We start from the raw sequence: 113,015 nt of genomic DNA, 5'->3' as shown, positions 1-113,015 counted from the left end.
AGCCCTGGGGAAGGCTGCTTCGTTGGGTTACGTTTGAGAGGAGGCAGTGGTGAGCACCTTCAGGTGGCCAGTCCCACCTTGGTAAGGGACTCACCCCACCTCCGCCCGGGAGTCTTGGGGTCTTTCGGACCTTCCTCAGTTGTTGCTCACAATTCTCTCCACTCCAGTCTCAAGTTCAAAGCCCTCGTCCCTGGGCGCTCCAAACCTGACTCCATGGAACCCCCAGTCTATATCTTTTTCCCTTGGCCCTTTTTTGGGGGGCCCCTGGTTCTGCCGGCCCCTGGTCAAGGGGGTGGTGCAGGGAGAGAGAGAGAGAGATCCTCAGTAGTTTCAGGGTTTGGGCCCTCACCCCACCAAGAGCCTCTGTCTGTGAGCAAGGCCCCCCTGGGTGGAGATGAGTCTCGCCACACATGTGGAATCCCCACCTCACAGGCGTTCAAGAAACGTCGGCTGCCCCCCTGGTCGCCACGGCACTCACGGTGTCACCATGACGCTGAGCCAGCACAGCTGTGGAATTGCAAAGCTACCGTCACCTTATTTGTGTCTTCCACGGGTCCTTGAAATCTCTTCTGCTGCCCACCCTCCGGCGGTGGGATGGAAACCCGGGGGGCCCAGGAAGCTGCTTGGTGGGGAGATGTCACGGTTCTCCGTCACTTCACCTGGCAATAGGGTGGCGCCCATGGTCGGCAGGTGGCAGGGGCTGTGACTGGGCAGGAACAGGAGCCGGCCTGGAACTGCGCTCTGGTTTGGGAGGTTTAAAGCTGTACCTGGGGGCGCCTGGGTGGCTCAGTTGGTTAAGTGGCCGACTTCGGCTCAGGTCATGATCTCGCGGTCTGTGAGTTCGAGCCCCGTGTCGGGCTCTGTGCTAACAGCTCAGAGCCTGGAGCCTGTTTCAATTCTGTGTCTCCCTCTCTCTGACCCTCCCCGGTTCATGCTCTGTCTCTCTCTGTGTCAAAAATAAATAAACGTTAAAAAAAAAAAAACCTGTACCTGTCCTCCTGCAGGCAACTCCACGGGGCCCCAGAGCCGGGCCACCCCCCTGACTGGGCTCTCATGTGGGCCCCAGGGGGCTCTCGTCCCTGGTCGGTTCACTCCTCAGGCAGCCTCCTGGGACCTGGCCTGAGAGCCCACACTGACCCCCTCGCACGGTCCGTCACCCGGGCCAGCAGGCCTCTCCTTGGCTCTGCGGGCAAAGCAGCCAGCCTGTCTTCTGCTCTCTAGAGTGTGCAGGTGGAGGTAAGACATCAGTCCACTGGATTTCCCAAATTGCAGGGGACACCGTGAAGCTCTCTCTGAAGCTTGAAGCGAAGGGTGGGCATCCCACACCCTCCTCGGACTTAGTTCACCTCAACATCTCCCTGGTCTAACCTCAGCGATGGACTCTTGGGTGTCCTCAGTGTGGCGAGGGTTCGGGTCACCGAAATTCTGCATCACTCGTGGGCGGAGGTCAGGGCTGGGGTGGGGTCATCTCTGCGCACGCCCCACTTTCCTCTCGGGTACAGCAGTGTTTGGTCAGCATTTGCAAGCTGGGGGAGTGTGAATGCTCACTGCTCCAGGAGCGGCACAGTCAGGAAGCGCAAGGAAGGATGGGGGACCAGGAGGAAGAGGCTTCAATCCGGTAGCACATGGTATGTGGACCAGGCTGGCCACCAACCTCCCAGTTCAGTCCGTGGAGTTTAGGCCTGGGCAGACTGAGCACTAGGAGAGAAAAGCAGGTCCTGACTCTGGGAGGGTGGAGAAGAGGGACACTGGCCACGGTCCCCCGGAGCCGGGCCTCAGGTTGACCCCAGAGAATTCAGATACTGCCTGAAATGCCACCATCAGTTGATGCCTTGGGTTAAGCTGTGCCCCTCTCCTCAGCTCATCCCCAGTCTCCCTGCCTTAGTTTTCTCACCCATAAATAGGTCAGTAACTGCCTGCATCTGAGTCGATTCATGTGAAGTGCTTAGCACACTTCCTAGTTCATACTCAGAAACTCAGTACATGTTAACTCTCTTTGTCCCCTCAGGTAGCCTGGGCTGGCCCCTAGCCATGTGGCCCGTCCTTTGCACACTGGAGCCAGCTGAAACTGTCCTGGCCAGCCACCTGGGACCTCAGACGGCCTGGCCCATGTGGCATTTCTTTGGCAGAATCTGGCACTCGTGGCCCACGGGGCCTGTGCTCTGGGATGGCCAGGCTGGAGCATCTGGCAGAACTCCCAGGGCCTCCCATCTGTCATCCCTGCTGCCACAGGGACAGCAAGGACACTTGGATCAAATCTCCTTGGAGACAGGGCCTCCCTCCCACACACACCCTTGGGGAATGGGGACCGGCAGCATGCCCAGAAGGAAACCTCCAGGGCCACCAGGATCAGGGGACCTGAACCCAAAGTCTGGCTTCAACTTGTGAGACCTTGAGTCGGCCACATAGCTTTCCAGAGCTTCATTTGCTCAACCGAGAAACAAGGATGAAAGTCCCCATCGCCTTCAGGGAACATCGTGAGAACTGAGAATGGGACCACAAAGGGGCTTTGCTTCACTCGTAAAGTAGGATTAGCATTTTGGGATCCCAGCATTTTAAAACTGGGAAAATATGTAATATATTGTTCTCTGTGGCTATTTTTGTCTCTCTGTCACCTGCTGAGTGCCACCCCCATTCCCAGTTACCAGAGCCTACGGTGATATTCTCCAAACTAATCTCCTTTGGACAGTCAGTGTTCAATTGGCTGGGCCCAGGTTTCTGGATTCTAAATTCAAATGCAGCCTTTCCCAAGTCGTGGCGGGGGGCGGCGGGAATCAGTTAATTTTGCAGAACTATTTCTGATCAGGGTGAACTAGGTAATTTGGCCTGAATTCTCAATTAAGGACAACTTAAAATCTACTCAAAATATACTTTAAAAAAAAAAAGTTTGATTGGGGGTATCAGAGAATAAACAAGGGAGTAAAGAATCAGAGACAAGATCTGGGAAAAGAAGGAAACCCAGAGACATGTGGCTTTGGGGCTCCTTCCTCCTTGGGAGGACCACTGACCCCAGAAGACACTCCAAAAGTGCTGAGCAGAGCTGTTAGCCTCTGGGACTAAAGAGGTAAAAACTAGGCCCACCAAGAGGAGGGGGTGCCTGGCAAATCTTTCATGCTTTGGGTTGGGACCCCGGGGGAATTCACCCCCAGAAAACAAATGAACTGGAACTAGACCAGCACTCCAAGGGACTGCAAATCATCTCAGTCCTGAAAGTAGATTAAAACAACCGTGGTTTGCTAAATCCCAAGCCGTCCTCCAGATGTAAACATAATCCTCATGGAGGTAGACTAACTTCATTCTATGCCTCAGATTCTTTCTACAGGTTTTCCGATAGAATGTGTGCCGTTCAGTCGAAAATCGCCACGTATGTGAGGAGACAGACAAAACTAACAAAAACCAAGGGAAACAACAGACACTAGAAATAGACTCAAAGGGGATCCATATCAGGGAGTTATTAAAATAACTATGTGCAGCATGCCCACATATGTGAAGGACAAGGTAGAGAGCTTTGATGGAGAACCAGAAATGATTTTTAATCGTCCTCTTTCTATTTTTATCCCATCAACTTCATTCTTAACATGCAGGGTGCCACGGTTCCCCTGCAGAGGCCAACGGATGAGAGACAAGGCAAAGAAGCTTCGGGGAAAAGCCAAAAAGAAGCAACTGTGCTACATTCAAGGATGCCTGTCTGGAGTGTGCTTGCAATAATGAGAGTGCATTGTGCATGCACCGTCCTACTTTCTAGTAGCAAATCCATTGCTGCTCTGTAAGATGCAATTGAACATAGACACCCTCCAAAACTCAGCAGACTACAATCTCAAGGGGCTTTGCGCCTTTGAACAGGGACCCATCTCCCTCCTCCCTTGTACCTGCCAAGACCCAGCTCGGCCCCTGGCCCAGAATAGTCATGGCAAACAAACAAACAAACAAACAAACAAAAAAAAGCAGCATTTGAGCACTTGTTTTGTGGCAGACTCTTGCCAAGGGCTTTCCATGCAACGTCACAGCTCTAGGAGCTGGTTGTGACTACTCTTTCCATTTTACAAAGGGAGAAGCTGAGGTCTAGGGAACACACATAACATGTTCAAGGTGTCCTGGCCACCTAGCATTAAAGCCAGGATGTGCGCCCAGGTCTGCCTGCTCCCAGAGTGGGTCCCACTCCCCACCTGCTGATTGCTGGGATGATCCTGGATGTCTATGGTCAGAGGAGGCCTTGGCTTCTCCTCCCCAAAAAAACTCACTAAACACCAGGCTGTAGCCTGGGAAAGCTGGTGTTAAAGATCCAAGGCCAAGGCTTAGGAAGTGAGAACACTTTCATGGATCTGAGGTTTTGTCCATCTCTTCTCTCTCCTCCTCCCTTTCCCTGTTTCTAGAACTCAGCATCCAGCAATCAGAGAGGGCACAGGGATGGACTAGGGATAACCCTAGGCCACATGCATAGGGTAGAAGGAGTAAGGGCCACAGGGGAAAATCCTGTTGTGGCCACCAGATCTCTTCCGGGAAAGCTGGGTGGGGACTGTCGAAGAGGCTACTTTCTGGGGTCCCAAGTCCCTTCCTAGAAAACCAGTGCTCAGAGGGGAACTGCAGGACAAATAGCACTATTTCCAACCTGGGGTATGGGCAAGGGGCTCAGCCTTCAAACAGACCTCCTTCGCCCCACTGGGGGGCCAGAAATCCAGGTCAGGACCTGTGGAGGGCCAGGTCCCTGGGCAGTGGAGGGCTCGAGAGCTGTGAGGCAGAGCCCTGGTGGCCCCTGGCCTACTTGGTGGCTTTACCCGATTAGTTTGGTTGGGCAGGAGGGGGTCCCTGGGTACCAGCAAGGTAGCGGGATAAGGTAGAGAGGGGACAAAGTGGGGAAAAGGGCTTCCCTGGGGAGAGGACATAAGGGCTGGAGCAGAGTGAAGCTGGGACAGGTGGGCGGGTCAGATGAGGAAAAGGAGCAGGAGCTTAGAGAGGAGTGGACAGGGGGCGGGGCAGATGGTGACAGACTGGGGTTGGGCGGGGCCTCCGTCTCACCCCAGGGACTGAGCAAGGGGTTCCAATAGATGGAGAACAGGCTCTTCCTGGTGCTAATATATTGCAGCGAGGAGGGTGAGGGATCGACACCTGGAAGAACCTGTTGGCTCCTGTAGCTCACCAAAAGTCACATGTACATTTGAGAATGAAAAAAGGGGTCCATGAGCAGCAAGGGGGCGGGAAAGAAGTAGGCAGAATGGGGTCAGGTAACTGGAGTTGAGGGACAATCCAAGCCTGATGCCAGTCTGGGCTCAGAGCAAGAGCAACGGGTGTCCTCTGGTCCAGTCCGAGTCAAAGGGGAGGGAGGCAGGTGGCATCAGGCATCACCGAGCAGCCAGCAAATATCCCTGTTATGGATTAAGAGCCAAACGGGTGAGGCGGGGGGCGGGGGGCAGGGCTCAGGCTGGGTGGGCCAGATCCAACACTCGGACCCTGTCAAGTCCCAGAACATTCCCTCCCTCCTGGGCCCTAGAGACCCCGGGTCCCACACCCTTCCTTTCCCTTCTTCCCCCCACTCCTGGCACTCACCTACTGGGGTCCTACAGCTTCAGGGAGGTGACCCGGGGGATGTGGAAGAGCTGAGTCTCCTCAGAACTGGTGGAGCTGTGACGTCGCAGAAAGAGTGAGTGAGCACCCAGGCACAGACCCTTGGCCCTGACGCAGGGACAAGCCCAGAGCCCTGATTTTCCAGCTGCAGAAGCTCTCCAGGGGGTAGGAAGAGTTCCTAAAAGCAGCGGCTGGGTAGATGTGTTTGCAACAAGAAGGATGTGGGCAGACGTACGAAAGAACTTTCTGGACCTGGAGTGCCTCAGAGGGTGTGACTCTTCAGGGCTAGGCATGAGCCTCCTCAGCCTGGGAGGCCTCAGGAGGGGGTGTGCCGGGGGGTAGAACCCAGCAACTAGAAGGACGCCTTCCTGGACCCCTGATGTCCCCTCCTCAGTCCTGGCAGCCTCCTCACCTGAGGCGTTTCCAAATGGGACGAAAGTATTTGGAGGTCTTGACGGCAAAGATGATGCTGGGGATCAGGAAGAAGGTGCACCATGCCAGGCAGAACCAGAAGGCATTCTAGAACAGAGGGTGTGAGGTCAGCTTGCTGTGGCTAGGCAGCAAAGTCTTCCCACCCTGCTCTGTACCCTTAGTCCTCCCATTGACTCCATGAGGGGAAGGGCTGAGGGGAAGGGCTGGTGGGCAGGCCTGGAGGCAAGAGTCCTGCTTCACCTTGTGCCCTGCTCACGCCGCCCCTCCGATTGGGGCCTCCACGTCCACGAGCCCTGATGAGCTTGAGGCACTCACCCAGGGATCAGCGATCATGTCACACAGGACCACACGGCCATTGTCCAGGGCTCGGGAGAGAGGCTGGCAGGTGGCAATGTGCTGAGTCACCTGTGGGGTCAACATGAGGCAGGTACATGCAGAGACACTCAGACCCACAGGTATACACCCCATATTCAGAGAAAGAGGTTGACAGGAACAGAGTTAGGTCCAGGGACCCCGTAGGGAGCCACTGCACAGTTTGTACGGACACATGGATGCAGGGACATAGAGATGAGGACATATTGACATAGGCTCCTTGCTCCACTCTTATCTTTTCCACGCCATTCACCAGCCTCTGTTAAGCCCCTACTGTGTGCCCGGCACTGTGCATGCACACACACACATACTCGGGGTTGAACAAGACCCCACCTGCCTAGTGTGGGTGCCAGATAGCTTGCAGAGGCTGTGGTCAGCCCAGGCCTGCAGGAGGAGGTGCACTTGGAGAGCTGGACAAAGGGACTGGCATGAGGAAGGGTATGGTGACAAGGTGTGGAGGGCATGTTCTAGAAAGCCAGGGCCAGCCCAGCTCACATTCAGGCCTCAGAGAGGGGCTGTGGCAGAGGCTGGGTGAACAGAACCCAGCCAGGAAGCAGGGGTGCAGATCTGGGAGTTTGGGCTCAATGCTGAAGGCCTAGGGCACCCCAAGGGGCTCTCGGGGCAGAGGAGGGATGTAACAGTGTGAAGAGCCGGTGGTACTGGGAACCTGCTTGAGGCCAGGAGAGCTTGAGCCCCCACTCACCTCCTCTCTTACCCAGGCCACGTACTGGGAGAAGTAACCCATCTCTCGGGTCAGGAAACACTCACTTTCCTGCAGGACAGAGAGGAGCCCAGGACTGGCAGCTGTTCCAGGAACCAGCAACCCCGCGCCCCATACCGGACAGGGCAGGCCGAGCTGGCTTTCCTGGGAGCCACGGTGAGGGGACAGGGATGGAGAAGCCTGGGTGGAGGAGAAGCTCCGTGTGCCTGAGCGCCTCAGCCCATCTCTGACTAGGAAGCAGCCCCCCTGCCTCTGCCCATCTACCACTCACATTCCTCAAGATACTGGTGGCCCAGGTAGGCAGCTGTCCTTTTAGGTAAGTGACATTGTCCAAGACACGAGAGGTCTCTGTCTGGGGGATTGAAGACAAGAGAGGCTTAACTTAATGCCCTGCTCGTTCAGCGAGATGCTATGCATTCATTCACCCATTCATTCATTCAACGTGTAAAACACACATACTCACCTTGGGTGGGGGGGGGTGTTAGGCCCTAAGGACACAGAGGCTAAAGATGGTGATCTTTAAGGATCTGCTCATCCACCCCCATTTCTTCCCACCCTCTACCCTCAACCTCCAGGGGGACTGGGCAGAGCAGATGACATCCCAAGCCAACAAGGCCCTGACTTCCTCTTTCCCTCTGTTGCCCACCGGCTCCCCCTCCCCCTCCCCCTCCCCAGCAGCCACCTGGAGATTCGGGGCTGAGGATGCCAGGGCCCTGACAGTGAGGTTGAGGTTGGCCTGTGGAGAAGAGAGCAAGGATGGTTAAGGGAAGGGATGGGTGGAAAAGGAGGGTTCCTGGCCCTTTTTTCCTCTTTTACCCCTCCCTGCCTCTCCTCTTCCCCAGGTTCCAGGCTCCCTGGGCCTCCAAGCTTACCACAAGGCTCTGCTGGGGGAGGACCTTCTCCTGATAGAGGTTTTTGAGCCCTTGGGCTTCCTCTTGCAGCTGCTGCCCCAGCACAGAACTGCCCTGAGGGGACACAGGGATGAGAATGGCACTCTGCCAGGGACAGGCCAGCCTTCGCCAACACATTCTTTACCCAACTGTTCAGCCAGACATACTGAGAAGACGTGGAAAGTGCTGGGATCAGAGGCAGAAAACCGAGGCCACCTTAAGCTCCCGGGCCTGATCCAGGTTTGGGGGCACGAAGCCCAGGTTCTAGGTCCACCCCTAGCTGACTAGGTGCTCCTAAGTCAGAGCCACAGGGGTTGTCTGAGCTGCAATGGCATCTGCTGAAACAGGAATACTCCTTGTCTACCCATCATGCAGAGTTGGTGTGGGGTCTATGTTTTGAAGAGAACTCTTTAAGCTTTAAATACTTATAAACACAAAATGCTATTTTTTTCCAATAGAGTGTAAGCTCCTCGAGGGCAACTGTCGTGATATCTGGTCCGTCGCATTGTCCTCACACCTGTCCCAGCAGATTCCCTGAGCAGTGTGCACTAAGAAACGCTTGCCCAACTGTGTGATGTCAGAGCAGTCACTCCATGTGATCTGAGGTGGAAGATAATCTACTTCGCAGATGAAGAAAGCGAGGCCTGGAAATGCTGAATGACCTGCCTACGGCCACACAGCCATTGGTGGTAGGTAGAGCTTGAGTCAGAACCGACTCTGCCAAGCTCTTAAGCCCAGCCAGGGGATCCAGAGCCTCAACGGTCACTGGTGGGAGCCCTCAATCCCCTGTCCTTGCCTTCATGCCCTCCAAGCCCTCCCACAATCTCCCTCCTCCCAGGCCTCTCTCTGTCTGATTTCTGCCTGCCCAGTGGGCTCTCGGGTCTTTCTCACTTGGGTCCGGGCCAGTCCTTCCAGCTCCTGAGCCAGCTTCTCCACGTTGGTGTTCACCACAGGCTTCTGGATCTGGAGATAGACAGGAGAAGCCAAGAGGGGATGCACTATGGCTCCTCCAGCCCTGTACTGGGGTACAGTCTATTCAGAAGTACCCCAAACGAGCTGAATCTATCGTGACACATTGGTCACAGTGGGTTTGACCTAAAACTGTAAAATAAATCAGGCATTTCGCATTAGGATAGAAGGGGAAAAAATGAGGCGCCCTCTGGTGTAACCCATCGAAGAGGCCTCCTCCCACCAGCATACTGTCCACAGCAGTGGGTTCAGGACCATGAACAGCGACACATGCTGCTGGGTGGGAGCACGTTCCTTCCCGCCCAGCCCAGATGGTGGCTCCAGGACAGGCTTGAGGCACATGGTGTGCAGACACCCCCAACAGGAAGAAGCCCCAGGGACGTGTGGAGAGGTGAAGGGAACGTGGAGGGCTGTGATGAGATAATACACCCCCCACCCCCAGCTCCTCTGCAAGCCCCTCTGTTCTTCCATGGTCTGGACTGAGGTCCTTCCTGCTGACCTGATCAAGGAAGGTGGAATAGTGGATGTTCTCCAGCCCACTGCTCTGTAGGGCTTCCAGGTCCCGGTGGGCGGCTGGGCTCAGCAGGTCCAGATTCTTCATGTCTATTTTAAGGTTCTGCAACTCCTGCTGCAGCTTGGCGGTATACTGAGGGGGTGGGGGACAGGGTGAGGGTGTGCCCAGTTGCTGAACCAGGACCCCAGAGCTGCTATCCTAGGTGAGGGCTCCCCAAGCCCTCAGGGCCCTCCTTCTGGATATCCAAAGCCCCCACCTTGGCTACTCCCAGCCCCAGACAGTCTCCCAGGAGGCCTCTGCTTCCCACCTGTCCCTATTCCAACCCACCCCCACCAAGACCTAGCTCTCTTCTGCATCTATCTGGCTCACAGACAGAAACACAGACCCTCTGGCAACCCAATATGAAATAGCTTCCCTGGCCCAACTTTATCACATCACCCTTGTTAAGGTCTTCAAAGTATCTGTTGTTCTGAAATTATTTGTGGACTTGTTTATTGCCATCAGCTCCAGGAGAGTGGCAACTTGTCTGCCCATTCTGTACCAGCCCCTCAGTGTAGAACAGAGACTCACATGTGGCAGGCACAATACAAGTTTGTTGAGTGCGTACAAAAGAGTGAATGAGTGGGGAAACCCAATCACATTTCCAAGAGAGACCACAGTTTAAGGAGACTCTTGAGGGCACCTGGGTGGTTCAGTCGGTTAAGTGTCTGACTCTTGACTTCAGCTCACAGTTCGTGAGTTTAAGTCCCATGTCAGGCTCACCCTGACAGTGTAGAGCCTGCTTGGGATTCTGTCTCTCCCTCTCTCTCTGGTCCTTCCCTGCTTGCTTGAGTGCCCTCTCTCCCTCTCTCTCTCTCTCACTCTCAAAATAAATAAACATTAAAAAACAAAAGGGGACTCTTGGCATTTTTCAACCATTGCTAGAAGAGACTGGGCATGAAATTCAGCCCCGATGTTTAACAGATGAGAAACTGAGGCTAGAGAGGAACATTGACTTGCCCAAGATTTCATAGCAAGTTAGCTAACAGAACCCAGCCCCGCTCGCCCCTCCCTATCCTGCCACACTGCTTCCCTCTAATCCTTGAAGAGGCGGGGCTCTTATGGCAGTGTTTCAGGCACAAGGGTATACCTGACAGGTATAGCATAACAGACAGGTACACAGGAGAGGCTTGAAGGCGAGCAGAGCCCTCCTGGTGCCCTGGAAAGCACACCTTGTCATATTTATTTCTGCATCATCAGCTCGTTCTTATCTCCTTTGAAGACAAGTGCTCTTAAGGTCACATTTGGTGTGTTGCACATGGCCCTGAAGGACTGCCCAGTCCCTTTGAACCTGAAGCTCGTCCACACTATTCTGTGAGCCGGAACCTCCCCTGAGAACCATGACGTCCAGCTAGCAGAGCAGGGGCACCTTCTGCCTGGGTCCCCTGCTGCAGTCCTCCCTGGCCAGCCTTCATCCATGGGGCAGTAGCTCTGGCCTCACATTGGGATGTGGCTGCTCTGTGGACCTTTCGTCTGCCAGGGATGCAGAAAGGGGAGGCAGCTAAGGCAGTGTGCAAGATTACACTTTCAGACACGGAGTTGGAACTGAAATCTGAACCATTTGGCTATGCTACGCCGTGGGTTGAGAAGGGCTGGTGGATTTAAGAGGAGTTGGAAGGGTTTCTGGAGAGGAGGAGGAATCAGGAGTTAGCATGGTAGGAGTGTGGGTCAGGGGGAGAGGCGGGGGGGGAGACATAGGGGTTTCCCAGGACATGCTTGGGAAAGGCTCCCCAGGGGCCTTGGGAGTCCAGGCGGCTCTCCCCACCTCACTTAAGTGCAGACAGAGGTAAGGAAGGAATATGTTACAGCTTCTGTACACCCTTAGGAAAATGACATTCTCAAAATACATCCCCTCCGGTGAAGCAGCCATTCCTTCTCTCTGTCCTAGAATTGTCTCTTGCCAGTATGGATATGGTTTCTAAACACCAAGCTCTGGCAAAGTCCAGTGGTTAACAGAACAGGCTTGAAGGGCAGGGCTCAAACCCTGCCCACCTAATGGCTGTGTGAGCCCTCCCCCAGGGACACCCAACTTCATCACCATCATTTTCACTGTCATACCCCATTCTCAACCACCCCACTACTGACTGCAGTGTCCCAACCAATGCCTGTCCTCAGCCAGGACACGCACACCTTAACCTTAGCCCTCTCATTCACTCTCCTTATCCTTCCCTACTACAACCTCAGCTGTGTTTACTTCTTCCCGGAGCACAGCACTCAGAGCCTCCAGGCTCTCATCCATCCACCCACACACCCTGGGCTCTCGCCCTGGGTCAGGCTCTGAGCTTTCACCTGGGGCCTCTGTCCCTGAGGCACCTCAATTGCTCCTGCAGACTTCTCAAGTTCAATAACATGGGCCTACCACAGAGGCAAGGCCAGAGGAAGGGGTTCTGCAGGAAAGAATCCCCACAACCCTCCAGAAGGTTCTCTCACCTGGCTGATATTCAGGTGCTTCTCCAGGTCATAGGAGTCATTGAGCTGCAGGACGCTCCAGAGCGCGGCCCCTTCCTTGCACTGCCTGGGGAGAAGTAATGGGCATCGAAGACAAGAGAAAAAGACAGCAGGTGGGGGCTGACATCACCCACCTCAGCTGCTCCTCACACCCTGTCCCCCAGCCTAAGCATCCCACTCACTGATAGGCCAGGAGGATGCTGATGTTCTTCTTCAGGCCAAGAAGCTGAGACAAGTTCATGGATGGGGGCAAGTTCCCTGGGGTGTCTGCAAACTGGAAAAGGGGCAAAGAGGAATGGGCCTGAAACAGGCTGAGGGCAAGGCCGTCCCAGCTCCCCTAGAGCCTGGTCCCATGCCACCTTGGCACAGAAGAGACCACGACCCTGTGACTGCAGCCCAAACCTGCCTCTAACTCAAATCACCCCTGGGCCGTTAACTCCTTGCAGGGAAACTTCTCTGGGCCAGCACCTTGGCTCACCTGCTAGAAGCACTGGAGAACCAGGATTTCCAGTTTGCAGACTCAGTATTAGGAGAACAGACAGACTCGGGTCTGGGTGCAGCCCCTGGGATCCCTGCCCTGGGGCCTGGGCATTATTCCAGGGACTCACGGGTTTGCTCTCTCTCACCCCTTTTCCACTGGCCATTTCCTGCCTTTCCTTGGCCATCTCCAGCCATCCTCCTGTCCCTCCCTCCCCTTTCCCCCTCTGGCTCCCACTTCATTCTAACCCCTTGCTCTGCCCTCATCCCCCTCCACCTCCCTCTGGGCCGCAGAACACGGCAGGCTCACCTTGTAGAGCTCTCTGCTCTCCCAGCTCCGGCACACCAGCGTCTGCACATTGCCGCCCACCAGGAAGGTGGCGAAAACAAGGAGGATGAGGGGTGCGGCAAGGAGGAAGCTGAAGCCCACACCCCTGGGGGAAGGCAGAGGGACAGGGTTGAGATGGGAGAGAGAGGCCAGCTGCACTGGACCACACCCTCTGTCCCGCCACATCCGGGGGCTGCGTGGTCAGCGAGTCGGCCCCAGGGCAGAGCCCTTTGAGGGCTCAGCCTCCTGGGCCAGGGGGGAGAACTCAGAACTGCTGGCTGTTCCCCTCCCCCTTTCCCCCACTCCCCTCATCATGGGTGTCCTGGCTGGCCCTAGCAACCTAGAGGAGAAGGTAGCTGCTTCGCTGGAAGAGACAGGACTGCCCGCCTCTGAGACTAAGGCGCATGGAGGAGACTGGCTCCAGAGCTCAGCCCTCAACAGAGCCACCTTCAAGGGCTGCAACTTAGAAGGGTTGAACAGGACCAGTGCTGCCCTGTAGGGCTTCTCTGGGGGACAGGCACAGCCCCAAGCCAGGGTTTGAGGCTTGGAGAATAGAACAAAGGCTGCATTTCAGCCTCCACTCGCCCCTTGGGTCAGGCAGATTCTACTTCGGGTGCCACCTCCTATTGGTAGTACTACCTAGATACTGGGTTAAGAAGGATTCTGAGGCTACGTTCGACTCAGTGGGAAAGGGTGCCCACTGGTTACTATAGTTGCCAGTGGCGTGGAAGGGGGAAATGCTTCTTATTTGCCATTCCCGCTCTAGTCCACCCTTGTATACAGATGAGGACACGGAAGCCCAGGTGGGTGAATAATTTGCCCGTAGCCATCCAGTGAATCGGTGCCAGAGGCAGAGGTAGAGCTCAGCCTCTTGATCCCCAGGACTTGCTTCTGTAGCCACACTAGGAGCTGTCCATGGGCATGAGAGGAATCTGGGCAGCCCAGTGGGAAAGACCCTTCCCCTCTCCCCAGCCCTTCTTACATCATGAGGAAGCGGGCTCCAGCCTCGCCCTTGGCTTCCGAGTGGCCGGGGTCCTCCCTGGCAGCCAGCCCCCAGATGCCGAGGTTGAGGCCCAACAGATTACAGACCACCACAAGCAGGACTGCAGAGCACAACACGCAGCCCAAAATCCACCTGCCGCAGAGAGGGTGCGGTGTCACTGACAAGGGAGGCACCAGGATGGGCTGGCATAGGACCTAGGGGCTGGGTGGGGCCCCACTGCTCCTATGGGCTCCCCAGGCTCAGATCCCAAGGGCACACAGCCAAGGTGGAGACAGAGGCCCGAGGAGTAAGGGGTCTTGGCTTAAATGGAGGCAGATGCTTAGTGCAGCCAGGGGTTGATGGGGGCTCAAAATCAGGCCCACAGTGGCTGAGAGGCTGGGCTGCCTATCCCATCCCCACCCCATGGACTCCCAGGCACCTGTATTTCTCATATCTCTGCACCTCCTTCAGGTAGGGGCGGCTACTCTGTTCCACCTCCTCCAGCGCCTGGCTCCAGCGAGAGGCTGCCTCCCAGCCTGGGAACTCTTCGGCCAGTGTCCTCAGCCCTTCAGGCTTCTGGGCTATCACCTCCTTCAGCTCTGCCCAAAGCAGCAGAGACTTGTGGGAGGGGCAGGAAGAACATGTGGGACCCGCGGAGAGGGCCCACTCTCTGACCAGGCCCAGATGGAGGACAGCCTTCCCCTTCCACCCTACCCCTACTGCCCCCTCCTCCTGTCGACAAGTCTCTTTGGTGGGGGTGGCCCCTGGACAGGGCCTCACCTTTGACCATGTTGGCCGTCTGCAAAGCTGCCAGGAGCGGGAGTGCGTTGAAGGTGCTGTTCTCCTGCCAGAACAAAAGGCAGCTGTGCCTCCCACTTCCCACCTGCTGTCCCAGCTTCAGGGACCCTTGACATCACCAGGCCCAGAGGCGGGGCATCCCTCTTAGTGCTCCCAGCTCAGGAAATGAGAAAACAGGCTTCCCCTTGTTCTCTTGGTCAATGGCTTCTTCTCTCCTCCTTCAGCCCGGCGTGACTCAGCTCCCCAAAATATTGCTCCTGGAAGACCCCTCCTTGCTCTCCCCACCTCTCTTGCCGAGACTGCGGCAGCCTCCCAGCCATCCTCTCTTCTCTTCCATCCATCCTACGCATGCCGGGCCTAGGTCCCTACAGTCCAGCCCCAACCTACTCTTCCTAGCCTCAGCTCCCATTTTCTTCCTCCCAGGAACTTCCACGCCAGCCGCCCAGCACAGGTGACTCACCGTTTCCCCAACTCTGGCATTTTCCAGGCCCTGGGTCACAGGTGCTGACTCATGCCGCACCCTCCCCCACAGCCCATCTGCATGACGGGTTGTACCTCCAGGGCTCAGCTTCTGTCCTCTCTCCCTTGTCACCCCAGCCCCACCCCCACCCCCCCACCTTGAGGGGCCCAGCTCTTCTTTCTGAGTTCCAGGCCAGCCTCCCCTATCAGAGAGCGTGCACTGAGAACCGACATCATGAGCCTCCAGCCCACGGAGCCATATGGGAGGTAAGGCCCTGATTTGACCCAAGTCTTAGGTTCAGCTGGGTTCCCACCCCAAAGGGGGAAAATGAGATCCCTCACTTGTGAGCTCCCAGGTGATGGGGAAGTCAGGTAGACTGGGCAGGCACTCACCTCCTGGACCATGCTGGAGAAGTTGGCCTCTGGGACACCCTTCAGCCGATGCAGGACATTGTCTACTGGGGACACCTGAAATAGGGTGGTGGTGTTATGACAAAGTCCATAGAGAGGCCTGAGAGGGGTCCCTGAGGGAGGATGGGAGGAACCCTCAGTGTCCCTGTGTGCAAATGGGGAACACCTCCCCAGGTGGCAGGGAGAACTCAAGGAGCTAATACACACGAAGCTCACAGTACGGCGCGTGGCCCAGGAAAGCTCTTGCCCCCATTGTCAGGATGACCGTCAATCCTTGGAGAGGGGAGGAGCCGCCGAGGAAAGGGATCAGGAGTCTGCCTCAGGAAGCATCCAGGGATTCCTGGAGCAGCAGGCAGAGCAGCGCCCCCACCCCCGTTTCAAGTGGCCCTGTCCTGGACCTGCACCTGGTCAAAGTCAGCTCCCAGCTCCAGGGCACGGGCTCGGCTCTGGGCCTCTGTGCAGTCCTGGCAGCCAGGCTCCTGCAGCAGGGTGAGGAGGTGCTCCCGGTGCTCCCGGACAGCTGGCTCCAGGTCCCGCTGGCCCTCCCGCAGCTCCACCAAGGTGGCATTCAGGGCTTGGAGGTGATCCATAGAGAGCTGCAGGGCTGAGAGACACCGCTCTGGACTGAGCAGTCTCCACTGTGATTGGCACAGAACATCTCCCCCCTCCCCCCAGCCAAAGGGATGTGGGTCATTAACTTCCACAGTTTTAATGGAAACTGCCCTGGGGCACATTTAGCCGGTTGTGGGCAGGGATGCCAGGAGGGATCCCAGGATAGAGCCATGAGAAAGTCAGGGGTCGGGCTTGCTGAGGCGGGGAGAGAAATCCAAGGCTGAGCGAGGGTGGGGCCTGCCCCCAAGAGGCAGCCACCCAGGACACTGGGCCCACTCACCCTGGCCCAGGCTGTTCACTGAGGTCAGCACTTCATACACGGTGCTCTTGAGCTGGGTGTAGATCGTGCTCCCAATGCTCTTGCCAACACCTGGGGAGCACAGGGTCGTCTGCAGGGCTGGCCCCCAGAAGCCGAGGGGCCCTCTTCACCCATCCAGCTAGCCTCCCCAGGTCCTGCACTGGGCTCTGCAGGGGAGGTCCTGGCTTCTTGGTCCTGTCACATGGTGACTACTGTGCTCCCCAGCTGGGCCCAGTCCCTGTCTCTTCAAGGGTGTGCCCAGGTGGAGCCCAGGATGAAGGGGTGAGAGGGCCCCCAAGGCAGGCCTGAGCAGGGGGACCCAGAGGCTGGCCAGCCTGTCGGCCAGCTATAACCCTCACCATCCAGTTCCTCCAAGACTCGCTTCTGGGGAAGGGAGAACTGCTGTGCCACGGCCTGCAGCTCCTAGGCAAACACAGGGTCATGAGGCTGCTCCTCCCTGTCACCTGACAGCCCCCCTCTTGTCCCTTCCCTAGCCCTCCCGGGACTCCCCACACAGCTGGGTGGCCATCCTGAGGATGCCCTGGGTGCACTTATGTATTATAACAACTCTCCAGCAGGGGGCAGCCAGGCGCGTGTTCAAAGGGGCACCCTTTCTAATTGGCAGGTCCCACTCTACTCTGTCCCGCCTGGGGCTGGTGCTCAGGCAGGCTCGTGGGGGTGAGGGGTTACTGGGCACTGACCTGGGGGACATCGGAGACCAGGCCCCGGAGGCTGAGCAGAGTCTCAGGCACGGCCTCCACCCCGGGGGCCATCTGCTCATGCATGTGCTGGTTGGTGACAAAGGCACAGACCACACCAATGCTGCAAGGATGGGGGAGGAGGCAGGGGCTTGCTGGATGCCCACGAGCACTTTGGGCCTCAGCCCACACCTCCCACCTGGCCTGGGCGCCCCTCACAGTAGCACGAGGGTGGTCAGCAGCAGGAAGGCCATGAGGGTGCCTCGCTCACAAGCCATGGCCTTGTGCTCGGTCTTCACGCGGCCCCCACAGCGCCGGCGGCAGCGGCAGCAACAGAAACAGAGCCCGGCGATGGGCACCAGGAGGAGGTAGAGGCCCGCGATCACAGCACACACCACGTAGCCAGCCTCATACCGCACCACCTGGGCAAGGGGGCAAGGGTGAGGGGTTGTCCTGACCCTCCCAACGCCGCGGCTTCCGGTCTGACTGCACAGGGAAACCAGAAGGCAAGGGGATGCGCCCACAGCGGGCACTTTGCACACGTCTCCTCCAACCCATGCAAAGTGCGTGGTGTCCTTGTTATTTACCATCTCGTAGAGGAGGAAACTGAAGTCAAGGTTTGCTCACTGCAAAACCCCAGGACCAGTTAATGGCAGAGCTGCGGTCGGAAATTAGGCCCGCGGATTACAGCGTGAATGGAAGGGGGGGAGGGGATGCCGGAGACCCCCACCCTGAGGGACACCCTGCAAGGTGGCCTGAGCTGAGGAGGCCTTTCTACTTCTGCCCCTCATGCTCACCCCACACTGCTCTCCGCCTCCCCCCCCCCCCCCCCAGGGCTCACCTCATCCACCTTCACGGAGGACGGCTCATTCAGCAAGGTCTTTACCAACTCTAAGGAAAGAGTCAAACTGGGCGTTTGAGGACAGCAACTGCCCTGCCCCTGTGCCCACCCTCACTGCCAGGCCAAGGTGGGCTCTCTGGAAGGGCTCCTCCCACCGCCATGGCACCCTAGGAGAAGCCCTGTGCATTCATGCCCCGGCCTCCGGAGGAGGGAGGGCTGCCATAGGTGGGAGTGGCTGAGAGGAGGCCCGGCCGACCCCTCCTCCAGAACCCGACAGGTGGGCCCAGCGGTGGAGAAGCCGGAAGCCTGGTTGAAGCAGAGAAGGGGCCCGGCCTAGCAGCCCATCCCCTCAAGAGGCGAGGGACAGGCTGGGAGGGGCCCTGTAGCCCCTCCTGTCCTCCCAACCCCTAGCACCCCTAGACCCAGAGAAAAATCTTAGCCAGGTCTTTGAGAACTTCTAATGTAATTTCTTCTATTTGAGGACAGAGAGACTGAGGCTCAGAGAGGAAAAAGGGCTTGCCCAAGGTCACGCAGCAAGATTTCCAGGTGATGCCCGTGGGCCCCCGGGGACTTCTGGGTAGGAAGGCTGGGGACCCTGCCCTCCAACTGCCCGCTGACGGGGTAGGCGCGCCCCGCGGTCGAGGGGGAACCCACTACCTCCGAGGCCCGCCCGAGGGAGGGGCGCACTCACCGGCGGGGAAGGGGTTGAACTGCACCACGGAGAGGAAGCGGCGCACGGTGCCGTACAGGGGGTTCAGGGGCCCCGGCGGGCGGCCGCGAGGAGCCAGCCAACGGACCCTGGCCGCCGGGGCGAACGCCAGGCGCTCTGCGCGGCCGAAGGACCTGCAGTCCGCGGCCCCTGCCCCCAGCGAGCTCAGGATCAGCCCCAGCCCCAGCCCCAGCCCCAGGCCAAGCAGGGGCGCCAGGAGGCCGGGTACGCGCGTCATGGGGTCGGCCGGGGGACTGCGGGGCAGGCAGGACGGGGCTCAGGCGGCCGGGGGTGCGGACGGAGCGCGGGGCAGGCCGTGCATCCTTCACCAGCCCGTGTCCCCGCGGCTCTCAAAACCGGCCCGACAGGTTTGGGCTCCCGAGCTACCTGGGCGCCCGCCCGCAGCGCTGGAAGGGCAGGGGCGGAGGCCTTGGGGAGGGGGGCAGGGCCTGGCCCGGACCCGCCCCCAGCGTCCTGGGGTGGGAGCCAGGGCGTCTTCTCCCCTCCCCAAATCCTCGTAGGAGGGCTGCCTCCGAGCTGGGAAGGGGAGACACCTCACTAGCTCTGGATTGTTGGGGGTGACCCAATTTCAAAAATCGTATTCCATAACCCAGACCCAAGAGCCCAGGCTGGGGCTGGGAAAACAGCCACCCAGCGAAGCGCTGGCCCAAGGGGTGGCGGGAACGGCGGCACAGACCCAGGAACCGGGCTCCTCCCCCCAGCTTCCTCTGGGGCCTGCTCTGTCCCCTGGGGTCATGCTTGGGCCTGCTGCCAGGCCAATCTGGAGCAGAGAGGCCACCAGACTTTGCCCCAGAGTGGCTCCCAGAGGAGCCACTCGGACAGGTGCAATCCTTCGGGAGGGTGAGTCCCAGCTAAGGTATGCCCTTTGGCCCAGCAATGCCCCATCCAGTCAGCAGCCAAAAGAACTAATCAAGGATATGGCCAGAGATGTGTCTACACAGGTCTCTGTTTTGTAAGTGGCTGTATGCCCAATACCCAGAGGGTGCCTGGAGCTGAGCAGGTTGTGGGGAAGTATTGCTAAATGGTTGGGGGATGTTTCTGGCGTGTTCTTCACGATACAGAAACAATCCCGATGGCCGCCACCACCAAGGAAATGGTGAAAAGAGCATCTCACAAGACACACAGGGCAGTCATTAAAGAAAATGATGTGGAAATGGCTCTTTTGACCTTAAAGATACAATGCATTAAAAAGTGCAAACAGCTGCTTACAAAACAGTATGTAGAGTGAGGGTATGAAACACTGGATCATCTCCAGGTAGAATCTCGGCGATTTTTAATCCTTTTCTGCCCATTTGTACTTCCTAATTTCTGTGCAATCAACATGTGTTCATCGTGTTCAAAGGAGTGATAGAAGTTTGTGAGTGCCCATGGCAGCCCTCTTCCCCAGCGGGAGCCCTGGAGGGAGGGGCTGGGGCTGGGGCCATCACCCCTGTGACCCCTCCCCAAGGTCTCCTGCCCCGCCCTTCCAGCTCTGCCCTCCCTGATTTGCCAGGTGGGTGAGGGGTGTACAGATGTGGGGCTGTTCATGGTGGGCGGGGTCCACAGTAAAGAAGTAACTTAAATTTGAGTCAGGGCTGGGCCTGCGACGGAACCCTTACCCTTCCTATGGCTGCGCCTATGGTTTTCTCAGAGCAGTAACGAGTACACGGTTGTAGAAGGAATGGTCCACTTAATAACGGGGTGCAGACAGGAAACGGAACCTCATCAAAGGGTGACTCAGAGATGAGGATCAGGGCTGCAATGAGGAAAGGTGGGGGGGTGTGCTGGCTCCTCGGGTCCAGGGAGGCTCCAGGACAGGTACTGCCCCTGGAGGCCCAACCCCAACCTCTGGAGGGAGTCCCCTGGCCACTCTGCCCTGTGACCGTGCAAGCCAGCTAAACTCGGGCTGTGCCCAGCCCTCACTCTTCCCATCCCACTCATTTGAGCGCAGCACCTGCCCTGGGGGCACCATGGCCCCCCTGGAGGCTGCCTAGAGGAAGGGCTGGTCTCCCCAGAGCCTTCCCCCTCCTCCTCTCCTGCAGCGTGAGCTGTGTAGAAGAACTCTCTGCAGGCCAGCACTGGCCCAGAAATAGCCCGTTCCTAGCTTCCTATAATCCACTACGGTGCCGTGAACTCCACTTAGGGTTTTGTTTTTGTTTTTGTTTTTGGTATTCCCTGACTTGAGTGCACTGGTGGCAAAGGAGTTTAGACCCCAGTTTCCCAGGAGGTCAGGGAACCCCAGGGACCTTGGGACATAAACAGCCCCGTCCCCGCCTCGTCCGGTCTCCCCCTCTTTCTCTCTCTTCCCAACTATCGCAGTTAAGCCATGAGTTTCTACTGCTGTTGTTTTCATTAAGTGTCTATAATGAAAGCCCTGCACGTTGAAGGTGAGATTTCTCCAAGAAAAAATAAAACATACCAAGCCTCTTTTTTGGCCTAGGGGCAGGAGGGTTGATAAAGATACTGAATCTACCAGTTTGACAGGTGGACAAAGTGAGACTCCAAAGAAGGGATTTTCCTGAGTCAGTGACCAAGCCAGGAGTCTCCTTCCTGAGCCGGATCCTGATGGAACAATCTTTCATTGGAGGGACTGGGTCAGCCCCACCTGGAGGGCACCTGGCAGAAACCCCAAAACTGCTGCTGTAATTGAATTCCTTGGGGGAGGGGGGCAGAGCAAGTGGCTGTGTTGGGGCTGGGCGGGCTGGTTGGACAGCAGGGAGGACTCCGCAGCCGCCTCTAAGAGCTGCTGGGCTTCCAGAAGTGTGGAAAGGGGTTCAAGGGTAGTCCTGCCCCGCCCCCTCCTTTTACTCACGCGTTTCTGGCACCCCTGCGCGTCCCTTCCTCCTGCTACCCACTGGGACCCTCTGCTCTCCCTGGAAATTCTTTGGTTGATCTGGGATAAGCTGTCCCTAGTTACCTTGGGAATACTTCCTGGGGTCACTTTCCTACCCCTGAGTCACAGTCCTCAGGAGCTTGATGGTCCCCAGGGCCCCACAGCCCTGAGGTTAAGGTGGGGAGAGCTGGGCAAGGAGAGGGGTTCTGCCCTTCCGAAAGCAGTAGGGCTCATAGAGCCTGAGGACCCTAGGTGCGGCCTGCCGGCTGCCTCATGCGCCACCTGCTGGAAATAGGAGGGGGTGCCCAGCTGTCAGGGAAAACAGCAGACTGGTTCCCCTTCTCTCTGGCCTCAGGTGTCCAGAGAATTTCCACCACCACATACCCCAAGCCACAAAACCATCCCTTCTCCCTCCTTCCTGCATCCAGCCACTCAAATGCATCCCACCTCCTGAGCATTTCTCCAGAATGGACCATTGAAAATGCGGATCAGACCATGTGACCCCTTGGCTTCAAACCCTCCCATGGCTCCTTCTCCAGCCTCAGGATGAAAGCGAATTCCTTAACTTGTCTCCCCAGGCGCCACCAGAGCCCTCGGTCCCCCCCCTGGTGGTTCTCACAGTGCTCTGCTCTCATCTTGCACATGCTCTGTCCTGTCCCTGCCCACATGGTCCCCCTGCTGTATCTCATCCTCTGCTTTCACCCCATTTCTGTTCATCCTTCAAGACTTGGCTCAATGGGGGGCGCCTGGGTGGCTTAGTCGGTTAAGCACCCCACTTGGCTCAGGCCATGATCTCAAGGTTCATGAGTTCGAGCCCCGCATCGGTCTCTGTGTTGAGAGCTCAGAGCCTGGAGGCCACTTCGGATTCTGTCCCTTCCCCACTCATGCTCTGCTTCTGTCTCTCTCTCTCTCTCTCTCTCTCTCAAAAATAAATAAACTTAAAAAAAAAAAAAAAAGACGTGGCTCAATGGTCATCCTCTCTGGGAGGCTCCCGGACTCTTCAGCCAGGCTCAGTTGGGGGTCCCTTCAGGCTGGCCCATATTTCCTGGTCATGAGTCTGTCACCCCAACATAGAAGCTGTATTTTATTCACCCTCATATTCTCCCCCTCCACCCTGGCCCCAGGCTCAAGCACAGAACCCAGGGTACAAAGTATTCTCCATAAACGTTTCCCTAGACTTGAGGAAAGCAGATTTCAAAACGCGTAAAGATAAGACATTCTATATCAGCCAGAGAGTCTGCAAGTGAATGTGATTTAAGAATAGATGGGAGAGTCCCCAAGCTGAAATTCTGTGAGTGCATGGAGGTGAGTAAAGCGGGCAAGGAAGGGGTGGGGTGACTGGGAAGGGGAGGGGTCTCTTGGGTGAGTGGCACGTCCCTGGGAACATCTTCGTGAGCCTTGCCAAGCATTAAGGATGGTGTGCAGCCTGAAGAGAGGCCACGGGGAGCATGTGGGGTTTTCAGCAAAGCGTCTAGTGTCCCTGTGGTAACGACTGCAGGCCAGGTGCAGCTTTCAGCATGGGCGCCTGGGCACGGCCACACCCCAGAGGCAGCAGGTATTTCAGGACAGGCAGCTTGGTCAGAAGTAGTCGGAGTCAGGACGGCAGGGGCCGGGGCACATGGAGATGGCTGCACTCTGGTCTGCTGTTACAGGGTGAACTTCTAAAGGAAGCAACCCCGTACTGAATAGACTCTCCAGAAGGACTTGCTTAGGAAGGATTCAGGTCAGCTGAAGACTTCAGGCCTTGCAGCCCAGGCCCCCTGGGCAGGCCATGCACTCTCTACATGGCCAGGTGAGTCCCCTTGAAACAAGAGGGTCGCCGTGTTCTCAAGACCCGTTGGTCTCTTTGTCGATTAGGAGGACAGCATCTTCTGGCTCAGGCCAGACCTCCTCAAGGGTACCCAGCATCCTCTTCCTCATTACTCACAGCCTCCTTGGCTACCTGTTCTCTCCAAGGCCAGGGGCAAGGGCTTATCTCAAGGTCAGGGCCCAGGCCACATCTGGCACTGACATCTGCTCCCTCCTCAACCCATGGCACTTGGGGAGAAGACTGAGTCTGGTTTGCAGAACCTCGGGGCAATCTGGGGTCTCGTGTTGTCCAGGAGTATCATAGAGGCAGGTCATGCCCCTTCTAGAGCCTGACTTAGAAACGACACAGACACGTGTTGGAAATGAGCTGCTGGCCCTATTATAACATCCTCTGTAGTCCAGTCTCTTCCGGTCACCACATTAAGTGCAAAGGAAGGTTATTAATGTTCCCTCTTTGAGGGAACATTTGGAGGTGCCATGTGTCCATTTCTTCATCCTGGGTGCTCGTGACAACACCATCGACCAGACTCTCAGGAGCTCTGTCTGACCCCCAAGTCTCCTTTTTGGCATGTCCTGCCCAGATGCCCAGGAGCGCCATGGCAAAAGCCTTAAGTAGAGTTTACACTGCAGCTGGAAAAAACTGGCTCCACCCCTTGTCCCCTTGAGAAGGCTCTGGAAGGACACGAGATGTAGTAGCAGAGGCTCCTCATGAGTGCAGGCCTGGAAGAGGGGGGCTAGGCCTGAAAGACAAGCCCACCCAACCACAATCAGAAGACTGAACTGCATGGTGTCAGGAGGGTCAGTAAACAACATTCTCCTCTGTGGGAGAGTTTCAGGTGGTCTGTCGGGTCAGAACCTGTCCCTCTTGCTCAACGCTGACTACACAAAACCAGGAGGATAGGTGCATGATCCTGTTGATGGAATGAGCGGTCGAAAGAATCTCGATCCACTGGGAACGGTGGGTTCTAGCTTGCAGCATGAAATGGAAGCAGGAGAAATGGGGTGGCCAGTTCACAAACAGATTCCTGGCTTCATAACTGTTTGTGGAAACAAAAAGACCATAATGGATCAGCTGGCCACAAGTTAGCATATGTCAGTAATGAGGCCTAAGTATCTTACTCTAAGTAATGAGTAATGAGTATCTAAGATGGCTTTGTAATGCTAGACAGCCTGAGAGGTCAAAGGTCGCTCTGCAGAGGCCCAGGGGCATTGTCCTGTGCCACTCAGCCCTGCTCTGGAGCTTTAGACAGCCAAGACCAGATGAGGTAGGGCCAGGGCGGCAAGCCGTGAGAAGCCACCTGTGTCCGGGACAGGATGACCTGAGGGTCAGGGGGAGGGCCAGGAAGGGCAGGGAAAAGCCTCCATTGGATTCTGGTGTTTCCCACTGAAAGCAGCTGGGGACTTGCCCTGCCTGTCTCCTCCCACCACTTCTCACCTGCATTCGCTGAACCTCTATGGACCTGGCCACCAAGCCTCTGTCACAGCCACTGAAGGACGAGAGGAGTCTAGACCAGCCCTCCCAGGGCTCTGTTCCAAACAGAGGGGCTCTGGTTCCCTGTCTCATGCAGCTGGTGCATTCCCAGTCCGAGGATGGGGCAAAATGTGTCCAGGGTCCCCCTAGGCTGTGGGAGAGGACGTAGGGACACCTTGACACCCAGAGGTCACAGGCACACCTGCATCCCCACAGCCAGCCCCTCAGAAGTATTCTCCCAGGAGGCAGGGTGTTGTATGAAGGAAGCAAATGGACAGTTGCTTTTCTGGGTCTCTTTGAAAGGAAAGGTCTTTGCTCCCTGGGTGACCTACGGTAAGAACGCTGCCCTCAGCCCCATTTCATTAGAGAAGGCCAAATCCAAAATGAGAGGCTTGTAGTGACAAGTGTCATGCAATGCCTTTATCCGATGCACAAGTACCGTTAACTGAATCACAGGTACACAAAACATTAAATATACACACTCCCCGGGGGGCGGGGTGTGTGTGTGAATTATACACCAGTCTGTGTCCCTAAGATGTAAGGAGGCATCATCAAACTGTGGGAGGGGCTTCTGAACCACAAACACTTACCCAAAGAAAAGCCAGCTTTAAAAAAAAATTTTTTTTTCTAACGTTTATTTATTTTTGAGACAGAGAGAGACAGAGCACGAATGGGGGAGGGTCAGAGGGAGGGAGACACAGAATCCGAAACAGGCTCCAGGCTCTGAGCTGTCAGCACAGAGCCCGACTCGGGGCTTGAACTCACGGACCACGAGATCATGACCTGAGCCGAAGTCGGCCGCTTAACCGACTGAGCCACCCAGGCGCCCCAAGAAGAGCCAGCCTTTGAGGAACAGGGACAATGGCAAAACTCTTCATTCCCACAGGAGACTTTCTTTTCCCGTTAAGATGCAAGTCCCCAAAACTTCAGTTTGGAAAACAGGTTTCTGGGGGGCTGTAAGGGAGCTGTCATCTGAGCACAAAACTTGCTGCTCAAGCAAGAAGAACAGGGAGAGAGCAGAGATAAAGGCCTTGCACACAGCTAGCAGTTGAGGGGAGCCTTGATTCGGCTGCCCACCGAAATCACCTGCAGCACCCCCCTAAATGTGACTCTCCAGGGCCAGGTTTCAGGTATATGCGGGTTTTGTGAGCTCCCCACGGGTTCTGATGGGCCAGGTGGACTGAGAGCCACTGCCATGGGCAGACCTAGCCCCGCTCCAGGAGAGCAGCCCTTATCCTGAAGGGCAGGGGCACTCCCACCTCACGCACTCCTGAAGTTTCCTGCAGGGGCATGGAGTAGGGTGTCAGGATTCCACTCCTGCCTGTGGCCATCTCCAACCCCACCTTTCCCATGCACCATAGGCAGGTCCCTCTGTGCCAGGCTTGGGGGACCAGATCAGTACAGGTCTGGGAGCGATACATGGGAAGGAGGTGTAGGGAGAGAGCTGGGTCCCTCAGCTATTCTCGGGGTATGAGGGGCGGGAAGCAGTGGGTCACGGGGAGGACCCTGGGCCCCAGAAAGGCCCCAGAAGCTTTGGGGAAGCTTTCAGTTAGTTGCGAGTAGCTGGGATTTGGGGACACACACCTGTCCCCAGCATGTTTGGAGATGTAGAGAGCTCCCCGACAAGGTCCGGGCAGCCTCCGGGGTTGCCTGGGTCCCCAGCGGGGCCACAAGAGAGCTCTTGTGGGGATGGGATGGGCTAACGTGCCAGCAGGAAAACAGACAAGTGACCAGAGCAGTGAGGTCCCCGCCTTGCTTCAGTTGGTTCTTCCAACGTAGAGGACGGTGAGGGAAGGGCTTCAAAATCAACACAATAAGGGGTGCCTGGGTGGCTCGGTCGGTTGGGCGCCCAACTTCAGCTCAGGTCCTATCTCACTGTTCCGTGAGTTGGAGCCCCCTCCGGGCTCTGTGCCGTCAGTCTCTCTGAGACTGAGAACAAAGCCAAAGCTCTGCTTTGGATCATCCGCCTCCTCCTCTCTCTGCTCCTCCTGTGAGCACTTGCTCGCTCCCTCTCTCTCTCTCTCAAAGATAAACAAACGTGTGAAAATAATGATGACATAATCGGACGATTGGAGCAGTGCCTTTACCTGGGGTCGCCGTTGCCGTGCTGGCTGTCAGCCGGGGCCGCCCTCTGCTTCTCGAAGCTGCTCTCAGCTCCCTGTATGTGGGCCCCTCCACCCCTCAGCCAGCAACCGTGCGTCCGATCCTTCTCACACTTGAAATCCCTCTGACTTCCCTGTTGTTTTTCTCTTGCCTCTTCCACCTTATCTCCCTGCTCTCTGGCCGACTCGTCTGCTTCCTAGACTGTGATTAGGGACCCAGTGGGGCCCACCTGGATGTTCCTGGATTGCCTCCTTGAGAGCCAGCTGATTGGTAACCCTAATTACATCTGCAAAGCCCCATCACATCACAGAACAGTATTTGAATAACCAAGGGACAAGAATCTTCAGGAGGCATCATTGGAATTTTGCCTCCGATAGGTTTTTTTTATTGTAAAGCTTCTCACTGTCTTTAATTTGCTGATGTGAACTCTGACTCCCCCAGATGGAGGTGTTTTGTTTTGTTTTCTTTCTTTTTTTCCTATGTCAGGTGTATCTGTTAGGATTAGATTCTGTTGAATGTTCAGAAAATCTAAAATAACAGTAGGCATTCTCGCATGAAATAAGACTGGAGGTTGGCCATTCAGGGCTAACCCGGTGGTTCCAAGAAGCAACAATAACACAGGCTCCTTCTCTGTTTTGTTTACTCCTACCCTTGGGATTGCTTCATGGTACAGATGGCGGCTGGAGATCCAGCCATCACATTCACATTCCAGGCTGGGGGATGGCCTGGACGGGTTGATATCCCTTCTGGATGAGGCACCACCTTCCTCTAAGCAGCCTTCCTAGAAGTCACTTCCAGACCTTGAATGTACATTTCATCAGCCAGAGCTTGATCATAGGGCCACACGTAGCTACAGGGAGATTGGGAAACATGCTCTTTGGGCTGGGCAATCTGCTGGAATAAAGCCAGGGTTCTGTGGCTTAGGGAGAAGGGAAGTGGAACACTGGGTGGATCCAGCCTTCACTGCCCCCTGGGTATTTCAAGCACATTTGACTACAGATGGCTTTTTTTTTTTTTTTTCACAGAGCACACAGTTCAGAAAGTGTGGCTCTTTTCCTTTAACCTGTGGAGAAACGTATTACATCTACCTGCCCCATACATGTACACGTTCTACAGTGGGGACCCCAAAAGTCCCAAAGTGGGGAAAGTATTCTTTCTTTTAAAATTGAGATTATCTATTTATTTAGAGAGAGTGTGTGTGAGAGAGAGAGCGCTCGCACAAGTGGGGGAAGTGCAGAGAGAGAGAATCCCAAGAAGGCTCTAAGCTGCGAGTACACAGCCCGACGTGGGGCTTGATGTCCCAAGCTGAGAGATCATGACTTGAGCCGAGATCGAGAGTCGGACACTTAACCGACTGAGCCACCCAGACGCCCCAGGAGTGAAAGTATTCTCAGACCAAGGTACATAGTACTGAAGAAAATATAAATGGAGAGTCGGAGGATGAAACCCGAGAGACTGAGAACATCAAGGCGTTGGTGGAAGGGTAACCAGCGGGGTGTCCCACGGGATAAATTACTGCCATCTGAGGAAACAGCCTCCCCTCGATGGCCAGGCCAGGAGAACATGTGGGTGAAGAAGGCGCTGGGCCCGGATGCAGGTTGGTCCCTTTAGAAGTGTGATACATGGGGATCGTGGGTGTCAGCAGGATGGGATTCCCCAGGAGGGAATAAGCTGGAACCAAGGACCTAGGCTAAGCCAGGGACCGGGCAGGAAGCGTGGGGTCCAGGTACACACTCAATCCAAGGTCAGTGTGAAGCAACGAGGTGGCCCATGGCCCACCGGCGCGTGGACGGAAGTTTGGCACCAAGGGGAGGCAGCAGGCTGAGCAAAGCAGGGCTTAGGTGAGTGCAGATACCAAGGTACCCGACAGGTGGCTGCAAGTGTCAGCAGGCAGCAGGAGGTCAAGGGCAGGAAGGCAGAGTGGGGCAGCAGGAAGAAGGAGGCCCAAACTCTAGTATGTTGGGGGCCCCCCGGAAGGAGCAGGATCCGGGCATGCACGCTGGAGGCAGACGCTCCAGGGTCGGCTCAAGGACTCCACACTTCTCCACACCGAAGCTCTGATAGGGAGGCTCAAGCAGCTCTTCCTGGGGAGACGTCAGGCAGCTGCGAGCACCCTGGAAACTTTCGGGGAGAGACGGTTTCTGCTTCAGGTCGGTGGGTGGGCACAGCTGGCATCCCCTCTGGTGGAAAATCCTTGGGATTCAGCAGCACGGACGCATCCTGGAGCAGCCCCGGGCCTCTGCACCTCCGTGTCAGCCGAAGGCCGTGGACGGCCTTCCCGGAGCAGCACCGCCATGAACAGCGGCCCACAGATGGCCCCACTGGATCACAACGCTCCCCCACTTAAAACACCTCACGGCTACTTGTGCCCCCTAATAAAGTTCTGCCCCCCCAGTGTTTGTTAAATGCTATGACAGAGATAGTGTTCCGTGTTCACCCAGCCCCAGTTCAGCCTCCTCTTCCCGAGGCTGCCTTTCCCAGCCTCCCTTGTGGTGGGGTTGGGGCCATGCGGTGGATCCCGGTGGACAGGCCGGAAGCAGAGGTGAGGTGAGTTAGCCCCTGGCCAAAGCACAGCAGAGCACGTGTGAGGTCCCACAACTCTCTGCTCCCCTTGCATGGGGATGGCGAGGTTACAAGATGGTGGGGCGTCCATCAGCCTGGATCCCTGGGCTGCTTGGCAGAGACATGGAGACGAGGCACTGAGATCTGTAGTTAATCTCTTCCTGAAACATAACCTAGACTATCCTAGCTAAATACAGCCACCAGATGGACCAGTGTCTTCACATGCAACCCTCTCACAACCAACTGTTATCTCCAGCGCCACACCCTTCTATCCCCAGACACAGCCACCCTGAAGGTGTCTCGGCCCCAACATGCCCTTCTGTCATGCCTGTATCTCTCTGCCACGGGACATCCCGTGTCATGACCCAAGTGCCCTCTTGTGGTTCTCTGTGGTTAAGCCTCCTGTGGTTCCCTGTGTTAAGCATTTTTAGGCAAGGGGTCTCAGGTTTCACCTCTATGCACAGAAGGAATGGCAACACAGAGCCTCTATTTGGGGGGTCCAAAGACTCCCTCAGCACCTTCTCCAGAGCACTTTCCATAATGCCTTCCTCTTCCATCCAACAAGCTGGGGTCAGAGCCATCTCCCCACCACAGGTCATGATCTCCTCCCCTATCCTGAGACCTCTGCTTGTTTCTATGGTAACAACTTTCCAGGCCCGACCCAATGGGAGACTGGGTGACAAGCCAGTGTGTGGGCTCCCTGTCCTGTCCAAGCTGGAGGAGTACAGAGTGCTCACAGGTGTCAGCTAGAAGCAGCCTGTCCCAAGCTGAGTAAATGGGTGTATTGAAAAGGAATGAAGGGGCCCCGGGGTGGCTCAATCGGTTGAGCATCCGACTTCAGCTCAGGTCATGATCTCGCAGTTCATGAATTCGAGCCCCACATTGGGCTCATTGTTGTCAGCTCAGAGCCTGCTTGGGATCCTCAGTCCCCCTCTCTCTGCCCCTCCCGTACTTGCACTCTTCTAGAAATAAGTATGTTTTTTAAAAAAGGAACAAAATATTTAAAACGTGTGTGTGTGTGTGTGTGTGTGTGTGTGTGTGTGTGTGTGTGTAAGGCTGAAACAAAGAGCTATAATTTGGAATCCTTATAAGAAACCTTGGATAAAGGTGTGCTTCCAAAAACTCAAACCAAAGATTCTGAATGTGACTTGAAGTTGTCCCTGGGGAAAGTGCATCTTTCCAAAACAATTAGTCCAACAGAGAACAGGATATGCCACATAATGAGGCAAACTGAAATTGGAACCAAAAAATAATTTCAGGTGCATTTTTCCAAGAGTTCAAAAGACCATTCAGTCCACAAACCTTCACTGAGCACCTATTAGACATCCACCACCATGCTGGGAGCACGGCTGAACGGAGGAATATTTCTGCAACTCCGTTCGCTTAAAAATAAAAAAGGAGCAAACCTAAATTAGTAGGAGCTATTGTAGGGATTGGCGTACAAAGATGTGCTAGACAATGACAAGAAAATAGAATCCTTTTTCTTGTTGTTTCTCTGCAGACAAGGCTTCTAAAGAGACAAGCCATCTTATTTTCTTTTGAAGCAGACAAGCTGGACGTCCCGGATCAAATGTCAGCAAAGTCCATGGGATGTACTAAGACCGACAAACGCTGAACCGGTGAAGTCACTCCGGAGTTATGAAGACATGAAAAGCAAAATACCATCCTGGAAATGTCAGCCCAAACACGTCTCCTATGGTTTTACTCGGCCGCTAGACCAGGAGAGTCCCAGGTCCACTTGCCTTGCTTGTAACCCTGGAGTCCCATCGCCAGGGGCTCCCAGCTCCATATTTACTTGCACTGGGACATCACAGAACCCCTTTTAATCCGTTTCTTCGCTTGGAAGCTTGGTGTATTCATAGCCCCTCCCTCCTAAAGAGGAGGTGATGTGATGAATATTTAGCACTTGAAGTCGTTCCTGCCACATGGCAAATGTTCAACAAATGTTGGTCATTATCATCGGAACCTGGGGCTCATTAATACATCGAAAATCATCGCGGCGTGGCTCTGTGAAAGGGGAGCCATCGGAGGGAAATCATTTAGACCTCCCCAAACTCCTCCAAGGGGACTATGCCACAAGTCAGCCACTCTGGGAGATGACATTTCAGTATTTGGGGAACTCTTCTCCAGCCTAGCTTTCAACAGGGCCCTAAGCACATTCTCTTGAATACCTGCTATGGTGGCACATTTGCACCCTAGCTGCTAATTTTTGGGAAAAGATAAAAGTCGTTTTCAGCCAAGGCTGGTGAAGTGAATAGGCAACCGAGGTGACTCATGCCATCTATTCAAAAGTGGATTATGATGATGACATAAGGAAACCAGTTCTCTTTAGCGGCTCCAGAGAGCACTGGGATTTCTAGGGACCCCTCCTGGGCACTCAGATGACTGGTGCAGCACTGCCACCTGGTGAAGCCTAGGGGAACTGCAGGGCAGTTATTAAAAGGCCAATAAATCCTTAAAAGCACAAAACCGGAAGGCAGAGCTCCTAGACAGCAGCGTACTGGAGTCCAGCAACACTGCAGAGATCTCCTGCCCGCCCCCCTTCACCAAGTGTTCCCCTGAAGTTAAATTAATGCGATCTACTCAGCTAACTCTAAGCCTTTGCCAGGCAATTAGTATTTCCTTCCTTCCTTTTTATTTCTTTTTAAACCCAGAGACATGAATCACATGCACACACACACACACACACACACACACACACACACACACATATATTTAGACATTTTATATATACTGGATGCATAAATCTTAACTGTACCATTTTGACAAACAGATACGCACCGTGCAATCCATACCTCCATTGAGATAAGGAACATTTTCACCACCCTAGAAAATTCCCTTGTGCCTCTCCTCTAAGAGGCAGTGACTCTTGTATTGTCTGTCACTAGGGACCAGTTTTATCTTTTCTAGAGTTCCATGTACATAGAATCACAGTCGGCACTCGTTCAGGAACTCGTTCTTTTTATTGTAGAGTAATATAGTCCATTGTGTGAATATCGCATAATTTGTCTTTCCATTATACTGCTGATGGGCATCTGGGCTGTTTCTACCATTGGCTACAAGAACAGCGCTACATACGAGGAACATTCTGTGGAAGTCTTTTCTGGAACAAATGTTTTCACATCTTGGGCAAATACTCAGGAGTCAGCTTTCTGGGTCAGTGGGTAGGTATATATTTATCTTTATAAGACACTGCCCAACCATTTTCCAAAGTGGTGGTAGAATTGTTACCTTCCCACCTGCAGTATTTCCTTTTATTTCTAAAGTTCGAAGGAGTCCAATTCTATGTGAGCTGCAAAACAAGGCAGCTCGCGTAGAATAAGCCTTCATATAAACTATTGCATCAGCATTAGGTGAAGCAGATGTTCTATAAAACTCGCCACGCTTTAAAATGGAAACACTTGGTTAAAGCATAATATGTCTGCTCATAAGAATGTAACAGCTACCTCCAGATGTCAAAACCATAAAATAAAAACAAAAACAAAAACATCACTTCTCACTAAAAGGAACCAAGGATCCTTGGAGAATGGCTGATTCCAGATTTGGTGCAAGAAAAGAATAAAATGAGGGGCACCTGAGTGGCTCACTCAGTTAAGTGTCTGGCTTTGGCTCAGGTCATGATCTCCCAGTCTGTGAGTTTGAGCCCCACGTCGGGGTCTATGCTGACAGCTCGGAGCCTGGAGCCTACTTCGGATCCTGTGTCTCCCTCTCTCTCTGCCCCTCCCCTGCTCATGCTCTGTCTGTCTCTCTCTCAAAAATAAATAAACATTTTTTAAAAAAGAAAGAATAAAATGAGCCTGGAACCTCCTGCTAAGTCAGAAAACAAGGGCATACTCAAAGGAAAGGATAGAGGGGCTAGCCTGAAGGGCTCCCACTTATCTACATTTTGTCATAACAAAATGATGAGAGATAAAATTCTCAGTACAAATATCTTACAAAGGACTTGTGTCAAGAACATACCAAGAACTCCCACAAATGAATCAAAAAGATAGAATTATTTGAGGGGTGCCTGGGTGGCTCAGTCAGTTAAGCATCTGACTCTTGGTTTCTGCTCAGGTCACTCTCTCACAGTCTGTGATTTCGAGCCCCATGTCAGACTCTGCACTGGCAGCGTGGAGCCTGCCTGGGATTCTCTCTCTCTGTTCTTCTCTTTCACTCTCTCTCTCTCTCAAAATAAATAAATAAATAAATAAATAAATAAATAAATAAATAAACAAAAATTTAGGAAAAAAAACAATTATTTTAAATGGACAGAAGATTTGAGTAGTCACCTTCTAAAAAGTAGATACCCAACGTGGCAATGAGAAAGAATGAAATATGGCCCTTTGTAGCAACGTGGATAGAACTGGAGAGTGTTAAGTGAAATAAGTCATACAGAGAAAGACAGATACCATATGTTTTCACTCTTATGTGGATCCTGGAAACTTAACAGAAGTCTATGGGGGAGGGGAAGAAAAAAAAAACAAGAGGTTAGAGAGGGAGAGAGCCAAAGCATAAGAGACTCTTTTTTTTTTTTTTAATATATGAAATTTATTGTCAAATTGGTTTCCATAAGAGACTCTTAAAAACTGAGAACAAACTGAGGGTTGATGGGGGGTGGGAGGGAGGGGGGGGTGGGTGATGGGTATTGAGAAGGGCACCTTTTGGGATGAGCACTGAGTGTTGTTTGGAAACCAATTTGACAATAGATTTCATATTAAAAAAATTAAAAAAGTAAACAAAAATAAAAAGTAGATATCCAAATGTACAATTAGCATTTGAAAAAGTGATCAATATCATTAGTTCTCAGAACAATGAAAATGAAAACCACCATGACAGACTACTACCCGTGAACCAGGCAATTAAAATTTAAAAGACTAAAATTATAAAGTGTTGAAAAACTGGAACTCTCATACTTTGCTGATAGAGGTGTTGTAAATTGCTAAAGTCATTTGGACGCCATTTGACATTATCTTCTAAAGTTAAACATGTGCCTTCTCCATGACACAGGAATTTACTCCCAAGTATCTATTTCCAAGAGAAAGACATATGCTTACCATGAATGTCCATAACAGTTGTATTCATAATGGTCCCTAACTGGAAACAAGTCAAATATCCATCAACAGTAGGATAGATAAACAAACTGCCGTATATTCATACAACAGAATTTATACCATTAGTGAAAGACAACAAATTGCTGATACATGCAAGATGGTTGGATTACACAAAATGTGGAGTGAGGAAGCCAGATTATATGATTTTTTAAAAATGATGATCAAAAATAAGTAAAACTAGTCAAGGATAGTAGAAACCGAAGCAGCAATTACCTCTGGGGACAGGGAGGTGAGACGCTGGGAAGACGAGGTGGGATGGGGTGGATTGACTGGAAAGAGGAGGCAAGAAGGAGCCTTCTGGAATAATGGAAATGTTCTGTATCTTGACCTAAAGCTGGCCGGTGGTTACATGGATCTGTGTATTTGCCATCCGCGGATCCTCACCAGAGTAACCTCTAGAAGATGTCATTCGGGAAGAAAGAAAATGCCTCCAGAAGGAAGGTCTTCTGGAATGCAAGAAGGAATAGAGATAAACATGTGGGCAAATCCAAACAAACACTGATTGTATAAAACAGTGACCATGTCAGTACTTGTAAAAACAACGCTTAGGATGGGGCGGTCAGTGCGGTATATCGATTGCAAAGACTGACCCAGTTCTTCGCCCCTCCCTGTGTCCACACCCTTTGTAATGTGATTGTTCAGCTCCCTTAATGCAGAGGCGGAGTCTGTTTTCCCCTCCTCTTGAATCCAGGCCAGCCTTGTGACCTGCGTTGGCCAGTAGAATGTGCTGAAAGTTTTGGTGCGCTAAATTTGAGCGGAGGCTTCAAATGGCCTTGCGTGCCTTTATTCTCTTGGACCTCTGCCACCAGGAGAGCATGTCTGAGCTAGCCCCCTGGAATAGGAGGGAGGAGAGCAGAGACATCCCATCCGAGGCCATCCTCCACCAACCAGCCACACAGCCAACCCATCCCTTGACTGTAGACACTGAGATCAGATCAGCAGCACCATCCAGCTGACCTCAGATTCATGAGGAATCATATGTAGCTATTGTTTTAAACCACTAAATTTTATTTAAAAAAATTTTTTTAATGTTTGTTTATTTTTGAAAGAGAGAGACAGCATGTGAGCAGGGGAGGGGCAGAGAGAAAGGGAGACTCAGAATCCAAAGCAGCCTCCAGGCTCCGAGCCGGCAGCACAGAGCCCGATGCGGGGCTTGAACCCATGAACCATGAGATCATGAACTGAGCTGAAGTTGGACGCTTAACCGATCTAGCCACCCAAGTGCCCCGAAGCCACTAAATTTTAGAATGCTTTGCTATGCAGCAATAACTAACTGAGACAGGAGTGATTGAAGCTAAAATATCCCAAGGTCCTTACTGTCTTTGGAGGGATTACAATGAAATTGAATAAGAGTATGAATTAAGCATGCTTTAATATAATTCAGCTTGTTAAAATGTTAACAATAACCATGAAAAAGAATGGAAAGAGTATGTACATTTCAAACCTGTAAAGTAAAAACTAAAATTTGTTAATCAATCCGAAAGAAAACAAGAAAGAAGAGGGGAACAGGCAAAAAGAAAGTACAAGACTAACTGGTATAATATAAAAACATATTAGTGTGATGGTTAATTTTTATAAATACTTCTTTAATGTTTTTATTTTACATCTCAAAATGTATTTATTTTGAGAGAGAGAGAGAGAAAGAGAGAATCCCAAGCAGGCTCCATGCTCAGCCTGGAGACTAACGAGTGTGAGATCACGACCTGAGCTAAAATCAGGAGTCAGAAGCTCAACCGACTGAGCCACCCAGGTGTCCCTGTGACGGTTAACTTGACAGGGCCAGGGATGCCCAAATATCTTGTTAAGCATTATTTGTGCATGTCTCTGTGAGAGCGTTTCCAGAAGAGATTAGTGTTCGAATCGAGGGGCTGAGTAAATCAGAGGGCCCTCTCCGGTGTGGGTGGGCATCATCCAATATGTTATCGGACTAAATAGAACCAAAAGGCAGAGGGTTGAATTGGCTCCCCCTGACTGACTGTTGAGCTGACACACTGGGTCTTCTCCTGTCCTCTGTGCTCTGGGTTCTCAGGTTTGTGGGCTTGGGCTGGAATTTACACTACCAGCTTTCCTGAGCCCCCAGCTTGCAGACAACAGGTCATGGGACTTCAGTCTCCATAAATGCATGAGCCAATTCCTTGTAATAAATATCACTATTTATCCAGTAAGATATATATATATCTATATCTATCTATATATCTATATCTATATATATAGATATATAGATATATATAGATATATAGATATATATATATCTTTTTTTTTTTTAATTTTTTTTAACGTTTATTTATTTTTGAGACAGAGAGAGACAGAGCATGAACAGGGGAGGGGCAGAGAGAGAGGGAGACACAGAATCTGAAACAGGCTCCAGGCTCTGAGCTGTCAGCACAGAGCCCGACGCGGGGCTCGAACTCACGGACCGTGAGATCATGACCTGAGCCGAAGTCGGATGCTTAACCGACCAAGCCACCCAGGTGCCCCTAGATATATATATATCTTATTGGTTGTGTGTCTCTGGAGAACCCTGACTGATACAGAATTTGGTACCAACAGTGGTTCTGGAAAAACAGAATTTTAAGGATAAGTTTCCTGAATTTGTTCCAGGGGTCCTGGAATGGGCTCTCAAATCTGATTGTATTTAAAGACTCAGGGTGCCTGGGTGGCTCACCCGTGAAGCATCTGACTCTTGGTTTCAGCTCAGGTCACAATCTCACGGTTTCACGAGTTTGAGCCCTGCGTCAGGCTCTGCACTGGCAGCACGGAGCCTGCTTGGAGTTGTCTCTGTCTCTGTCTCTGTCTCCGTCTCTGTCTCTCTCTGCCCTTTCCCTACTTGAGCTCTCTGTCTCTCTCAAAATAAATAAATAAACTTTAAAAATAAAATTAAAAAGCGGTGCCTGGGTGGCTCAGTCGGTTCAGCGTCCAACTTCGTTCAGCTCAGGTCATGATCTCATGGTCCGTGGATTCAAGCGCCGCATCGGGCTCTGTGCTGACAGCTCGGAGCCTGGAGCCTGCTTTGGATCCTGTGTCTCCTTCGCTCTCTGCCCCTCCCCCGCTCATGCTCTGTCTCACTCTGTCTCTAAAAAATAATAAATAAATGTTAAAAAAGATTTTTTTAATAAAATTAAATTGAAAAGAAAGACACTAATGATTCTATATCTAGGAGTAAAGAGAGAGCTGATAGTCCCTGACATGATCCGGCAATAGAGATATGCAAAATATCTGCATTGGATATTCCGAACCAACCATTTTGTAAGAAGCAAGGAGCTAGAAGGACCATTTTTGGAAAACTAACTGTAGTCTAAGTGTCTGACATTAAGCTTTTGATAGCCAAGCATCCATTGTAGAGACATCCATCTCGAATACACATATTGCCAGCTGTGTGTCAGTTACTGGTAAAACAACTGGGTGAGAGACCCATGTTCCCCTTTCAGAAAGCCCTGGGTAACATACATAACTGACAGCTGGACTGACCCCACTTTCCCCATCCTGTGCCCTAAGTCCTGCTCTTATGTTTCAAATTCACCAGAGTGAACCCGAGAAATCCTAGGCACCCAACCCTCAGACCCCAATAAAGGCAGAACCCCAGGTCAGCATCTTCTCTCCGTCTCTCTGCCCATGACCTATAAAGATTAGACAGAAACAAATGAACTTGAGAATAGGTAAACAATAGAAAAAATCAATGAAACTAAGAGTTGGGTTATTAAAAAGGTCAATGAAATTGACGGGGGAGAAAGAGAAGGAAGAAACCGTACTATAAACCCACACACACAATTATAGTGGTGGTTAAATGGATATTACATCTGTAAAACTCACCGGACACTTGAAATGGGTGAATTTTATTTATGTAACGGATACTTCTTTATACAGTTAAAATCCCCAAAGTCCCAAAACTAGTCCTTTTAAAAGACTAGTAAAATTGGCAAACCTCTGGAAACACAAGCAAGAGAAAAAGAGGCTATGAATAAGCATTTCAAGGAATGAAAAAGAGGACATAGCATAGTAAAACAGGGATTTTAAAGAAAATACTGTAAAAATATTTGAACAACTTAATGGCAAAAAAAAAAATTTTTTTAGGGGCACCTATGTGGCTTAGCCGGTCAAGTGTCCTACTCTTGGTTTTGGTTCAGGTCATGATCTCACGGTTTTGTGAGTTCGAGCCCCGCATCAGTCTCTGTGCTGACAGTGCGAAGCCTTCTTGAGATTCTCTGTCTCCCTCTTTCTCTGCCCCTCCCCTGCTCACCCTCTGTCTCTCTCTCAAAAATAAATAAACTTAAACAAATAAATAATTTTTTTTTTTTTAGAAAAACGCAATTAAAAAATTTTAGAAATAGTGGGGTGCCTGGGTGCTCAGTAGGTTAAGCGTCCGACTTCAGCTCAGGTCATGATCTCACAGTTTGTGAGTTCAAGCCTGCATTGGGCTCCCTGCTGACAGCTCAGAGCCTGGAGGCTGCTTAGGAGTCTGTCTCCCTCCCTCTCTCCACTCTGCCCTTCCCTTGCTCGCACTCTCTCTCTTAAAAATAAACATTAAAATTTTTTTTTAATTTCAGAAATAGAAAAATCTAAATAAGAAAAAAATAGAAGATCTGAATAGCCCCTAAAACCAACCAAGGTACACACTCCACACGTAATAAATCCAGTTAACGAGGTGAAAGCAACTAAACATTCAAGGAACACAAACTCTTCCAGAAGTGGGAAAAATCATGAAATTGGATAATCCCAAGAATGCAAGTATTCTTTGACATTAGAAAATCTATCATTGTAACTTACTACATTGGGGTGCCTGGATGACTCAGTTGAGTTTAGCTCAGGTCATGATCCCAGAATTGTGGGATCGGGCCCCATGCTGGGCTCCACGCCGCGTCAGAGTCGGCTTGGGATTCTCTCTCTCTCCCTCTGCCCCTTTGCCCCACTAGTGCTCTCTCTCTTTAAAATAAAAAAAAACATTTTAAATAAAAATTAATTAAATAAGTAAATAAGTCATTTACCACCTTAAGAGATGAAAGGAAACCATACGATCATCTCAAAAGATGCAGACTTTACTACTGTTTAAGAAAACTTATTTTTAAAAAAAGATAAAAAGACACATTCCATCGTCATTTTTGACACATTGACATATTCATCGTCATTTTTATTGGGCTACACCATCATAAAGCATACATGATGGACATGTCACAAATGATTACATCAACAATACCTAATAGTTATGTAGCACTTGATAGCTTGCAAATCACTTTGCATCCATTATCTATATAATCTAGCCACTCTGAAGGAGGTATTACATTTTTAAAAACATACAAACGAGGAAACAGATTTAAAAGGATGAAGTGATTTGTCCCAAATCCCAATGATTTTCATTCTTTATTTTGTTGGTTCTCTATGATATCCCGTGTTATGTACCAAATAAAAATGAACAGATATCTACAAATAGATAATACATAATAGAAAAACACCACCAAAATTTCTTAAGTAAATTCTCCAGTGGTTTTTACATGCTCTTGGAACAAATATAAATAAAAAAATTAACCCTATAGTTTATATTCTTAGCCATATCTATCTTTCCTTCTGAAATTTGTAATCTACAATTAAATACTAGTGTTTCAACTTAAAAACTATAGTTCCCTAAAAGGTAGATGAAGCTTGCAGCCTGGTAGTTTCTACCTACCAACTGGCCAACTTACATTTGAGGAACAAGTGAGCATTCCTCTTGGTCCTTAATCCTAACTGGTTGCAGATGACCTATGCACACCACAAGGCTTTGACAACTTGACCTGTGATTTTGGTGCCAATTGAAAGGATGTCATGGGACATGTAGTAGTATTTTCCCCTATTTCTCTAGAGTATGGATATTATGTATAAAACCACATAAGATGATTCTGAAAGGTGGAGAGAGTACAGACTGGTCCTTCTCCAAGACCTGGAGAACAACACAGCACTGAGTTCCTTGGGTTTTGGTTTTTTGTTTTGTTTTGTTTTGCTTCATTTATCCCAGACCAGATTCTGACGAAGCTGGCAACTAAGAAATGTCAATGGGCACAGGCCAAAAAGGGCCCAAGAAAAGTCTGTTCTTTCTAGACAAAGGAGGAGGAAAGGAGTGGCCTAGCAAGACAGGCAATTTTTAGACCATACCCATCCTACTCCAGCCAAACACTAAAGACCAAATGGGGAGCCTACACTTCTACCCTCTCCGGTCTGTGATAGGCTCCTCAATGCCCCACCCCCACACCACATTGGTGTCAGAGAGGGTCAAGTCAGGGACAGAATTTTCAAAACCAACCCCTTCCCCATTCCACCCTGGCAGTGTCATTGGAGACACTGTGGGGAGAGTAGGCCTCCAATTCTACCCAGAGACAAGATATTTCTCCCCTTCTTTACTGGTTTGGTGTCAGTAGAGGCCTAGTGGGGAGTTGTAACTCCCACCCCTACCCAGCAGTAGTGAGGACCCCGATCCAGGTGTCAGTAGAGGCCGGTGAACCTGCATTTCCAACACCAACGTATAGTAACAAGGCAGTCTCCCCTCAGCCCTTTCTTCACCAGAGCGGTGTCAGAGGAAGCCTGTCCAAACAGAAGCTTTGAACAGGATACAGAGTCTCATAACATGACACTCAAAATGTCCAGAGTTCAACGGAAAATCACCATCACACACAGAACCAGGAAAATCCGAACTTGCAGGAGAAGGTAACTCACAGATGCCAACACTGAAATGATACAGCTGCTGGAATTACCTGATAAATATTTGAAAACAGCCATCATAAAATGCCTCAATGGACAATTACAAACATGCTTGACACACATTTTAAAAAGCCTCGGGAAAAAACAAAAACAAAAACACAGAATACAGAAAATCAAATGGAACAGAAAAATATACCTGAAATAAAACCCAGTGATGGACTCAACATCAGGCTGCAAGGGGCAGAGAAAGAAATCAGTGAAGGTGAAGAGAGAACAATATAAAATACCCAACCTGAAGAACAGAGGGAAAATCACTATGGGCTGAATTATATGTCAACCCCTCCAAAACCACCAATTCATGTTGAAGCCCTAACCGCCCCCCACCCATGGGTGACTAGAGAAAGCGCTTTTAGAAGGTTGAGGTTAAATGAGGTCATAAGTATGGGGTCTTCAGCTGATAGGATTGGTAGCCCTGTGAGAACAGAAGAGAGGATTCTTTCCACACCACATGCACGCACGGAGGAGAGGCTGTGAGGACACAGCCAGAAGGTGGCCATCGACAAGCGAGGAAGGGAACCCTCTTACCAGAAACCAAATCAGCTGGCACCTTGGTCTTGGCCTTCCCAGCCTCTAGAACTATGAGAAATTAATTTCTGTTGTTTGAGCCCCCCGGTCTATTTTGTAATGGCACCCTCAAGCAGATTTGGGTACCTAGGAGAGGGGTGCTGCTCCAACAAATAACCTTAAAATGTGGACGCACCTTTGGAACTGGGTAACAGGTCGAGTCTGGCGGTTTTGGGGTGCATACTAGAAATATGGATGTTAAAGCCCATTCTGATGAAATCTCAGAAATGAGGAACACATTACTGGACACTGGAAGGAAGGCAATCCTTGTGGTAAAGTGGCAAAGTACTGGGCTGAGCGGTGTTTTAGTGTTTTGTGGAAGGTACAGCTTGTGAGCAATGAAACCGGACGTTCAACACGGACTTCCAAGCAAAGTATTGAACGTGCAGCCTGGGTCCTCCTTCCTGCTTATCACAAAATATGAGAGGTGAGAGATGAACCGAAGAAGGAACTGTTAAGCAAAAACAAACAAACAAACAAACAAACAAAACAAAAAACAAAACCCTAGAACTTGGAGATTTGGAAAATTCTGTCCACCCATATTGCAAAACTGAGAAAACTGGTTTGGAAGAGAACACTAAGGGTGTGGCTTAAACAACCACTTGAAAAAGAGATCATGGGTGTGACTCATGGGTGTGACTCATGGGTGTGATTAAGTTCAGCCTTCTTCACAGAAGCCAGGAATAAAAATGGGATTATACCAACAGAAACACTGTCAGCTGGGACTAAAGGGACAGGAAAACTAGACAAATGGAGGAAGACTGGGACTTCTTAGATCCTACAGGACCAGACAATAGGGCTATTCAGCTAGACATGCTCTATGCTTCAAAAAAAGAATGACTCGAAAGCCAAGTTCAGGATCATCAGTTTGAAACTACCTCCTCAGTTTCAGAGAGCGCGGACATCACCTCCATTTCAACAGGCCAGATGGCCAACAACCAAAGTTTTGGAGGCAGGGATGCCCAGCAGGGCCTTGGTGGTGGGACTGCTGTACCAGTGGGCCCAGAAAGTGGGATTATGGCCTCAGTGGGTCTGTAAGGTGGGCCATCAAGTCAAAGAGCATTGTTCTCAAGACTTAAGACTTCATGGAGTTTGTCTTGCTATGTTTTGGACTTGCTAGAGACCTCTCACTCTTTCCTTCTTTCCTATTTCTCCCTTTTGGAATGACAATATCTATCATATGCCTGTCCCACAATCATATTTTGTAAACACATAACTTATCTGGTTTTACAGGTTCACAGCTGGACAAGAATTTTGCCTCAGGCTAAATTACACCTCAAGCCTCACACAGATCTGATTTACGTGATATTTAGGTAAGACTTCAGACTTGATGCTGGAATGAGTTAAGATCTGAGGGAATGCTGGGATAGAGCAAAGGTATTTTGCATGGTCATGAATTTGGGGGAGCCGCGGGCAGAATGCTATGGACTGAATTGTGTGTCCCCCAAATTCATGTTGAAGTGCTCTCAATGTGACTGTATTTGGACACAGAGCTTTTCAGAGGTAATTAAGGTTAAATGAGGTCATAAGGCTGGGGTCGTAACCAGATAGGACTTAAACCTTTACAGGAAGAGAAAGAGAAAGCTTTCTCTCACCTGTAAGCACAAAACAAACAAGAAGAAGAAGAAGAAGAAGAAGAAGAAGAAGAAGAAGAAGAAGAAGAAGAAGAAGAATGGGGCGCCTGGATGGCGCAGTCAGTTAAGCGTCCGACTTCAGCCAGGTCACGATCTCGCGGTCCGTGAGTTTGAGCCCCGCGTCAGGCTCTGGGCTGATGGCTCGGAGCCTGGAGCCTGTTTCCGATTCTGTGTCTCCCTCTCTCTCTGCCCCTCCCCCGTTCATGCTCTGTCTCTCTCTGTCCCAAAAATAAATAAAAAACGTTGAAAAAAAAAATTAAAAAAAAAAAAAGAAGAAGAAGAAAAAGAAGAAGAAGAAAGAAAGAAAGAAAGAAAAAAAAAAAGGGGAAAAAAAGGCTGTGTGAGGACACAGCAAGAACATGGCCTTCTGCAATCCAGGAAGAGAGCCCTCACCAGAGGCCAAAGCTGACACCTTGATCTTGGACTTCCCAGCCTCCAAAACTGAGAAATTCTGTTGTTTGAACCACCCAGTCTATGGTGTTTTGTTATGGTAGCCTGAGAAGAGTGAGATAAAACATACTGGGGGGAAAAAGGAAGAAAAACAGAACCTCAGGAACCTTCGGAACTACAATCAAAGACCTAACATTCGTGTCATCAGGGTCCTGGAAGGAGAGAAGGAGCGAGGGCCAAAAAATGTATTCAAATAAATGAGGGCTAAATGTTCCCCAAATATGGCAAAAGACATAAACCTACAGACTGAAGTTCATAAAACAGGATAAACTCAAAGAAATCCACATCAAGACACACAAACTTGTGAAAACTAAAAACACAGTACTCAAAACGTGTGCAATGACAACCTTTGAAGTTTCAATGAAAAAAATATATATGCAAAGGCATCGTCTGCTTCTACGCAAGAGTAAAATGGTGAAAGGAAGTATTTTGGACTCTTTTCAAGTCTTTCACAATCCAATACGCAGTGTAAGTTCAGGTCTACAACTAAATTTTACTATGGTATGAATAAGCCTAAAGTACTAACTACAGACAATTGAGGTAACATCTTTATAAATAAGCACATTCTCAGGGAACTTAGCTTAAAATAGGTAGCTTAAAATAGACTGAAAACATCAAAGGTCCCTGCTGTACTTTCTAGGCTGTCAGTCTTGACCCTTGGAGTTAACGCGATTCTTAGCAGGCAGCAAATCAACAAGCAAGATCTCAAAGACAGAAAGTGCAGAAGCAGACTGCGAGGCCAGTGTTCCTTGGCTTCAGGGTAGAAACTGCAACTGACCAACTGATGAATATTTCCCCAGTTGGGAGCACTCGTTTGAGCAGTTATCTCAATCAACATTTCTTGAGTTCATTCCCCCGGTTCTCTTTCTCTCTCCTTCCCATCTACCTCCTAAGTGCCCTTGTACTTGAGCCTAAGGACAACTTCCCTTTCACCTCCACTCTCAACCCTGGACAAACTCATTGTGAATTCTCAATCTCTTATTTCTGCCTCTGCAACTTCCCTAAAGAACCACTCATCTCTTTAAAACTCCATCTCCTTAGCATTAAGAGACGACCCAGCCCAGACAAGATGTCTTTCCATCATCGCACACCCTGTTTCTCTCTCAAGGATTTGGAAGCTTACATACACATTAGGGTGCTGGAAATAATCTTCCTCTTTCCCCAGGGAAATTCAAAGTCCTCTGTTGCACTGAAAAAAATGTAAAACTCCTCCTTCACATTCTAAGTAAGCTATGTCCCGTGTCAACAATGACTTCTCAATTAATATCTTGTTTGTAACACATTCTTAAACTCCTTTGTAGCGCTCACACCACGTTCAGTAAATGTTCAATAAAAATCTTCCAAATGTACCACATTTACATAGTCTTTATCCAGTATGAATTCTCTTTTGCTGGCCAAAGGCTGAATGCTCACTAAAGGCTTTTCCGTATTCTTTGGTTTTCCCTCCAGCATGAGTTTTCTGATGTTGAGAAAGGGATGAACTCTGGCTGAAAGCTTTTCCACATTCCTTACACTTATAGGGTTTTTCTCCAGTGTGAGTTTTCTGATGCTTTGTAAGAGATGAGCTCTGGCTGAAAGCTTTTCCACAGTCCTTACACTTGTAAGGTTTCTCTCCAGTGTGTGTTCTCTGATGACGAATGAGGGCTGAGCGGTCACTGAAGGCTTTGGCACAATCATTGCATTTATAGGGTTTCTCCCCAGTGTGAGTTCTCTGGTGTTGAGTCAGGGCTGAACAGTAGCCAAAGGCTTTCCCACACTCATTACACTCATAAGGCCTCTCCCCAGTATGAGTTCTCTGGTGCTGAATAAGGCCTGATCGATCGCTAAAGGCTTTCCCACATTCATTACACTTATAGGGTTTCTCTCCAGTGTGAATGACCTGATGCTGGGTAAGGAATGTGCTTTGGCTAAAGGCCTTCCCACATTCATTACACTCATAAGGTTTCTCTCCAGTATGAATTCGCTGATGTTGAGTGAGGTATGAGCTCTGATTAAAGGCCTTCCCACATTCATTGCATTCATAGGGTTTCTCTCCAGTATGAATTATATGATGCCGAATAAGGGCAGAGCGGTGACTGAAGGCTTTCCCACATTCGTGACACTCGTAGGGTTTCTCTCCAGTATGAATTCTCTGGTGTAGAGTAAGATGTATACTCTGGCTAAAAGCTTTACCACATTCATTACATTCGTAGGGTTTTTCTCCTGTGTGAATTCTCTGATGCAAGACAAAAGCTGAGTAGTAACTAAAGGCTTTCTCACACTCATTACACTTCCAAGGTTTCTTTTCTGCACAAACTTTCTCGTGCCTCATTAGATCTGAATTTTGTTTTAAGTTCTTTTTAAATGAATCACAGTTATGTAGTCTCTCTCCTTGCTGTTGAACAAGTAATGACCTTCGACTAAAACTTCTCCCAAATTCATGACACTGGTAACTTCTCTCCCCAGAAGATTTCTTCTGAGTGACAACCTCCTGTATTAAATGTTTCTCATGGTTTTCCTGCTGACTCTCTGAAGAATCCTCGTATTCACTGGAACTTTCCTTTGGAAATCTTGCTATTAACACCCCAGGGGCTGATTCTTCTTCAGAAATATCCTGCTCTGGAGTTAGGTCCTTACTCTCTGGTCTTGTCTCCCAGTCTGAAAGAAACAAAAATACACACGTACCATTTCCTACACAGGAAAGAAAAATATTTGATGTGGTAGGAAAATAATGAAAAACAAACAAATGAAAAAATGCTTACAGGGAACACAGGAACTCGAAAGCTCTCAAAAATAGCTTTGCAATCTTGAGAGAACGTGAGAAAACAAAGATGGGGGGGGCAAAGAAGTTCAGCTGCACAAAAGGGAGACAGTGAGCAGGTACTCAAAATTCCTCTACCTAGTAGGGTAGGAGATGAGAAAGAATAACAGAGAAGACTAAACAGAGGTGATGTGGGGAAATGGCAGATAAGATTTTAGAAACCGGGTGTGGCAGAGACAGAGAAGACAGTCTTTCAGGGATTGCCCCCTATTACCCCCTCACTGGAGCTTCTGCACTTCGTGCTTTGAGAATAGCCATCAGTAGCTGATCTCCCTGCCACCAATCCTTCCCCATCCTAGTATTTCCCAATCACTGCTAACAGACTAACCTTCAGAACTGTCGCTGTTAAACAAAAATCTCTGGTGGTTCTGTTGCCTCAAGATGAGACACAGATTCTCTAAGCTAGCATTCAAAGTGGTCCAGATCGACAAATTTACACCATCACAACGATTGGTGATTAAGAAGTAACTGATTGGGGTGCCTGGGTGGCTCAGTCAGTTAAGCGTCTGACTTCAGCTCAGGTCATGATCTCACAGTCTGTGGGTTCGAGCCCTGTGTCGGGCTCTGTGCTGACAGCTCAGAGCCTGGAGCCTGCTTGGGATTTTGTGTCTCCTCTCTGTTCCTCCCCCGCTTACACACTCTCTCTCTCTCTCTCTTTCTCAGAAATAAAGATTTAAAAAAAAAGAAGTAACTGATCACCTTTGATTGCCCAATAATAACAAACTATAAACAATTAAATGGAATGAAGTTAAGCGTCCAACTTTTGATTTCAGCTTAGGTCATGATCTCGTGGTTTATAAGTTCCAGCCCCGCGTCGGGCTCTGCACTGACAGTGCAGAGCCTGCTTGGGATTCTCTCTCCCTCTCTGTCTAACCCTCCCCTGATCACATGCTCTTGCTCTCCCTCTTTCTCTCTCTCTCTCAAAATAAATAAATAAACTTAAAAATATATACGTTTAAAAAAATGAGTAGCATGTAGGGAGGAGAAGGCCAAATCTCTACATGCTCAGATTGGTCCCAACTTTTCAGGATACCCGCTCCAAATCCTAGGCTTCTGAGTAAGAATTTTGGGATTAAAGTTAAAAATGCTAAAAATGTTTATTTTCAGGCTTAAATGGTCTTTAATTTCTATTCCAACCATGACTCTACATAAAATAAATCAATATAGGGGCACCTGAGTGGCTCAGTCGGTTGGGCGTCTGACTTCAGCTCAGGTCATGATCTCGCAGTCTGTGAGTTCTAGCCCCGCGTCGGCCCTGTGCTGACAGCTTGGAGCCTGGAACCTGCTTCGGATTCTGTGTCTCCCTCTCTCTCTCTGCCCCTTCCCCGTTTATGCTCTGTCTCTCTCACTCTCAAAAATAAATGACTGTTAAAAAAAAATTTTTTTTAAAGGGGTGCCTGGGTGGCTCAGTCAGTTGAGCTTCTGACTTCGGCTCAGGTCATGACCTCACGGTCTGTGAATTCAAGTCCCGCGTCGGGCTCTGTGCTGACAGCTTGGAGCCTGGAGCCTGCTTCAGATTCTGTGTCTCCCTCTCTCTCTGACCCTCCCCTGTTCATGCTCTCTCTCTCTCTCTGCCTCAAAAATAAATAAACATTGGGGCGCCTGGGTGGCTCAGTCAGTTAAGCGTCCGACTTCGGCTCAGGTCATGATCTCCCGGTCCGTGAGTTTGAGCCCCGCGTCGGGCTCTGTGCTGACAGCTCAGAGCCTGGAGCCTGTTTCGGATTCTGTGTCTCCCTCTCTCTCTGACCCTCCCCCATTCATGCTCTGTCTCTCTCTGTCTCAAAAATAAATTAAAAAAAAAAAAAAAGTTAAAAAAATTAAAAAAAAAAAGATTAAAAAAATAATAAATAAACATTAAAAAATAAAAATAAAATAACTAAAAAAAAAATAAATAAAGTAAATCAATATAATACAATGTTGTGAGCTACACATCATAATCAGGGAAGTGCCTGGGATTTTAAAAAGCAAATAGACAGAAATAAGTTAAAGGCAAATGGACTTTCAGCTAAGGGGAGTGGAGGAATTAAATCCCAAACATTTGGAGAACACACAGTTGGCGGAAGAAAATAAGAGACTGCTTGTCTGGTGTTAAGGGTTCGAGTTGGAGAATACAGAAGATAAAACGGTTAGGCAGGTAGCAACAAAAGCTTTAGAAGCAGGTAGAATAATACAGAACTGGCAGAGTGGGGAATCTAGTAGTGATATGCTGCGTCAGTTAGATAAGGGTAAGACCAAAGGAAGTAAAACTAGCTGGCAGTCTATTGCAGTATCTAGTTGGATAGAAATGATCAGGTCAAATTCATGGTATCTATCACAAAAAAGTTACCAGGACTTAATAGTTATCATTTACTTAGCATTTAGCTAGGTACTAGTCGAAGCATTTCTCTTGGATTACTTCATTTGATCCTCACAGCAAATCTAGGAGTTAAGTGCGATCATTATCCCCATTTTATAGCTGGGGAATTTGAGTCACAGAGAGGATAATTCACTTGTCAAAGGTCACAGGGCTAGTAAGTAGTTGAGACCGGCTTTGAACAAAGTGGTTTCAAAATCTGCACTCAACCACTATACTATGCTGCGTCCACTTACATAGAGAGAAAGGCAAGGGGAAACTCAGAGATTGATTTTTAGTCAATCTGTGACAATCTGGTCTGAGACAAAAAGTCACCTTATCCTGCAGAGATAAAAAATATATGAAAAAGCCTAGTTTAGAACCTAACACCCAAACATATAATTAACAAATATTAAAATGTTGATTTCATGGGAATGCAAGCTGGTGCAGCCACTCTGGAAAACAGTGTGGAGGTTCCTCAAAAAACTAAAAATAGAACTACCCTATGACCCAGCAATTGCACTACTAGGCATTTATCCAGGGGATACAGGTGTGCTGTTTCGAAGGGACACATGCACCCCCATGTTTATAGCAGCACTATCGACAATAGCCAAAGTATGGAAAGAGCCCAAATGTCCATCGATGGATGAATAAAGATGTGGTGTATGTATATATATATATATATATATATATATATATATATACACACACACACACACACACACACACACAATGGAGTATTACTTGACAACCAAAAAGAATGAAATCTTGCCATCTGCAACTACGTGGATGGAACTGGAGGGTATTATGCTAAGTAAAATTAGTCAGTCAGAGAAAGACAAATATCATATGACTTCACTCATAAGAGGACTTTAAGAGACAAAACAGATGAACATAAGGGAAGGGAAGCAAAAATAATATAAAAACAGGGAGGGGGACAAAACAGAAGAGACTCATAAATATGGAGAACAAACAGAAGGTTACTGGAGGGGGTGTGGGAGGGGGGATGGGCTAAATGGGGAAGGGGCACTAAGGAATCTACTCCTGAAACCATTGTTGCACTATATGCTAACTAATTTGGATGTAAATTTAAAAAATAAAATTAAATTAAAAGACCTAAAAAAAAAAAAAAAAAGAAAAAAAAGAAACAATCATGCTTAGTGGATTTTCAGGATACAATTATCCCCAGGTAGGAAATAAATATGGTTTCAATGGTGACTCATCAAAAAAAAAAAAAAAAAAAATGTTGATTTCATTGTACCTTATCTGGGGAAAAGAATTGGTTTGAAAGGGTGGAAAGTATTACTTTCTAAAAAAAAAATTTTTTTTTAATTATGAATTTTAATAGATGACCATCCACAGAGCTGGAATGTGGCATGGGAGAAAGGGACTTCACTTCAACTTTTTCACGGGTCTAACGAAATCTGGAAAGGCTCCTCCACAAGCACTTTGAAGATGCTTTGGTCCATTTGATCCCAATGACCATCTGGGTTTTATGTCATCACTCACCTGAAAGAGCTGCTTTTGAGACTTCTCTCTCCAGCTCCTTTCCGCACTCCAAAGGAGAGATCGCATCAGGCTTGGAAATTGGAAGCCCTGCTCATGGGAAAAGAATAGTTTGGTCAAGAGTTCGGTGTGATTTCCTTGGTTGTTAGGAGAGACAGCATAAGAGAAAGAAAGAGAGAGGCTGCTTTTGGATTTCTCCCTCAATGGTGCTTAAAAGAAGGGAGGAAGAGGATATGGGGTCTATCTGAGCAGAACAACTGAGTCTCTATTAAAAGAATAGCTCTCTCTATTAAAAGAATAAGCATCCATTTCTTAAGAGGTATCTTCACTAGAATTTCATCTCAACATCCTTGGTCATGGAGTAGAGAAGAAGGATGCTACCACCTAGGCAAATATAATCAAAAGGTGTCCATCTCTAACTGTGGGAGGGTTAAACGTGTATCCAGAAACAAAAGTAGACATTGCCTGTCTCAGGACTTACACGACGATGAAGAATCCTTGAATCTAAGAACCTCAGAACTCCTAGGAACTAAGGAAGCAAAGAAACGACACTGGGTAAGTTCAAAGTGGAGGAGGGGGCTGTCCTTACCCAGCAAGACCAGATTCCTGTGCTTCTCAGGCACATCTCCCTGAGGAGGGTTCAGCTGCTTCCACTGGGTGAGAGCCTCGGCCATATCCCCGATTACCAATGACTCCTGAAAAAGCAAACACACCAGTGCTCACCAAGGGATCTTCCAGAAGCCTCTGAGAAGCACTCAGAGCAGAAAGAGAGGATGGACACGAGGGTTAGACAAAATGACGTCTAACATCCCTTCCAACAGTAAGATTCTCTGGTGTATCTGTAGCCACAGACTCACTCCTTGCCTCAATGTATCAGAATTGCATGTAACCGGAAAGAAGGAAGGAACCTTCGTTGTAAAATCTGAAGGCACCAAGTCATTAATTTATGCATTGGTAAATTAAATTATAGAACTACAGACATCGTTACCATTTAGACATGGGAAAGTGGAGAAAATATAATTATGAGTTAACTCTGTTCTTTGTGATATGGTTTTAAAATATAAGGGGTTCAAGAAATAGGAAACAGTTTTCTCTCTAATTCTCCTTTGAGAACACAATCAGTCCAATACGTATTAAAAATTGAGATGTTTGCTACACGTCACAGAATATATATTTATTTGTAAAACAGTGTCTCAAGCCCAAAGTATGAAAGTTCCTAACGTGTTCTCACCATTTCTCATAGTGGCCCTGATCAATCTGATAGCCCCCGTCCTTTGCTCCATGTACTTTCTAACCTATCTTACACGACTCCCCCCATGTCCCCTGTGTTCCAGTTGGTGGCTGCCTTTCAGCTGCTTGAAATGCATGCCACATTCCCTTTTACCCCTTTCTACATGCTGCTTCCTGTTCTTGAATGTTCTCCCCCATCTGATCCTTTCAGCTATTTAAAAAAAAATTTTTTTTTAATGCTTATTTATTTTTGAGAGAGAGAGAGACAGAGCGCGAGCAGGGGAGGTACACAGAGAGAGAGGGAGACACAGAATCCCCAGCAGGCTCCAGGCTCCGAGCTGTAAGCACAGAGCCTGACGAGGGGCCTTTCAGCTATTTTAATCCTACTCACACTTCAGATCTCAGCTCAGGTGTTACCTCCTCAGAGAAGCCTTCCCTGGGCTTGTAGGGTTGTAGCACCAAGTTCACTTCTCTTGGGTTTTGCACACACTGAGGGGACTTTGTGATTGACGTCTGTCTCTCTCATTGGACAGTGAGCTCCATGAGAACAGAGGCTAACCGGGTCCAATTTTGCTCACCGAAGCAACCCTAGTTATCTGGCACAGCGCAGGAACACTAAGCATGTGTCAAACAGCTGAATGAAGGAAGGAACACAGGAAGTTTGCACGGGATGTTCTATAAAAGTGTGTGTGGGAGGGGCGCCTGGGTGGCTCGGTTAAGCATCTGACTCTTGATTTCAACTCAGGTCATGATCTCACAGTTCATGAGTTTAAGCCCCACATCAGGCTCTGTGCTGATAGTGTGGAGCCTGCTTGGGATTCTCTGTCTCCCTCTCTCTCTCTGCCCCTCCCCCACTCACTCTCACTCAAAAAAGAATATGCGTGGGAACAGAGGGGAACAGAACATATCATACATTGAAAACACTGCAGGAGGGCAAGCCTAACCTTGATCTAGATGGCAGGCACAAAGTTCAGACTGTCTACTAAAATGCAGGGAAAGGGAACAGAGTGGGTAATGGTCCTCTGAATCTATAGCTGAATCGATTTCCTGCTAAGACAGATGTCTAATAATTTTTCTCATTCTACACGAAAAAAACTTTCTGTACAACTTTAATTGTGATACATTAAAACAGACCAGTCTCTGGGATGCTAGCAAATGAAACAGTCTTGTCTTGCTTTGAGCCACCACTTTTGCCATAGCTCCCTGAGCGCATAAATGAATATACTGGGTGATTTTGCTTGCAGTCAGCATTCTAACGTTTATGACACAGCCCTCTAAAACAACTGGTAAAATAATTCGCACAATAAAATAAAGTTAAAAGAACTACCTACTTGGAAAATCCCCTGCTCGAAATAATTTAACTCTTTATTTCCCACATTTCATGACCTGAGCTAAAGTCTGAGGCCTCACAGACTGAGCCACCCAGTTGCCTCTATTTAAGTTTCTGGTCCCTTAAGACCGTATGCCTCGGGAGTGATCACACAGCAATACAATTTTTATGGTCTTCTCTCTTTACAAACAATGCTAACAGTAACAGACTAACCGGCACTCCTTTTAGACTTTAGTTCCCCGAGAGAACCGCAGCAGTCAAACTCGTTCATGGAGTTGCTGCCCTGCGTGCATGTGCTGGAGTTGGAAGACACAGGAAGATCAACCGGAAACTGTCCAGCAGATGCTACTTTCTCTCCCCTGTTTTCCGAACGAGATCTACAAATTCAGATCAGAGTCCCCAGTGTTTCACAGTGCGCTGTGAGGCAGGTCTGAAGTTGTCAAACAGTCCCAGTGCCTTTCCCACAGAGTCTGCCATTGTCTCATCATCCGAGGCCAGATCCAGCAGAAGCACCTTGACTAACTTCCCTTCAATCCGAGGGAGGCGTGTTTCATCTTGCCGGGCCTCTACAAACTTTCGTGGGGCTTTAGTTACCTTTGGAATGAGACCCAGCGTAGGTTTTCTTGCAGTCTGGCTACGGACCTAAGCTTCCCTTACCACACTTCAGGTCACTCTACAGTGACACACATAGCCTTTGAAGACCTCCAACTCACTTATAGACTTTTGGCCAAAGCCAAAGCAATACAGAATAATTCTGTATTCTATTCTCTAGTTACCTACTCTCATATTTTCCGAAGTGCAGCTTTTATCCCAGTATTTTTTATCCCAAGTTCTCTAGAGTATGGGGGGGGGGGGGGGGCGGGAAGGAAAACCTCTTCCAAGGCCTTTTAGGACTTGTCTGTACCAGTCATTTCTGTATGAAATGACTTTCATTTTTGCTGATTAGCTATCTTTTTTTTTTTTTTTTTTATCTCTATCTTATTTCCTCAGTAAATTTCATGAGGCAGGGAAACTGGCTTTTATCACTTTGCATCTGACCATGAGGCCAATGACAGTGCTGAAGAGCTAGTAAGAGTGAATCGAGTACTAAGCGGATCAAGAAGTAATGCCGAAAGGAAAGTTCTGCACAAGTAAGGAGCATTTACTGTCAGGCTCGTCACTCATCATTTTATCAGGATGAACTCAGTGGTCTAGGAATCAGGGCTGAGCGATTCCATAACAATGGCAGAAACTGTATTCCGGTTCTGAGAACAAAAGAAAAAAAAAAGAAAACCAAACCCACCTGGGACGCAGCGGTCAGCAACACAGTGATCATGCCATTTTCTTTAGGGTTTTCAGCACCGGGAAGGTCTGAGTCCTCAGAAAGCGACCCTACAAGTGGAGATAGGAGCCATGACGATTACTCTTGCCTTGCAGTAAACTTGCAGAAACTTCCATACACAGCTACTTGTCACCTAAGAAAAGCCAACACAGGAAATCAAGGCACAATCCTGCAACATCCCTGAATCAAGACAAACACGACCTCCCATTCCTATCCTCTGCCCTTAAATTCTAGTAGAACTCTGCAGTGAACATCTAGACACATAAATTAAATACGTTATTTCTATCTATCATCTGCTGAATGACAAAGTAATATTCAAGAGTCTGTCCATCCGTTCCTCACTTAATGGTTCATTCCTGTCCTATTCCAGAATCACAGGATGAAGGAAGACTAGTAAATTCCTTTTGAACACTGGCTTTTCAGATATAATACTGGCATTCTTGGAAAAGCGATGAGTCTTATGGGAGGAAAAAAATCCAGTCTTCTAAACAAATCCTGTGACTTCTAGAAACCTCACTTTCTGCATCTGCAAATGGGTACAACAATCTTCTTCCTACCACCTTACAGGGTTCCCGTGAGGACAAAACGAAGTCATTATCAAAAGCCAAATTGTCAGGGTGCCTGGGTGGCTCAGTCGGTTAAGCGGCCGACTTCGGCTCAGGTCATGATCTCCCGGTCCGTGGGTTCGAGCCCCGCGTCGGGATCTGTGCTGACAGCTCAGAGCCTGGAGCCTGTTTCAGATTCTGTGTCTCCTTCTCTCTGACCCTCCCCCGTTCATGCCCTGTCTCTCTCTGTCTCAAAAATAAACATTAAAAAACAAAATTTAAAAAAAAAAGCCAAATTGTCAAATCTGGTGATCTGGGGGACAAGGGAGGCACACATCATCCTAAAGACGCGCAGGGCAATGGGGTAGCGGGCTCTCCCTCAAAACCCTAACGGGAAACCAACCAGTTGGAAAGGGCTGTCGTCTCACAGAGAAGAGGTGATGCTTCTCCTTCCAGAGCCTGCCCCAGCCAGAGGGCAGCCTTTCCCTTCTTTTCTCTCCAGCAGGCTCTGCGGCTGCATCCCTCCGAAATTCTCACCTCTGCCCCCAGGCTCCATGGAGACTCCCTCCCCTGGCCCGCGCAGGCGACGACGGCCGCGGAAGAAGGGCGCAGCGAACGCGCGAGGGACCCCGGGGGTCCGCCGCTCTGGTGCACTCAGAGGCCCGGGAACGCGCGCGCGACCCTCGCAGGGCAGCCTGGCGCCACCCCGGGGCCCTCCCGCCGCCCTCCTTCCGTCCACTCAGACTTGGAAGGACCCGCGCTTAGGCCTCCTCCACCCCAGGTTCGACCTCCCGCACCACGCAGAAGCAGCCCCGGCCTAGCAACAAAGGCATCTAAGAGCCGGCCGGGCCAAGTTGAGCCGGCCCGATCTCGAGGCTGAACTACGACTCCCAGAATCCTCCGCGGGGCGCGGCCTACGTCACCGGTGGCCGCTTCCCAGAGGACTCTGCGGGATGTTGGCCAGGCGAACCTCCCCACTCCCGGCCGGCACTGTACCGAAGTCGCGCACTTATTGGGTCGCCGAGAGAATTAGGCCCCTGAGAAACCCTTCCAAGCGTGTTAGGCCCTCCTTTTTGGATGCGGACGCTGGGCCCCGGCTCAGAAGATGTATTCAGCCGCACTAACTCCCGCCTCGCAGAGGACGTTCACTGCCCCGCAACTGTGACGAGCCAAGGGCGCCACCCCCGACCTACCCTGGATTCCCTCTCTACCGGCGGTGCTCCCTCGGGAGGGGAAGCCGCCGCATCGGTGCTTCCTGGGGAGGAGAGGCCGCCGCATCGCTTCCTTTCTGCGCCCATTATCAGTCCGCCCATTGTGGCGGGGACAGAGATGATATAAAGTAACCGCAGCCTCTAAACCAGTGGTTCTCAAACTGTACCATGACCACCTGGAAGTCTTGTTAAAACAGTGCTAAACTCAACCCTTAATCAGGAATCTGGAGTGGGACCTGAGCATTTGCATTCCTAACGAGTTCCTAAGGGATGCTGAAGCTGCTCATTTGGAAACCAACTAAATGTTGGAATCCCTGGACCGCTCTTCTTTTTCTGTGAACACTTCTCAGTAATCTTGTTCAATCTAGATGTTCTATATACCATCCAAATGTGATCAACTCCCAATATATCTCCAGCATGGGTTTCTCCTCTGACCTTGAGCTGTCTCCTCAACTCCTTACTTGTTTAATGAATATCTCTAGTATAGGACGTTCAAAACTGAATTTTTGAGATCCTTCCTCCCCCAATGCCATAACTCTTACTCCTGCAGTTTTCCCTCCTTCAGTAAATGGCAACTCGTCCTTCTAGTTGCCCAGTTCAAACAGCTTGTGGTCATCATTCTCTTTATCACACAACCCACATCCAGTTCCTCTGCAAATCCTGTTGGCTGTACTCTCAAAATACATACAGAATCTGACCACTTCTCACCACCTCCAGTGCTGCCACCCTGGTCTAAGCACCCGTCACCTGTTGCCTGGATCACTACAAATGCCTGCCAACTGGTCTCCTACTCTTGCCCTGTTTATCCTATTCTCAACACACCTGCTCTCCTATCTCCAAACAAAGCCAAAGTCCTTACAATGGCCCACAGAGCCCTTCAAGATCTCCATCATCCACACTAACTCTCTGATCTCATCTTCTACCACTTTCCCCTTATTTGTTCCGCTGCAGCCATACTGGCCTGTCATTCTTCAACTGAATGAAGCATGCTTCCACTATGGAGCCTTTGTGCTTGTTCCTCTGCCTGGATAGACACCCTGGGTAGATACTCCCAGGTATCCACAGAGCTTGCTCTCTCACTTCCAGACCTTTTCCATAGCACTTTTCTATTTCTAACATGTAATTAATTTTGTTTATTGGGGGTGTCTTCCAACACTACAGATTAAACTCCATGGGAGGAGTATCCCAGAGTATTTACTGCTACTTAGATAAACAGCAACTGAGTATATTCTCTGTACTTGTAGAGAAGGTACAAATGCCCGAAACTAATACTGTCCTTGTTGCTTTTCTTGGCTTTCATTTGGGGTGATTTTGGAAAACTTGGACGTCCTTTGTAACCCTCCTTTTATTTACAGAGGCCCTACTTTAAAGTTTTGGGGATTTTTTTTTTAGAATTGGGGAGGGGCAGAGAGAGCCGGGGCGGGGGGGGGGGGGCAGGGGTTGGGGAAGAGAGGGAGAATCCCAAACAGGCTCCCTGCTGTCAGCATGGAACCCCAACTGGGGCTCAATCTCACGAACCATGAAATCATGACCCGAGCAGAAATCAAGAGTCAGATGCTTTAGTGACTGAGCCACCCAGGTGCCCCCAGAGGCCCTACTTTAGAAATAAGGTAGCCCTAGACACTACCAGCTGGCCCAAGCACATAAATTGGTGTCCCACAGTAGAGTGGAGCTGGAACACTTTAAGATAAAAATCCCCAATGAGTCCCCATTGTCTCTTAAGGGTAGATTGTCCTTGAATTTTCCTAAATTTACTGAGGGCTTCTGTTTCCCTTTAGTCTGTGTTTGCCACAACATCCCACCAGGAACACATCTTTGCATTCCTTAAGAAGCTGCCTTTAAAGGCCATTTACTTTGATGTGAAATTGATATATAGAGAGATACCAAAGGATATGCAGAGGATATAAAAGGAATCCTTTAGTGACCTTGGAAGAGGGCAAAACCGGAAATGTAAAGGTAGGATTTGGGTGGCAAACAGATGGAGGTTTCAGGGACATGAGATTCAACAGAAGAGAGAGGTGCTAAAGGTCTCGGGTACTGAGAGAGGAAGGCAGATGTGAGACAGGCAATCAAACTTGGGAGTGAAATAGCAAAGGCAATAAATCAGGCCTGAGTCAAGTACCTAGTTATGTTACATGTTACCTTTGGGCACATATCCTCAGCTCTTTGCTCCAACTCAGCTGCCAGAACCTGTGAACTAACTCAGACATTTGATTGCACCACCTCCACCTGTACAGTTATCTGCTGGGAGTGCCAGTCTCTCCCCGTTGCTTGCCACAGCCCAGACAACTGCACAGCTCCAGTTTCTGGTTCCTTGCACCACTTCCAGGCTTGCTGAAGTGCCACACAATGGCTTGGGATCTGGCCTCTCTAGGGGTGGCTGGATGATGCAACCTGAAAGTGTGGGGTAAACAGGAGGAATCTGATCAGTTAAATTCCTTCTGCCCATCAAGTTCTAACAGGAATTTCCTTTGGCTGTGAATATAGTGGTTAAATACATAAGGGTTTATTTTCTCTCATTCAAGATTAGGATTAGGCAGTCCAGAGCTGGTATGGAGTCTTCATAAGATCACCAAGGAATCAGAAGTCTTTTGCTTTTCTCCCTTCCCATCCTTCAGGCATGGCTTATATCCTCAAAGTCACAAGATGGCTGCTGAAATTCCAGCCACTAAATCCACATTCCAGGTAGAGAAGAAGGGAAGAGCAAAAGCAAAAGGGTTTTTTTTTTTAGCTGTTCATCCCTTTGAAGGTGTCTCCAAAAGTCCTGTCCAACAAATTCCAATTATATTAACATATCATTTGCTTGATATTTGACACATCAATACATTACTGGCCTGACATTTGATATATCAGTATTTCATTGGTCTGACTAGCCATACCTCACTACAAGACAGGCTGAGAAATAAAGCTGAGCACTCTGCTGTGCTCAGAAGAGCCTTGGATTTCCTATTGTTAAGGACGAAAAAAAGTACAACTACAACTTAGGCAACTAACGGCTTCTGCCACAGTAAGCATTAGTTAATGCTTATTATCAACACTAGCTATTGCAAGGTTGCTTAATCATGAGGTTCTACAAAGTGGCTCAATAAGTTGATCCTAGTTTATTTGGTCAATTGCCTCTTCTGCAGACTTTACATAGGTTTTAGACACATGTGTGAAGGGAAGGAAAGGAATCCACATCTTTACAGGATACTTATGGCATGCTTAGCAGGTTGGACATGAGATCTTTGATCATGATTTTTTTGTGGCCTCTGCTATTGGGCTTCACTATTAACTCCATTTGTCCTTTCTAAGGTCCCAGGTTCCTGCCCATTAACAAGATGAAAGAAGAGAGCGTCATGCTCATTCTCTATCCTTCATCGATTGTAATGCCAATATGGTACAAGGAATTAAAATAGGGGCGCCTCGCTGGCTTATTTGGTGTGACTCTTGGAGTATGTGACTCTTTTTTTTTAAGTTTATTTATTTGAGAGAGAGAGAGAGAGAGAGAGAGAGAGAGAAAGAGAGCGCAATCAGGGGAGGGGCAGAGAGGGGGAAAGAGAGAGAATCCCAAGCAGGCTTTGCACTGCCAGCACGGAGCTTGATGCAGGGCTCAAACTCACGAACTGGGAGATCACGACCTGAGCCAAAACCAAGAGCCAGACGCTTAACTGACTGAGCCACCCAGGCACCCCAAGTGTGCAACTCTCATCTTGGGGTTGTGAGTTCAAGCCTGACATTGGGTGTGGAGCCTACTTAAAAAAAAAAAAGAAAAGAAAAGAACTGGGGGCACCTGGGTGGTTCAGTCTGTTAAGCACCTGACTTCGGCTCAGGTCATGATCTCACGGTTCGTGACTTCGAACCCTGCGTCAGGCTCTGTGCTGACAGCTCAGGGCCTGGAGCCTGCTTTGGATTCTGTGTCTCCCCCTCCCTCTGCCCCGCTTGCACTCTGTCTCTCTAAAAAATAAAATGAGGGGCGCCTGTGTGGCTCAGTCGGTTGAGTGTCCAACTTCGGCTCAGGTCATGACCTCACGGTCTGTGAGTTCGAGCCCCGCGTCGGGCTCTGTGCTGACAGCTCAGAGCCTGGAGCCTGCTTCGGATTCTGTGTCTCCCCCTCTCTCTGCCCCTCCCCCGCTCATGCTCTTTCTCTCTCTGTCAAAAATAAATAAACATTAAAAAAAAAATTTTTTTTAATAAAATTAAAACATTGAAAAAATTTAAAAAAATAAAAAAGAAAAGAAAAGGAAAGAACTGTGCTTTTTAAAAAACACACCTAGACACGAGGAACCTGTCCTCATCTTGGTGTTCATGTTCTCTCAGCTGCTCCAGGGAATTACTGCTTTATTACTAAGCAGGAATTCTCAAGATGTAGGTGTGAGGAAGTCAATCTCTGCCTCCACTGTGTAGGCGTGGATAGGACAGTCTGCATTTTGGTTTCACAGATACTGATGTTGAGGGCAAGAAGGACATCATGTCTCATAGACCCGGTGGCCCGGCTCTCAGCTACAGCCTCATGTCTGCTGTTTGGTACTAAAGGAGGACTGCTCATGGATGACTAGGCCTGGAGTTAACTTTGCTTTGTGATATTCTTTGAGATTAGACATAGCGCCATCTCCTGGTTCACTGTGGCTGACTTCTTCAGCCTGGAACCCCACCCAGCTGCCATGGCTGTAGCTGGCTTGCAACTGGACTGAGAACTTTCGGCATAAATATTCTTTCCCTTCAGCATTTATACACGAATACATTGTGAGAAAGGGAAGGTGTTATGTCAAAATATGGATGGAATGGCAGAGCTACACTAAGGAATTTTAGTTAGCAATGAGACTAAACACATGTAACACAAAAACACAACCGCTAACCTGGCAACAAGGGTGATGGGTTAGTCTACTAGAGACCAAAGGTCAGGTTAGAGGGCAGAAGAGCCAAAGTTCAGGGTCAGGTTAGAGGGCAGAAGAGCCAAAGTTCAGAAGAGCCAACTGATGCTGGATGATGTCCCTAGTGAAGAACAGGGCATACCCAAACCAGGACTCCAGGAACCTCAAAGAACAGTAGATTAAGAGCTAATAGCACAATTATCATGAAGGTATTTACAGTCCTACAGATGTATTAGCTTCATGTTAATTTTCTTACTGAAGTCTCTAGTTCTGGAAAGTGCTTTTGATTGAGGACTCAAGTTCTGATGACTAGACAGGTATTCATTCATTGAGAAAATATATAATAAGTGGCAGGCATCACACTGAGGACACAGCAGCTCACAGGTATGAAATAGTTCCTGTTCTTATGGAGTGGTCTAGAAATTAAAAAAATTATTAATTATACATAAATAAATAAATAAATAAATAAATACAAACATACAATGCTTATCTCTGGGTCCCCTTCAAACACTTACAAAACATATTGATTGGAGAGCTTCTGACCAATTTGGGGATCCTCGGGGTATTATATTAAGTATGAGGCATCCCAGTGGAAGTCTATGGCACGGTCCATTAAGACTATTTATTGAGCCTCTAGTACCAAATGGAGACATGAGAATATGCGGTAGTTAGAAGGTGCTCAAACACAAATCTTCATTATCTTGCATAAAAGCATCTTAAGTCTCTGTGGGGGCCCCCTGCCGGGCTGGAGCACCTCTGTGACATTCTGACGGCTGCCTGGCATAACGTCGCTGATGTTGGATGATAGACGACTTACAACTGAACACCTTCCCGCACACGCTGCACTCGTAGGGCTTTTCTCCAGTGTGCACTCTCTGATGCTGAGTAAGTCGTCTTTTCTGAAGGAAGGCTTTCCCACATTCAGTGCACTCATAGGGCTTGTCTCCGCTATGAATTTTCTGATGCTGATTAAGGGACGAGCGGTCAAAGAAAACTTTCCCACACTCATTACATTCAAAAGGGGTCTCTCCAGTGTGTGCTCTCCGGTGGCGAATGAGGGAGGAGCGGTCAAACAGGGCTTTGCCACAGCCCTTGCATTCATAAGGCCGCTCTCCAGTGTGAGTGAGCTTGTGGCGAGCGAGGATGCTCTTCTGGCTAAAGGATTTCCCACATTCTGTGCACTCATAAGGACTTTCTCCAGTATGAATTCTCCGATGGCGAGTAAAAGATGAGCGGACAAAGAAAGCCTTGCCACATTCGTTACATTTAAAGGGCTTCTCTCCGGTATGAGTTCGCTGGTGTTCAGTAAGGGTTAATCGGTCATAGAAAGTTTTCCCACATTCGTTGCATTCAAAGGGGCTCTTCCCAGTGTGAGACATCAGATGTTTCTTAAGACTACTTCTATAGCTGAAGGCTTTCCCGCATTCTTTACAGTTGTAGGGCTTCTCTCCGGTGTGAGTCCTTTGATGGCGAGTGAGGGATAAGTGGTTATATAAGGTCTTCCCACATATGCTGCATTCAAGGTTTCTCCCCTTACTGTTGGTTTTCTTGGCAAGAGTGGATCTTTGCCTGGAGTCCTTCTCCTTGGGGGAGGATTTCTTCAAAATCTCCACCGATAGATGTTCTTTCTTTGTGCCCCTGAGGTTTTCTGAGCCAAGTGCAAGACCCAGAGAACCATCTTTTCTGAGTTTTTCCATTAGTGTCTTTTGCAACTTTCCTTTTTTAGAAATATCCTGGCTTTTAGTTGAGTCCCAGCTCTCAAGTCTAGCATTCTGGTCTGAAACAAATAGAAAATATAGATATGACTGGGTCTTAGTGCTAGTGAAAAAGAGAACATTATCTTTGTTCAGAAAAGAATGAATATAAAATACTTCCTGGTTTATTGTAACTCCTCAAAAGCAAAGCATCAGAGAGAGGCTGAAAAATGGCAGAGGAAAACAGAGGAACAGAGATGGAAGTGGAAGGTGGTCATTTGGCCCACTAAACAAGTTTCTGTTATTCGTTCGTTATATATTTTCTAGGTGCCTACAAAGTGCGAGGCACAATAGAAGTCACTGGGACTCTAATGAACAAGACAGACATGGTCCCTGCCCTCATGATGCTTATATTCAACACGACAGGAGACAAAGAAAAAAACAAATAAAACACCACAGAGTGCAGAAAAATAGGCTATGCACAAAGAAGCATGGAAATGACGAGGCAGTTTATTACAGGTCAATGAGTTTAAACAGCAGAGGGTAAGTGGAGAGGCCGGCCTGGACCTGAGAAAGTGAACTGTCAGTGACTACTGAACGGTTTTTAAAGGAAGAGGAAGGAGATATGGTAAAGGATAAGTAGGAAAGATAAAAAAAGTGTTATCACAGTTCATTATAAATAGGTCTCAACCTTCCCCCAACCCCCTTGCTACCTGTTCATTCATCTGATAAATACCTGAGTGCGTGCGATGTACCAGGTACTATTCAAAACGTTGGGGATACAGTAGTGAACGATACAAAACCTCTGATGGAGTTTACATTTTAATTAGTGGGCAGGTATGGACAGACAGTGAACAAAATAAAGAAGTAAAAAAATACAGTACGTTAGGAAGACAGACTGGGAAGAGAGCTAGATAGTGCAGGGGCTGGGGAGGGGGAAGGTGATGGAGAGATTGCAATTAAAGATAGGGTCATCCTCCCCCGTTCATGCTCTGCCTCTCTCTGTCTCAAAAATAAATAAACATTAAAAAAAAAAAAAGACTGATGATGTTGAACATCTTAAAAAAAAAAAAAAAAGATAGGGTCATCAGGGCAGGCCTGACTGAGAAGGCAGCACATTTGAGCAAAAACTTGAAAAGGGTGACAGGAAAGCCACATGACTATCTGGGGGAATGAGTGTTCCAGACAAAAGCAGTGAACATCTCCACAGGCCTAAGAGGTCCTGAGGAATGGTCTCTGCAAGTGAACTGTCTATCGAAATCCTATCTGCCTAGTTTACACATACCTAAATAAGTACTTCCTGGGGCTTCTCTTTCTTCATCTTCCTGAAAATCAAGTTTCCATGGCTCTTCACCTCTTTTCAACTGGAAAATCACATCAGGTTTAGGAACTAGAAGTCCTGCTCACAAAGGACAAAATGAGAAATGGCTGTTTGGGATGGAAATTCACAACCATCCCAGGGTTTAATAAAATCCCCTTATTCTCTAGATAGGAAAATGGCAGTATCCAAAAATCATATGCTAATTTCTAAAATAAGATGCTAATTCTTCTTCTCTAAAGGGAAGTCGGTACTGACTTTCTAGAGAATCTGAATTAGATCTATTGAAGTAGTTCACTAATTGTTCTCTGATGTAGGAGGCACCTCCCCAAGGTGGAACTAGTATTCAGAGTTGAGGGAAAATTCTTAGCTTAGAGAAGTGGAATATGGAGAAGGTTCTGCACCTCAAGGAACTAAGGTGAAGAAGCTACCCCATCTTCTTTTGTAGTTTCTTAAAGAATAGATTTGTATCCTTTAATTATACTTCCGTGCAATTATACTGAATTTGAAGCAACTAACAAATCAAACTGGAATAGTTTAAGAAATATGACTCAACTTATGTGCAGTTAATACTAAACACTTAAAACTAAAAATATCAGTGAACAATTTTTTAGAAATCCTTAAAAAATGAATTATAATGTCTTTGGTTTTTGATGATTTAAAGTAATGACATTTATAAATGTTATATAATATAAATTTATATGGTGACATACATAAATTTTCTATATTTATGTTTTAAAATGCAATACTAAATGTTTAAGACATACAAAAAGCATAAAGACCAAACCAAAAAGCTACGAACCCACCATCTAACTTGATATTAACACTAAAATTGAAGCCCCTCCTTCATCCCCTCTCCCTTCCCCTACTGAGGTACCCACCATACTAAATATGATGTAAATCACTCTATGCATTTAAAAAATGTTTCCTCGAGGCGCCTGGGTGGCTCAGTCGGTTAAGCGTCCGACTTCAGCTCAGGTCATGATCTCACACTCCGTGAGTTTGAGCCCCACTTTGGGCTCTGCACTGACAGCTTGGAGCCTGGAGCCTACTTCAGATTCTGTTTCTCACTCTTTCTCTGCCCCTTCCCTGCTCATGCTCTGTCTTTTTCTGTCTCTCAAAAATGAATAAACATTAAAAAAAAAATTTTTTTAATATGTTATGTTCAGGGCACCTGGGTGGCTCAGTTGGTTAAGCGCCTGACTCTTGATTTTGGCTTAGGTCATGATTTTACCATTCATGGGATCGAGCCCATGAGGGGCTATATGCTGACAGCACATAGCCTGCTTGGGATTCTCTCTCTCTCCCTCTCTCTCTGCCCCTCCCCTGCTCATGCTCTCTCTCTCAAAATAAATAAACGTTAAAAAAATATGTAATGTTCATTGTAGACCATTAAGAAATATAAAAAAGAGAAAAAGTCACTTGTAAGTCTACTAGTCAAAGACAATTAGGGGTAAAATTTTGGTGTAGATTCTTCCACTTTTTCTATGCATATAGATATATGTTGTGAATGTACTCAAGTTCCAATCATTTTGTATCCTGCTTTTAACACTTAACAATATATCATTAATATCTTTCTAACTATATCTTTCTCTATAAATCTAACTAATATCTTTCTCTATAAATATCATTCATGGTCAAGGCCCATCCTATACTATAGCCCATTATGGATGTACAATGGTTTATTTACCTAAATCCCTACTACTAAGTACCTGTGCTGTTTCCATTGTTTCACAATTTTAGCCAAAACAGGGATAAATATTTATCTGATTTTTCCCCCTTAGGACAATCCCCAGAAAAAGGGGTACCCATTTTCCATTTTATATAACACAATTTTTTGCTTAAAGCTAGAGTCTCAGACCAAACTTCACTTATCCTTCAGACTCTATCCAGATCAAAAGGACCATTTACTGATAGTACTGACAGCCATGAGTTAAATACAAGCAAACAACGAAAGGTAAATAAATTCACAAACCACTTGTACCTTTGCTAGGGATCTATCTAAAGATGTACAATTCTGCCCCAGTAAGTAAAGAAGGGCCAGGGACACCTGGGTGGCTCAGTCAGTTAAGCGTCCGGCTCTTGATTTTGGTTCAGGTCATGATCTCACAGTAGTGAGACTGAGCCCCATGTTGGGTTCCACACTGAGCATAGAACCTGCTTGGGATTCTCTCTCTCTCCTTCTCTCTCTCTCTCTCTCTCCCTCTCCCTCTCCTCTCTGTCAAAAATAAATAAATAAACTTTAAAAAAAGGGGGGACATATTCTCTACACACACACCCAATGGCAGATTCTGAGTCTTTGAAGAAAGTCATACTTACCCAAAGAAACAAAACCCTGATAATTCTCCAGCATCACCTCCCTGTAAAGAGCCCTCTGAGTAGGGACCAGCTGCTTCCACTCATCCTTTGAGAACTTCACAGCCACATCCTTAAACTTGAGTGACTTCTGAAAAGACAAACGTGTTCTTACTCACCTACGTGTCTTCTTTTATGTCTCACTGAGGAAGAGTAAAGACTACAGCACTGGAAGACATACGGAATAAAAAAGAAATTGTTCTGATGATGTAAGGGCACTGGATATTTTAAGTAAGAGGTACAGGTCTGTGACCTGAGGCATGAAACTCTTGGTGATGGCCTCATGTCATCATATCCGTGACAGAGCCTCCAAACTTCAGGGACACTGTTACTGGCCTCAATTTTTTAAACTATCAATTAAAGAATTAGATTAGATGATCTTTAAATTCCCTTTCAGCTTTAACACTCATGGATCCATGAGATCTCAGTTTGAACAACAGGTTCTCAAGTCAAGGGAAGATCTATGATGAGTGTACAAAGAACAGAGGATACTTGTAAGAGCTAAAACTGAAGAAAAAGGATAAAAAATATGGTGTCCCTTTGAAAGGAAGATAATATTCCAGACTAGAGGATTCAGAAGTTTTATATTCTCATGAAAGTTCTCTAAGCACTCCCTGAGCCATTGCTAAGGGCAGAACTGCCTCAATTCTCTGCTTCCCCACCATTACAAAACACAGGACGGGGCTGGTCATCAAGGCCTTATGAAGGGCCATCTAGAAGGAAGATCCCGGGGCACCTGGGTGGCTCAGCTGGTTGGGCGTCCGACTTCAGCTCAGGTCATGATCTCATGGTCTGTGAGTTCGAGCCCCGCATCGGGCTCTGTGCTGACAGCTCAGAGCCTGGAGCCTGCTTCCGATTCTGTGTCTCTCTCTCTGCCCCTCCGCTGCTCATGCTCTGCCTCTCTCAATCTCAAAAATGAATAAATGTTAAAAAAAAAAAAAAAAACTTTAGAAGGACGATCCCTACAGCTTTGTTGTATGGTGAGAAGGGAGAGAATCTGAAGCCAGAAAGGGTACTAGTCTTTTCTACAGAGCACCACTTCTACCAAAATGGGACCAATCTCAAGGCTGGCAAGGAAGCTCCGGACTGAAGAAAATCCAACTCACCTGCCATCTGGCTGTTAGAGGTACAGCTGCCATTCTCTCCTCTACTATGTCCTCTTGGAAAAGGCCCAGGTCAGAGTTGGCAGAGCTAGAGAAGGAAACATGAAAAGAGACCACTCCCATTTCATAGTTATCTGACCCAGACTAAAAATCCCTACATATCCATTAGGTGTGAAACAGTCCTTACGCTCAATACCCCACTAAGAGCAAAGCAAGCCTAGAAGTAAATTCACCCTTTCCCAGGAGATGGAAATTACGGATAGTGCCACAACTCTGTTCCTGAGTTAGCAGCTTCCTGGGAACAGAGCTCTGTTCCCATATCAGAAAACTATTAAAAATCAAGTAGTTTACAATGAAGTCAATTTTTACTCCGTTTTATAAATCTATAATAAGCATTGTGCTCTGTAGTATTTTGACATAAATAAGCAACTTAATAAATAACTCAATCTGACTTTTAAATTCAAGATGACCAGAGGGATGCTTATACTACCATTTTTTTTAAAGGCTAATGTGGAGCCTATATGGTCAAGAATAAAAAAGCAAAAGCAAATTCGTGTATTAGTGCTATTAGTCAAGTTTTGTTTAGTTCTAAGGGCCAGAAATATGTTCAAGCAAGCTACGGTGTTATTTTTAGGATACAATGGACATTATAAGGATACTGTAATTAAACAGCATCTAGGCCTCATGACATCTGTCCCCTACTGGGATGAAGAGCACTGGCCTCCTGTCCTAATTCTTTCCTGATTGCCAAAGGTCCCAAGTAGAGGTTCAAGAAGTGACTGGGTCCTATCCAATCAAGAAATGGAGTCAGGGGCACCTGGGTGGCTCAGTTGGTTAAGCATTCAACCCTCGATTTCAGCTCAGGTCATGATCTCACAGTTCCTGAGACTGAGTCCTGAGTCGGGCTCAGCACTGACAGTGCAGAGCCTGCTTGGGATTCTCTCTCTATCCCTCTCTCTCTGCCCCTTCCCCACTCACACGCACATGCTTGTGCTCTTTCTCTCTCCCAAAAAGAAACAAACTTAAAAAAAAAATTAAACAACAACAGCAACAACAACAACACAAGAAATGGAGTCAAACACCAAATGCTAGAAATTCCAGCCAGTTTCTTCAGGGTCATCTTTTTTTTGTTAGAGTCCATTTTTTAAAGTATATTATTTAGTAATCTCTATACCCAATGTGGGGCTTGAACGCATGACCCTGAGATCAAGAGTCGCATGCTCCTCTGACTGAGCCAGCCAGAGGCCCCTGTTATAGTCATTTTTAAAGTTTCCATAGAACTAGGAGGCTATATGCAAAATGATACCCAGCTATTCAATTCAGTCCAGAACTGAATACAATTGCTTCTCCAGCAAAAGGGGCAGCAGGACCAACCGGGATGGACTGACTGACCGCTGCCCCTACAGCACGGGCTGGCATCACAGAAGCCCATGGGAAATAAAGGATTAGCTAGAGAGCTAGGGTGTCCAGAGTGCAATGGTCACCTGCAGAGACAGACCCCACGCGAAGTTTGGTTTCAATATTGAGAATGATGATGCCACACGCACAAACACAGACCAGGTATATAAAAAGGTTTATTACTTATGTCATTGAGGTCTCTGGAGAGAGCACAGCCAGTCTCTCAATAGGTCAAAAATAGCTCTAGGGAGGAGGAGGAAAGGAGGAAAGGAGACCAGCCTGGTCTTTATTGTGGTTAGGGGGCAGGGCCAGGGTGAGCATGCCCACATGCCCACAGGAAGGGGCTTGTGTGATTGGAATCCCCCGCCGATGCCCAAGGAGAGAGCATTCAGACTTCCTTATCAGCTTGTCCAGGTGTGAGACAAAAGGGCAAGAAGGAGGGGTGGGTCTTAAAAGCCCAGCAGTCAAGTATCAAGGCAGACCGCACAGTGTAACTATATGTCCGAAACAGGAGGAAGAATCTCCGTCCTCTTCTCTCCCGGCCTTCTGATCTTTGGGCCTGATATGGAGACAATCTGTGACATAACAGCAACTGGAAGACAGGAGAGGGAATACTATTCTCAAGAAAAAGATTCATTTACCTAACAGAAGCTTTATTCAGAGGATCTGAAAAATCCTTCCAGGAGTAGAGCCGGGAACAACGATCTCCCCAAACTTCCCTGTCCACAGGGAATGCCAGAATAACATTCTCTCAGGGTTTTATTACAAAGACTGTTAAAAATGTAGTCGGTATCCAGTAGGGAGGGCAAAAGACTAGAAAAAGAAAGAGGGTAAAGGGACCCAATAGTACTCATCCAAGGCTGACTCTATGTAATATAATCCATACAAACCAGTAGGATAAGTCACATTTGGCACTATCTTCTGGACTCCAATTATGATGGTGATCCACTACCAATCAGATTTTTTTTTTTTTTCATGAATAGACTTGTGTATCCTGCTGGATACTGAAGGATAATGATGGTGCCATACATCTTTATCTCTTGCTCTTGAGATCAAGAAAGAGCAACGTATCTTGATAGAGAACCTGGATATACCATCTTGGACATTTAGAATGGCCAACAGCAAGATTACATTGATAATTTCTGTGTACGCAGGCCATCTGACATGTGCCTGGAGGTGACCACAAATGAGAATGGTGCTGGAACCAAGCCACCAAGGGCTACATGGGTCTTGCACCTCTTCATCCCCCAAGAGAATGTACTGAGTTCTCAGAGGAATGTTCTCGGAACATTCTCCTCTGTACAGACAAGGTTCAATAAGGTCTTTAACTCCCAGCCCTCCTGAGTTTATTGCTCTAACACCCACAATTAAGTGGCCATGGTCTCTGTGTCTCCTACTTAGAATTCTCAAGACCTTTGTGGTTGTTAGCCATTGAGAGGCTAATGACCTTAGATCACGTTTCCACCTCTTGCCCACTCAGCCATTGCCAAGGAGCACAATGAAGAGCAGTCTGAGACATGAACTATGGCCAGGACAGGCCTACCACTCTTTATAGAGTGGTTTTCTTAGTAGTCGTATTTCAAGGTGAGTGGCGGGCAACAAGAAGCATCTACTGTTCTGTCTCTGGAGCTCTGCCAACACTTCACACTTTTCAAGGCAATATCTTTATTCACATCCACACATTACTAAAAACGGTCTCTATTTCCTGGCCAAAGCTGACTGGCATCTGAACCAATTAGTCCTTCCCCTGGCATTCTGGAAGTGGAACCAAGAAAAAGAGGTCAGCCTCTCATGAGGCTCCCCTTGAGGGCATGAAAACCTGGGAGCCCTTGACAGTCACATTTTGTCATGCCATCTGAGAGCAGAAAAAGCCAGTCAGCAGTGACAGGGAAATATAAAACATAAGAACAAACAGAAGTAAAGGCAAGGGGTTAAGAGAGGGTCCTGATTTTTTTTGTTCTGTCCCCAGTTGCAGTTTACAAGCACACCGCAGTCTTTTTCCTTGGGTTCCGTGACCTAACCAAGCATCCTCAAAATGAATCCCCCTTCTACTAGTTTGAGCGGGGTTTCTACAGTTTGCAACCCAAAAAGACCTAAGACAGGGAGCAAAACCAATCTTCTACCTTCTTATCTTACCTGAGGTTTCATTGTTCACGTTCTGCTACCAGACCTCTCCTCTTAAGAGCTCTTTTGAGTCCTGGGGGTACATAGAGGACACAGCACCCAGTGTGGCTCACAGAACCAAAAGGGTGGCATTAATCTTAAGATGCCTGCCAGTATCATTAAAATAAGCTGTGGATGTTTCCAGCCAAACCTATAAACTCTTTTCCAATCCATAACCAAATTGATCCACATCACAAAACAAAGACTCAGGGTCATTACCTTCTTTGAACGCTCAGATTTCTGATTCAATCACCTAGTGTATACTATCTTATACTACAGTTATTTGTATCTTTATCTTTCCAAGTAGGTAAATCTTGGGAGTCAAATCTTGCTTTCCTCACACTAAGAAAGCTACTTCCACATACTTAGTACTTCAGAAATCTTTGCAGACTAATTGAAATACCAAGTTTTGCAAGAAAGTCTAGTTGGTGTTGGAAAGCGGCTCTCAAAGAGGGAGCGCCACTGGACAGCTCCAAGAAGCCGGGTGCAAGGGGTTGAAACCCTGGCCCAGGGAACCGAGAGAAATGAGTAATTGAGGGGCTTTCCGGGAAGGATGGACCAGCAGGATTCAGCGCAGTCAGTTCAATCCTGGTGTACTGAGCCCCCAGCACTTCCCAAGCAGGGGAAGGACCGCCTCGGGAGGAAATGCGCCATTCTACCCGGCGGATACACACTGCGGAGAGCGGCCCTGCGCACCCAGCGCACGTCATCTCACACTGCGGGGCCAGGCTACCGACGTCTCACTTCACCTCGCACCCATGTCGTCACCCTGAGTCGCGCCGGGCCTGCAGCTGGCGCCTCCTCCCCTTCCCCGCTGCAGGTCGGATCAAGGTCAGCCTGGGAGCAGCGGCCAAGGATAGTTCCAAACACCCCATTTCGGTTCCACCCTCACGTCACCGCGCCTCGCAGCCCCACTTCCTTCCCGGCCCGTTCTTCAACACCTTCCTCTCGCCGCAGCCACGGCTGCCACCAGACCCAACCCCTGGTCCTCACCTTGGGCGCCAACCGGCTCCCGGCGGCCCCACGAGGCGCAAGGACCACAGAGCGCCTGCGCAAAGTGCCCTCGGAAAACTACGATTCCCAGAAGGCCTCGGGGCGGGTTTTCGGAGGCCCCGCCTCCTGAGGGACCACAAGTGTAGTCGGGCGCGTCATTCAAAAGGTGGAAAGGTGACACTTGTAGTAAAAATGAAGGGAAGAAATGTAGTAAATGTAGTAAAAAAGAAAGAAAATGTAGTAAAAAAAAAAGTGAAGAACCAAGGCTGTCTCCTGGCCCTCCCTGTTCGCTTGCCCCAGGCGGACCCCTACCAAGGATGCCTCTGTTTCTTAGGCAGTTTTCTATCCAGAAGGATATTAGCAACCTCTACTCTCTTCAGGCACCTGCTGCTTCATCTCCCTCGCTTTCCGAGTGGGGGTGGAGCGGAGAAAGCTTGAGAGAGAATTCCCATACTTGCCTGTAATCAGAAATACAAATTTGCCTTTCTTCACGTTCATTCTACTGCCCTCTCCAATTAGAGATACATCTGGGCTTTGTAATTATGTTAGTTCATAAAGTCCCTTGAGGCTTAAGCAAGTTGAGGAAGCATTTTCTATCTGCTGTGCCCGAAGGCATCCTGATACATGTTCACATCTTTTTTTTTTTACATCTCTTTTTTTTTTACATTTTTTTTTTTTTACATCTCTTACATTTTAAAAGAAATATTCTCTTCGTTTCACATCCCCCTCCAGCTACCAATCTTAACCTCTCCTTTTATCAAAGCGAAACTACTCAGCATTGAAGATACTTGCTATGTTTACCTTCCTCTCCACCCATTCCTTAACCAAATTCATTCCAATATGGCTTTGGCGCCACCATCCAAGTTATCGACAAATCAGGGGGTGGGTAATGCTTTGGTTTTCTTTTTTTTTTAATGTTTATTTATTTTTGAGAGAGACAGAGACAGAATGAGAGTGGGTTAGGGGCAGAGAGAGAGGGAGACACAGAATCTGAAACAGGCTCCAGGCCCTGAGCTGTTAGCACCGAGCCCGACGCGGGGCTCAAACTCAGGAGCTGTGAGATCATGACCTGAGCTGAAGTCGGATGCTCAACCGACTGAGCCACCCAGGCGCCCCTAATGCTTTGGTTTTCTTGACCACTTGACAACATTGAACACTTTTTGACTATTCCCTTTCTTGAAAGTCTTTCCTGTTAACCTGCTCTCACCTAGTGTTTCTCTTACCTACCTAGTCTCTTCCATTTACTCTTCTTTTATGGACTCTTCCTCTTTTCATGCCCATTAAATCTGTGTTTTTCAAGGACCTATCCTAGATCCTAGTCTCTTCCAACACTCTACCTTCATAAGTTATTTCCCACCACCTATATGGTTTCAGGTATCATCCATATATATGAAATCACTCTTTTCAGGTTCAGTCTGCCTGCAAAACATTCCTACATATGTCTGGATATTTCACAAACATCTCAAGCTCATTATATTCAAATGGGCTCACTCTCTACCCTTATACCAAACACCCTGGGTACACTACCTCATATTCTCTTGGCCCAAATTTTACCCCAGCCATGCTGCAGCAACCACATTTGCACAAACATAATCAGATAACCCCTTGCCTCGGTCGTACCCCACACTTTTCACTTTCCTCCCTGGAGTTACTCTCTGACTCTGCCACAGGGGATGACTACAGCAAGCCTTGATGTTCATGCAGCAACACTTAACCAATGGGGGACGGGAGCCAGTACATAAATGCTCCCCACTTCAAGGGCAGATAATCCTGAGGCTCATTCGACATGACTCCCCAGGTCCCAGTGGGACTGAACCTCAGTTGCCACGGCAGTGACCAACTTAATTACACACTGTTTATTGGCTTTTTCTCCTTCCCTTATTTAACAGATACTGTCATTAGTGTAATGACTAACATCAGTATTTTAATTATTTAAATCTTGCTCTATCAGATTATGGTATAATGCAAAAATAATGAATTATCCCAGTGGCAGGACAATAAAAGCAAATTGCTAGTTTGTTAAGTGAAGTTAAATTTACACCGCTATTAGTGGATCAATTTAATGGGTATAGAAAAGAAAGTGTTAACTAGATCAATGGCTACATATCCGTCAAGAGGCAACTGACAGCCATCTTCCAATATAGAAACAAGGCGAAGCACAAAACGAGCTATAGTTGACTCTTCTTCATTAGCTTTTCTTTTTTTTTTTTTTAATTTTTTTTTATTTTTTTTTAACGTTTATTTATTTTTGAGATAGAGAGAGACAGAGCATGAACGGGGGAGGGTCAGAGAGAGGGAGACACAGAATCTGAAACAGGCTCCAGGCTCTGAGCTGTCAGCACAGAGCCTGACGCGGCACTCGAACTCACGGACCGTGAGATCATGACCTGAGCCGAAGTCAGCCGCTCAACCGACTGAGCAACCCAGGTGCCCCTTCATTAGCTTTTCTATTGAGCTATCAGAGATAGTTAACTTCTCAGATCTAGCTTTTTCACCAGACAAGTCAAGGAATCAGAAAGGAAATGGTGGGACAAATCACTCCCAGGTCCTCCAACTTTATTGCCATGCCTTTAATTTTCCTCACTGTTTTATATTGACAGTTTTGGAGTGGTGGGGGAGCTCCAGTAGTTTCCACTGGGCACATCCATTGCCAGCACCCATTCATGCTTTGCCCATTCTAATAGAATATTTTCCTCCCTCTAGAATCATAATAAGTGGATTCTAATATCCTGCTCAGAAAGAGATGGTGATCACACGAAGGATCGTTTATCTTTCACAACTGGCAACCTTAGATATTTCCTCTTCCATATCCTGATTGGGTTGTTAGAGGTTCATAAGTAACATCTCTTCCCTACCTGAGATAACAAAAGATCCAACTCAGAACAAAGGAGTCAGGCACACAAAGATCCAAGCAGCTGTTTTGAGATCTATTAAAAGAAAAAAAAATGTGCCTGAGGGATGGTAACAACAGGCTTCCCAGGCTTGGACCTCACCCAGACGCTTGACCTACTGGAAGCAAAAGACTTCTTTCTGCAGGTGCAGAGTGCTTACCACAGGACCAGAAACAAGCACCCCTCAAACATCTCCAATGATCAAAATAACCCCTGGAGTGCGTGGGTGGCTCAGTCGGTTAAGCCTCCGACTTTGGCTCAGGTCATGATCTCACGGCTGGTGGGTTCAAGCTCCACGTCAGGCTCTGTGCTGACAGCTCACATCCAGGAGCCTGCTTCAGATTCTGTGTCTCCCCCTCTCTGTCCCTCCCCCACTCATGCTCAGTCTCTCTCTGTCTCAAAAACAAAGAAACATAAAAAAAAAAAAATTCAGAGGCGCCTGGATGGCTAAGTCGGTTAGGCATCTGACTTTGGCTCAGGTCACGATCTCACAGTTCATGGGTTTGAGCCCTGTGTTGGGCTCTGTGCTGACAGCTCAGAGCCTGGAACCTGTTTCAGGTTCTCTCTCTCTCTCTCTCTCTCTCTCTCTCTGCCCCTCCCCCGCTCAAGCTGTGTGTCTCTCTCTCTCAAAAACAAACATTAAAAAAAGTTTAAAAATAAAAAAAAACTCAAAATAGTCCCTTTATCTGTTACCTATAAAAACCCCTGATGGCTATCTGAAACTGTGCTGTACGATATAGTAGCTGCTAGCCACAGGTAGCTATTGAGCACTTGAAATGTGACTAGTCTGAACTTGAGATGTGCTGTAAATACAAAGAAGTTGAAGATTATTTAAAATTTTCTCTTCTTTTTTTAATGTTTGAGAGAGAGAGAGAGACAGCATGAGCAGGAGGAGGGCAGAGAGAGGGAGACACAGAATCAGAAGCAGGCTCCAGGCTCTGAGCTGCCAGCACAGAGCCTGAGGTGGGGCTCCGACCCGTGGAACCACGAGGTCATGACCGGAGCCGAAGTCGAGTGCCCAACCAACGGAGCCGCCCAGTCACCTCGAAAATTTAGTTTTTTTCAAAAAGGTTGTAACACTTGTCAATAATTTTTGCATTGATTACATGTGGAAATGACATTGAATGAAACATTTATTCAACTATTTTTAAATTAAAACTTAATTATAAAAATTAATCCCACCAGTTTCATTTTTAATTTTAAAACTATGGTATTTTTAATTTTAAAAATTTGACCAATTTCTGGTTCCAAGATTTGCTACTACTAATGATCATTTGGTGAAGCTAAAACCTCAAAATTTAAGGCCTCCAGTACTGTATGCCCCATTGCGAGATACCAGTTCAAAGGTAAAGTGGCCCTTCCCTCAGAATTTTTAGTAGGTGGAATAGTACTTCACATTTAAAAAAAAAAACAAAAACCCTCCAGATCACTAAATTTAAAAAAAGAACAAAGATGGGGTGCCTGGGTGGCTCAGTCAGTTAAACATGTGACTCTTAATTTCCGCTCAGGTCATGATCTCATGGTTTCCTGAGTTCAAGCCCCCTATTGGGCTCTGTGCTGATGGTAGGGAGCCTGCTTGGGATTCTCTCTCCCTCTCTCTCTGCCCTTCCCCTGCTCATGCTGTCTCTATTGCTAAATAAATAAACTTAAAAAAAAAAAAAACTTAAAAAAACCAAAAAGGTAACAAAGGGAAAGTATCAAATTTATATCCCCTTTCTGTTTCACTAATCACTGTACTCCCAGGTCCATTAGTATTCTGAATTTGTTCTAGTTTTATCTTGCTGTCAATAGCAGAATATCTTAGGAAAATACTTGATTCTCAATTTACTTATTTACGTCTTCCTTTTTTTTTTTCTTTGTAGAGAGAAAGAGCAAGGGAGAGAGGCAGAGGGAGAGAATCTTAAGCAGGCTCCAGGCTCAGTGTGGAGCCTGATGCAGGGCTCAATCCCATGAACTTGGGATCATGACCTTGCCAAAATCAAGAGCTGGGCCTTCAACTGACTGAGCCCCCCAGGCGCTCCTGATCCTCACTTTACTTCTAACAAGGGAATAAATTAAAAATTCAGAATTCTCAGATATAGTCATCAGTCAAAAGTCTGTCAATCGTCCCTTTTATTTTCTACTGTACATTAAATAATACCAGCTATTATCCACTCTGATAGATTCTGCACTCTGTGAAGTGTTTTTCCTTAGGTTGCTTCAAGAGTCCACACATGAAAAAGCCTTCCCTTCCACTCGTCTGCTCTAAGAAAGGTGGACAAATAGGGTTGTTAGGAGGTGGGGAGTGGTCTGTTTGGCGATCCACCTTCTTGAACATGACTTTAGCTCCCAGGAGAAATGTTTCTTGGTCCCCTGGGATTCATGCTGGGAGAACTAAGTTCCAGACAGCCTTTCAGAATCAAGTCCTCTTCTGGGCTTCACCTCAAGCAACCCGGAAAGGAATGCAGACACCTGGAGTCGAATTTGCCTAGCGCCTGACCTTTGATAAAATAAAAATATAGGACTGGGCCCAGGGCATACAGGTGTTTTTTGGGACTCAGAATTTTGGGAGTCAGAAGTTCAGAGAGGTGGAATCACATCAAGGCAGACCTTAAATATTCCGAGATTTCATTAAACAGGGAGCTATTTTAGGTCTTGAATAAGGCATTGATGGGCAGGAGAGAGTCATTTAGAAAGACTAGAAAGACTGGCCTAATAGTAGTGTGCAAAGTGTCAGTAATGTGCAAAATGTAATTTGCGACAGAGGCCGTTGATGTTAACCAAATACTGAGGTGCTTTCCTAGTCTCTGGTGCTGGGTTCTGGTTTATGAGATGTGGAGAGAAGGGATGGCCCTTAAAAATGTCCTAAAATACCTCCAGCTTTCTCTTTCATGATAACCCTAGAGGCGACAAGTTCTAAATGATGAGGATGAAGTAAGACAGACTTGACTCACATCAGATTTTACGTGAGAAAGAAAACTTTACTTGGGGGGTTAGCATAGCTAACCATATGGCACCATATGCATAGCATTCCCCTGTTCAATAGTGAAGAGGGAAGAATTCAAATGAGGAAATGACTACTGCAGTAAGGGAGCTGAGATGAGAAAGGTGTAGGCTAGACTGAAAATTCAGAGAAAGGACGAACCCAAGGGTATGTTTTACACAGAGAGAACTTGGTAGGTAGAAATGTCATTAATTCGGATAAATATTTATTGAGCACCTATTATGTGCAAGGCACCGTGTGAGATACAAAGACACGTAAGTCACGCCTCCAAGTGCTTACAATCTAGTTGAGGAGAGATTACACGTACATAAATTATGAAACAAACCGTAGAGCATAATGCTTAAAGGAACAGACTTGGAAGGCAGACTTGTATCCAAGACTTGGCTTCACCTTTTCCTAGCTGTGTCACCTTGGGCAAATTATTCGACACCTCTAAATTTCAGTTTGCTCATCTGTAAAATGAGGATAGTAACAGTACCTACTTCTACTTGATAGGGTTGGTGAGAGGACCAAATAATCTACTCTTTGCCGAACTCTCCACTGAGTGCTTACCCCATAATGAGCACTCGGTAAGTGCTAGCTAGCTAGCTAGTCATAGCAGCAGCAGCAGCAGCAGCAGCAGAAGGGACCTACAAGCTAGGACACAAAGAACAAGTTCAGTGCCCAAAAAAGCTCCCAGGGGAAAGGGACCCAGCTATAAAAAGAACCATTCTGGAAGCAACAGTGCGGCCCTGACACAATTCTGCCATCCCTCCCATCCTGGCCTCCGGTTATTAAAGTGCAGTGATACCTGGGGCCTCAGACAAGAGGCGTGCCTGCGGATCACCTCCTAACATTTATCCTATTGTCTGATAAGCTTCAGCAAAATGTCGACTCTTTAGAGTCACAGCCTCCTTTCCGGCATCCCACATCAGTTCTATAACACAGTAGGTAGCGAGTGTTTATTCACACCGTGGCAGCAGAGATGGAAAAGGGGAGTAGTGGCCAGAATATGTAGAGTGCTCAAATGAGGGATTTGCCTGCTGTGGGAAAGACCAGTCTTGGGTTTCTACGGTGGTCCGCTGACTGAAGCTTCCGCCCAACTCAGTCTATTCCTTGTTTGGCATAACGCCGTTGATGTTGAATGACTGACGATTTCGAACTGAACACTTTGCCACACACACTGCATTCGAAGGGTTTCTCTCCCGTGTGCACTCTCTGATGTCGCGTGAGCCGGCACCTCTGGCTAAAGGCTTTCCCACATTCGGTGCATTCGTATGGCTTGTCTCCAGTGTGAATCTTCTGGTGCTGCGTGAGGGACGAGCGGTCGAAGAAAGCTTTCCCACACTCGCTGCACCGATAGCGAGGCTCTCCAGTGTGAGCTTTCTGATGTCTGTTCAGTGACGAGACGCCATAGAAGGCTTTCCCACACTCATTACATTCATAGGGCTTCCTGCCAGTGTGGATGAGCTGATGTCGAGTAAGAATACTTTTCTGGCTGAAGGCTTTCCCACACTGATTACATTCATAAGGACTTTCTCCAGTATGAATTCTCTGGTGTCGAGTAAGGGACGAGCGGTCAAAGAAGGCCTTTCCGCACTCGCTGCATTTAAAGGGCTTCTCTCCGGTATGAATTCGCTGATGGACCGTTAGGGACGACCGGTCGAAGAAGGCCTTCCCACACGCGTTGCATTCGTAGGGGCTCTCCCCCGTGTGAGACATCAGATGTCTGCTGAGACTGCTCCTGTGACTGAAGGCCTTCCCGCACTCGTGACAGTCATAGGGCTTCTCTCCAGTGTGAGTCCTCTGGTGGCGGATAAGCGATGAGTGGTCAAAAAAGGTCTTCCCACAGTTGCTGCATTCCTGGTCTCTCTCCTTAGTGAGAATTTTCTTCAGAGGGCTAGACCCTTGCTGCAAATTTTCCTTCTGGGAAAGGGACTTCTTACAGGTCTGCACCACAGGGCTCCCCTTCCCTGTTTCTGACTCACCCTCCAGGGCATGAGCTTCAAATTTAGGACACAGAGGAACTTTTCTTCCAAGCCTTTCCCTCACTATCCGTCCTGGTTTTTCTTCTTCCGAAGCACCCTGAAGCTCAGGCTTGGTCTCCCAATCTGGAATGGACAGAAAATACAGATGCAGTTTCTTTCCTGGGCTGGGAAATACTACATCAGAAAGAAGAGACACTACGATAAATCGGAAAAGTAGAGTGTGGTGACTGCCTCACTCGCTCGCACAGACACTTGTCCTTGCTGGGGAAAGACTGAGACCTGGGAAGGCAGAAGAAAGTAGGGAATAGAACTGACAGTGGACATCTCAGAAAAGAGAAGACTTTCCATCGGGAGCATGGCCAGGATAACTAGGAGACTGCACTGGGTGGAGAGGGTGGTGGGGAATAGGAATATCAAAGGGTGAACGGGCAATGTGACAGACCTGAGAGAACAACATTTGGTGAACAAAGATAAGTAACACTTTAAGGTGTACAGAAAAAAAGTCCAAGCTCGTGGGTGATAAAGAGTAAACACTAAAGCAGAAGATTTGAATGTGAGGAAAAACGTGGTACCCAAGCCTCCCTCCCAAACACCCAAATAACAACCACAAAACAAACCCAAACTCTGCCCAGCCCTGTTCATACACAATTACCTAGAGAGACATTCTCTGGACATTCTCTCTCCTCAGATCCATGAAGATCAACTATCCAAGGCTCATCCCCTCTCTTCAACTGAAAAATGACCTCAGGTCGAGGAACTGGGAGTCCTGCTCATGGAGAAAGAAACAAGCCAGGCACATGATGAAAATACGCCACTATTTCAAAGCGTAATCCCAGCCTCAGAGTGCTTCTGAGAGAAAATGCAAAAGGCAGAGGGCACACACCAGGAATACAGAGCGCAAAGTACTGCAAAAGAATGCTCAGAATGGAGGTTCTAAAAGGGACCAAGTAGATGGGGCCCCTGGTGGCTCAATCAGCTAGCGTCTGACTCCAGCTCAGGTCATGATCTCATCACTCTGAGTTCGAGCCCTGATTCGGGCTCTCTGCTGTCAGCACGGAGGCCACTCCGGTTCCTGTCTCCCTCTCCCTCTGCCCTTCCCCATCTCGTGCTTTCTCTCTGCCTCAAAAATAAATAAAAACATCAAAAAAATTTTTTTAAGTTAAAGGAAACAAAGTAGCACTTGGTCAAAAAGTTGATAAAATTCATTTGAATTATGTGTTTATTCTTCCCACTGAACTGAATGGGATGTCCCAGCTTTAGCACTGGTAGGATGGGGGGAAAGAGTCCTTGGGTCAGGGAAGATGAGAATCAAAACAGATCATCCTGAGTAAAAACATAATCTTTTTGTTTACCCTTTACTACTAAGCTCTTATTTAAACAAGTGGGTCATGCTCATTGTAGGAAAATTAGGGGTAAGTTGAAGTAAAAAGAAAAATCACCTTTTGTACTTTGTATCTATTTTGAAACTGAAAGATACCTATAGATACATTCTGTTAAAAACTGGGTTATAGGGGCACCTGGGTGGCTCAGTTGGTTAAGCATCTGACTTCAGCTCAGGTCATGATCTCACAGCTTGTGGGTTCGAGCCCCATGTCGGGCTCTGTGCTCACAGCCCAGAGCCTGGAGCCTGCTTCGGATTCTGTGTCTCCCTCTCTCCCGTCCCCTTTCCCCACCTATGCTCTGTCTCTCAAAAATAAATAAACATTAAAAATTTTTTTTTAAATTGGTTATAAAATAATCCTGACTTGTAAATTTGATTTTTTTCACATAATAATAAACTTAAATATTATTTTACTTCAATTAACACAGATCTATCTTAGCACTTTAATGGCTACATGAGGTTACGTTGTATGGAATAACCTAATTTATTTAATCTCCTGCTGACAGACATTCAGACTGTTTTTAATGTTTTGCTATTAACAAACAATGATATGGTGAACATTTTTATATACCAGGGGCTGTTAATCCTATTACTTCCTTGGGACAAATTTCTAGAAGTGAATCTGTCCATTTTTGGTTATTTAAAGAAATAGAACCCATCCTAGAAATAGTCTCGAAGTCTAAACTTCTATTGCACTGGGGGCCCCAAACTGGGAAAGAGACACACTTTCTTACTGGGCCCACGGATCACCTATCTGGTTGTATGCTGATTCTCGGCTGATAAACTGGCCACATCCATGGCCTCCCTGTGGCTTCCTCTTTCTGACCTTTGCTAGGAATTCTATTTTCCCCAATATTTCATCCCACCAAAGCCTGTGACAAAGGCTCAGCAGTCTCCCTTAATGTTCCCTGAACATTTACCTGTTTTTTCCTATTTGGCCTATTTAAATTCTTGACACGCCTTGCATAAAATCTGTAATGGGACTCCTTTGGCTGCCACCTCCTGCTTATTTTATACTGGTTTCTGAATCTGTACACTCTCCCAGCCTCTTATTCTAGAAGCTCCTGAGAGGTTCTCACTACCTACAGGAGCCTAACTTTACTTCTCACAAATATATTACATCAGCTTCTTTTTTTTTTTTTTTTTTAAGTAAGCTCTACACCCAATATGGGGCTTGAACTCAACAACCCTGAGATCGAGAGCTGCAAGACGCACAGACTGAGTGAGCCAGGCAGGCGCCTCCATCAGCACTCATTCTTAATTTTCCCTTTGTCACACAGGTCTCTATAATTGCAAAGTGCCTTCTGTGCGCCTCTAAGATTGTATTTAAGATAAATATTCAAAATCAAACGCAGAGTAGTGACCTACTCTGAGGCACAGCCTTGTATTTCTGTGCCCATACTGCCCTCTTTTTAAAGGGAAACACTTCTTCCTCCCCTTCTCTGCTTCTCTGAAAAGAAAATTTCCCTCAGTAAGATAGTCCCTGCCCCCCACCTCCCCCACCAACCCTTCATCCTCTGGATGGAGTTGAGAAAGTTACCTGCCTGATAAGCTGGGGGAAGGACGGGGCATATGTGACTTGGCTTCTTCTGTCTGCCCCTGCTCTGGGGAGGGGGCCCTCTGTATTGCAGGGGCAGGCTGCTGAGCAAGGGAGGCTGGGGTTCCCTTGCCTACGGCTCAGGGAACAAGTCTGTCCAATGCTGCGGTTCATAATTGAGAAGTCCACTGTTGCTGTACATCTTAGCCATAGCCTTCTACCCCTCCATTTTGTCTCTCAGTGCTTCAGAACTCAGGTGGGAGAAGAGGTATCACTTATTAGCCCACGACCCCCCATTAACGCAGTACAGAGTCTAACTTCTTGCGGGAAGCTCTCCTTACCCAATGAGACAATGCTCTTATAGTTTTCCAGCATCACCTCCTTGTAGAGGTCCTTCTGAATAGGGACTAGATGCCTCCACTCTTCATCTGTGAAAATCACAGCCACATCCTCAAATGTCACTGATTCCTGGAAACACAATAACATTCTCCCTTACTCATAACCCTTCTTTTTACATGGACCAGACAAAACAGTCTATAAAGATGACAGCCCCGAGGTTGTGGAGGGAAGGTTAAGGGACATGGTTCTGATAAAGCAGGGCTTTGAAGCACTCGGGGAAAGTGGCATAATTCCCTGAGGCATGAAGTTCTTGGTCATAATCCCTATATTCACAGCTCAGCCTGTGAATATCAGGGGCTCTTTTTTCATACTTACAGAAAACTTGCAAGGAAAGAACAAAGAATTCCTATGTACCCTTCACCCAGCTTCCCCAAATGTCAACATTTTCCACATTTGCTTTATCTTTCTCTCAGTACATACACATTCTATCTTTCTCCTGAACTTTTTTTTTTTTTGAGAGAAAGCATGTGCATGCATGCAGGGAAGGAGCAGAGAGAGAGAGAGAGAGAGAGAGAGAGAGAGAGAGAGAGAGATTGAGAATATTAAGCAGGCTCCATGCCTAGTGCAGAGCCTGATGCAGGGCCTGACATGGGGTTCGATCTCATGACCGTGAGATCATGACCTGAGCTGAAATCAAGAGTCAGACACTTAACCAACTGAGCCACCCAGGTGTCCCTTTCCTGAATGTAACTTGCAAACATGATGCTTCTTTACTCATATTTTATAAAAACAAGGATATTCTCTTGCATAATCACAGTATAATTATGAAAGCCAAGAAAACAGCATTGATATTACACTATAATCTACAATCTTATTCAGATTCCACCAATTGTCCTTTTTTTTTTTTTTTTTTTTTTACAAATCCATAAAATGATGATGTAGATTAGGTTGTCCTTAGGATCCCCTCATTTCACGCTAATGCTTCATGATTCTGCAAGGCTGCATCTTTACCTCCAGTCCTAAAACTCCAGATGAGTCTCCAGTGTGCATGCAGACGTTCTAAGCCAGAGCACAGAATTCAAGACACTGGGCCCTTGGGCAGGAATGGGGCAAGCCACATGTCTCTACCCACACTCATCTCTCTTTAGAACTCTTACCACCTCACTAAGATGCTCTACAACAGGTGTCATTGGCGTAACCCAACACCTCCTGGAATACTTGGGGTCTGCTCTCAGTCTATACACAGATGCACTAAAGGGAAATAAGGACTAGAACTGTTCCCCAAACCATCCAAGCAGACCTGTACCAACACTTTTTAGTCAAAATCACTCAGCACAAAGGTCACAGTGTGCCTGGTGACAGGCTACTGGGCACATGTTCAAGGTAAGAAAAGGTTACTGAAGGATACCACAGATCAAATGGGAAAGACGCATTCCCTGTGGAGTCCTTCATTCACCTGGTTAGGTTTGATTGAAGAAGCTCCAGGATAGACACAGAAAAGTGGTTACATTCTGGAGACTAACAGAGTATTTCAGAAACACAAAGTCCACCTCACCTGGCATCTGTCAGTTGGAGACACAGCGGCCATTCCCTCCTGTGTGCTCTCCTTGTAGAAAAGGGCAGAGTCCTAATGAGGAAGAGGTACGGGATGAGAAAGTCGGTATGAGAAAGACTAGTCTTGTAGTTTTCTGACCCATAAAGCAGGAAATCTCCAAATACCAGTGAGTCATATGCCCATTCTCATTCCTAATACCCTACAAAAAGGGAAGACAAAGCAAAGCAAGGCCAGGAGCAACCCCACCCCACCCCAGAACTGGAGTGAAAGACCACAGATATTACTATTCAGGATACAATGTGGGACTTGTTTTACTATGATCCCACAGGAGAAGTTCTGTTCCTGGGAACCAAGAACGTATTAAGCTTATACTGTGTTTATAAGGTCACATTCACTGTTGCCCTGATAGCTCCCAGAAAAAAAGTCCAAGAAATTTCATAAATGATTATATGGATAAGATGTGTCACGTAAACACCCATAGTCTCTTTAAGAGAAAAATAACCCATTCACGACCCCGTGCTCCAGGAGCAGCACTTGGACAGCCATGTTTTGTTCTGCATGATGCTGCGTCTCATTCTGGGAGCCACACTGATTTAGGTCTCAGGTGAGCAATGTGCAGGTTGACCAGTAGACTGAGATGCAATCTAGCTTGAAAAGGTGACATCCTTCCTCGGGAATGTGAACTAAGAAATGTCAGGACAACAGGTGGGTGATGAGCTGAAAGGATGTCATGAGGGACGGAAGTAGCCATAAGGATCAGGGGAGCCCAAGTCACCAGGAAGCAGAGCCAGTGAGTACATGGGAGGCACGATATGGTAAGACTAGACATGGGTCAGGGGAAGAAAAGCCTGCTCACATCAGCAGTGGAGCAAAGACCTACGAGTTTTTTACTGGCTTTGAAGTCCCTCAATTCATGTAGGACCATCTCTGGGCTCCAGTTTGCATATAGACCAGCCTTATTTATTCTTGGATTTCCATAAGACTCTAAACCTCTTAGGCTTTGTGTGAATCCTTATCAGTAAACTCCCTTTACTTGAGTTAGCTGAGTAGGTCTCAGTTTCCCACAGTCAGGAGTCTAATTAAACACAGTTGAATCAAGCATTCTTGGGATTCATGAGTGGTATGGGAAGTGTGGTCCTGGGAAGAAGGAGGAAAAGAGATGGCCCACTGACTATTCTCCTGTAGTCAAGGGAATATATGTTCTGATCTTTGGTATTCATTCATTTGTCTACTAACTAACATTTATTTAGCACCAACTTTTTATACCAAAGACAGAAACTATAGGACACTGTCTTTGTCCTCCAAAAGCTTATAGTCTAGAACACAGGACAAAAGAGTAACCCAAATGAGTCACTACAGGATGGATACGTACTATAAAGAGATACCTGATGAGTGTCCATCAGGGGCTTGCCTAATGCAGATAGGAGGCTGTAGGTTCCTTGGCAGAAGCAGGATCTAAGATAAGTTTTGATCTTGGGGGGAGGAGGTGGAACATTCTAGGTAAGAAAAATATCAAGTTTTTTAAAAAAAACCGAGGAGATGGGTCCTTACACGGAAAAGATTAACAACTGTAAGTAGTTTAGAATGGGAGAAGTCTAGGCTGTGAGTAGTGCTGTAAGGAAAGACGAGACTGGAGAAGTGGGCAGAGGCCAGGTAGATCAAGGACAATTTTGCATGGGCCCATACATAGAAGAAGGGCCACAGCCATGGAGACCACTGAGGATTAAACATGGAAGGGTTATCATCAGATTTGTGTTTTAGAAAAATCATTGCAATTGGTATCACAGGCCTTGGAATATAAATACTCTTTGGCTCAGCAACCCTCTCCTAGGAGTTTGTCCTAAGGAAATAAGTGAGAATATATGCAAAGTTTTTCTTAGTCATCATTAACACTAACCTTTACTGAGGTGTTACATGTGGTAACTTTTTAAGCACTTTACATGTGGTATCTCATTTAATCCTTAAAATACAGGAAAAATTTGAAATATCCTAAGTTTCTACAACAGAAGATATGATTAAATAATTTGTGATCCAGCCCATCCATACACTGTAATACCATTTAACATCATAGTAACCAGCATTTATTGAGCATTTGCTATTCACCAGGCACTGTGCTAAGCACTCTTTTTTTTTTTTTTTTTTTAGTTTATTTATTTTGAGAGAGAGAAAGCACACGCAAGTGGGGGAGGGGCAGAGAGGGAGAGAGAGCATTCCAAACAGGCTCCGAGCTGTCAGCACTGAGCCCAATGCGGGACTCGAACCCATGAACTGTGAGATCATGACCTGAGTTGAAATCAAGAGTCAGATGCTTAGGGTGCTCAGTCAGTTGAGCGACCGACTTTGGCGCAGGTCATGATGTCAGGGTTCATGAGTTTGAGCCTCACGTCGGGCTCTGTGCTGACATCTCAGAGCCCGGAGCCTGCTTCAGATTCTGTGTCTCCCTCTCTTTCTGCCCCTCCTCCACTCACATCCTTTCTCAAAAATAAAATAAACATTAAAAGAAAAAAACTGACTGAGCCACCCAGGTGGCCCTGCTAAGTACTCTTTCTAAGGATAATTTAATTCCATCCTCATAAATCAATAAGGTAGGTACAATATTACAGATTAGTGAAGTTAAGGCTTTGTAAGAGGCTGAAGTAGAATTTGAACCCAGGTCTGTCAATCAGCTTTTAATCTCTATGCTATGTGATTTTTATTTTCATGAAAAAATAACCACATAGATAACAGACTAATAGACTAGAATAAAAAATCTGCAAACATATCCAAACATGTAGAGAAGCTTGACTACAACTGAGGTGGCATTACAAATCACCAAGGAAGGGCACCTGGCTGGCTCAGTCACTAGAGCATGCAACTCTTGATCTCAGGGTTGTGAGTTCAAGCCCCACATTGGGGGGAGCCTATTTAAATGGAGCCTATTTAAAACAAAAAGTCACCAAGGAAAAGATCACTAGTGATAAACTGCAAACGACTTAAATGTTCATCAGTAGGATAAACTGTGATTTTATGTGTGTGAGTTTATGTGTATAGGAATATTACACGTTGATTAAGATGAATGGAGTAGAGCTGTATGTTAATGATAGAGATAAATCACAGAATTACTGAGCAAAAAATAAGAAAGCTTTAGAATTACTGTGTAGTATTTATACAAAACTTAAAAACAGGTAAATAATACCTACAAAAATCTATATGGGGGCGCACCTGGGCGGTTCAGTTAGTTCAGCATCTGACTTTGGCTCAGGTCATGATCTTGCGGTTCATGAGTCTGAGCCCCATGTCAGCCCCTGTGCTGTCAGCATGGAGCTTGGAGCCTGCTTCGGATTCTGACTCCCTCTCTCTCTCTCTGCCCTTCCCCCCACTCGTGCATGCTCTCGCTCTCTCTCAAAAATAAATAGACATGAAAAAATGGAAATAATCCTTAAATATTAAAAAAAAAGTCTATATGGGACAATAAGCACTAAATTGTGAGTTATCCCTGGGGAGGGAGGGATATGGGATTGGTACAGATAACCAGGAGAGTTCAACTTTGTGATGTTTATTTTAAAAAGTTTTTTTTTTTTCCTGTGAAAATGTGCAATGAAATTTTTATTTTTATTTATTTTTTAATATATGAAATTTATTGTCAAATTGGTTTCCATACAACACCCAGTGCTCATCCCAAAAGATGCCCTCTTCAATGCTCATCACCTACTCTCCCCTCCCTGCCACCCTAAAAAAGTTTTTCAAACAAATTCACAAATATTAAGAATGCACACTTAGGGGCGCCTGGGTGGCTCAGTCAGTCAAGTGTCTGACTCTTGATTTCTGCTCAGGTCATGATCTCAGTGTTTGTGGAATCGAGCCCTACACTGGGCTCTGCACTGACAGTGCAGAGCCTGCTTTGGATTCTCTCTCTCCCCCCTCTCTCCCACTCTCTTTCTCTCTCTGCCCTCCGCCACTTGTGCTCTTGCTCAAATATCAATTAACTTTAAAAGAAAAAAAAGAATGCACACTTAAAATTACTTATTTGTGTATGCACATGTGTATAGAAAAAAGACTGAAAGAATATATACTAAAATGTAAATGGAATTTGACTGGTGGAATTGTAAGTGATTTTATTCTATTTCTTACAATTCTTTACATTCTAATTTTTGTTTTTACAAGAGTACGTATTTACTTTGGTGTACAGGAAAAATAATAGGAAGGAAATGTGGTGTACAGAAAAGTTACAAAGCAGACCCGAGACTGCTACTCTTAGAAACGTCTACTTGTGAGATTGACCCTTGGCTGGGGTCTGGGAACTTAGATTTGGGGAGGGTTCCCTAAAAGAGAAGGGTGGTCCATTGCCTAAATGATTTGGGTCCATGCCTAAATGATTTGGGTCCATGCCTAAATGATTTGTGCAAACAATGCGGTTTATGCTGGATGCTTGCTTTCCTGCTAGACGCTCTGGAATTTTGGTAGGTGTTAGGCAGAGGGTGCCTACCTGACCTGCCCTCAATAAAAAATAACTTGGGCTCTGAGTCTCTAATGAGCTCTTTTGGGCTGGAACATCACACACATGTTGTTGCATTTTCATTGCTAGAAAGGATGTGTTCTGTGTGACCCCTCCTGGCAAGGAGAGAACACAAGAAAGCCTGCCTATGAATTCCTCCAGATTCTACCTCTCTTCCCCTTACGACCTAGCTGTGCATCCTTGCAAGATCGGTCATCATCTTAGACATGAGTGCAACTATAAGCTGAGTCCCACATCCTTCCGGCAAATCCTTGAATGTGGGGTGATCTTGGAGACCTCTGACACAGGCAGCCATGCCACTCTGGAAGCTGCAGCAGAATGGGACCAGAGGAGGGCAAAAATGGAGGTAAGGAAGAACCAGTGAGGAATCTCATAATTGAGTAAAAATGAAGAAAAACTGAACAAAAGCAGTGGCAGCAGAAATGGAAAGAAGGGGAACTACTGACAAGACATGAAGAACAGACAGTAGACTGACTGGAAGTGAAGGCCAAAGGTGATGGGAGAGGCAAGGATGACTTAGGACTTCCAGGTCACTCATTTGCACAACGCTGTGCATAATGCTACCATTCGTGGAGATGTGCAATGGAAAAGGTGGTTTGGGGGGAAAGCTAATGAGTACAGCTTGGAGTATTTCGAATTTGAGCTGTTCCCACATCTTTGGATAGGAAAAATCAGGTGACTCTGGATTCACTGGCCAAGTTGTAAAAATTATTATCGCTAAATGAAATAGTTTGAATTTTGAAAGACGGTGAGTTAAACGCTCAAAATAGAAAAATTAATATAAAGTATTAAAAACTGGTTGTAATACAAACAGGGCAATGAGTAAGCCTTTAGTTATATAAATAAGTACTTTGTGTTTTTTTCTATTAATTATATGACTACTCACCAAATACAGATGTATCCTTAGGATATATACTTGCACCCATTCATGTAAGCGTGAAAAAAGAAATCTAGGGAATGGAGGTAAAACCAAGTAATGCCAGAGAGAGGAACTACAAACCCTAAACAGACTAATCAGTACTGAGGTCAGGAAGAAAGAAGAGCATGTACCTCTAATAATGAATCCATTTTAGATTCTAAAAAGGCAAAGTAACTGTGCAAACTTAATCCTTCCTTCCCTAGATGAACCCTCCATCTTGCCTTATTAATAAGATCCTAATAAGGTACAGTTTTCAAACACTCTGAAAGACCAGATCAATATTTACTAGACAAGGGGTTACTGAACACTGGTTAAGCCAGACTTTAAAAGAATATTACCCTGAGGTGAACACCAGTTTGCATAAATGTGTAAAACCTATGCAAAAGGTAAAAACTTAAAAAAAAAAAAAAAAGTACTGGAAAGACAAGTTTAATATAACTATAAAAAAAAAAAGACTTTGACCTGAGGAGAGATTGGGGTTTGAATCTTGTTAGGAGGAGGCAGAGTGATATATACACAAATGGAAACAGATATGATCAGTAGCCTGCAAGTTGCATTTAGACAGTAGTCTTTTCCTTGTTTGTTAAGATTCCTCCATTTCCGGGAGGATCTTAAAATATTACTCTTGGGCCCTAGTAAGAAGTCAAAATTAGTATTTAGAGATACAGGACAGTTTAGTCATTAGGTGTACAGACTCTGGCAGACTGCCTGAAATAAAATTCCAGCTGTGTCTTACTACCTGTATGGCCTTAGGCAAGTTTCTCAACCTGTGTCTCAGTTTACCCATCTGTAAAGTTAGAATAATGAAGGTATCTGTCTAATACAGTTACTGTAATGCTTAAATAATACCTATAAAGCATATAGAATAATGTGCTAAGTGTTAGCATTAGCTAAAAGTCATGTTATAATCCTAGGAAGGTAGAAATAATGAAAAGACTAATTACAACGAAATTATAATTACAATGTTTTTGAGTAGGCTTAAGTATAAGTGTAGTAATAACTTTGGAATCAAAGTATTTGAATGTTTCCAAAGCATTTGAGCTTTTCAAACAAATCAGTTGAACTACATCTGAAATTGTAGTTGAAACTGCTCAGTGTTTAAATGCTTAAAGATAATTTTCTTTTTTTTTTTTTTTAATTTTTTTTTAACGTTTATTTATTTTTGAGACAGAGAGAGACAGAGCATGAACGGGGGAGGGTCAGAGAGAGGGAGACACAGAATCTGAAACAGGCTCCAGGCTGTCACCACAGTCCAAGCTGTCAGCACAGAGCCCGACGTGGGGCTCGAACTCACGGACCGTGAGATCATGACCTGAGCCGAAGCTGGCCGCTCAACCGACTGAGCCACCCAGGCGCCCCTTAAAGATAATTTTCAAAGTTTCATTTATTAGATTATGACTTTCATAAAGTGAGCATTGAAAAATTACAAATGATGGGGAGCATAAAAGCTCCCCCAGCCATTAAGCAACCAGTCAATACTCCCCCAGGGTGCTCATTATCTGTGAGCTCCCTGCCAGGCTGACTTCCCTCCTGGGCGGTTGCTTCAGTAGGCTCTCGGTGAAATTCAAGGCTCCCCAAATCCACCAAATTCACGTGGAGTTACTTCTGTTCTCTCTTGTCCTCTTCCCGGTTCTCAGAGTATTTCTGGGGAAAAAACTCCCCAAATTCTTATTCTAGATCTTCAAATAAGCCCTTGTCTGGAAAGCTTTTAGTGTTCCCATCCTTGCTCCATAGCTACCATTCAATTTCAGTAGAACACTCACTCACAAAGAGTTCCAGAGGAGGCAGGTCTGTGTGGTAAAACGCATTCCACAGGCCTTTAATTATTATCTGTAAAGGCTTGGGCATATCACTTAAGCTAAAAGTTGACCCCCAGTTGTTTAATACCTACTTCACAAAGTAGTTATAAATATTGAATGAGATAGTTAATGGAAAGCATTTATTTTTCTGTCTGTTCAACAAACGAAAGTTGCTTTCCTCGCTACTGCCCAACACCAACCCATTCATCCACTCATTCATCCTACCATTCAACAAATATGTCCAGGCACCTGCTATGTGCTAGGTAGCATGGGATGTGAGGACAACGAAACAGAAATGTCTGTCTCCGGGACTTTACCTGAGTGTCCCTCTGACTGTGTCCTACTTTCTTTCCACTACTGTTGCCTCTTAGAATCTGCTCCCTGCTCCCAATCTTTCTTTCTCCACCATCTCCCACCTCACCAATAGCTTCAATTCCCACATCTTCAAACAGTACAACCCTTCATCTATCTGAAACTATCTCCACCAAATCCCATGGCCTCTCTGTAGCAAGGGTTCTCATTTGGGTTTTCCTTTCATGATCAATCTTGGTAACATATACCTATCAATGCCACCTACTCTTCTTGAATCCATTATCCTGCTCTTGCTACCCCTCACATCCTGAAACTGCATGCTCAAAACTTACTAGTGCATTTCTGACCTCTAATTCTGATAGTCCTTTTCTCCTTAACTTTAATTCTTGCAGCTTTTGACTGTCCTGACAAGTTCCTGCTTCTTCAAGTGGTGACTGTAGTTGCTATGATACTGCATTAGCCTGACTTTCTTCCTACCAATAAAACTGCATCTCTGTGTGCCTCTTTTTCCCAGTCTTGCCCTGGAAACAAGGACACTGCCCAATGCTCAGTCTCTGTACAATGCTCTTCTTGCTATCCCTCAGAAAGTCCATCCAGCTGGCATTCCATTTTCCACCTCTACAGAGATGGCTCCCAATCTAGTCCCAATCCCTCTTCCAAACCCAACTTGCGTTTCCAAATGACTCAAATGTTGAATCTGGCATTCTGCCAGCACCTCAAAACCATCTTCCCCTATGCAACTCCCCAATCAGCCCCTCTCTTTCTATTGTGCTATTATTTTCCAGATGCCCCCAATTCAAACTTTTACCTTTGTTTCCTTTCAAATCGTTAGTCACCAGATAGATCCCTTGACGCTTCTTCTGCATTGTCATTTTTATCCTTTCCCCGCCACTGACACCATAATTCAGGTCCCTAACAACTTGCATCAGGATTACTTTGCATTCCTAACTGGCTCCCTGCCACTAGTCCCTTCCTCTCTCTAGTCCTAGATATGACCTCTAGAATTGGTGTCCCCAAATAGTTTTATTCCTGTCAGTCTCCGGATCAGTACCATAAAATCCACCCTGCCTACTTGGTTTTGTCCTGATTCTCTAGGTCATCACACCAGTATACTTTTCTCCACCCTTATCTCCCACTATTCTTGACACTTCACTTCAGTTAAAGTCAGTTCCCTCTCAAATCCGACTAATGATTTGCTACTTATTCCTTGTTTGTTTGCTTTTTTGCCACCTCAGATCCTACCTCCTCCATGAAAGGGCCCCTCTTCAAGGCCCCTAGCAACTAAAGAATGATATTAAAGCGTTCATTTTGCCATTCATTCCTTTGAACTAAGAAAAGATTGTATATGATGTTGACAGCTGAAACAGACACATTAGGCATTAAGGTAGCTTTAATTATTGGTTTAATGGATAACCATATATGTCAAACCAAGAGCTTTAAGGACTGCATCTCAGACTCGATTCACTAATATTCTTCTTTTAAATCGAGGATATCTTAGAGGTGTACTTATTTCGAGAATTAAACTTGTCAATGAACTACATAATAGCCATAGGTTTCAACAATGGATTCCAACCGCTTAAAAGTTCAACTGCCATGGTTAAAATCAAGTAAAAATGTTCAATGATGTAGTCTAAAAAATGAAGTATCTATCCTTAAATGGGAGCCTCATACGAAGGCCCAAGGCAGGGGGCTAAACGAGACAATCTGAGACTCTTTCTGGGAAAGAGGGAAGGGGCGGAGTGGGCGATTCTATGAATTTAGTGTCAATTTCCACCCGTATTTATTAAACACCCATTATGGGAAGAAGAACGAAAAGAGCGGAGGAAGGCTCCAAACTTCCAACCTGAAAGTTGGGATCTGGCATATAGTGGATCTATGCTGAAAGACCACTCGTAACAGTGCCCACACTCCCCGGAACACATGCACACATAGCGGGCGAGGGGCAACTTTCCGTCCGCCCCTCTCCGAGCCGGGACGTCCACACACACAGACACACTCCGCAAGCTGGCTCCGTCCGCGTCACCCCGTTCTGTTCCCACAGCACCTCCCCCAAGTTCTCAGTGTTCCCTTCTCTCGGCCGCTGCGCTCACTCCGCATCTCGAAGACAAACACCCCCAGCCCTCACCTCCGGCACAGAGTGCTCGGGACCCAGGAAGACGGCGCCTCTTCAGGTCCGGAAAACAATGCGCCTGCGCAAAGCCTCTGACGTTGGCGCTCCCAATCAATGTTCGGCCTTCTCACAAACTCCATTCCCCAGAAGTCTCAGCGGCCAGCGCGCTTCAATATGACGTATGAAATTCCGCGCAAGCGCGTGTTTCTGAGAAAAAGGCTGATGGCTCTGAAGGTGTTTAGTCCCAGCGTTCCGGCAGCCTTAGTCCGGGTGGGGGAGAACGGTTGAGGATGTAAAGGAGGCTTATGTTCACCCTGGAAATACTGCCTACGTGTGATGTCACGTCCCTCCAGTCCTCCGATGGAAGGGCCGTCCGAAGAAAATGTGTGGGATCTTTGGAGCCGGTCCCTACCCTTCGTTTTCACTGCCCGGGAAGACCAAGAACGAGTCTCCTGGCGCTTCGAAGAGGCTTGTTTCTGCTTCATCTTGTCCACTTTCAGGGATTTGGTTCTGAAATTTGGGCCGGAGAGATAGAGAATTTGGTTCTGAGGACGAGGCTGCGCCTGAGGCAGAGGATGCACATTTTTGTGCCCTAAGTGGAGAGCCCAGGATACACGTCTATACAAACTGGGCACCCGGGCAGACTACCGACAGTTTGAGCGCACACCAGCCTGCCTGCCTTGGTACTGCTAGAGGGCCCTGGGTGGAGACGTCGTAGGGATTCTCAGCCTTGGCTGCATGTCGGAATTACCTGAAAAGCTTTGGACATATTGATACCTGGAATCCATTCAGGAGCGAGAGTTTACTAATAACTTCAGGTGACTCTACTGTGCAGCTAAAGCTAAGAACCATTGAGCGAGAGCTCCAGAGAAGACTGGAGATTACAAGAATATGATAAAATCCTACTTTGGGAACAAGTCTGTACTTTCACTCAAAAAGCCTAAAATGCCAGCTTAGGCAAGGCATCATTACCGATATAAGACACAGTTAACCGCCCCAAACGAACTCATGCTCCAAAGGAAAACCCAGAATGTAAAAGTATAACAACACAATGCAGTATGTTCTATATGTCACGTCTAAGACACTATGGGAGCACATGGAGGAAGCAACTAACTATGGCTGAGAAAGTTAGAAAAGGCTTCCTGTAACTGGTACACTTGAAAAAGAATAATTAAGAAGAAAAAAGTGCAATCTATGCAGAGAGAATAACACCTGTAAAGGTACAGACTAGAGGATAAAAATGCAAAGAATTAGTAGCAAGATGACTGGCGAGTGGGTGTTTAGGGGCTGATAACCGTAATTTGGGGCCAGATTGGGGATGATTTTGTACTGTAGTAAGGGTTTGGACCTTGATTAAAGGTCCTTGATTAAAGTCATGATGTCTAAGACATATTTTCTTGCTCTTCCTTTCTGTGTGGTGTTTGTTTTAATTCAGCCTTATGCAGAGTGGAAATTTGGGGGTTCTAGATGAGTTTCCTTCTAGAACTCCCCACCCTTGGGCAGGCCCTAGGCTTTATCTCTCTTTGCTGACCCCGGTTAACTGTCAAAGTGGAAGCTTAAGTTCTCTGGGGTTTAGCAGTGAAAAAGTCAGGTTTGCTGCTCCCTTCTCAGAGTTGTAGCTCTCCATTTTTTTTTTTTTTTTTTTTTTTTTTTTTAAGTCTGCAAATTCCTCACTTTCAGACCTGGTGACCAGTGTGTTTATAAAGATGTTTTATAGCTTTTCAGCATTTTTAGTGTTTTCAGTTAGGAGAGTTGTTCAGGGTGTCCAATCTGCCATGTTGCTGGAAAGTTTAAAGAGAATTTCAGCTGAATTTCTTAAAAAAGAAAGGGCATATAGATGCTGAGCAACCAAGAAACAACACCTATCTTGTCTAGGTTAAGACAGATGTCCACTAGGCCCACCAACTCTGAGCTCCGACAAACTTCAGGACGTTATGGCTATCTGCTGCTGTGTAACACACTACTCCAAACTTAGTCACTTAAAACATCTGTATCACGCGAATAGATTGTGTGGGTGAGGAATTTGGACAAGGCATTGTGGCAATGGCTTGCTTCTGCTTCACTGCTTCATAATTTCTGGACCCTCAGATGGGAGGACTCAAACGGCTTCTCCACTTGAGTCTGCTACCTGAACTGGAACCTGTGGCTGGGCTCACGTGGGGCTGTGGGCCAGAATTTCTACTGGCAGCCTCTCTTTGTTCTACCTCACAGTAGGTGGTTTCGGGGTAATCAGGCAGGGTATATGGCAGCTCAGGGCTCCAAGAGAGTGTTCCAGTGAGCAAAATACAAGCTGCATGGCCTTTTATGACCTAGCTTTGAAAATCAGTAGTGTCATTTCTATTGCACACTATTGGTTGCAGCCATTATAAGCTTGTCCAGAGTCAAGAGGAGGCACCATACAGCCCACTCTCAAAGGGAGGTCTATGAAAGAATCCGTGGCCATGAAAAACAAACTTGTTGTGGTGCCTGGGTGGCTCACTCGGTAAGTGTCCAACTCTTGATTTTGGCTCAGGTCGCGATCTCATAGTTTGTGGGACTGAACTCTGTGTCAGGGTTCACCCTGGGCTTCACAGGGCTCACAGAGCCCATGCTGACAGCATGGAGGCTGCTTGGAATTCCCTTTCTTCCTCTCTCTCTGCCCCTCTCCTGCTCGTGTGCATTCCCCCTCTCTCTCTCTTTCAAAATAAATAAACAGACTTAAGAGAAAACTTGCCAAAAAGGATTTTGGCCTTCCCTCTTTTATGGGCGTTTCTCTGTGAGAAGCAGGGGTGGGGGCGGAATGTAGAAGTGTCCCTATTTCAACCAACGTTTTTGCTTTCCCTCACGGTTCTGCTTGTTTGTATTGCCTCCTGAAGTTGCTTCTACCAGCAATCTTTGCTCCTCCTAGGTCACTTCTTGCAGTTCCAAGACCTCTCTTCTTGAACACCTTTTGGCTTTATTTCTCTAAGCATCTCTCCTTAGCTGCTGCTACGTAGTACTCTGTGTCCAGATCTACATCTTACAATATCTATTAATCCATCTATCTACCTCCATATCTGCCTGCCTACCTACCTCTCACAGAAGAAACCATCATCCCTTCACATCATGGGGGCTTTTTAGAGGTGCTACCTTAGAGGAATAGCACAGGTCCTTAGTGGTATTTTCAGTTTTATCACTCAGTCAATGGGGGAAAGGACGGTTGGTCCCCTAGCAAAGAGGTTTGACTACTTAGTAATAATATTGTTTATTTTCTACTATCAACTTTCTTTTTTGCAGTGCATGTGTATCATCAGAAGCTGGGTGATGGGGCGGAAAAGAAATATTCAGGCACAATTTCACACTATACCTGAAAAAAACACTGTTGCTTCTAATACCCAGGTCTGATACCAGATTGGAGTAGTTTTTACTTCTATGTTTTTGTTTTTGTAATACCTTTTCTCAAAATGGCCACCATTGGGGCATCTTTAGTCCACTGTCAATGACCCAAGCCCTAATTGTGAACATGTTGCTGTTTTTACCATGGGCTGCCAACCCAGGAGAGTTGGAGGTTGTGTGATGATGGATGTCTGACCACTCGGAGGACCTGTAGAAAAGTCTGTGCTTTGGGGCACCTGGCTGGCTCAGTTGGTAGAGCATGTGACTCTATCTCAGGGTTGTGAGCTCTAGCCCCACGCTGGGTGTAGAGATTACTTAAAAATAAAATCTTAGGAGCGCCTGGGCGGCTCAGTTGGTTAAGCGTCCAACTCTTGGTTTCAGCTCAGGTCATGGTCTCATGGTTAGTGAGTTAGAGCCCCACATTGGGCTCTGCGATCTCTGTCTCCCTCTCTTTGCCCCTCCCCCACTCGCACTCTCCCTCTCTCAAAAATAAACAATTAAAAAAATAAAATCTTGTGGCGCCTGGATGGCTCAGTCGGTTGGGCATCCGACTTCGGCTCAGGTCATGATCTCACAGTCCATGAGTTTAAGCCCCGCGTTGGACTCTGCACTGACAGCTCAGAGCCTGGAGGCTACTTCAGATTGTTTCCCTCTCTCTCTGCCCCTACCCCACTCACACTCTGTCTCTGTCTCAAAAATACATATAAAAGCATAAAAATTTAAAAATAAAACCTCTAAAAGATTCTGTGCTTCAGTTCTGCCTTACAAAAGCACCTTTCACGGTTTTTTGTTTTGTTTTGTTTTTTTTTGTAATTAGTTCTTAAAATAGGGTAAGCCACCTCCTTCAGGCTGATTTGATTTACAGATGCTCTTGCTCTCTGCTCTTCCTCTGGTAAACTGCAGTTTATCAGTACTGTTCCTAAAATCTGATGTTACCCATTATTTTTTTCTCTGCATCTTCCATGGTAATAGAATTCTAGCCAGGCACATGTTTAAAGAATACATTTCGCTGCAGCTAGGTGTGGTCAAGTGTCCTGGTAAATAGGCTGTAAATGGATGTGCTGTGTAGCTCCTTAAGACAGCTTTCCATATAGGATAGCTAGACTCAAGAGTACAAGGGAATGAATTGTTGGTCCCTATGACAACACAGATGGATCTTAAGGGCTTAATGCTGTGACAGAAGTGATAGAGTGTGATAGTGATAGAAGCCACTCTCAAAAGGTTACATACTATATAATCCTGTTTATATGACACTCTGGAAAAGGCAAAACTATACGGAAAAGAACAGAGAGCCGTCACAATGGGCTGGAATGGGAGAAACGTTTGACTACAAAGGAGCAGGAAAAGGGAATGTTGGGGGGTGATGCGCAAATATTTCTTTCAGGTCCTAAATGATACTCTTTGTGGAGCAGGAAGGAGTCCTTAGTCCTTTCTTCACTGACCCTTCACTGAATTCAAAACTTGGGGCCGTGAGGGAAAGGCGGAGAAACACCGGATGGCCTATAAAACAGCAGTTAGTAGTTAATGAGACATGGGTATCTCCTGGGCGCCCTGTAAGAAATACGCCCAGAGAGCCTCCTGGAAATCCTTACTCGGTAGATTCAGGGTAGGACCCACGTTTCTCTTTTTAACAAAAAAGAGTGGTGGCTTCTGGTTGGAGAGCCCCAAACCCGGCTATCGCGTCTAAGGTGGGAGTTGTTCCCAGGTCCCAGCCGGCGCTGGGAGCCGGCTGGGGGACTCCTCCACTCACGTCAGTGACGCACAGAGAAGCTTCCCTGAGACGCCGGCAACCTCACCCCGCTCAGTTCTCTCCGGCCTCCAGGGCGCAGGCGCCGCTCGCCCCGCTCCGCACGCAGGATGGATTGCTCCGTGCGCGGTGGCCCGTCTGCGCAGGCTCGGGACTTCTCTTGGGAGGAGGGGCCGGGGAAGGGGTGGGGTTTGTTCTTTGTGGGTTCGGAGACTTCGGGGCCGCGGGCCTGTTGCGAGCGCTGCGCGCCGGTCCGTGACATTGTTGGGAGTGTCCCTCCGCGAGGGGCTGTGGGGCCTGGAGCTAGGAGATCGAGTTGCAGTGTCCCCGTGAGGCTCTCTTTTGAATCCCTGCTAGCTCCGGGCCGCGGAGGCGCACTGGGTACTGAGGTAGCAGGTGTGGCTACGGCCGTTATCTCTTGGCGGTGTGGTCGTCATCATGGGTGTGGGTCTGCGGTGAAACTGGGGTCCAGAGTCCGGCCCCGAGGAGCAAGGCGACGGAGCGAAGCCAGGGGGCCCAGGCCCGGCTCGTGAGGGGTCTGAGAGCGCGCCTGAAAGCAGGGGAAGCGCACCACCCCGGGCGGCAGCGCTACGCGCTCGGACAGGAGTCTGGGTTTGACTGCCCTGTTCTGGGCCTTGCAGGTCGCCTGGGCGTCACTGCGCGGAGTGGGAATGCCCGATGTCACCTAGCTTGCTCCCTGCTCTCTGAGCCGTAAGGGAGGACCGCAGGGCTGCGGCTGCAGGACAGACATTTGGACCTAGTGAAAGGACGTCGCCGCTTAGCCCCAGCTATGGACTCCACAGCATCAGGTTTGGCTCTCGAGGGCGGAGAGGGCCAGAAGCCCTTCTGGGGAGTTAGTCGCGGGCCAAGGAGGAGGACGACCCTAGGAAGAGGCCGAGGAATCCAAGGAAGGGGCAGAGCCTGTAACCGCCTTCCCGGTGGCATTTCCTAATTATCCAAGCCCAGGAGCGTGAAGTCTCCGTATCCAGACACCATGGTAGAGGTGGAGGGGATGGCCGCGGAAGACTTCCCAAAAGCCAGAGGAGAGCGGGGAGGGCTCTCCTGTGTGGGAGGGAGAGGGTAAATAATAAACAAACCTGTGAAGGAGTGGCCTTGGCCAGGGATCAGAGGGCAGTGGGGCCATTTAGAGCCTTGCCACCATTTCCTTTATTGCTTCATTAAGTAATAAGATTCCTCCAGCCTTTCTAGCTCAACTGTGTGGAAGATTAGCAGTATACGTGGGGGGTACTTCCTGTAGTCACCTCTTCACTAGTGTTGGGGACAAGGCAATCCAGGTGACCCATGAGTTTTTAAGCCATTTCTTTCTATGTTTAGAATCTCCTGTCCTTCACCAAGTGGGCATTTTAACTTTTCGTTCTTCAGCGTACATGCTCAAGGTCACAAGACTGGCCAGTGGCAGAACTGGGCCGAATCTCTGGGACTACCACCCCCTCTGTATTCCTTTATGTCTTGTATTCTGTAGACTATAGCACAGGAATCATCTCAAACTCTTTAGAAATGCAGACTCTCAGGCCCTCCCCCACATACACTGAATCAGAGTCTGTTTAACAAGATCCCCCAGAATCCATACACACATTAACGTTTGAGATGTGCTGACCTATGCTATGCTATGCTGCCTGCCATTTCCATACTTTTGTTGTTGTTAGCTATGATAACTTCTTTGGCATGGTTGCGGCTAGTGTTTTGTTTGTTTTCAGGCTTTGAAAATAGTATGATATAAAAACCCTATTATAGTGGGACTTAAAAAGTATGCTTGCAGAGACCTATGCTTGGGAACTTCTCAGGGAGAACTGACCTTTGAGCTGGGTTCCCAAGGATGAGGGGAAAGGTGTAACTTTTTTCCCTTAAAGTGTATATATTTCTTGGCCTTGCCCTGGGCCTTGTTTTGTGTTCTTAATCTCATACCATAGGCTATATTTAAAGTTCCTTGAAAGTCTTCTCCATGTTTATATTTTTAAAAGGCCTAGTAGAGGAGATGCCCAGTAAGTAACTCTCCAGTGGAGTGGCTGGAATTTGGTGGTACTTCAGTTACCTGAAGCCTGCTGTGGCCTTTGGACAGGAGAGGTGGGGGAGGGCTTGTGCAATTCTGTCTCCTGTAGGATAGCTAGAGGCTGCCCATCAGCTCCCTTTGACCCAGCTCTGTCCCCAGAACCACTGAGGTGACACACTGACTCTTCAGGGGTTTCCAGCTTGGGGAATCTGGGAGCTGCAAAGGCCATAAGGGTTAGCCTTCCTTATGGCTCCTTTTACCTTCTTAGTTCTCCCTTCTCAGGACCCTGCTCTTTCTCCAGAGAGATACCCAGGAGAAAAGGGAACAGCCAGTTTATTCCTGAAAGCCAGGCCCCAGGTGAGTTGGGGTTCTCTTCATTATTCCTCAAATGATTGGACTATAATGTATTCGCCTCCTTTTCTCTGGAGCCTCTTTGTTCGCTCAAGGGAACTGACCCCACTTCCTGCTCTGCTGGAGGCTGAACCCATCAAGGTGGATGCTGGCCTCCCTGTCCCTTTCTAGGGCCCCCTCCTCTCTGCTCAGTATGTACTCACACAGATCCTTTGGTTTATTTCTGTCATGAGCACTGCAGTGAGTACCAAGTAATGTGAGGGAGCCCTGAACTTGAAGGAGTGTCACTACCACAGAAAGGGGGGAGGGGGAGACTCTGGTACCCAGGACGCAGCCCCAGTCACAGTAAGGTTGTGCATGGTTTGATGACAGATGGACATGGCACAGATAGGCCTTTCCATCAGGGTGTAGTAAAAGAACAATGAGCCTGGCGAGGTTCGGGAAGACTCATGGAGAAAAGGGGGCAAGGACATTCTGAGGGTATGGACAGGTGGGGAGGCCGTTTGAGGCTGTGTGCCTGTTCAGATGTTATCTTCCTGGATTAGTGAGAAGATAGACTTAACTTACCTCCTGGCTGGAACACTCACCTAACTTCTCTATGCATTGGGTTTGCAGTTGTGAAATGAGGGTGGTAATCATGTTAATGATAATGGTGGGGCGCCTGGGTGTCTCATTCGGTCAAGTGTCCAACTTCAGCTCAGGTCATGGTCTCATGGTTTGTGAGTTCGAGCCCCACGTCGTGCTCTGTGCTGACAGCTCAGAGGCTGGAGCCTGTTTCGGATTCTGCGTCTTCCTCTCTGCTCCTCCCCTGCTCACGCTTTGTCTCTCTCTCTCAAAAATAAATAAACATTAAAAAAAAATTTTTTTTTTAAATCATGTTAATGATAATGGTGAAAATAGTAATAGCCATTATGTACTGAGAACCAAATATGTATCAGGAGCTGTTCTACACAATTTACTTACACTAACTCATTTCATCTTTCAAACATTCTTATTTTGAAGAATGGCAACTGAGGCACAGAGAGGTAACTGAGAAAAGCAAGAGAGATAAAGTCACTTGTTCGTGGTTATCTAGCACATAAGGAAGGCATCCTGGTTTCAGATCCAGGTTGTCTGGCTCTAAGATCTTAACCACTCAATAACGCAGTTACCTCATATCATTGCTGGAGTCTTCTGGTAAATGGTAATTGCTAGTCAGCTTCGGTTGTGAGGGGGTAAACGGGGTAATGGTGACCGACTCCAGAATTGGATTCAGGTTTGGCTATAGTAGGCTGGATGTGGAGAAAATCAAGTGGAAGGCTGTGGATGCCAGGCTGCCTCATTTCCTAGCAGCCAAGATGGTAGTTTCGTGTATTGTAGCTTAATGATAGACATTTGTATTTAATTTTCTAGCCAGTGGGGGAAACCCCCACCAATAGAGGATTCTCACAGATAACTAGTAGGATAATAAATCGAGTTTCAACCTCTTTGGCCTTAATGTACACCATTCAGAGGTATATCAAAGAGCTTAATCTAGGAATGTCGTAGGAATGATGGCCCGTAGATCTCAATGGCTCATAGTAACAAAGGTATATTTCTTCTTTATGTTACGAATCACTGGTGGGCCAGCTCTGACTCCTCCACACCCTCTTTGCTCTGGGATTCATGCTGAAAGATCAAGTCTGCTCTGGGATGTTGTTATGTGGCAGGGAAAAGTACAGTGTCAGAACCAGGAGATGGTTCTTCTGGCTTCTGCCCACAACTCATTGGCCGAAGCAAGTCATGTGGCCAAGCCTAATGTCAGTGAGGTGGGAAGTATATAAATAGGCCTTCCATAGTGTGGGGCGTCAGGGGAGGGGCAGTAAATACTTTGAACAAATAATTAGTCTGCCACTGTCTGTTTTCTTACAAATATTCGCTTCCCTCCCTCCACACACAATCTCTCCCCAAGAGAGATAACCCAAAACCTCTATTTAGTTACCTACTAAGAGCATTAAGGTCAAAGTCTTGGATGGTGTGATGGCCTCAACATCAGGTCTGGATGTTTTTCCTCCGGATCTGGAGACCTCTGAACCTATGATGTAAAAGGACAAATTGCCTGAATCCATATATCCAATACAGTGGAATAATGCAGACAGGATAATCACAAGATAACCACAATTAAGAGTCTGGGAAGGGGAAGCATGGGAGGAGCCCAGCAATCTCAGGTCTGCAGCAGCTATGAAATTCCTCTGGGCAGACTTGGTGAGAAACGCTGACCTTGGGACCGGGAAGTCTTCCGGTTATGCCCTGCTTCTGCTACCTGGATGGAGCTCCTCAGGCCAGTGCTCTCCTTAGCTCTTGGCTCTGCCCCCAGGTTCCTTCTGCAGTACCCTCCTTGGTCACCTATGAAATGATATTGGAGAATAAACTCACTTGAGGGCTAAGCAAGTTTTTCATCCTACTTGAATAAATTGATGGCCCAAGGATTTTTTCAAGTCATGAACATTCGGCGTAACTCTTGAAAAGGTCATCAGCTTTTTATGTATTTGTTTTCTGTCACTCCCATGTGTCAGCAATTTTACCCACAGTTCTTTTTTGTGGAACTCTTGGGGGTTTTCTTGAGAAAGCCATTCCTTTAGTCACTAAGCACTTCAGCTGCCCTGAAAGGATTTACTGGGAGCCATCTGAAATTATTCAGAGGTTTAAACAAAAGGTTTGACGACCACACTCTTTGGTCCTTCCGTTAGGTTGTTAACCATCCTTTGTCACGTAAAAGCCTTATCTATATTGTCTTTGACCAACTGGGAACCAGAATTGGTTAAATCTCCAACTCTGTAAGTTTACAATTTCTGGATCCTTTCTTTTGCCTTCCATTTTTATTTTGCAAACTAGCCAACTCTTGAGCTCATTTCTTTTTCTTGAGATATTTTGTCAACTTCTGCCAATAACAACCACCTCACACTACTGATGTTCCAGCCTCTTCTCACAGCACCACAAATTCATTCTTACATTGTTCGTCTTTCCAGTTATTGCAGACAACTGTTTTAGCACACAGTTCACCACCAAATTACATGGGTTGCCATAGCATCAGTAACTTTCTTTACTTCTGGCTCTAAGCCACAGTCACATATTTTAGGCTTTTTGTGATGGCAGAACCCTGCTTTAAGTACTAGTTTTTTTTTTTTTTTTTAATGAGTCAGTTTAGGCTAGTTATGCTATATTAAGAACAGCAAAACTTCAAAGACTTCTATCCTCAAAGGTTTATTTTTTGCCTGTATTACATGTTTCACATTTTATTTGTGAAAAGCAGATTATTTGACTACACTTAGGTCAGTGAACAGGAAATTCAATCCTACAGGGAGAGCCAGTGAATATTTTGAATAAAATAATCTATCAAAAGGGGTTATTAGAAGTGAGTTTTCCATATCTGATTATTTTGGACTGACTTATGTTAATGTAAAATTTTTACTTTGACTTATTCTATGGAATCAATGTCTAAATGGGATTTCTAAACATATTTTGGGAAAAGTATAGGAGTTTATGCTACATTTATCTGCATTTTAGTTCATGGTATGTGAATTATCATACAGTGTAAGTCAAATGGGAGGTTATCTCGTTGCTGTTATAGAGGGTGACAGGATACTTCTGGTTGGGATCCACAGAGTGGTTGTCCCTTGTGGAGACCTGGGATCCAGGGTCTGTCAATTTTGCACATTCAGGAATTGAATGTATAGCAATAGAAAAGTGATTAGGCTTTGGGGGAGAGGATTCATGGTAATCAAACTCATAAAAGACTTAACGATTCATTATAAGGCTACTTGGTACACTATCACTGAACTGTGTGCTGGGGTGGGGTGGGGGTAAATTATTATAAATCCCAAATTATTTGATTTGGATTTAGTGAAAGTTGTCATTAAAATCATAGGTCACAAGTTTCAAAAATAGAAGACTATTGATACTAGTGCGTTTGAGAATGCAAAGCGTATAGCCTGTTATTTCTAGTTGATTCTAATTAAGTGCAACTAAGTTGAGGGTAGAACTTGTAGAAAACGAAGGAAATGGATTACGTTTGTCTCCCTTCCTAAGCAGAATGTCTCTGTAGGGCTGATTCTCTTGAGACCCTGATTATATTTCCTTTTTTTTTTTTTTAACTTGTTTTATTTTTTATTTTTTTTTAAATTTACATCCAAATTAGTTAGCATATGGTGCAACAATGATTTCAGGAGTAGATTCCTTAGTGCCCCTTACCCATTTAGCCCATCCCCCCTCCCACAGCCCCTCCAGTAACCCTCTGTTTGTTCTCCATATTTATGATTCTCTTCTGTTTTGTCCCCCTCCCTGTTTTTATATTATTTTCGTTTCCCTTCCCTTATGTTCATCTGTTTTGTCTCTTAAAGTCCTCATAGGAGTGAAGTCATATGATATTTGTCTTTCTCTGACTGACTAATTTCACTTAGCATAATACCCTCCAGTTCCATCCACGTAATTGCAAATGGCAAAATTTCATTCTTTCTGATTGCCGAGTGATACTCCATTGTATATATATACCACGTCTTTATCCATTCATCCATCGATGGACATTTGGGCTCTTTCCATACTTTGGCTATTGTTGATAGTGCTGCTATAAACATGGGGGTGCATGTGCCCCTTTGAAACAGCACACCTGTATCCCTTGGATAAATGCCTAGCAGTGCAATTGCTGGGTTGTAGGGTAGTTGTATTTTTAGTTTTTTGAGGAGCCTTCATACTGTTTTCCAGAGTGGCTGCACCAGCTTGCATTCCCACCAACAATGCAAAAGAGATCCTCTTTCTGACCCTGATTATATTTCTAAGCAGTGTGACTAAAGTATTGACAAGAGCGGGCAGTTACTACTTCCAAGTAGTAAGGAAGATACGTTTCCTGAAGCAGCTTAAAATATTTTTGAGATGACAAAATCCCAAACTGGGCATTGGGATAGCTAGGAACTCGTGGAATCCCTTCTACATCCTAAGGTTCTACTCAGACGCCCATCCTCTCTTCTTCCTGGGGCTGTTAGTGTGCTCCCTAAGGATACAGCAGTGTCTTCTGTGTTTCAGGATCTGATGACATTCAAGGATGTGGCTGTGGAATTCACCCAGTGGGAATGGGGGCAGCTGGATCCTGCTCAGAAGGACCTGTACAGGGAAGTGATGCTGGAGAACTTCAAGAACTTGGCCTCTCTGGGTGAGCTCAGCTCCTCCAAAGCCTAAAGCCTGCCCATCAGGCCTGCCATCTTTATTTCATTGTTGTTTAAAAGCTTGGGGTTTCTAGGCCTGTTGGCTGAGTTTTGCCCTGGGGTTCTGGAATCAGACATTTACATTTTCTCTGGAGTCCTCATTCTTCATTCGTAGGAAAAGTCTTGCTCGCTATGAAACCATAATAAGAAGTTTCATGATTCTGCTCCTAATATTTTACAATGCCTATTTGTATGCTTTCCACACCTATTTCTCCCCCAGAAAGACCTAGGGCTAAAGCCTTGGCCTTTAACATACCCAGTCATGATCCTTTTCTTTCTCTACCATCAGGGCTTCCAGTATCTAAACCACATGTGATCTGCCAGTTGGAGGAAGGGGAAGAGCCCTGTGTGGTAGAGGGAGAAATCTCAACAGGTGAGTGAGTGAGACCTAAGCAGCATCACACGTAGTAAGGATCAGCCCTGGGTAGGAAGTTGCCCTGAAACCTTGGTTAAGGGACCATCCTCTGAGAGGTGAGGCTACTTGTCAGAAGCCCTCCACCCACTACAGTATTTTGAAAAATTTTTTTAATGTTTATTTATTTTTGAGAGACAGAGTGCAAGTGGGGGAGGGGCAGAGAGAGAGGGAGACACAGAATCTGAAGCAGTCTCCAGGCTCTGAGCCATCAGCATAGAGCCCGACACAGGGCTTGAACTCATGAGCTGTGAGATCATGACCTGAGCTGAAGTTTGACACTTAACCGACTGAGCCACCAGGTACCCCAACAGTATTTTGAATACTATTAGGCTTTTGTAATTATCTCTAGTGTCAGAAGAAGAGATGTTCATTTTCTTCTCTAGCACTTAAGCTGCAAGTTGGGGAGGGACAGAGAGAGAGAGGGAGAGAGAGAATCCCAAGCAGGCTCCCCACCAACAGCACAGAGCCCAATGTGGGGCTCAATCTCATGAACCATGAGATCATGACCTGAGCCAAAATCAAGAGTTGGATGGTTAACCGACTGAGCCACCCAGGTGCTCCTTTCTTGTTCTTTTTCTGATTGGGAGCAAGGGTCTGACATCTGGATCTGGTCTCAAGATAAATATCTGTCCACTTACAGTGCTCTACAAATATGGCTGTGCTTCAGAATCTCTCCGGGAACTTGTTGAAACATCCAGATCCCCAGGGGTCACACAAGACCCACTGACTCAGAATCTAGCCTTTGGGAGCACTGGCATCACTAGTCATTTACCTTTTCAGACACTTTATTATTATTGTATTCATTTTCTATTGTTGCTGAAACAAATTGCCACAAACTTAAAGACTTTAAACTTATTAGTTTAGACTTTAGACTTATTAGTTAGTAGTTCATAGGTCAGAAGTCTGGCATGGGTCTCACACAAGATGTCAGCAGAGGTGTTCCTTTCTGGAGTGGCTAGGGTAGAATCTGCTTTCTGGTTATTTGAGTTGTTAGCAGAACCAGTTTCTTGCAGTTGTGAAACCGAGATCCTTGTTTTCTTGCTGGCTATAAACTGAGGAATGGTAACAGTTTCTAGAGACTGCTACATTCCTTGGCTCTTGGTGCCCTTTCTCCACCATCAAAGACAGAAATGGTGGGCTGAGTCCTTCTCACACCACATCTCTCTGACCCAGCCATGAAATGCTCTCTGATTTGAAGGATGCGGGTGATTGCATTGGTCCTGTCTGAATAATCTAGGATAATCTCCCCATCTAAAGGTTTGGGCCCTTAATCACATCCGCAAAGTCCCTTTAGCCATGTAAGGCATTTTTTTCTTCTTGTGCCATGTAAGGCACATATTTACAAGTTCTTGGGATTAGGGCATGGATGTCTTTGAGGGAGAATTAATCTTCCTGTCACAATTATATATAGTAATATAAACTGAAGTGCTGAGGGGACCTTGTGAGGGCATCTTCCTACCCTCTTCTCATCTTTACGATCTTTGGACTTACCTTGTGTACTGGAATCCAAACACTATTTTTTCAGGTTTTCCTAATCTCCATTCACTTGCTTATCACTTATTCTTGGTAACTCCAAAACCTCAGACATATACCATTCTTGAAAGAAACTGTACACATCTCAGATGATATTATTATTATTATCATTATTTTGAGGTGAAAGAATTCACCTGAGGCAGACAAAGGAGATAGAAGTTTATTGAGTACACTGCAAGGAAGCAGTGGGCAGGACAGCAAAGGAGAGGCGACAGCAAAGGAGAGGCTGTCTGCCTCAGATATTATTTTAAAGCTTCATGATCTTACTACATCCGTTATAGGATTTTACTTCCTCTTCGCCCATGGAACAGTTAATACAAGCATATCTCTTTTTCCCCCCACCCAGATTGGGAGAAAAGGCCTAAAGCCAAGGAATCAAGACTAAATCAGGATATTTCCAAAGAGGAATTATTCCCCATAGCATCAGTAGAAAAATGCATCAGAGATGAACTCTCCTTCTGCAAACTGAAAGCAAATTGTGGTTGTGATGACCAGTTAGAGATACATCCAAAAAAACTGGAGAGACATCTGAAAGAAATGTCAGTCACTCACAAATCTACTACCACCCTTAGGATAGATCGTGAATGGAGTGATTTTGGGAGAAGTTTAGACTTAAGATCAGTCCTTTTTAACCAACACAATGTTCCCGTAGGAGAAGGATCTTATAAATCGGACACAGAATTCAGACAGACTTCAGGAAGAAGTAACTCCCGGAGAACCCATCCAGGGAAGAAGCCTTGTAAATGTAATGAATGTGGGAAGTCTTTCCATTTCCAGTCAGAACTTAGGCGCCATCAGAGATGTCACACTGGAGAAAAGCCCTATGAATGCAGTGAATGTGGGAGAGCCTTTGGTCATATTTCATCCCTTATTAAACATCAGAGAACTCATACTGGAGAAAAGCCCTATGAATGCAGCGAGTGTGGGAGAGCCTTCAGCCAGAGTTCATCTCTTGTTCTACATTATAGATTTCATACTGGAGAGAAACCTTACAAATGTAATGAATGTGGAAGAGCCTTTGGTCATACTTCATCCCTTATTAAACATCAGAGAACTCATACTGGAGAAAAGCCCTATGAATGCAGGGAATGTGGGAGAACCTTCAGCCAGAGTTCATCTCTCATTGTACATTATAGATTTCATACTGGAGAGAAACCTTACAAATGTAATAAATGTGGGAGAGCCTTCAGCCAGAGTTCATCTCTCACTCAACATTATAGATTTCATACTGGAGAGAAACCCTACAAATGTAATGAATGTGGGAGAGCCTTTGCTCATACTGCATCCCTTATTAAACATCAGAAAAGTCATGCTGGAAAAAAGGCTGTATGAATTCAGTGAACGTAGGAAGGCTTTCAGCTGGAGTACACACATGAGTCACATTACGCACATTGGAGAGAGCTCCTATAAGTGTAACTTATGTGCAACGACTTGGTTGGAAGACATCTTATTTAACATCAGACAGTGCACGCTAAAGAGACGCTCTATCAATGTTAAGAGAGAAGCTGGGCTTTGAATCACACTATCAAACAGCAGAGAATCCATCCTAGTGAGAAACCAAGTATGTGTGATGGATTTGGAAAGGCTTTCGTCAGAGGATACCCATTATTCAACGTCAGACAGTTTCTACTGGCCAGAAGCCTTATCCATGCAATGAATATGGCACAGCTTTCAGTCACATATTGTTCAATCAATCAATCAATCAATCAACCAGTAAGTAAATAAATATCAGATAACTCATACTGGAGAGCAACTACAAGTGTGGTAAAAGCCATCTGTGATACTTCTTCCTTTACTAAGCACCAAGAACACATATAAAAGGGAAGCCCCCTGAAAGCAGTAAATGTGGGAAGGTCTATCAGAGCTCATCTCTTCAAAAGAATCAGAGAATCATTCTTGAGAAAAACACTATGGAAATGGTGAATGTGGGAGTGCCTTTAGCCAAACCTCTTTCCTTTATAAACATCAGTGAACTCACCCTACTAGTTAGAAATCCTGGGAATGTAATGCATGTGGAAAAGCCTTGGGCAGATTTTTCCACCCATTTTGCACATCAGAGAATGTGTACTAGAGTGACTCTTTGAATTTGGTGAAACTAGGAAAACCCACTAGTATAGTTCGGGCCTCAGCATACATTAAGGCTTCACTCCGTAGAGAAACCTGGGAACTTAATGGATGTGGGGAAAATTCCTTTCAGACTTGAGATTCCTAAAACAAGAGCTGAAAGGAATCTGAGAAATCACCTAGTCTGGTGATTTTCTACCTGGTAGGGGCTCTTTGTAACTGCAATGTGCTTTGCCTCCCCATTCGGTGAGCGGAGGGAGGTGTTACCATGTGGGCGAAGAGAATGGCGGCTGAGCGAGGGGGAGAGCCACCAGTGACTTAGCCCAACCATAGTTTAGAGCTAAGGAAACTGATCTTCTGGAAGTGCCATGCCCTGGGCTGGGCCTCGTTCCTTCTGGTTCACAGCTGTGGTTTTGAGATGGAGAGACTGAAGATCTTCCTGTACAAAACTCCCGTGCGCTCATTACACATTGCCTTTCTCTAAGAGGCAATGGAGTGGTATTTTTAAAGTTTGAGCAAAAAGCAATTTTTGTTAGATCATTATGCTACTAGATTTGGGATTTTCAAAATAAAATAAAAAATTTTTAAACATTAAAATCATTAAATATGGATATTGTATAAAAAAATCAAAACTTCAAAAACATTATTCCAAGTGAAAGTAGCCAGATGCCAGATACCATCTGTGTGGTTCCTTTTATAGGAAATGTCCAGAAATGGCAAGTCTTCAGAGGCAAAATACATTCCTGATTTCCTGGTGCTGGGAGAGGTAATTGGGAGTGAATGCAAATGTTACAAGGAATCTTATTGGAGTGAGGCAAATGTCCTAAAACTGGATTATGGTGACGGTTGAACAGTTTGGTAAATATACTAAAAATCATTGAATTGTGCACAGAATATGGGTGAAATTTATGGTATGTAAAATACACCTGAATAAAAACTGTTTTTTAAAAATCTCAAATATACAAATACACCAAGTATTGCTAAACTACTTTTCCTGTCTTGTCTGTTACTTCGGTGTGTCTGTGTATGTTTATTTTCTGAAATAGTTACCCCTAAGCTTACTGAGTCTCAAGTTCATATCATGTTGCCTCTGAAATTTATATGGAAAAACCAAAAGCAGGAGCTGGCATAGACCAGAATAGTCTTGACTACAAGATTAGCTTAAACTAAAAACAGTCCTTTAACCATTTTAATTCCAGATTAGGAAGCTGAGCCCAGATATCAGGGGATCAGTTCAAAGTGGGTCCATGCAGACAGGCAGGACTAGGGGTCCAACAGGCTGGCTAAGACAGAGGGGTGCAGGCAGATAGGATGAACAGGAGGCATCTGGACAGCTGAGATCAGAATGCCAGTCTAGGAACCTAGAAATCATGGAAATTGCTTCCCAGAGAGCCAGGTTGCACAGGAAAGAAAGAGCAAATTTATTATATTAGTAATAGCTTAGTTTGCTCCATCTGTTCTCCCAATGCCCTTCTCTAACCCCAACCTAAGTCCCTTTATATACCTGGATACCTGCGACTTTATAGCTTTTTTTTGCTTAACGTCTGTCCCTCCTGTGTATCTTTGCAATGTTAACCATTATCAGTGTGCACCCATTGCCTCATCTGAAAACCTTTGTGAAGAGGACATTTAATGCCAAACTGAGTGAGGATCTATCTTCACTCAATTTGGCATTAAATGTCCTCTTTGCTCTGCCTTAACCTGCTGCTCCTGACAAAACCTCTAGTACAGACAAACTAGTTAGCTTGTCATACCTCAGACATGCCTCCACACTCCCCTGCCTGTTCCACCAGGCTGGGATGCCCCCTTCACTTATCTGAAGCCTGATAATTGGTCATAACCCTGTTCAAACACCCCCCTCCTCAGGGAAGAATTCTCTTGAACATTGATGTGAAGTCATAGCTTACTGATTTGCAATTGTAAAAGCATTTGTGTTTGCTTAAGGTTTTTAAAGACAAAAAGTATCTTGTCTTGGGATAGTTCTTACTACTGTTTTGATCTATTTAAATTACTGGTTGTTTATCAGTTTCCCACTTTCTTGTCTCCTGAACCAGATTATCAGCTGCTTCGGGTAATTTC

The 113,015-nt window shown here is 47.0% G+C and overlaps 4 protein-coding genes and 2 long non-coding RNA genes across 18 annotated transcripts; 2 read left to right on the top strand and 4 right to left on the bottom strand.

Annotated features, from left to right (window-relative positions):
* Positions 1 to 3,507: 3,507 nt before the first annotated feature.
* Positions 3,508 to 18,948, bottom strand: PROM2 (prominin 2). The gene is made up of 24 exons (XM_019445848.2): positions 18,543 to 18,948; positions 17,852 to 17,901; positions 17,230 to 17,432; positions 17,014 to 17,134; positions 16,672 to 16,735; positions 16,295 to 16,384; positions 15,807 to 16,006; positions 15,385 to 15,459; positions 14,515 to 14,578; positions 14,174 to 14,333; positions 13,735 to 13,887; positions 12,735 to 12,858; positions 12,130 to 12,221; positions 11,930 to 12,014; positions 9,446 to 9,592; positions 8,869 to 8,940; positions 7,960 to 8,052; positions 7,770 to 7,823; positions 7,359 to 7,439; positions 7,070 to 7,138; positions 6,310 to 6,399; positions 5,975 to 6,081; positions 5,545 to 5,619; positions 3,508 to 5,363 (listed from the first exon to the last, which is right to left on the bottom strand). The coding sequence occupies exons 1-23, from the start codon at positions 18,796 to 18,798 to the stop codon at positions 5,556 to 5,558; spliced, it is 2,514 nt and encodes an 837-aa protein (XP_019301393.2). The 5' UTR covers positions 18,799 to 18,948; the 3' UTR covers positions 3,508 to 5,363; positions 5,545 to 5,555.
* A 10,266-nt stretch (positions 18,949 to 29,214) lies between these two features.
* On the top strand, positions 29,215 to 31,578 carry LOC109265375 (uncharacterized). Its single transcript, XR_002079161.2, has 2 exons — positions 29,215 to 29,323; positions 30,840 to 31,578. It is a non-coding gene; the product is annotated as an uncharacterized LOC109265375 (long non-coding RNA).
* A 12,735-nt stretch (positions 31,579 to 44,313) lies between these two features.
* On the bottom strand, positions 44,314 to 61,559 carry ZNF892 (zinc finger protein 892). Of its 4 annotated transcripts, XM_019445678.2 has the most exons (6): positions 61,449 to 61,559; positions 58,223 to 58,474; positions 54,286 to 54,374; positions 51,033 to 51,138; positions 50,447 to 50,533; positions 44,314 to 46,442 (listed from the first exon to the last, which is right to left on the bottom strand). In XM_019445678.2, the coding sequence occupies exons 3-6, from the start codon at positions 54,316 to 54,318 to the stop codon at positions 45,172 to 45,174; spliced, it is 1,497 nt and encodes a 498-aa protein (XP_019301223.1). In that variant the 5' UTR covers positions 54,319 to 54,374; positions 58,223 to 58,474; positions 61,449 to 61,559; the 3' UTR covers positions 44,314 to 45,171. The 4 variants fall into 4 exon arrangements, with proteins under 4 accessions (XP_019301223.1, XP_019301153.1, XP_019301214.1 ...); XM_019445608.2 differs by lacking the exons at positions 58,223 to 58,474; positions 61,449 to 61,559 and adding an exon at positions 55,407 to 57,477; XM_019445669.2 differs by lacking the exons at positions 58,223 to 58,474; positions 61,449 to 61,559 and adding an exon at positions 55,407 to 57,476 and having other exon boundaries at positions 54,286 to 54,457.
* Positions 59,559 to 94,382, bottom strand: ZNF2 (zinc finger protein 2). The gene is made up of 10 exons (XM_053891218.1): positions 94,261 to 94,382; positions 84,611 to 84,682; positions 83,058 to 83,184; positions 80,451 to 80,564; positions 78,916 to 79,921; positions 71,958 to 72,083; positions 67,407 to 67,491; positions 66,265 to 66,391; positions 63,913 to 64,026; positions 59,559 to 62,710 (listed from the first exon to the last, which is right to left on the bottom strand). Exons 2-10 carry the CDS (start codon positions 84,641 to 84,643, stop codon positions 61,650 to 61,652), a joined length of 2,793 nt encoding a protein of 930 aa, XP_053747193.1. The 5' UTR covers positions 84,644 to 84,682; positions 94,261 to 94,382; the 3' UTR covers positions 59,559 to 61,649.
* Positions 94,383 to 98,821: 4,439 nt separating this feature from the next.
* LOC128773659 (uncharacterized) lies at positions 98,822 to 103,816 on the bottom strand. Its single transcript, XR_008418025.1, has 2 exons — positions 102,860 to 103,816; positions 98,822 to 102,539 (listed from the first exon to the last, which is right to left on the bottom strand). It is a non-coding gene; the product is annotated as an uncharacterized LOC128773659 (long non-coding RNA).
* On the top strand, positions 99,560 to 111,924 carry LOC109264974 (zinc finger protein 514). 10 transcript variants are annotated; one of them, XM_053890964.1, is made up of 6 exons: positions 99,560 to 99,735; positions 99,988 to 100,155; positions 101,626 to 101,714; positions 106,746 to 106,872; positions 107,214 to 107,297; positions 109,219 to 111,924. In XM_053890964.1, exons 2-6 carry the CDS (start codon positions 100,137 to 100,139, stop codon positions 110,202 to 110,204), a joined length of 1,305 nt encoding a protein of 434 aa, XP_053746939.1. In that variant the 5' UTR covers positions 99,560 to 99,735; positions 99,988 to 100,136; the 3' UTR covers positions 110,205 to 111,924. The 10 variants fall into 10 exon arrangements, with proteins under 10 accessions (XP_053746939.1, XP_053746938.1, XP_019301310.1 ...); XM_053890963.1 differs by having other exon boundaries at positions 99,560 to 99,742; XM_053890965.1 differs by having other exon boundaries at positions 99,567 to 99,675.
* Positions 111,925 to 113,015: the final 1,091 nt, after the last annotated feature.

Source organism: Panthera pardus, unplaced genomic scaffold (assembly GCF_024362965.1).
Source record: "Panthera pardus isolate Hobbes unplaced genomic scaffold, ASM2436296v1 HiC_scaffold_26, whole genome shotgun sequence".
NCBI lineage: Eukaryota > Metazoa > Chordata > Mammalia > Carnivora > Felidae > Panthera > Panthera pardus.
The sequence above is the reverse complement of the archived record's forward strand: the minus strand, read 5'-3'. Positions and strand labels throughout refer to the sequence as shown.

Bases quoted from the DNA above. Each gene is read 5' to 3' on its own strand.
- ZNF892 (XM_019445608.2), bottom strand. The intron at 51,139-54,285 runs GTGGGTTTGGTT...TTGCTTTTTCAG, and splicing joins TGCTGACCGCTGCGTCCCAG to GAGTCATTGGTAATCGGGGA. The intron at 50,534-51,032 runs GTAAGGACAGCC...TCCCATGAGCAG, and splicing joins CAGGAATCTGGTCTTGCTGG to GGCTTCCAATTTCCAAGCCT.
- ZNF2 (XM_053891218.1), bottom strand. From the start codon at position 84,643: ATGGCCGCTGTGTCTCCAACTGACAGATGCCAG. The intron at 83,185-84,610 runs GTGAGGTGGACT...TTGTGTTTCCAG, and splicing joins CTCCAACTGACAGATGCCAG to GAATCAGTGACATTTGAGGA. The intron at 62,711-63,912 runs GTATGTGTAAAC...TATTTGTTTCAG, and splicing joins CCCAGGAAGTACTTATTTAG to ACCAGAATGCTAGACTTGAG.
- LOC109264974 (XM_053890964.1), top strand. The intron at 101,715-106,745 runs GTGAGTTGGGGT...TCTGTGTTTCAG, and splicing joins TCCTGAAAGCCAGGCCCCAG to GATCTGATGACATTCAAGGA. The intron at 107,298-109,218 runs GTGAGTGAGTGA...CCCCCCACCCAG, and splicing joins AGAGGGAGAAATCTCAACAG to ATTGGGAGAAAAGGCCTAAA.
- PROM2 (XM_019445848.2), bottom strand. From the start codon at position 18,798: ATGACGCGCGTACCCGGCCTCCTGGCGCCCCTGCTTGGCCTGGGGCTG. The intron at 17,433-17,851 runs GTGAGCCCTGGG...CCCCTTGCCCAG, and splicing joins CCTCCGTGAAGGTGGATGAG to GTGGTGCGGTATGAGGCTGG. The intron at 7,824-7,959 runs GTAAGCTTGGAG...TCTTCTCCACAG, and splicing joins TCCCCCAGCAGAGCCTTGTG to GCCAACCTCAACCTCACTGT.